We start from the raw sequence: 142278 nt of genomic DNA on the forward strand, positions 1-142278 counted from the left end.
CCTGATTGTACCAAATCCTCAGCTGTGCTGGTACTAAGGATATGGACACTCAGACATTTTGGGCTAAATATATATGACGCGCCCCCTGGGACATATTCCTTTTTGAGGGGAATACCCGGCCCCGGATCAGATGGGGGGGGTTGTAGTCTCCGAGCGGCTGTGACCCGGCCCGTGCCCAGGGCGTCAAACTCAGTGTTATGTGGCAGTCCTACAGATGTTATTAAGAGTTCTTTTGTGTCGACTACGCCACCCGTTGTGATGCGGTCACTGTGGCCGCCGCTGCAGCAGGGTCCGCTGAGACTGATGGTGGGTGCGCAGCTTGGTGGGATAACCCCCAACGGGAGGGGTATAGCCTCAGAGGGGACAGGTGCAGAGGATGGGGGTTGTGGTGGTGTAGTGCAGACGGCAGTGAAGACAGAGTCGGGTTGTGCAGTTAAGGGTGTTTACTTACTGCAGATGTTGTACTGGTCACTCCAGCTGCGAGTGACCACCCGAGCCGTGCTGCGTCCACCAGGTCCTAGATCCAGCCAACCCCCAAACAAGTCCGGAGCGTGGCCCTGAGCTCTCTTTCTGTCCCGTTCTCTGGCCGTCCCCACCAGTAATCCACCTAGGTCCAGCTCCCTCGGGCCTTCTGTTGGGACACCCTTGGCCCTGGGTTCCCTGACCCTTCATGTGGTGTGCCTTCGGGGTGGATGTGATGGGTGACCATGGCAAACGCTGCCCACGGTCTCCGGTCTCTGGCTGGGGAATGTTTTTACCCCCACCAGCTTGGGTTCCGGTACCCTGATGCCGACTCTTCACCCGGGGATTTTAGTTGGGATCTTGGAGTCCTTCTCTTCTGTGCTCTGGGTCTCTCTCTTTTCTCCTCTCTCACTCTGGGTCTTTTCTTCTCTCTTCTGCTCCTGACTTGTTCTCTGCAGCTGACTGACTCTCTGCATCTGACCCTGATCCTAGTTGGTGCCCACCTTATATACACCCTCTATGTGTGAGCTCAGGTGACCAGCACCCAATGAGCTCCTAACTTTACCCAGGCTGCTCCCCCTATCTGCCCCTACACTACATGGGATGTACCACCCCCCTCCCACTCCAGCCAGGAACAGACTCGGTCGTACCTGCACATTTCTAAGTGGGAGTACCGTCGGTCTGCTCCTCGGAAATGGGATGTATGTAGTGCATGCAGCCTACCGAGCTCAGTTCCACTCTCCATCCTTGCCCGGGAGTGGAATATCACACCTCTGGGTTGAGGTGCAATACTCCTGTAGCAGCCGAATCCTCAGGGTGCTACATTCCCCCCTGGTAAATCACAGCACGTCCAAACACCAAAACATACAAATTTTTTTTTTTTTTTCATATAAACATAATAAAACATATAAAACATTATATATATAAAACTTTTCATATAAACATTCTCGTAGTCGTTTCTTGTTTCAGGTTCCTCCTCCGGACACTGTGCAACGTGTGTCCGGGAAAAGTGCGACAGTCTCTTAGAAAAACTGGTTTTCCTATAAAACCGGTAGGGGGCGCTTTAGGAAGCGCAACTATATACAGGGGAAGTTGGCCGCTCTCAGTCCTCGGCCAGGTAGAGGGAAGGGAATGGCTGCTCACAGTCCTCAGCCTGTGGGATGAAGGGGTTAACGGGTAAACAGTTCACTCAGCTGGTCCCAACGGGGACTATATATATATATATCAACAGTTTCTTTGGTACCCGGTCGGGTAACTATTTACATCACTTCTCTGCCGCACTCAACGGCGTCTTCCTCCTGCTCTTTGCTTATAGCTGGTTGTAACTTCAGACCCGTCCGGGTCCTCTTGCTCCTCCTCCCCGCACTGCAACTCCTCCTCCGTCAGGCGGTGTACGTGGAGGGCGTAAGGTCCTTTGGCACACTTGTGCCGGGTAAAGGTGACCTCGTCTCCGATGTAGAGGTCACGACCTCTGTGCCCCTCCGGCAGATGGGATTCCACGTCTCTGCGCGTGACAAAGACGTCGCCGGGGGTGTTGTTGTCTCGAATGAAGCCCCACCCGTGCTGCTGGTTGAACTTTATTACAGTCCCGGTGGTACGGGGACTGTGCGCTGCACGGGGGTCCCTCCTGGTCCGGCTCTTCTGCTCGGCGCTCCTTATTTGGGCCTGTTGTTCCCGGACCCGCCTCTCTCTCCGCTCCCTCGCAAACTCCTCGAGCTGTTGGCGGCAGCACTCAGCACGCTCCGCTGCAGCTGCCCTGGTTTCCTGAATGAACCCCATTAGATCTTCTCCGGTGGGGTCCCACTCAAACTGCGCTTCCGCTAGCGGGGGCGAGATCCTTATTACGGGCTTCGGAGCCGGAATCAGGGGTGCACACATGGCCCCAACCCTCCTCTGGTGCTCCAGTTCGTAATACTTCTGGGGCCAGATGAAAGGCTGCCCGTCCGGCCACGTGTGCTGGGCAAACAAGTCCTCTCCCAGACGCGGCACCCTTGGTTTTACAGGTGCGGGCGCGGTGGTGGTGGCGCCCGGGTTGCCCAGGCCTTGCGGCCAGGCCTGGGGCACCTGGAAGGTGAAGGGCACCGTTAATACGGCGGCGCCCTGGGCTACCTGGCCTTGCGACCAGGCCGGAGGCTCCGCGGAGGTAGGGGGCGCTGTTGGTGATGCGACGCCCGGGAATTCTAGGCCCTGCGACCAGGCTGGTGGTACTTCCTGCTTGGTCACGCTCGGGGTCGAGGCGTGTGACGTCACAGGGGTCGCGGCGGCGGCTTCCGGTTGGGGCCTAGTCTGCGTCGGTGACATGGCGTTTTCGGGCACAGCAGGGGGACTTTCGGGCTCTGCGACGGGGAGCTGGGGTAGGTAAGCGGTGTCACGGCTTGGGGTATAGGCGTCCCCTTTACCTGCCTCCATGCGTTCGGCTCCCTCCTCGGCGCCGTCTCCGGCCTTGGGTCCTCCCGCGCCATCCTCAGAGGCGGTCTCCTTCCTCATCTCGGCTGGCGTGCTCCGGGTCTTGGTTTGCTGGGCCATCTCCCGGCTCCACTCCGCCAATGTCTCTCGCTGTACCCGGGCCATCCTCCGTGCGAGGCCCTCCAGGGCAGTCTGTGCACACTCCCGGTCTCGGGGGAGCTGTGCAAGGACCTCCACTAGGCCTAGTGGGGTCGTGGTGTCCAGCAGGCTCCTGACCAACGGGTCGGTGCTGCTCTGCTCTTCTTCCAGCAGGCTCCTGGCCAGCGGGCCGGTGCTGCTCTGCTCTCTGGACATCTCCGGGTGAGCTTCACTGCTACTCCTCTCCAGACTTCTTGCCTCCGGGTGCGCTCGCTCCAGACTGCTCCAGGCGGCACCCATCTTCGCTCTTTTCTTTCGTCTCCTCCCACTTCGAGGGCGGTCCCGGGGCAACTCGGTGACTGTCAGCTCCAGGGGCAGTTCTTTCACGCTGACAGACACCTCCAGCATCACAGTCTCTGTTGGTGGGGGCGGTTTCCACTTTTGGCGCCATTTTCTGTCCTGGCCCACGATGGGAGGCGGCCTCCTGCCCTCCTTTGGCACGCCCATAATGGCGTCCGCTGCTCTTCCAAGGCGGGAAATCTTCGGATTTGGCGGGAAGCGTCGCCCAGTGGCGGGAAACTCTGCAGATGGCGGGAACAAGCTGGAAATGGCGGACAATCGGCGGGAAACGACTGGTGATGGGGTCCGATGACGTGGACCCTCCGGAACCGGCAGGAGACTTCTTTTTGAGGTAAATGCGATCTTTTCTTCAGGCACGCAGTACCCGGGTGTTGCGGGCACGTAATCCTGCCGACTACGCCAAAGTTGACGCACCCCCTGGGACATATTCCTTTTTGAGGGGAATACCCGGCCCCGGATCAGATGGGGGGGGTTGTAGTCTCCGAGCGGCTGTGACCCGGCCCGTGCCCAGGGCGTCAAACTCAGTGTTATGTGGCAGTCCTACAGATGTTATTAAGAGTTCTTTTGTGTCGACTACGCCACCCGTTGTGATGCGGTCACTGTGGCCGCCGCTGCAGCAGGGTCCGCTGAGGCTGATGGTGGGTGCGCAGCTTGGTGGGATAACCCCCAACGGGAGGGGTATAGCCTCAGAGGGGACAGGTGCAGAGGATGGGGGTTGTGGTGGTGTAGTGCAGACGGCAGTGAAGACAGAGTCGGGTTGTGCAGTTAAGGGTGTTTACTTACTGCAGATGTTGTACTGGTCACTCCAGCTGCGAAAGACCACCCGAGCTGTGCTGCGTCCACCAGGTCCTAGATCCAGCCAACCCCCAAACAAGTCCGGAGCGTGGCCCTGAGCTCTCTTTCTGTCCCGTTCTCTGGCCGTCCCCACCAGTAATCCACCTAGGTCCAGCTCCCTCGGGCCTTCTGTTGGGACACCCTTGGCCCTGGGTTCCCTGACCCTTCATGTGGTGTGCCTTCGGGGTGGATGTGATGGGTGACCGTGGCAAACGCTGCCCACGGTCTCCGGTCTCTGGCTGGGGAATGTTTTTACCCCCACCAGTTTGGGTTCCGGTACCCTGATGCCGACTCTTCACCCGGGGATTTTAGTTGGGATCTTGGAGTCCTTCTCTTCTGTGCTCTGGGTCTCTCTCTTTTCTCCTCTCTCACTCTGGGTCTTTTCTTCTCTCTTCTGCTCCTGACTTGTTCTCTGCAGCTGACTGACTCTCTGCATCTGACCCTGATCCTAGTTGGTGCCCACCTTATATACACCCTCTATGTGTGAGCTCAGGTGACCAGCACCCAATGAGCTCCTAACTTTACCCAGGCTGCTCCCCCTATCTGCCCCTACACTACATGGGATGTACCACCCCCCTCCCACTCCAGCCAGGAACAGACTCAGTCGTACCTGCACATTTCTAAGTGGGAGTACCGTCGGTCTGCTCCTCGGAAATGGGATGTATGTAGTGCATGCAGCCTACCGAGCTCAGTTCCACTCTCCATCCTTGCCCGGGAGTGGAATATCACACCTCTGGGTTGAGGTGCAATACTCCTATAGCAGCCGAATCCTCAGGGTGCTACATATACATACAAATATTTTTTCAATAACGTTTCATAAACAATTTGGCTTTTTTATTTCCTTTGCATTGCTAGTTGCAGAATGAGCTCACTGAGAATTTATCAGTGAGCTCATTCTGACCTTCTCTGTGCTGATTATATTCACATACCAGCATGAAAGTTGGGCTGATCTCTGATTCAGTCATAAATCATCAAAAGAGCTGGAAACTCCAGATCATAAGGAGCTCACTGACTGAATCTCAAGTTAACTCATTCTGCAGCCATCAATGTGCTGCTGGGAAACAAAAAGCTGGTAAAGGCCGAACAGAGCAAATGTTACATGAAGCAAAATAGTAAAAAGTCTTTTTAGACCAATATACATGTATTTAAAGGGATTGTCCGGTGTGAAGCTGAAGGCTGCAGTCATCTGTGTGACTCTCTGTGACTGCAGACTTGTAATCCTCACATCATGTAGACTGCGCGCTGCCAGCATTATTCTCAGCCCAGAGATGGCAGAAGCCCCTGTATCATGTGTACAGGAATTGTGCCCCCTCTCCCCGAGGAGCAGCAGTGCCTCGTCCTCCAGATACATGAGGGTCCCATCGGGGAGATCCGCATGTACCGGCCATGATGTCATCTCCATGGATACGGCATCAATGTGCAGAGCAGAAGACCCCTGTAAGGGAGAGCTCAGACGTGGGGGGATTGATGTGGAGGTGAGGAGCAGATCCCCCCCATATTCACAGATTATCGCACAATACATGTGGCCTTGCACAGGAAAAACTGTGAGGAAAGAAGAAATCAGATTTCTTACAATATAGAATAATGTCCTCCTGCCCTCGTTCATGTCCAGTATTATTTATCCCCTGACCTTTAGGGTGGGGAACCCCTCCTGAACCCCCTCCATTATATAGGAGCCATATATCTGCTCCATTACTGGCAGAAGGTAAGGAGCCAATCACACTGCACGGCTTCTACTTCCTGCTCTAAGCCCCGCCCACCTGCCTTCCCTTGAGATCTCCATGACAACCTTTGTGTGACTACAGTGACAGGCCACGCCCCCGAGGATTCTGATCAGTGCGGATGTCTCCATATTGCTGAGGACTGTGAGCGGCTGATGGGCGGAGCCAGCAGCGATATGAGGGGCGGAGCCAGCAGCGATATGAGGGGCGGAGCCAGCAGCGACATGAGGGGCGGAGCCAGCAGCGACATGAGGGGCGGAGCCAGCAGTGATATGAGAGGCGGAGCCAGCAGCGATATGAGGGGCGGAGCCAGCAGCGATATGAGGGGCGCTCACAGCACTGACAGGAGCAGGTGTGTGTGCAGCCCGTTCCTCTGCTGTGGGTGTTGTGTTGTGTGAGCTTCGCCGTGTATATATTATACACATATATATATATATATATATATATATATATACATACATACACAGTTGAAATCAGAAGTTTCCATACACTGTATAAATAGACACATCTGCATGTTTTTCTCAATATCTGACATGAAATCAGAATAAACCTTTCCCATTTTAGGTCAATTAGGATTACCATCATTTTTAATATTTGCCAAATGCCAGAATAATGAGCGTCTCTTGTAAGGGGCATTAAAAAAGTCTTGTTATACCACTCTGACCTCCACGTGTCTTGTAAGGGGCATTAAAACCGTCTTGTTATACCACTCTGACCTCCACGTGTCTTGTAAAGGGCATTAAAACCGTCTTGTTATACCACTCTGACCTCCACGTCTCTTCAGAGGGGCATTAAAACCATCTTGTTATACCACTCTGACCTCCACGTCTCTTCTGAGGGGCATTAAAACCATCTTGTTATACCACTCTGACCTCCACGTCTCTTGTAAGGGGCATAAAAACCGTCTTGTTATACCACTCTGACCTCCACGTCTCTTCTGAGGGGCATTAAAAGCGTCTTGTTATACCACTCTGACCTCCACGTGTCTTGTAAGGGGCATTAAAACTGTCTTGTTATGCCACTCTGACCTCCACGTCTCTTCTGAGGGGCATTAAAAGCGTCTTGTTAAGCTACTGGGACCTCCACGACTCTTCGAACGGGCATTGCATTTCCTCATAATTTTTGGAAGCTTTTGCTTGGAAGGCATAAGCAAATACTATGGGAGACCCACTCCCCAACAATGGGAATAATGTTTTTAAGATGCTGTACTGTATGGCTCTTGTAAGGGGCATTAAAACCGTCTTGTTAAGCTACTGTGACCTCCACGTCTCTTCAAAGGGGCATTAAAAGCGTCTTCTTAAGCCACTCTGAACTCCACAGCTCTTCCAAGGGGCATTGAAATGTTGTTTTTAATTACCTTACCTCTAATCTCCACGACTCTTCCAACGGGCATTGCATTTCCTCCTAATTTTAGTCAGCTTTTGCTTTTCAATGCAAAGGTGAAAACTAAGGGAGACACACTCCCCAATAATGGGTAGAAGGTTTTTAGTACGCTGTAATCCACATCTATTTCCAGGGGCATTGCAGTTCCTTATAATTTTTGGAAAGCCTTCCATTCACTGCTTAGGCCAACAGTGCACAGGAGACCCAGTTGCCATAAATGGAAAAAAAGGTTTAGTTAAGGCCCTCTGACCTCCATGTCATTTCCAAGGGGCATTGGAGTGCCTCAAAAGTTTTGGTAGGCATTGCACTCACTGTATGCCCTATAACTGTGTAGCCAAACCGCTCCTTTTGTTACAGAAACATATCCTACAAGACATATGTGGTTGACTGGCCTGATATTGATGTGAATGGTCCCTGTTCCTCCTGCTCTTTCTCCTTTGCCACTACCTCATCCATCATTTATCACTTGAAGCTTTGTTTTAACGAGAGTCATAGAACTTGGATAGTAGCAGGAAAACATCCAGCAATCCTCGGAGGAGGTAGGATATGCGCCAAAACGCTGACCACCTCAGGCCTAGCCGCTACTACATACATAGAATCATAGAATGGTAGAGTTGGAAGGGACCTCCTGGGTCATCTGGTCTAACCCCCTGCTCAAAGCAGGATTCACTAAATCATCTCAGACAGATGTCTGTCCAGCCTCTGTTTGACGTCCAAACAGAGGACGCTTGCATTCCTTGAAAACAAAGCAGATGCTAACTTCTATCATCCTCATCATGCTCCTCACCTTGGCACTCTCAACTCCCCTGATAGAGAAGCCAGGGCCCACCGGAGAAGTCGGGTTCTTTGGTGGGCTCGTCCAATGCTGCCCTAAAGCAGGCCAGTCTAAGAAAAGTGTGTGGGGATGTTCCGCGGAGAAATCGGGGCGGCTTGGAACCGTTTATGGACACCTGGCCGCGGGGCGGCTGGGGACCGAGCATGGACACCCGGCCGCCGGGCGGCTGGGGACTGAGTATCGATACCTCGCTGCCGAAGTAGCCATGAGGTAGTGGCCAGCTCTGGCCTCCACATGCCTAAAAGGCCCAATTTCAAGTGCACGCATGCTAGCAGTATGGTATTGCAGCCTCGGGGTGGGTTGGTGGCAGGTTGCACACTTATGCTTGCATTCCAACAAAACAAAGCAGATGCTAACTTCTATCATCATCATGCTCCTCACCTTGGCATTCTCACCTCCCCTGATGGAGTCGGGTTCTCTAGTGGGCTCGTCCAATGCTGCCCTAAAGCAGGCCAGTCTAAGAAAAGTGTGTGGGGATGTTCCGCAGAGAAATCGGGGTGGCTGGGGACCGTCTATGGACACCCCGCCGCCCCCAGGCGGCTGGGGACCAGGTGTGGACACCCGGCCGCCGGGCGGCTGGGGACTGAGTATGGATACCTCGCTGCCGAAGCAGCCATGAGGTAGTGGCCAGCTTCGGCCTCCTCAAAACTAAAAGGCCCAATTTCAAGTGCAAGCTAGCAGTATGGTATTGCAGCCTGGGGGTGGGTGGGTGGTTGGCTGCATATTTGCGCTTGCATTGCAAGGAATGGGGGAGGTACAATTGAACACTGCCCTGGGACAAGGACTTGCACGGGGATAGTTGCAAGTCTGCATCTTCTGATGCGGCAAGGATCACTTCTGATGGGCACACTTTTAGGCAGTGACCTGGGAGTCAGAGATCCTTCCAGGGGTCTTCCTCATGCTGTTCCCATGTCTTTTCAGCACTGTATGCATGTGTCACACAGCACATGGCCAGATAAGGTTGTAAAATGTTAAAATGACATTTCCCGGTGAATGCATTTGTCACAGTTGAAAGCAATACAAAAGTGCAAAAACGCATAAAAAATGCTACTTGTGAACATAGCCCAAGGTGTGGAGGAGTATTTTTGTTTTTGGTTATTTATTTTACCTTATACACAAGTCTTTACCCTGGAAAAGAAATTCCTTAACATATTTCACAGGAAAAAAGTTTCACTTTCGTTTTTGAACATTTTCTTATGAGCCTGTAAAAGTGGCTTAATACCTCTGACCACGTTGTTGACAACAGTGACCTGGGGGTCAGAAATGCTTCCTGGGGCGATCCCCATGCTGTCCCCATGTCATCTGAGCACTGTCACTATCATTTTGGGCACTTTTTAGGCTTTCTACAGACTGCCGGGGGTGCCTCCGCAAAAATGCTCGGGTCTCCCATAGACTAACATGGGCTCGTTGCTCAGGTCGAGCACCCGAGTATCACGGCGAGCTCGGGCCGAGCTTCGAGCACCCGAGCATTTTAGTGCTCGCTCAACACTATTTATAATGGGAGCACAAGCTAGTGACTGATTTATATTCTCAGTGGAGCAGGATTCATTGCGGTGAATGATATACTCATGGGCACAGTGTGGCACATATTTGCATTTGGTGGCACAGTGGGCGGCATTATTTATTTAAGTCGCTTATATTTGTAACATTTTTGTTTTTCAGGAGTGCGGTGATCTGCTGAAAAGTGCGGAGCAGCCGAAACCTGGACAGCAAACTACAAAGACGAATCATGGCGGGAAGTCGTCACGAAAGACTGGACTAGGTAAAGAAGAGAAGAAAGAGAGCGACTGCAGTGTATAAACTGGAGGGTTAGGTGGGGCCCATTATATTATAATAAATCTATGTGGGGCCCATTATATTATAATAAATCTATGTGGGGTCCATTATATTATAATAAATCTATGTGGGGTCCATAATATTAAAGGGACGGATATGTGGGGCCCATTATATAATAATAAAATCTATGTGGGGTCCATAATATTATAATAAATCTATGTGGGGTCCATAATATTAAAGGGACGGATATGTGGGGCCCATTATATAATAATAAAATCTATGTGGGGTCCATAATATTATAATAAATCTATGTGGGGTCCATAATATTAAAGGGAAAGCTATGTGGGGCCAATTATATTAAGGGGAAAGCTATGTGGGGCCCATTATATTAAAGAGAAAGCTATGTGGGGCCCATTATATTAAAGAGAAAGCTATGTGGGGCCCATTATATTAAAGGGAAAGCTATGTGGGGCCCATTATATTAAAGAGAAAGCTATGTGGGGCCAATTATATTAAAGAGAAAGCTATGTGCGGCCCATTATATTAAAGAGAAAGCTATGTGCGGCCCATTATATTAAAGAGAAAGCTATGTGGGGCCCATTATATTAAAGACAAAGCTATGTGCAGCCCATTATATTAAAGAAAAAGCTATGTGGGGCCCATTATATTAAAGAAAAAGCTATGTGGGGCCCATTATATTAAAGGGAAAGCTATGTGGGGCCCATTATATTAAAGGGAAAGCTATGTGGGGCCCATTATATTAAAGGGAAAGCTATGTGGGGCCAATTATATTAAAGAGAAAGCTATGTGGGGCCCATTATATTAAAGAGAAAGCTATGTGGGGCCAATTATATTAAAGAGAAAGCTATGTGCGGCCCATTATATTAAAGAGAAAGCTATGTGCGGCCCATTATATTAAAGAGAAAGCTATGTGGGGCCCATTATATTAAAGAGAAAGCTATGTGCAGCCCATTATATTAAAGAAAAAGCTATGTGGGGCCCATTATATTAAAGAAAAAGCTATGTGGGGCCCATTATATTAAAGGGAAAGCTATGTGGGGCCCATTATATTAAAGGGAAAGCTATGTGGGGCCCATTATATTAAAGGGAAAGCTATGTGCGGCCCATTATATTAAAGAGAAAGCTATGTGGGGCCCATTTTATTAAAGAGAAAGCTATGTGGGGCCCATTATATTAAAGAGAAAGCTATGTGGGGCCCATTATATTAAAGGGAAAGCTATGTGGGGCCCATTATTTTAAAGAAAAAGCTATGTGGGGCCCATTATATTAAAGAAAAAGCTATGTGGGGCCCATTATATTAAAGGGAAAGCTATGTGGGGCCCATTATATTAAAGGGAAAGCTATGTGGGGCCCATTATATTAAAGGGAAAGCTATGTGGGGCCCATTATATTAAAGAGAAAGCTATGTGGGGCCCATTATATTAAAGGGAAAGCTATGTGGGGCCCATTATATTAAAGGGAAAGCTATGTGGGGCCCGTTATCTTAAAGGGACATCTACGTAGGGCCCATTATATTAAATGGATGGCTATGTGGGGCCCATTATATTAAAGAGAGAGCTATGTGGGGCCGATTATATTAAAGGGAAAGCTATGTGGGGCCCATTATATTAAAGAGAAAGCTATGTGGGGCCCATTATATTAAAGGGAAAGCTATGTGGGGCCCATTATATTAAAGAGAAAGCTATGTGGGGCCCATTATATTAAAGGGAAAGCTATGTGGGGCCCATTATATAATAATAAAATCTATGTGGGGCCCATTATATTAAAGGGAAAGCTATGTGGGGCCCGTTATCTTAAAGGGACATCTACGTATATGATAAATTCTATATGGGGCCCATGATATTTAATGGAAGGCTATGTGAGGCCCATTATATTAAATAGAGAGCTATGTGGAGACCAATACATTAAAAAGAAAGCTATATTGGGGCCCACTATGTTATCTGGAAGGTTTTGTGGGGCCCTCTGTATTAAATTGAGGGCTATGTGAGGCCTATTAAATTAAATGGAAAGCGTTGCGGGGCCCATAATATTATATGGAGGGCTATGTGAGGCGCATTTATCAAATAAAGGGCTATGTAGCGCCAATTATATTAAATGGAAGCCTGTGTTTTGTCCATTATATTAAATAGAGATGTATCTTGGCTCCATTATAATAAATGGAAGGCAATGTGGGGACCATTATATTAAATGAAGGGTTATGTGGGGCCCATTATATTAAATGGAAGCCTATATGGAGCCCAGTAAATTAAATGTAAAGCTATGTGGGGCCCAATATTTTAAATGGAAGGTTAAGTGGGGCCAATTGTATTAAATAGAGGGCTATGTGGTGCCCAATATAAAACATGGAAGGCTTTTTGGTGCCCATTATATTAAATAGAGGGATATTTTGGCCCCATTTTATTAAATGGAAGGCTATGTCAGGTCCAATATATTAAATGGAGTCCAGTGCGGCCTATTATATTAAATTGACGGTTATGTGGGGTTCAATAAATTAAATGAAAAGCTATGTGGAGCCCAATAAATTAAATTATAGTACATGGAAGGCAATGTGCGGCTCATTATACTATATAGAGGGCTATGTGGGGGCCATTATACTTTATAGAATTCTATGTGGGGGTCCATTATACTTTTGCCAATGGCAAATTGTGTGTTCCGGTGGCACTCCAAAGGTAAAGGGTGTGCTCCGGTGGCACTCCAACGTCATAGGGTGTGCTCTGGTGGCACACCAATGGCAAAAAGGCCAAAGAGTAGACTCTGGTGGCAGACTGAGCAGCCCTAGAGTGCGCCCCAGTGATAAGCAATAAGGCCAAAGAATGTACCCTGGTGGTAGGCTAAAAAGCCCTAGAGTGCGCCCCAGTGGTAAGCAATAAGGCCAAAAAGTGCACCCCGGTGGCAGGCTAAAAAAAGCCTAAAATGAGTGCCCCGGTGGTAAGCAAAATGGTCAGAGTGTACCCCGGTCGCAGTTAAAAAGCCCAAGTTGGGTGCCCCGGTGGTAAGCTAAAAGGCCAAAGAGTGCACCCCGGTGGAAGCTAAAAAGCCCAAGATGGGTGCCCCGGTGGTAAGCAAAAAAGGTCACATATTGGGCCCCTCTGGTAGGCCTACGGGAAATAGAGTTCTCCGATGGCACACCAACGGTAAAGGGTGTGCCCGATGGTACTCCAATGGTAAAAGGTGTGCTTCAGTGGCATGCCAGTGGCAAAAAGTGTATTCCGGTGGTATGCTAATGGTGAAAGGTGTGCTCTGTTGGCACCCCAACTGTAAAGAGTGTGTTCCAGTGGCACCCCAGCAGCCAATGGTGTACTTCGGTGGCAGACCATCGGGAAATGGTGTGATATGTAAGGCTCATCATAACAAAAGGGAGGGCTATGTGGGACCCATTATTTTATATGGAAAACAAGGTGGGGCCCATTATATTAATTAGGGGCTTATGTGGGGCTCTTTATATTAAATAAAAACATATGTGGGTCCCATTAAATAAAATGGAAGGCTATGTGGACCCCATTAAATTAAATGGAAGGCTATGTGGACCCCATTAAATTAAATGGAAGGCTATGTGGGGCCCATTATATTAAATGGAAGCCTATATGGGGCCCAATAAATTAAATGAAAAGCTACAGTATGTACAGCAATAATAAAAATGGTAATAATACAGGGTGGGCTATTTATATGGATACACCTAAATTAAATGGGAATGGTTGGTGATGTCAACTTCCTGTTTATGGCACATTAGTATATGGGAGGGGGAAACTTTTCCAGATGGGTGGTGACTATGGCGGCCATTTTGAAGTCGGCCATTTTGGATCTAACTTTATTTTTTTCAATGGGAAGAGGGTGATGTGACACATCAAACTCATTGAGAATTTCATAAGAAAATACAATGGTGTGCTTGGTTTTAACATAATTTTATTCTTTCATGAATTTTTTACAAGTTTATGACCACTTATAAAATGTGTTTAAAGTGCTGCCCATTGTGTTGGATTGTCAATGCAACCCTCTTCTCCCACTCTTGACACACTGATAGCAACACCGCAGAAGAAATGCTAGCACAGGCTTTCAGTATCCGTTGTTTCAGATGCTGAAAGGTTATATGTGGCCTATTAAAATAAATGGAAGACTATGCAGGACCTCTTGTAATAACTAGAAGGCAATTTGTGGCCCATCATATTAAACTAGATGGTGGCCCGATTCTAACTCATCGGGTATTCTAGAATATGTATGCGGCCGGCCGCGACCAATCAGCGAACCGTGTTAGTGAGGACCGGAGAGCATGTTTAAATTTGGCGCCAAAACCGGTGATTGGTCACGGCTGGCGGCCGCAACCAATCAGCGAATCGTATTAGTGAGAACCGGGGAGCGGGTACTTCCACTGTGAGCAGCCGGGAGATGACCGGCTGCTCGCAGCAGAAGTATCCCAACCGGCGGCGCCGCTCCCCGGTCCTCCCTTCACACTTGCCGTCGGGAGATCAGCGGCCCTAGCCGCTGATCTAGCGACGGTAGCCGCATGGAGGTCAGCGGCGCCGCAGTTCGGGGTACTTCTGCTGCAAGCAGCCGGGAGATGACCGGCTGCATCGCCACTGACCTCTATGCAGAGCGGTGTTTAAATTTGGAGCCAATATCGCTGATTGGTCGTGGCCGCCGAATCGTATTAGTGAGGACAGGGGATCGGCGCTGCCTGTGCGGGTACTTCCACTGCGAGCAGCCGGGAAATGACCGGCTGCTCGCAGCAGAAGTATCCCGACCGGTGGCGCCGCTCCCCGGTCCTCCCTTCACACTTTCCGTCGGAAGATCAGCGGCCCTAACCGCTGATCTCTCGACGGTAGCCGCATGGAGGTCAGCGGCGCCGCTGGTCGGGGTACTTCTGCTGCGAGCAACCGGGAGTTGACCGGCTAGCGCCGGTCATCTCCCGGCTACATCGCCGCTGACCTCCGTGCGGCAGATGAGCTGCTAATGGCCACCATCTTTTTCTGAAATCCCACGTCGCTGATTGACCACGGTCGGACCAATCAGCGACGCAGGACTTCCTGGACAGAAGGACAGACAGACAGACATGATAAGACGATTATATATATTAAATGTAAGGTTATGTAGGGCCCAATATATTCAATGAAAAAACTATATGGGCCCATTATATAAAAGAAAAAGCTAAGTGTGGCCAATTTTATTAAATGGATGATGGCGTGCTCCCTTGGCAAGCCAGCGGGAAAGTGGCGTGCTTCCGGTGGCAAGCCAGCGGGACAGTGGCGTGCTCCGGTGGCAAGCTAGCGGGAAAGTGGCGTGCTCCGGTGGCAAGCCAGCGGGAAAGTGGCGTGCTCCGGTGGCAAGCCAACGGGAAAGTGGCGTGCTGCAGTGGCAAGCCAGCGGGAAAGTGGCGTGCTCCGGTGGCAAGCCAGCGGGAAAGTGGCGTGCTCCGGTGGTAAGCCAGCGGGAAAGTGGCGTGCTCCGGTGGCAAGCCAACGGGAAAGTGGCGTGCTCCGGTGGCAAGCCAACGGGAAAGTGGCGTGCTCCGGTGGCAAGCCAACGGGAAAGTGGCGTGCTCCGGTGGCAAGCCAACGGGAAAGTGGCGTGCTCCGGTGGCAAGCCAACGGGACTGTGGCGTGCTCCGGTGGCAAGCCAACGGGAAAGTGGCGTGCTCCGGTGGCAAGCCAACGGGAAAGTGGCGTGCTGCGGTGGCAAGCCAACGGGAAAGTGGCGTGCTCCGGTGGCAAGCCAACGGGAAAGTGGCGTGCTCCGGTGGCAAGCCAACGGGAAAGTGGCGTGCTCCGGTGGCAAGCCAACGGGAAAGTGGCGTGCTCCGGTGGCAAGCCAACGGGAAAGTGGCGTGCTCCGGTGGCAAGCCAACGGGAAAGTGGCGTGCTCCGGTGGCAAGCCAACGGGAAAGTGGCGTGCTCCGGTGGCAAGCCAACGGGAAAGTGGCGTGCTCCGGTGGCAAGCCAACGGGAAAGTGGCGTGCTCCGGTGGCAAGCCAACGGGAAAGTGGCGTGCTCCGGTGGCAAGCCAACGGGAAAGTGGCGTGCTCCGGTGGCAAGCCAACGGGAAAGTGGCGTGCTCCGGTGGCAAGCCAACGGGAAAGTGGCGTGCTCCGGTGGCAAGCCAACGGGACTGTGGCGTGCTCCGGTGGCAAGCCAACGGGAAAGTGGCGTGCTCCGGTGGCAAGCCAACGGGAAAGTGGCGTGCTCCGATGGCAAGCCAACGGGAAAGTGGCGTGTTCCGGTGGCAAGCCAACGGGAAAGTGGCGTGCTCCGGTGGCAAGCCAATGGGAAAGTGGCGTGCTCCGGTGGCAAGCCATCGGGACTGTGGCGTGCTCCGGTGGCAAGCCAACGGGAAAGTGGCGTGCTCCGGTGGCAAGCCAACGGGAAAGTGGCGTGCTCCGGTGGCAAGCCAACGGGAAAGTGGAGTGCTCCGGTGGCAAGCCAACGGGAAAGTGGCGTGCTCCGGTGGCAAGCCAACGGGAAAGTGGCGTGCTCCGGTGGCAAGCCAACGGGAAAGTGGCGTGCTCCGGTGGCAAGCCAACGGGACTGTGGCGTGCTCCGTTGGCAAGCCAACGGGACTGTGGCGTGCTCCGGTGGCAAGCCAGCGGGAAAGTGGCGTGCTCCGGTGGCAAGCCAGCGGGAAAGTGGCGTGCTCCGGTGGCAAGCCAACGGGAAAGTGGCGTGCTCCGGTGGCAAGCCAACGGGAAAGTGGCGTGCTCCGGTGGCAAGCCAACGGGAAAGTGGCGTGCTCCGGTGGCAAGCCAACGGGAAAGTGGCGTGCTCCGGTGGCAAGCCAATGGGAAAGTGGCGTGCTCCGGTGGCAAGCCAACGGGACTGTGGCGTGCTCCGGTGGCAAGCCAACGGGACTGTGGCGTGCTCCGGTGGCAATCCAACGGGAAAGTGGCGTGCTCCGGTGGCAAGCCAACGGGAAAGTGGCGTGCTCCGGTGGCAAGCCAACGGGAAAGTGGCGTGCTCCGGTGGCAAGCCAACGGGAAAGTGGCGTGCTCCGGTGGCAAGCCAACGGGAAAGTGGCGTGCTCCGTTGGCAAGCCAACGGGAAAGTGGCGTGCTCCGGTGGCAAGCCAACGGGAAAGTGGCGTGCTCCGGTGGCAAGCCAACGGGAAAGTGGCGTGCTCCGGTGGCAAGCCAACGGGAAAGTGGCGTGCTCCGGTGGCAAGCCAACGGGAAAGTGGCGTGCTCCGGTGGCAAGCCAACGGGAAAGTGGCGTGCTCCGGTGGCAAGCCAACGGGAAAGTGGCGTGCTCCGGTGGCAAGCCAACGGGACTGTGGCGTGCTCCGGTGGCAAGCCAACGGGAAAGTGGCGTGCTCCGGTGGCAAGCCAACGGGAAAGTGGCGTGCTCCGATGGCAAGCCAACGGGAAAGTGGCGTGTTCCGGTGGCAAGCCAACGGGAAAGTGGCGTGCTCCGGTGGCAAGCCAATGGGAAAGTGGCGTGCTCCGGTGGCAAGCCATCGGGACTGTGGCGTGCTCCGGTGGCAAGCCAACGGGAAAGTGGCGTGCTCCGGTGGCAAGCCAACGGGAAAGTGGCGTGCTCCGGTGGCAAGCCAACGGGAAAGTGGAGTGCTCCGGTGGCAAGCCAACGGGAAAGTGGCGTGCTCCGGTGGCAAGCCAACGGGAAAGTGGCGTGCTCCGGTGGCAAGCCAACGGGAAAGTGGCGTGCTCCGGTGGCAAGCCAACGGGACTGTGGCGTGCTCCGTTGGCAAGCCAACGGGACTGTGGCGTGCTCCGGTGGCAAGCCAGCGGGAAAGTGGCGTGCTCCGGTGGCAAGCCAGCGGGAAAGTGGCGTGCTCCGGTGGCAAGCCAACGGGAAAGTGGCGTGCTCCGGTGGCAAGCCAACGGGAAAGTGGCGTGCTCCGGTGGCAAGCCAACGGGAAAGTGGCGTGCTCCGGTGGCAAGCCAACGGGAAAGTGGCGTGCTCCGGTGGCAAGCCAATGGGAAAGTGGCGTGCTCCGGTGGCAAGCCAACGGGACTGTGGCGTGCTCCGGTGGCAAGCCAACGGGACTGTGGCGTGCTCCGGTGGCAATCCAACGGGAAAGTGGCGTGCTCCGGTGGCAAGCCAACGGGAAAGTGGCGTGCTCCGGTGGCAAGCCAACGGGAAAGTGGCGTGCTCCGGTGGCAAGCCAACGGGAAAGTGGCGTGCTCCGGTGGCAAGCCAACGGGAAAGTGGCGTGCTCCGGTGGCAAGCCAACGGGAAAGTGGCGTGCTCCGGTGGCAAGCCAACGGGAAAGTGCCGTGCTTCGGTGGCAAGCCAACGGGAAAGTGGCGTGCTCCGGTGGCAAGCCAACGGGAAAGTGGCGTGCTCCGGTGGCAAGCCAACGGGACTGTGGCGTGCTTCGGTGGCAAGCCAGCGGGAAAGTGGCGTGCTCCGGTGGCAAGCCAGCGGGAAAATGGCGTGCTCCGGTGGCAAGCCAACGGGAAAGTGGCGTGCTCCGGTGGCAAGCCAACGGGAAAGTGGCGTGCTCCGGTGGCAAGCCAACGGGAAAGTGGCGTGCTCCGATGGCAAGCCAACGGGAAAGTGGCGTGCTCCGGTGGCAAGCCAACGGGAAAGTGGCGTGCTCCGGTGGCAAGCCAACGGGAAAGTGGCGTGCTCCGGTGGCAAGCCAACGGGACTGTGGCGTGCTCCGGTGGCAAGCCAACGGGACTGTGGCGTGCTCCGGTGGCAAGCCAACGGGAAAGTGGCGTGCTCCGGTGGCAAGCCAACGGGAAAGTGGCGTGCTCCGGTGGCAAGCCAACGGGAAAGTGGCGTGCTCCGGTGGCAAGCCAGCGGGAAAGTGGCGTGCTCCGATGGCAAGCCAACGGGAAAGTGGCGTGCTCCGGTGGCAAGCCAGCGGGAAAGTGGCGTGCTCCGATGGCAAGCCAGCGGGAAAGTGGCGTGCTCCAGTGGCAAGCCAACGGGAAAGTGGCGTGCTCCGGTGGCAAGCCAACGGGAAAGTGGCGTGCTCCGGTGGCAAGCCAACGGGAAAGTGGCGTGCTCCGGTGGCAAGCCAACGGGAAAGTGGCGTGCTCCGATGGCAAGCCAACGGGAAAGTGGCGTGCTCCGGTGGCAAGCCAACGGGAAAGTGGCGTGCTCCGGTGGCAAGCCAAAGGGAAAGTGGCGTGCTCCGGTGGCAAGCCAAAGGGAAAGTGGCGTGCTCCGGTGGCAAGCCAACAGAAAAGTGGCGTGCTCCGGTGGCAAGCCAACGGGAAAGTGGCGTGCTCCGGTGGCAAGCCAACGGGAAAGTGGCGTGCTCCGGTGGCAAGCCAACGGGAAAGTGGCGTGCTCCGGTGGCAAGCCAAAGGGAAAGTGGCGTGCTCCGGTGGCAAGCCAAAGGGAAAGTGGCGTGCTCCGGTGGCAAGCCAACAGAAAAGTGGCGTGCTCCGGTGGCAAGCCAACGGGAAAGTGGCGTGCTCCGGTGGCAAGCCAACGGGAAAGTGGCGTGCTCCGATGGCAAGCCAACGGGAAAGTGGCGTGCTCCGGTGGCAAGCCAACGGGAAAGTGGCGTGCTCCGGTGGCAAGCCAAAGGGAAAGTGGCGTGCTCCGGTGGCAAGCCAAAGGGAAAGTGGCGTGCTCCGGTGGCAAGCCAACAGAAAAGTGGCGTGCTCCGGTGGCAAGCCAACGGGAAAGTGGCGTGCTCCGGTGGCAAGCCAATGGGAAAGTGGCGTGCTCCGGTGGCAAGCCAACGGGAAAGTGGCGTGCTCCGGTGGCAAGCCAACGGGAAAGTGGCGTGCTCCGGTGGCAAGCCAACGGGAAAGTGGCGTGCTCCGGTGGCAAGCCAACGGGACTGTGGCGTGCTCCGGTGGCAAGCCAACGGGACTGTGGCGTGCTCCGGTGGCAAGCCAACGGGAAAGTGGCGTGCTCCGGTGGCAAGCCAACGGGAAAGTGGCGTGCTCCGGTGGCAAGCCAACGGGAAAGTGGCGTGCTCCGGTGGCAAGCCAGCGGGAAAGTGGCGTGCTCCGATGGCAAGCCAGCGGGAAAGTGGCGTGCTCCAGTGGCAAGCCAACGGGAAAGTGGCGTGCTCCGGTGGCAAGCCAACGGGAAAGTGGCGTGCTCCGGTGGCAAGCCAACGGGAAAGTGGCGTGCTCCGGTGGCAAGCCAACGGGAAAGTGGCGTGCTCCGATGGCAAGCCAACGGGAAAGTGGCGTGCTCCGGTGGCAAGCCAACGGGAAAGTGGCGTGCTCCGGTGGCAAGCCAAAGGGAAAGTGGCGTGCTCCGGTGGCAAGCCAAAGGGAAAGTGGCGTGCTCCGGTGGCAAGCCAAAGGGAAAGTGGCGTGCTCCGGTGGCAAGCCAACGGGAAAGTGGCGTGCTCCGGTGGCAAGCCAACGGGAAAGTGGCGTGCTCCGGTGGCAAGCCAACGGGAAAGTGGCGTGCTCCGATGGCAAGCCAACGGGAAAGTGGCGTGCTCCGGTGGCAAGCCAACGGGAAAGTGGCGTGCTCCGGTGGCAAGCCAAAGGGAAAGTGGCGTGCTCCGGTGGCAAGCCAACGGGAAAGTGGCATACTCCGGTGGCAAGCCAACGGGACAGTGGCGTGCTCCGGTGGCAAGCCAACGGGAAAGTGGCGTGCTCCGGTGGCAAGCCAACGGGAAAGTGGCGTGCTCCGGTGGCAAGCCAACGGGAAAGTGGCGTGCTCCGGTGGCAAGCCAAGGGGACTGTGGCGTGCTCCGTTGGCAAGCCAACGGGACTGTGGCGTGCTCCGGTGGCAAGCCAGCGGGAAAGTGGCGTGCTCCGGTGGCAAGCCAGCGGGAAAGTGGCGTGCTCCGGTGGCAAGCCAACGGGAAAGTGGCGTGCTCCGGTGGCAAGCCAACGGGAAAGTGGCGTGCTCCGGTGGCAAGCCAACGGGAAAGTGGCGTGCTCCGGTGGCAAGCCAACGGGAAAGTGGCGTGCTCCGGTGGCAAGCCAACGGGAAAGTGGCGTGCTCCGGTGGCAAGCCAACGGGACTGTGGCGTGCTCCGGTGGCAAGCCAACGGGACTGTGGCGTGCTCCGCTGGCAAGCCAACGGGAAAGTGGCGTGCTCCGGTGGCCAGCCAACGGGAGTGCTCCGGTGGCAAGCCAACGGGAAAGTGGCGTGCTCCGGTGGCAAGCCAACGGGAAAGTGGCGTGCTCCGGTGGCAAGCCAACGGGAAAGTGGCGTGCTCCGGTGGCAAGCCAACGGGAAAGTGCCGTGCTTCGGTGGCAAGCCAACGGGAAAGTGGCGTGCTCCGGTGGCAAGCCAACGGGACTGTGGCGTGCTTCAGTGGCAAGCCAGCGGGAAAGTGGCGTGCTCCGGTGGCAAGCCAGCGGGAAAGTGGCGTGCTCCGGTGGCAAGCCAACGGGAAAGTGGCGTGCTCCGGTGGCAAGCCAACGGGAAAGTGGCGTGCTCCGGTGGCAAGCCAACGGGAAAGTGGCGTGCTCCGATGGCAAGCCAACGGGAAAGTGGCGTGCTCCGGTGGCAAGCCAACAGGAAAGTGGCGTGCTCCGGTGGCAAGCCAACGGGAAAGTGGCGTGCTCCGGTGGCAAGCCAACGGGACTGTGGCGTGCTCCGGTGGCAAGCCAACGGGACTGTGGCGTGCTCCGGTGGCAAGCCAACGGGAAAGTGGCGTGCTCCGGTGGCAAGCCAACGGGAAAGTGGCGTGCTCCGGTGGCAAGCCAACGGGAAAGTGGCGTGCTCCGGTGGCAAGCCAACGGGAAAGTGGCGTGCTCCGGTGGCAAGCCAGCGGGAAAGTGGCGTGCTCCGGTGGCAAGCCAACGGGAAAGTGGCGTGCTCCGGTGGCAAGCCAACGGGAAAGTGGCGTGCTCCGGTGGCAAGCCAACGGGAAAGTGGCGTGCTCCGGTGGCAAGCCAACGGGAAAGTGGCGTGCTCCGGTGGCAAGCCAACGGGAAAGTGGCGTGCTCCGGTGGCAAGCCAACGGGACTGTGGCGTGCTCCGGTGGCAAGCCAACGGGAAAGTGGCGTGCTCCGGTGGCAAGCCAACGGGAAAGTGGCGTGCTGCGGTGGCAAGCCAACGGGAAAGTGGCGTGCTCCGGTGGCAAGCCAACGGGAAAGTGGCGTGCTCCGGTGGCAAGCCAACGGGAAAGTGGCGTGCTCCGGTGGCAAGCCAACGGGAAAGTGGCGTGCTCCGGTGGCAAGCCAACGGGAAAGTGGCGTGCTCCGGTGGCAAGCCAACGGGAAAGTGGCGTGCTCCGGTGGCAAGCCAACGGGAAAGTGGCGTGCTCCGGTGGCAAGCCAACGGGACTGTGGCGTGCTCCGGTGGCAAGCCAACGGGAAAGTGGCGTGCTCCGGTGGCAAGCCAACGGGAAAGTGGCGTGCTCCGATTGCAAGCCAACGGGAAAGTGGCGTGTTCCGGTGGCAAGCCAACGGGAAAGTGGCGTGCTCCGGTGGCAAGCCAATGGGAAAGTGGCGTGCTCCGGTGGCAAGCCATCGGGACTGTGGCGTGCTCCGGTGGCAAGCCAACGGGAAAGTGGCGTGCTCCGGTGGCAAGCCAACGGGAAAGTGGCGTGCTCCGGTGGCAAGCCAACGGGAAAGTGGCGTGCTCTGGTGGCAAGCCAACGGGAAAGTGGCGTGCTCCGGTGGCAAGCCAACGGGAAAGTGGCGTGCTCCGGTGGCAAGCCAACGGGAAAGTGGCGTGCTCCGGTGGCAAGCCAACGGGACTGTGGCGTGCTCCGTTGGCAAGCCAACGGGACTGTGGCGTGCTCCGGTGGCAAGCCAGCGGGAAAGTGGCGTGCTCCGGTGGCAAGCCAGCGGGAAAGTGGCGTGCTCCGGTGGCAAGCCAACGGGAAAGTGGCGTGCTCCGGTGGCAAGCCAACGGGAAAGTGGCGTGCTCCGGTGGCAAGCCAACGGGAAAGTGGCGTGCTTCGGTGGCAAGCCAACGGGAAAGTGGCGTGCTCCGGTGGCAAGCCAACGGGAAAGTGGCGTGCTCCGGTGGCAAGCCAACGGGAAAGTGGCGTGCTCCGGTGGCAAGCCAACGGGAAAGTGCCGTGCTTCGGTGGCAAGCCAACGGGAAAGTGGCGTGCTCCGGTGGCAAGCCAACGGGAAAGTGGCGTGCTCCGGTGGCAAGCCAACGGGAAAGTGGCGTGCTCCGATGGCAAGCCAACGGGAAAGTGGCGTGCTCCGGTAGCAAGCCAACAGGAAAGTGGCGTGCTCCGGTGGCAAGCCAACGGGAAAGTGGCGTGCTCCGGTGGCAAGCCAACGGGACTGTGGCGTGCTCCGGTGGCAAGCCAACGGGACTGTGGCGTGCTCCGGTGGCAAGCCAACGGGAAAGTGGCGTGCTCCGGTGGCAAGCCAACGGGAAAGTGGCGTGCTCCGGTGGCAAGCCAACGGGAAAGTGGCGTGCTCCGGTGGTAAGCCAGCGGGAAAGTGGCGTGCTCCGGTGGCAAGCCAACGGGAAAGTGGCGTGCTCCGGTGGCAAGCCAACGGGAAAGTGGCGTGCTCCGGTGGCAAGCCAACGGGAAAGTGGCGTGCTCCGGTGGCAAGCCAACGGGAAAGTGGCGTGCTCCGGTGGCAAGCCAACGGGAAAGTGGCGTGCTCCGGTGGCAAGCCAACGGGACTGTGGCGTGCTCCGGTGGCAAGCCAACGGGAAAGTGGCATGCTCCGGTGGCAAGCCAACGGGAAAGTGGCGTGCTGCGGTGGCAAGCCAACGGGAAAGTGGCGTGCTCCGGTGGCAAGCCAACGGGAAAGTGGCGTGCTCCGGTGGCAAGCCAACGGGAAAGTGGCGTGCTCCGGTGGCAAGCCAACGGGAAAGTGGCGTGCTCCGGTGGCAAGCCAACGGGAAAGTGGCGTGCTCCGGTGGCAAGCCAACGGGAAAGTGGCGTGCTCCGTTGGCAAGCCAACGGGAAAGTGGCGTGCTCCGGTGGCAAGCCAACGGGAAAGTGGCGTGCTCCGGTGGCAAGCCAACGGGAAAGTGGCGTGCTCCGGTGGCAAGCCAACGGGAAAGTGGCGTGCTCCGGTGGCAAGCCAACGGGAAAGTGGCGTGCTCCGGTGGCAAGCCAACGGGAAAGTGGCGTGCTCCGGTGGCAAGCCAACGGGAAAGTGGCGTGCTCCGGTGGCAAGCCAACGGGACTGTGGCGTGCTCCGGTGGCAAGCCAACGGGAAAGTGGCGTGCTCCGGTGGCAAGCCAACGGGAAAGTGGCGTGCTCCGATGGCAAGCCAACGGGAAAGTGGCGTGTTCCGGTGGCAAGCCAACGGGAAAGTGGCGTGCTCCGGTGGCAAGCCAACGGGGAAGTGGCGTGCTCCGGTGGCAAGCCATCGGGACTGTGGCGTGCTCCGGTGGCAAGCCAACGGGAAAGTGGCGTGCTCCGGTGGCAAGCCAACGGGAAAGTGGCGTGCTCCGGTGGCAAGCCAACGGGAAAGTGGCGTGCTCCGGTGGCAAGCCAACGGGAAAGTGGCGTGCTCCGGTGGCAAGCCAACGGGAAAGTGGCGTGCTCCGGTGGCAAGCCAACGGGACTGTGGCGTGCTCCGGTGGCAAGCCAACGGGACTGTGGCGTGCTCCGGTGGCAAGCCAACGGGAAAGTGGCGTGCTCCGGTGGCAAGCCAACGGGAAAGTGGCGTGCTCCGGTGGCAAGCCAACGGGAAAGTGGCGTGCTCCGGTGGCAAGCCAGCGGGAAAGTGGCGTGCTCCGATGGCAAGCCAGCGGGAAAGTGGCGTGCTCCAGTGGCAAGCCAACGGGAAAGTGGCGTGCTCCGGTGGCAAGCCAATGGGAAAGTGGCGTGCTCCGGTGGCAAGCCAACGGGAAAGTGGCGTGCTCCGGTGGCAAGCCAACGGGAAAGTGGCGTGCTCCGATGGCAAGCCAACGGGAAAGTGGCGTGCTCCGGTGGCAAGCCAACGGGAAAGTGGCGTGCTCCGGTGGCAAGCCAAGGGGACTGTGGCGTGCTCCGTTGGCAAGCCAACGGGACTGTGGCGTGCTCCGGTGGCAAGCCAGCGGGAAAGTGGCGTGCTCCGGTGGCAAGCCAGCGGGAAAGTGGCATGCTCCGGTGGCAAGCCAACGGGAAAGTGGCGTGCTCCGGTGGCAAGCCAACGGGAAAGTGGCGTGCTCCGGTGGCAAGCCAACGGGAAAGTGGCGTGCTCCGGTGGCAAGCCAACGGGAAAGTGGCGTGCTCCGGTGGCAAGCCAACGGGAAAGTGGCGTGCTCCGGTGGCAAGCCAACGGGACTGTGGCGTGCTCCGGTGGCAAGCCAACGGGACTGTGGCGTGCTCCGCTGGCAAGCCAACGGGAAAGTGGCGTGCTCCGGTGGCAAGCCAACGGGAAAGTGGCGTGCTCCGGTGGCAAGCCAACGGGAAAGTGGCGTGCTCCGGTGGCAAGCCAACGGGAAAGTGACGTGCTCCGGTGGCAAGCCAACGGGAAAGTGGCGTGCTCCGGTGGCAAGCCAACGGGAAAGTGCCGTGCTTCGGTGGCAAGCCAACGGGAAAGTGGCGTGCTCCGGTGGCAAGCCAACGGGACTGTGGCGTGCTTCAGTGGCAAGCCAGCGGGAAAGTGGCGTGCTCCGGTGGCAAGCCAGCGGGAAAGTGGCGTGCTCCGGTGGCAAGCCAACGGGAAAGTGGCGTGCTCCGGTGGCAAGCCAACGGGAAAGTGGCGTGCTCCGGTGGCAAGCCAACGGGAAAGTGGCGTGCTCCGATGGCAAGCCAACGGGAAAGTGGCGTGCTCCGGTGGCAAGCCAACAGGAAAGTGGCGTGCTCCGGTGGCAAGCCAACGGGAAAGTGGCGTGCTCCGGTGGCAAGCCAACGGGACTGTGGCGTGCTCCGGTGGCAAGCCAACGGGACTGTGGCGTGCTCCGGTGGCAAGCCAACGGGAAAGTGGCGTGCTCCGGTGGCAAGCCAACGGGAAAGTGGCGTGCTCCGGTGGCAAGCCAACGGGAAAGTGGCGTGCTCCGGTGGTAAGCCAGCGGGAAAGTGGCGTGCTCCGGTGGCAAGCCAACGGGAAAGTGGCGTGCTCCGGTGGCAAGCCAACGGGAAAGTGGCGTGCTCCGGTGGCAAGCCAACGGGAAAGTGGCGTGCTCCGGTGGCAAGCCAACGGGAAAGTGGCGTGCTCCGGTGGCAAGCCAACGGGAAAGTGGCGTGCTCCGGTGGCAAGCCAACGGGACTGTGGCGTGCTCCGGTGGCAAGCCAACGGGAAAGTGGCGTGCTCCGGTGGCAAGCCAACGGGAAAGTGGCGTGCTGCGGTGGCAAGCCAACGGGAAAGTGGCGTGCTCCGGTGGCAAGCCAACGGGAAAGTGGCGTGCTCCGGTGGCAAGCCAACGGGAAAGTGGCGTGCTCCGGTGGCAAGCCAACGGGAAAGTGGCGTGCTCCGGTGGCAAGCCAACGGGAAAGTGGCGTGCTCCGGTGGCAAGCCAACGGGAAAGTGGCGTGCTCCGTTGGCAAGCCAACGGGAAAGTGGCGTGCTCCGGTGGCAAGCCAACGGGAAAGTGGCGTGCTCCGGTGGCAAGCCAACGGGAAAGTGGCGTGCTCCGGTGGCAAGCCAACGGGAAAGTGGCGTGCTCCGGTGGCAAGCCAACGGGAAAGTGGCGTGCTCCGGTGGCAAGCCAACGGGAAAGTGGCGTGCTCCGGTGGCAAGCCAACGGGAAAGTGGCGTGCTCCGGTGGCAAGCCAACGGGACTGTGGCGTGCTCCGGTGGCAAGCCAACGGGAAAGTGGCGTGCTCCGGTGGCAAGCCAACGGGAAAGTGGCGTGCTCCGATGGCAAGCCAACGGGAAAGTGGCGTGTTCCGGTGGCAAGCCAACGGGAAAGTGGCGTGCTCCGGTGGCAAGCCAATGGGAAAGTGGCGTGCTCCGGTGGCAAGCCATCGGGACTGTGGCGTGCTCCGGTGGCAAGCCAACGGGAAAGTGGCGTGCTCCGGTGGCAAGCCAACGGGAAAGTGGCGTGCTCCGGTGGCAAGCCAACGGGAAAGTGGCGTGCTCCGGTGGCAAGCCAACGGGAAAGTGGCGTGCTCCGGTGGCAAGCCAACGGGAAAGTGGCGTGCTCCGGTGGCAAGCCAACGGGAAAGTGGCGTGCTCCGGTGGCAAGCCAATGGGACTGTGGCGTGCTCCGTTGGCAAGCCAACGGGACTGTGGCGTGCTCCGGTGGCAAGCCAGCGGGAAAGTGGCGTGCTCCGGTGGCAAGCCAGCGGGAAAGTGGCGTGCTCCGGTGGCAAGCCAACGGGAAAATGGCGTGCTCCGGTGGCAAGCCAACGGGAAAGTGGCGTGCTCCGGTGGCAAGCCAACGGGAAAGTGGCGTGCTTCGGTGGCAAGCCAACGGGAAAGTGGCGTGCTCCGGTGGCAAGCCAACGGGAAAGTGGCGTGCTCCGGTGGCAAGCCAACGGGAAAGTGGCGTGCTCCGGTGGCAAGCCAACGGGAAAGTGCCGTGCTTCGGTGGCAAGCCAACGGGAAAGTGGCGTGCTCCGGTGGCAAGCCAACGGGAAAGTGGCGTGCTCCGGTGGCAAGCCAACGGGAAAGTGGCGTGCTCCGATGGCAAGCCAACGGGAAAGTGGCGTGCTCCGGTGGCAAGCCAACCGGAAAGTGGCGTGCTCCGGTGGCAAGCCAACGGGAAAGTGGCGTGCTCCGGTGGCAAGCCAACGGTACTGTGGCGTGCTCCGGTGGCAAGCCAACGGGACTGTGGCGTGCTCCGGTGGCAAGCCAACGGGAAAGTGGCGTGCTCCGGTGGCAAGCCAACGGGAAAGTGGTGTGCTCCGGTGGCAAGCCAACGGGAAAGTGGCGTGCTCCGGTGGCAAGCCAGCGGGAAAGTGGCGTGCTCCGGTGGCAAGCCAACGGGAAAGTGGCGTGCTCCGGTGGCAAGCCAACGGGAAAGTGGCGTGCTCCGGTGGCAAGCCAACGGGAAAGTGGCGTGCTCCGGTGGCAAGCCAACGGGAAAGTGGCGTGCTCCGGTGGCAAGCCAACGGGAAAGTGGCGTGCTCCGGTGGCAAGCCAACGGGACTGTGGCGTGCTCCGGTGGCAAGCCAACGGGAAAGTGGCGTGCTCCGGTGGCAAGCCAACGGGAAAGTGGCGTGCTGCGGTGGCAAGCCAACGGGAAAGTGGCGTGCTCCGGTGGCAAGCCAACGGGAAAGTGGCGTGCTCCGGTGGCAAGCCAACGGGAAAGTGGCGTGCTCCGGTGGCAAGCCAACGGGAAAGTGGCGTGCTCCGGTGGCAAGCCAACGGGAAAGTGGCGTGCTCCGGTGGCAAGCCAACGGGAAAGTGGCGTGCTCCGTTGGCAAGCCAACGGGAAAGTGGCGTGCTCCGGTGGCAAGCCAACGGGAAAGTGGCGTGCTCCGGTGGCAAGCCAACGGGAAAGTGGCGTGCTCCGGTGGCAAGCCAACGGGAAAGTGGCGTGCTCCGGTGGCAAGCCAACGGGAAAGTGGCGTGCTCCGGTGGCAAGCCAACGGGAAAGTGGCGTGCTCCGGTGGCAAGCCAACGGGAAAGTGGCGTGCTCCGGTGGCAAGCCAACGGGACTGTGGCGTGCTCCGGTGGCAAGCCAACGGGAAAGTGGCGTACTCCGGTGGCAAGCCAACGGGAAAGTGGCGTGCTCCGATGGCAAGCCAACGGGAAAGTGGCGTGTTCCGGTGGCAAGCCAACGAGAAAGTTGCGTGCTCCGGTGGCAAGCCAATGGGGAAGTGGCGTGCTCCGGTGGCAAGCCATCGGGACTGTGGCGTGCTCCGGTGGCAAGCCAACGGGAAAGTGGCGTGCTCCGGTGGCAAGCCAACGGGAAAGTGGCGTGCTCCGGTGGCAAGCCAACGGGAAAGTGGCGTGCTCCGGTGGCAAGCCAACGGGAAAGTGGCGTGCTCCGGTGGCAAGCCAACGGGAAAGTGGCGTGCTCCGGTGGCAAGCCAACGGGAAAGTGGCGTGCTCCGGTGGCAAGCCAACGGGACTGTGGCGTGCTCCGTTGTCAAGCCAACGGGACTGTGGCGTGCTCCGGTGGCAAGCCAGCGGGAAAGTGGCGTGCTCCGGTGGCAAGCCAGCGGGAAAGTGGCGTGCTCCGGTGGCAAGCCAACGGGAAAGTGGCGTGCTCCGGTGGCAAGCCAACGGGAAAGTGGCGTGCTCCGGTGGCAAGCCAACGGGAAAGTGGCGTGCTCCGGTGGCAAGCCAACGGGAAAGTGGCGTGCTCCGGTGGCAAGCCAACGGGAAAGTGGCGTGCTCCGGTGGCAAGCCAACGGGACTGTGGCGTGCTCCGGTGGCAAGCCAACGGGACTGTGGCGTGCTCCGGTGGCAATCCAACGGGAAAGTGGCGTGCTCCGGTGGCAAGCCAACGGGAAAGTGGCGTGCTCCGGTGGCAAGCCAACGGGAAAGTGGCGTGCTCCGGTGGCAAGCCAACGGGAAAATGGCGTGCTCCGGTGGCAAGCCAACGGGAAAGTGGCGTGCTCCGGTGGCAAGCCAAAGGGAAAGTGGCGTGCTCCGGTGGCAAGCCAACGGGAAAGTGCCGTGCTTCGGTGGCAAGCCAACGGGAAAGTGGCGTGCTCCGGTGGCAAGCCAACGGGAAAGTGGCGTGCTCCGGTGGCAAGCCAACGGGACTGTGGCGTGCTTTGGTGGCAAGCCAGCGGGAAAGTGGCGTGCTCCGGTGGCAAGCCAGCGGGAAAATGGCGTGCTCCGGTGGCAAGCCAACGGGAAAGTGGCGTGCTCCGGTGGCAAGCCAACGGGAAAGTGGCGTGCTCCGGTGGCAAGCCAACGGGAAAGTGGCGTGCTCCGATGGCAAGCCAACGGGAAAGTGGCGTGCTCCGGTGGCAAGCCAACGGGAAAGTGGCGTGCTCCGGTGGCAAGCCAACGAGAAAGTGGCGTGCTCCGGTGGCAAGCCAACGGGACTGTGGCGTGCTCCGGTGGCAAGCCAACGGGACTGTGGCGTGCTCCGGTGGCAAGCCAACGGGAAAGTGGCGTGCTCCGGTGGCAAGCCAACGGGAAAGTGGCGTGCTCCGGTGGCAAGCCAACGGGAAAGTGGCGTGCTCCGGTGGCAAGCCAGCGGGAAAGTGGCGTGCTCCGATGGCAAGCCAGCGGGAAAGTGGCGTGCTCCAGTGGCAAGCCAACGGGAAAGTGGCGTGCTCCGGTGGCAAGCCAACGGGAAAGTGGTGTGCTCCGGTGGCAAGCCAACAGGAAAGTGGCGTGCTCCGGTGGCAAGCCAACGGGAAAGTGGCGTGCTCCGATGGCAAGCCAACGGGAAAGTGGCGTGCTCCGGTGGCAAGCCAACGGGAAAGTGGCGTGCTCCGGTGGCAAGCCAAAGGGAAAGTGGCGTGCTCCGGTGGCAAGCCAAAGGGAAAGTGGCGTGCTCCGGTGGCAAGCCAACAGAAAAGTGGCGTGCTCCGGTGGCAAGCCAACGGGAAAGTGGCGTGCTCCGGTGGCAAGCCAACGGGAAAGTGGCGTGCTCCGGTGGCAAGCCAACGGGAAAGTGGCGTGCTCCGGTGGCAAGCCAACGGGAAAGTGGCGTGCTCCGGTGGCAAGCCAACGGGAAAGTGGCGTGCTCCGGTGGCAAGCCAACGGGACTGTGGCGTGCTCCGGTGGCAAGCCAACGGGACTGTGGCGTGCTCCGGTGGCAAGCCAACGGGACTGTGGCGTGCTCCGGTGGCAAGCCAACGGGAAAGTGGCGTGCTCCGGTGGCAAGCCAGCGGGAAAGTGGCGTGCTCCGATGGCAAGCCAGCGGGAAAGTGGCGTGCTCCAGTGGCAAGCCAACGGGAAAGTGGCGTGCTCCGGTGGCAAGCCAACGGGAAAGTGGCGTGCTCCGGTGGCAAGCCAACGGGAAAGTGGCGTGCTCCGGTGGCAAGCCAACGGGAAAGTGGCGTGCTCCGATGGCAAGCCAACGGGAAAGTGGCGTGCTCCGGTGGCAAGCCAACGGGAAAGTGGCGTGCTCCGGTGGCAAGCCAAAGGGAAAGTGGCGTGCTCCGGTGGCAAGCCAAAGGGAAAGTGGCGTGCTCCGGTGGCAAGCCAAAGGGAAAGTGGCGTGCTCCGGTGGCAAGCCAATGGGAAAGTGGCGTGCTCCGGTGGCAAGCCAACGGGAAAGTGGCGTGCTCCGGTGGCAAGCCAACGGGAAAGTGGCGTGCTCCGATGGCAAGCCAACGGGAAAGTGGCGTGCTCCGGTGGCAAGCCAACGGGAAAGTGGCGTGCTCCGGTGGCAAGCCAAAGGGAAAGTGGCGTGCTCCGGTGGCAAGCCAACGGGAAAGTGGCATACTCCGGTGGCAAGCCAACGGGACAGTGGCGTGCTCCGGTGGCAAGCCAACGGGAAAGTGGCGTGCTCCGGTGGCAAGCCAACGGGAAAGTGGCGTGCTCCGCTGGCAAGCCAACGGGAAAGTGGCGTGCTCCGGTGGCAAGCCAAGGGGACTGTGGCGTGCTCCGTTGGCAAGCCAACGGGACTGTGGCGTGCTCCGGTGGCAAGCCAGCGGGAAAGTGGCGTGCTCCGGTGGCAAGCCAGCGGGAAAGTGGCGTGCTCCGGTGGCAAGCCAACGGGAAAGTGGCGTGCTCCGGTGGCAAGCCAACGGGAAAGTGGCGTGCTCCGGTGGCAAGCCAACGGGAAAGTGGCGTGCTCCGGTGGCAAGCCAACGGGAAAGTGGCGTGCTCCGGTGGCAAGCCAACGGGAAAGTGGCGTGCTCCGGTGGCAAGCCAACGGGACTGTGGCGTGCTCCGGTGGCAAGCCAACGGGACTGTGGCGTGCTCCGCTGGCAAGCCAACGGGAAAGTGGCGTGCTCCGGTGGCAAGCCAACGGGAAAGTGGCGTGCTCCGGTGGCAAGCCAACGGGAAAGTGGCGTGCTCCGGTGGCAAGCCAACGGGAAAGTGGCGTGCTCCGGTGGCAAGCCAATGGGAAAGTGGCGTGCTCCGGTGGCAAGCCAACGGGAAAGTGCCGTGCTTCGGTGGCAAGCCAACGGGAAAGTGGCGTGCTCCGGTGGCAAGCCAACGGGACTGTGGCGTGCTTCAGTGGCAAGCCAGCGGGAAAGTGGCGTGCTCCGGTGGCAAGCCAGCGGGAAAGTGGCGTGCTCCGGTGGCAAGCCAACGGGAAAGTGGCGTGCTCCGGTGGCAAGCCAACGATAAAGTGGCGTGCTCCGGTGGCAAGCCAACGGGAAAGTGGCGTGCTCCGATGGCAAGCCAACGGGAAAGTGGCGTGCTCCGGTGGCAAGCCAACAGGAAAGTGGCGTGCTCCGGTGGCAAGCCAACGGGAAAGTGGCGTGCTCCGGTGGCAAGCCAACGGGACTGTGGCGTGCTCCGGTGGCAAGCCAACGGGACTGTGGCGTGCTCCGGTGGCAAGCCAACGGGAAAGTGGCGTGCTCCGGTGGCAAGCCAACGGGAAAGTGGCGTGCTCCGGTGGCAAGCCAACGGGAAAGTGGCGTGCTCCGGTGGCAAGCCAGCGGGAAAGTGGCGTGCTCCGATGGCAAGCCAGCGGGAAAGTGGCGTGCTCCAGTGGCAAGCCAACAGAAAAGTGGCGTGCTCCGGTGGCAAGCCAACGGGAAAGTGGCGTGCTCCGGTGGCAATCCAACGGGAAAGTGGCGTGCTCCGGTGGCAAGCCAACGGGAAAGTGGCGTGCTCCGGTGGCAAGCCAACGGGAAAGTGGCGTGCTCCGGTGGCAAGCCAACGGGAAAGTGGCATGCTCCGGTGGCAAGCCAACGGGAAAGTGCCGTGCTCCGGTGGCAAGCCAACGGGAATGTGGCATGCTTCGGTGGCAAGCCAACGGGAAAGTGGCGTGCTCCGGTGGCAAGCCAACGGGAAAGTGGCATGCTCCGGTTGCAAGCCAACGGGACTGTGGCGTGCTCCGGTGGCAAGCCAACGGGACTGTGGCGTGCTTCGGTGGCAAGCCAGCGGGAAAGTGGCGTGCTCCGGTGGCAAGCCAACGGGAAAGTGGCGTGCTCCGGTGGCAAGCCAAAGGGAAAGTGGCGTGCTCCGGTGGCAAGCCAACGGGAAAGTGGCGTGCTCCGGTGGCAAGCCAACGGGAAAGTGGCGTGCTCCGATGGCAAGCCAACGGGAAAGTGGCGTGCTCCGGTGGCAAGCCAACGGGAAAGTGGCGTGCTCCGGTGGCAAGCCAAAGGGAAAGTGGCGTGCTCCGGTGGCAAGCCAACGGGAAAGTGGCATACTCCGGTGGCAAGCCAACGGGACAGTGGCGTGCTCCGGTGGCAAGCCAACGGGAAAGTGGCGTGCTCCGGTGGCAAGCCAACGGGAAAATGGCGTGCTCCGATGGCAAGCCAGCGGGAAAGTGGCGTGCCCGGTGGCAAGCCAACGGGAAAGTGGCGTGCTCCGGTTGCAAGCCAACGGGACTGTGGCGTGCTCCGGTGGCAAGCCAACGGGACTGTGGCGTGCTTCGGTGGCAAGCCAGCGGGAAAGTGGCGTGCTCCGGTGGCAAGCCAACGGGAAAGTGGCGTGCTCCGGTGGCAAGCCAAAGGGAAAGTGGCGTGCTCCGGTGGCAAGCCAACGGGAAAGTGGCGTGCTCCGGTGGCAAGCCAACGGGAAAGTGGCGTGCTCCGATGGCAAGCCAACGGGAAAGTGGCGTGCTCCGGTGGCAAGCCAACGGGAAAGTGGCGTGCTCCGGTGGCAAGCCAAAGGGAAAGTGGCGTGCTCCGGTGGCAAGCCAACGGGAAAGTGGCATACTCCGGTGGCAAGCCAACGGGACAGTGGCGTGCTCCGGTGGCAAGCCAACGGGAAAGTGGCGTGCTCCGGTGGCAAGCCAACGGGAAAGTGGCGTGCTCCGGTGGCAAACCAACGGGAAAGTGGCGTGCTCCGGTGGCAAGCCAACGGGAAAGTGGCGTGCTCCGGTGGCAAGCCAACGGGAAAGTGGCGTGCTCCGGTGGCAAGCCAACGGGAAAGTGGCGTGCTCCGGTGGCAAGCCAACGGGACTGTGGCGTGCTCCGGTGGCAAGCCAACGGGACTGTGGCGTGCTCCGGTGGCAAGCCAACGGGAAAGTGGCGTGCTCCGGTGGCAAGCCAACGGGAAAGTGGCGTGCTCCGGTGGCAAGCCAGCGGGAAAGTGGCGTGCTCCGATGGCAAGCCAGCGGGAAAGTGGCGTGCTCCAGTGGCAAGCCAACGGGAAAGTGGCGTGCTCCGGTGGCAAGCCAACGGGAAAGTGGCGTGCTCCGGTGGCAAGCCAACGGGAAAGTGGCGTGCTCCGGTGGCAAGCCAACGGGAAAGTGGCGTGCTCCGATGGCAAGCCAACGGGAAAGTGGCGTGCTCCGGTGGCAAGCCAACGGGAAAGTGGCGTGCTCCGGTGGCAAGCCAAAGGGAAAGTGGCGTGCTCCGGTGGCAAGCCAAAGGGAAAGTGGCGTGCTCCGGTGGCAAGCCAAAGGGAAAGTGGCGTGCTCCGGTGGCAAGCCAACGGGAAAGTGGCGTGCTCCGGTGGCAAGCCAACGGGAAAGTGGCGTGCTCCGGTGGCAAGCCAACGGGAAAGTGGCGTGCTCCGGTGGCAAGCCAACGGGACTGTGGCGTGCTCCGGTGGCAAGCCAACGGGACTGTGGCGTGCTCCGGTGGCAAGCCAACGGGAAAGTGGCGTGCTCCGGTGGCAAGCCAACGGGAAAGTGGCGTGCTCCGGTGGCAAGCCAGCGGGAAAGTGGCGTGCTCCGATGGCAAGCCAGCGGGAAAGTGGCGTGCTCCAGTGGCAAGCCAACGGGAAAGTGGCGTGCTCCGGTGGCAAGCCAACGGGAAAGTGGCGTGCTCCGGTGGCAAGCCAACGGGAAAGTGGCGTGCTCCGGTGGCAAGCCAACGGGAAAGTGGCGTGCTCCGATGGCAAGCCAACGGGAAAGTGGCGTGCTCCGGTGGCAAGCCAACGGGAAAGTGGCGTGCTCCGGTGGCAAGCCAAAGGGAAAGTGCCGTGCTCCGGTGGCAAGCCAAAGGGAAAGTGGCGTGCTCCGGTGGCAAGCCAAAGGGAAAGTGGCGTGCTCCGGTGGCAAGCCAACGGGAAAGTGGCGTGCTCCGGTGGCAAGCCAACGGGAAAGTGGCGTGCTCCGGTGGCAAGCCAACGGGAAAGTGGCGTGCTCCGATGGCAAGCCAACGGGAAAGTGGCGTGCTCCGGTGGCAAGCCAACGGGAAAGTGGCGTGCTCCGGTGGCAAGCCAAAGGGAAAGTGGCGTGCTCCGGTGGCAAGCCAACGGGAAAGTGGCATACTCCGGTGGCAAGCCAACGGGACAGTGGCGTGCTCCGGTGGCAAGCCAACGGGAAAGTGGCGTGCTCCGGTGGCAAGCCAACGGGAAAGTGGCGTGCTCCGGTGGCAAGCCAACGGGAAAGTGGCGTGCTCCGGTGGCAAGCCAAGGGGACTGTGGCGTGCTCCGTTGGCAAGCCAACGGGACTGTGGCGTGCTCCGGTGGCAAGCCAGCGGGAAAGTGGCGTGCTCCGGTGGCAAGCCAGCGGGAAAGTGGCGTGCTCCGGTGGCAAGCCAACGGGAAAGTGGCGTGCTCCGGTGGCAAGCCAACGGGAAAGTGGCGTGCTCCGGTGGCAAGCCAACGGGAAAGTGGCGTGCTCCGGTGGCAAGCCAACGGGAAAGTGGCGTGCTCCGGTGGCAAGCCAACGGGAAAGTGGCGTGCTCCGGTGGCAAGCCAACGGGACTGTGGCGTGCTCCGGTGGCAAGCCAACGGGACTGTGGCGTGCTCCGCTGGCAAGCCAACGGGAAAGTGGCGTGCTCCGGTGGCAAGCCAACGGGAAAGTGGCGTGCTCCGGTGGCAAGCCAACGGGAAAGTGGCGTGCTCCGGTGGCAAGCCAACGGGAAAGTGGCGTGCTCCGGTGGCAAGCCAACGGGAAAGTGGCGTGCTCCGGTGGCAAGCCAACGGGAAAGTGCCGTGCTTCGGTGGCAAGCCAACGGGAAAGTGGCGTGCTCCGGTGGCAAGCCAACGGGACTGTGGCGTGCTTCAGTGGCAAGCCAGCGGGAAAGTGGCGTGCTCCGGTGGCAAGCCAGCGGGAAAGTGGCGTGCTCCGGTGGCAAGCCAACGGGAAAGTGGCGTGCTCCGGTGGCAAGCCAACGGGAAAGTGGCGTGCTCCGGTGGCAAGCCAACGGGAAAGTGGCGTGCTCCGATGGCAAGCCAACGGGAAAGTGGCGTGCTCCGGTGGCAAGCCAACAGGAAAGTGGCGTGCTCCGGTGGCAAGCCAACGGGAAAGTGGCGTGCTCCGGTGGCAAGCCAACGGGACTGTGGCGTGCTCCGGTGGCAAGCCAACGGGACTGTGGCGTGCTCCGGTGGCAAGCCAACGGGAAAGTGGCGTGCTCCGGTGGCAAGCCAACGGGAAAGTGGCGTGCTCCGGTGGCAAGCCAACGGGAAAGTGGCGTGCTCGGGTGGCAAGCCAGCGGGAAAGTGGCGTGCTCCGATGGCAAGCCAGCGGGAAAGTGGCGTGCTCCAGTGGCAAGCCAACGGGAAAGTGGCGTGCTCCGGTGGCAAGCCAACGGGAAAGTGGCGTGCTCCGGTGGCAAGCCAACGGGAAAGTGGCGTGCTCCGGTGGCAAGCCAACGGGAAAGTGGCGTGCTCCGGTGGCAAGCCAACGGGAAAGTGGCGTGCTCCGATGGCAAGCCAACGGGAAAGTGGCGTGCTCCGGTGGCAAGCCAACGGGAAAGTGGCGTGCTCCGGTGGCAAGCCAAAGGGAAAGTGGCGTGCTCCGGTGGCAAGCCAAAGGGAAAGTGGCGTGCTCCGGTGGCAAGCCAACAGAAAAGTGGCGTGCTCCGGTGGCAAGCCAACGGGAAAGTGGCGTGCTCCGGTGGCAAGCCAACGGGAAAGTGGCGTGCTCCGGTGGCAAGCCAACGGGAAAGTGGCGTGCTCCGGTGGCAAGCCAACGGGAAAGTGGCGTGCTCCGGTGGCAAGCCAACGGGAAAGTGGCATGCTCCGGTGGCAAGCCAACGGGAAAGTGCCGTGCTCCGGTGGCAAGCCAACGGGAAAGTGGCGTGCTTCGGTGGCAAGCCAACGGGAAAGTGGCGTGCTCCGGTGGCAAGCCAACGGGAAAGTGGCGTGCTCCGGTGGCAAGCCAACGGGACTGTGGCGTGCTCCGGTGGCAAGCCAACGGGACTGTGGCGTGCTCCGCTGGCAAGCCAACGGGAAAGTGGCGTGCTCCGGTGGCAAGCCAACGGGAAAGTGGCGTGCTCCGGTGGCAAGCCAACGGGAAAGTGGCGTGCTCCGGTGGCAAGCCAACGGGAAAGTGGCGTGCTCCGGTGGCAAGCCAACGGGAAAGTGGCGTGCTCCGGTGGCAAGCCAACGGGAAAGTGCCGTGCTTCGGTGGCAAGCCAACGGGAAAGTGGCGTGCTCCGGTGGCAAGCCAACGGGACTGTGGCGTGCTTCAGTGGCAAGCCAGCGGGAAAGTGGCGTGCTCCGGTGGCAAGCCAGCGGGAAAGTGGCGTGCTCCGGTGGCAAGCCAACGGGAAAGTGGCGTGCTCCGGTGGCAAGCCAACGGGAAAGTGGCGTGCTCCGGTGGCAAGCCAACGGGAAAGTGGCGTGCTCCGATGGCAAGCCAACGGGAAAGTGGCGTGCTCCGGTGGCAAGCCAACGGGAAAGTGGCGTGCTCCGGTGGCAAGCCAACGGGAAAGTGGCGTGCTCCGGTGGCAAGCCAACGGGACTGTGGCGTGCTCCGGTGGCAAGCCAACGGGACTGTGGCGTGCTCCGGTGGCAAGCCAACGGGAAAGTGGCGTGCTCCGGTGGCAAGCCAACGGGAAAGTGGCGTGCTCCGGTGGCAAGCCAACGGGAAAGTGGCGTGCTCCGGTGGCAAGCCAAAGGGAAAGTGGCGTGCTCCGGTGGCAAGCCAAAGGGAAAGTGGCGTGCTCCGGTGGCAAGCCAACAGAAAAGTGGCGTGCTCCGGTGGCAAGCCAACGGGAAAGTGGCGTGCTCCGGTGGCAAGCCAACGGGAAAGTGGCGTGCTCCGGTGGCAAGCCAACGGGAAAGTGGCGTGCTCCGGTGGCAAGCCAACGGGAAAGTGGCGTGCTCCGGTGGCAAGCCAACGGGAAAGTGGCATGCTCCGGTGGCAAGCCAACGGGAAAGTGCCGTGCTCCGGTGGCAAGCCAACGGGAAAGTGGCGTGCTTCGGTGGCAAGCCAACGGGAAAGTGGCGTGCTCCGGTGGCAAGCCAACGGGAAAGTGGCGTGCTCCGGTGGCAAGCCAACGGGACTGTGGCGTGCTCCGGTGGCAAGCCAACGGGACTGTGGCGTGCTCCGCTGGCAAGCCAACGGGAAAGTGGCGTGCTCCGGTGGCAAGCCAACGGGAAAGTGGCGTGCTCCGGTGGCAAGCCAACGGGAAAGTGGCGTGCTCCGGTGGCAAGCCAACGGGAAAGTGGCGTGCTCCGGTGGCAAGCCAACGGGAAAGTGGCGTGCTCCGGTGGCAAGCCAACGGGAAAGTGCCGTGCTTCGGTGGCAAGCCAACGGGAAAGTGGCGTGCTCCGGTGGCAAGCCAACGGGACTGTGGCGTGCTTCAGTGGCAAGCCAGCGGGAAAGTGGCATGCTCCGGTGGCAAGCCAGCGGGAAAGTGGCGTGCTCCGGTGGCAAGCCAACGGGAAAGTGGCGTGCTCCGGTGGCAAGCCAACGGGAAAGTGGCGTGCTCCGGTGGCAAGCCAACGGGAAAGTGGCGTGCTCCGATGGCAAGCCAACGGGAAAGTGGCGTGCTCCGGTGGCAAGCCAACGGGAAAGTGGCGTGCTCCGGTGGCAAGCCAACGGGAAAGTGGCGTGCTCCGGTGGCAAGCCAACGGGACTGTGGCGTGCTCCGGTGGCAAGCCAACGGGACTGTGGCGTGCTCCGGTGGCAAGCCAACGGGAAAGTGGCGTGCTCCGGTGGCAAGCCAACGGGAAAGTGGCGTGCTCCGGTGGCAAGCCAACGGGAAAGTGGCGTGCTCCGGTGGCAAGCCAGCGGGAAAGTGGCGTGCTCCGATGGCAAGCCAGCGGGAAAGTGGCGTGCTCCAGTGGCAAGCCAACGGGAAAGTGGCGTGCTCCGGTGGCAAGCCAACGGGAAAGTGGCGTGCTCCGGTGGCAAGCCAACGGGAAAGTGGCGTGCTCCGGTGGCAAGCCAACGGGAAAGTGGCGTGCTCCGATGGCAAGCCAACGGGAAAGTGGCGTGCTCCGGTGGCAAGCCAACGGGAAAGTGGCGTGCTCCGGTGGCAAGCCAAAGGGAAAGTGGCGTGCTCCGGTGGCAAGCCAAAGGGAAAGTGGCGTGCTCCGGTGGCAAGCCAACAGAAAAGTGGCGTGCTCCGGTGGCAAGCCAACGGGAAAGTGGCGTGCTCCGGTGGCAAGCCAACGGGAAAGTGGCGTGCTCCGGTGGCAAGCCAACGGGAAAGTGGCGTGCTCCGGTGGCAAGCCAACGGGAAAGTGGCGTGCTCCGGTGGCAAGCCAACGGGAAAGTGGCATGCTCCGGTGGCAAGCCAACGGGAAAGTGCCGTGCTCCGGTGGCAAGCCAACGGGAAAGTGGCGTGCTTCGGTGGCAAGCCAACGGGAAAGTGGCGTGCTCCGGTGGCAAGCCAACGGGAAAGTGGCATGCTCCGGTTGCAAGCCAACGGGACTGTGGCGTGCTCCGGTGGCAAGCCAACGGGACTGTGGCGTGCTTCGGTGGCAAGCCAGCGGGAAAGTGGCGTGCTCCGGTGGCAAGCCAACGGGAAAGTGGCGTGCTCCGGTGGCAAGCCAAAGGGAAAGTGGCGTGCTCCGGTGGCAAGCCAACGGGAAAGTGGCGTGCTCCGGTGGCAAGCCAACGGGAAAGTGGCGTGCTCCGGTGGCAAGCCAACGGGAAAGTGGCGTGCTCCGGTGGCAAGCCAACGGGAAAGTGGCGTGCTCCGATGGCAAGCCAACGGGAAAGTGGCGTGCTCCGGTGGCAAGCCAACGGGAAAGTGGCGTGCTCCGGTGGCAAGCCAAAGGGAAAGTGGCGTGCTCCGGTGGCAAGCCAACGGGAAAGTGGCATACTCCGGTGGCAAGCCAACGGGACAGTGGCGTGCTCCGGTGGCAAGCCAACGGGAAAGTGGCGTGCTCCGGTGGCAAGCCAACGGGAAAATGGCGTGCTCCGATGGCAAGCCAGCGGGAAAGTGGCGTGCCCGGTGGCAAGCCAACGGGAAAGTGGCGTGCTCCGGTTGCAAGCCAACGGGACTGTGGCGTGCTCCGGTGGCAAGCCAACGGGACTGTGGCGTGCTTCGGTGGCAAGCCAGCGGGAAAGTGGCGTGCTCCGGTGGCAAGCCAACGGGAAAGTGGCGTGCTCCGGTGGCAAGCCAAAGGGAAAGTGGCGTGCTCCGGTGGCAAGCCAACGGGAAAGTGGCGTGCTCCGGTGGCAAGCCAACGGGAAAGTGGCGTGCTCCGATGGCAAGCCAACGGGAAAGTGGCGTGCTCCGGTGGCAAGCCAACGGGAAAGTGGCGTGCTCCGGTGGCAAGCCAAAGGGAAAGTGGCGTGCTCCGGTGGCAAGCCAACGGGAAAGTGGCATACTCCGGTGGCAAGCCAACGGGACAGTGGCGTGCTCCGGTGGCAAGCCAACGGGAAAGTGGCGTGCTCCGGTGGCAAGCCAACGGGAAAGTGGCGTGCTCCGGTGGCAAACCAACGGGAAAGTGGCGTGCTCCGGTGGCAAGCCAACGGGAAAGTGGCGTGCTCCGGTGGCAAGCCAACGGGAAAGTGGCGTGCTCCGGTGGCAAGCCAACGGGAAAGTGGCGTGCTCCGGTGGCAAGCCAACGGGACTGTGGCGTGCTCCGGTGGCAAGCCAACGGGACTGTGGCGTGCTCCGGTGGCAAGCCAACGGGAAAGTGGCGTGCTCCGGTGGCAAGCCAACGGGAAAGTGGCGTGCTCCGGTGGCAAGCCAACGGGAAAGTGGCGTGCTCCGGTGGCAAGCCAGCGGGAAAGTGGCGTGCTCCGATGGCAAGCCAGCGGGAAAGTGGCGTGCTCCAGTGGCAAGCCAACGGGAAAGTGGCGTGCTCCGGTGGCAAGCCAACGGGAAAGTGGCGTGCTCCGGTGGCAAGCCAACGGGAAAGTGGCGTGCTCCGGTGGCAAGCCAACGGGAAAGTGGCGTGCTCCGATGGCAAGCCAACGGGAAAGTGGCGTGCTCCGGTGGCAAGCCAACGGGAAAGTGGCGTGCTCCGGTGGCAAGCCAAAGGGAAAGTGGCGTGCTCCGGTGGCAAGCCAAAGGGAAAGTGGCGTGCTCCGGTGGCAAGCCAAAGGGAAAGTGGCGTGCTCCGGTGGCAAGCCAACGGGAAAGTGGCGTGCTCCGGTGGCAAGCCAACGGGAAAGTGGCGTGCTCCGGTGGCAAGCCAACGGGAAAGTGGCGTGCTCCGATGGCAAGCCAACGGGAAAGTGGCGTGCTCCAGTGGCAAGCCAACGGGAAAGTGGCGTGCTCCGGTGGCAAGCCAAAGGGAAAGTGGCGTGCTCCGGTGGCAAGCCAACGGGAAAGTGGCATACTCCGGTGGCAAGCCAACGGGACAGTGGCGTGCTCCGGTGGCAAGCCAACGGGAAAGTGGCGTGCTCCGGTGGCAAGCCAACGGGAAAGTGGCGTGCTCCGGTGGCAAACCAACGGGAAAGTGGCGTGCTCCGGTGGCAAGCCAAGGGGACTGTGGCGTGCTCCGTTGGCAAGCCAACGGGACTGTGGCGTGCTCCGGTGGCAAGCCAGCGGGAAAGTGGCGTGCTCCGGTGGCAAGCCAGCGGGAAAGTGGCGTGCTCCGGTGGCAAGCCAACGGGAAAGTGGCGTGCTCCGGTGGCAAGCCAACGGGAAAGTGGCGTGCTCCGGTGGCAAGCCAACGGGAAAGTGGCGTGCTCCGGTGGCAAGCCAACGGGAAAGTGGCGTGCTCCGGTGGCAAGCCAACGGGAAAGTGGCGTGCTCCGGTGGCAAGCCAACGGGACTGTGGCGTGCTCCGGTGGCAAGCCAACGGGACTGTGGCGTGCTCCGCTGGCAAGCCAACGGGAAAGTGGCGTGCTCCGGTGGCAAGCCAACGGGAAAGTGGCGTGCTCCGGTGGCAAGCCAACGGTAAAGTGGCGTGCTCCGGTGGCAAGCCAACGGGAAAGTGGCGTGCTCCGGTGGCAAGCCAACGGGAAAGTGGCGTGCTCCGGTGGCAAGCCAACGGGAAAGTGCCGTGCTTCGGTGGCAAGCCAACGGGAAAGTGGCGTGCTCCGGTGGCAAGCCAACGGGACTGTGGCGTGCTTCAGTGGCAAGCCAGCGGGAAAGTGGCGTGCTCCGGTGGCAAGCCAGCGGGAAAGTGGCGTGCTCCGGTGGCAAGCCAACGGGAAAGTGGCGTGCTCCGGTGGCAAGCCAACGGGAAAGTGGCGTGCTCCGGTGGCAAGCCAACGGGAAAGTGGCGTGCTCCGATGGCAAGCCAACGGGAAAGTGGCGTGCTCCGGTGGCAAGCCAACAGGAAAGTGGCGTGCTCCGGTGGCAAGCCAACGGGAAAGTGGCGTGCTCCGGTGGCAAGCCAACGGGACTGTGGCGTGCTCCGGTGGCAAGCCAACGGGACAGTGGCGTGCTCCGGTGGCAAGCCAACGGGAAAGTGGCGTGCTCCGGTGGCAAGCCAACGGGAAAGTGGCGTGCTCCGGTGGCAAGCCAACGGGAAAGTGGCGTGCTCCGGTGGCAAGCCAAGGGGACTGTGGCGTGCTCCGTTGGCAAGCCAACGGGACTGTGGCGTGCTCCGGTGGCAAGCCAGCGGGAAAGTGGCGTGCTCCGGTGGCAAGCCAGCGGGAAAGTGGCGTGCTCCGGTGGCAAGCCAACGGGAAAGTGGCGTGCTCCGGTGGCAAGCCAACGGGAAAGTGGCGTGCTCCGGTGGCAAGCCAACGGGAAAGTGGCGTGCTCCGGTGGCAAGCCAACGGGAAAGTGGCGTGCTCCGGTGGCAAGCCAACGGGAAAGTGGCGTGCTCCGGTGGCAAGCCAACGGGACTGTGGCGTGCTCCGGTGGCAAGCCAACGGGACTGTGGCGTGCTCCGCTGGCAAGCCAACGGGAAAGTGGCGTGCTCCGGTGGCAAGCCAACGGGAAAGTGGCGTGCTCCGGTGGCAAGCCAACGGGAAAGTGGCGTGCTCCGGTGGCAAGCCAACGGGAAAGTGGCGTGCTCCGGTGGCAAGCCAACGGGAAAGTGGCGTGCTCCGGTGGCAAGCCAACGGGAAAGTGGCGTGCTCCGGTGGCAAGCCAACGGGACTGTGGCGTGCTCCGGTGGCAAGCCAACGGGAAAGTGGCGTGCTCCGGTGGCAAGCCAACGGGAAAGTGGCGTGCTGCGGTGGCAAGCCAACGGGAAAGTGGCGTGCTCCGGTGGCAAGCCAACGGGAAAGTGGCGTGCTCCGGTGGCAAGCCAACGGGAAAGTGGCGTGCTCCGGTGGCAAGCCAACGGGAAAGTGGCGTGCTCCGGTGGCAAGCCAACGGGAAAGTGGCGTGCTCCGGTGGCAAGCCAACGGGAAAGTGGCGTGCTCCGTTGGCAAGCCAACGGGAAAGTGGCGTGCTCCGGTGGCAAGCCAACGGGAAAGTGGCGTGCTCCGGTGGCAAGCCAACGGGAAAGTGGCGTGCTCCGGTGGCAAGCCAACGGGAAAGTGGCGTGCTCCGGTGGCAAGCCAACGGGAAAGTGGCGTGCTCCGGTGGCAAGCCAACGGGAAAGTGGCGTGCTCCGGTGGCAAGCCAACGGGAAAGTGGCGTGCTCCGGTGGCAAGCCAACGGGACTGTGGCGTGCTCCGGTGGCAAGCCAACGGGAAAGTGGCGTACTCCGGTGGCAAGCCAACGGGAAAGTGGCGTGCTCCGATGGCAAGCCAACGGGAAAGTGGCGTGTTCCGGTGGCAAGCCAACGAGAAAGTTGCGTGCTCCGGTGGCAAGCCAATGGGGAAGTGGCGTGCTCCGGTGGCAAGCCATCGGGACTGTGGCGTGCTCCGGTGGCAAGCCAACGGGAAAGTGGCGTGCTCCGGTGGCAAGCCAACGGGAAAGTGGCGTGCTCCGGTGGCAAGCCAACGGGAAAGTGGCGTGCTCCGGTGGCAAGCCAACGGGAAAGTGGCGTGCTCCGGTGGCAAGCCAACGGGAAAGTGGCGTGCTCCGGTGGCAAGCCAACGGGAAAGTGGCGTGCTCCGGTGGCAAGCCAACGGGACTGTGGCGTGCTCCGTTGTCAAGCCAACGGGACTGTGGCGTGCTCCGGTGGCAAGCCAGCGGGAAAGTGGCGTGCTCCGGTGGCAAGCCAGCGGGAAAGTGGCGTGCTCCGGTGGCAAGCCAACGGGAAAGTGGCGTGCTCCGGTGGCAAGCCAACGGGAAAGTGGCGTGCTCCGGTGGCAAGCCAACGGGAAAGTGGCGTGCTCCGGTGGCAAGCCAACGGGAAAGTGGCGTGCTCCGGTGGCAAGCCAACGGGAAAGTGGCGTGCTCCGGTGGCAAGCCAACGGGACTGTGGCGTGCTCCGGTGGCAAGCCAACGGGACTGTGGCGTGCTCCGGTGGCAATCCAACGGGAAAGTGGCGTGCTCCGGTGGCAAGCCAACGGGAAAGTGGCGTGCTCCGGTGGCAAGCCAACGGGAAAGTGGCGTGCTCCGGTGGCAAGCCAACGGGAAAATGGCGTGCTCCGGTGGCAAGCCAACGGGAAAGTGGCGTGCTCCGGTGGCAAGCCAAAGGGAAAGTGGCGTGCTCCGGTGGCAAGCCAACGGGAAAGTGCCGTGCTTCGGTGGCAAGCCAACGGGAAAGTGGCGTGCTCCGGTGGCAAGCCAACGGGAAAGTGGCGTGCTCCGGTGGCAAGCCAACGGGACTGTGGCGTGCTTTGGTGGCAAGCCAGCGGGAAAGTGGCGTGCTCCGGTGGCAAGCCAGCGGGAAAATGGCGTGCTCCGGTGGCAAGCCAACGGGAAAGTGGCGTGCTCCGGTGGCAAGCCAACGGGAAAGTGGCGTGCTCCGGTGGCAAGCCAACGGGAAAGTGGCGTGCTCCGATGGCAAGCCAACGGGAAAGTGGCGTGCTCCGGTGGCAAGCCAACGGGAAAGTGGCGTGCTCCGGTGGCAAGCCAACGAGAAAGTGGCGTGCTCCGGTGGCAAGCCAACGGGACTGTGGCGTGCTCCGGTGGCAAGCCAACGGGACTGTGGCGTGCTCCGGTGGCAAGCCAACGGGAAAGTGGCGTGCTCCGGTGGCAAGCCAACGGGAAAGTGGCGTGCTCCGGTGGCAAGCCAACGGGAAAGTGGCGTGCTCCGGTGGCAAGCCAGCGGGAAAGTGGCGTGCTCCGATGGCAAGCCAGCGGGAAAGTGGCGTGCTCCAGTGGCAAGCCAACGGGAAAGTGGCGTGCTCCGGTGGCAAGCCAACGGGAAAGTGGTGTGCTCCGGTGGCAAGCCAACAGGAAAGTGGCGTGCTCCGGTGGCAAGCCAACGGGAAAGTGGCGTGCTCCGATGGCAAGCCAACGGGAAAGTGGCGTGCTCCGGTGGCAAGCCAACGGGAAAGTGGCGTGCTCCGGTGGCAAGCCAAAGGGAAAGTGGCGTGCTCCGGTGGCAAGCCAAAGGGAAAGTGGCGTGCTCCGGTGGCAAGCCAACAGAAAAGTGGCGTGCTCCGGTGGCAAGCCAACGGGAAAGTGGCGTGCTCCGGTGGCAAGCCAACGGGAAAGTGGCGTGCTCCGGTGGCAAGCCAACGGGAAAGTGGCGTGCTCCGGTGGCAAGCCAACGGGAAAGTGGCGTGCTCCGGTGGCAAGCCAACGGGAAAGTGGCGTGCTCCGGTGGCAAGCCAACGGGACTGTGGCGTGCTCCGGTGGCAAGCCAACGGGACTGTGGCGTGCTCCGGTGGCAAGCCAACGGGACTGTGGCGTGCTCCGGTGGCAAGCCAACGGGAAAGTGGCGTGCTCCGGTGGCAAGCCAGCGGGAAAGTGGCGTGCTCCGATGGCAAGCCAGCGGGAAAGTGGCGTGCTCCAGTGGCAAGCCAACGGGAAAGTGGCGTGCTCCGGTGGCAAGCCAACGGGAAAGTGGCGTGCTCCGGTGGCAAGCCAACGGGAAAGTGGCGTGCTCCGGTGGCAAGCCAACGGGAAAGTGGCGTGCTCCGATGGCAAGCCAACGGGAAAGTGGCGTGCTCCGGTGGCAAGCCAACGGGAAAGTGGCGTGCTCCGGTGGCAAGCCAAAGGGAAAGTGGCGTGCTCCGGTGGCAAGCCAAAGGGAAAGTGGCGTGCTCCGGTGGCAAGCCAAAGGGAAAGTGGCGTGCTCCGGTGGCAAGCCAATGGGAAAGTGGCGTGCTCCGGTGGCAAGCCAACGGGAAAGTGGCGTGCTCCGGTGGCAAGCCAACGGGAAAGTGGCGTGCTCCGATGGCAAGCCAACGGGAAAGTGGCGTGCTCCGGTGGCAAGCCAACGGGAAAGTGGCGTGCTCCGGTGGCAAGCCAAAGGGAAAGTGGCGTGCTCCGGTGGCAAGCCAACGGGAAAGTGGCATACTCCGGTGGCAAGCCAACGGGACAGTGGCGTGCTCCGGTGGCAAGCCAACGGGAAAGTGGCGTGCTCCGGTGGCAAGCCAACGGGAAAGTGGCGTGCTCCGCTGGCAAGCCAACGGGAAAGTGGCGTGCTCCGGTGGCAAGCCAAGGGGACTGTGGCGTGCTCCGTTGGCAAGCCAACGGGACTGTGGCGTGCTCCGGTGGCAAGCCAGCGGGAAAGTGGCGTGCTCCGGTGGCAAGCCAGCGGGAAAGTGGCGTGCTCCGGTGGCAAGCCAACGGGAAAGTGGCGTGCTCCGGTGGCAAGCCAACGGGAAAGTGGCGTGCTCCGGTGGCAAGCCAACGGGAAAGTGGCGTGCTCCGGTGGCAAGCCAACGGGAAAGTGGCGTGCTCCGGTGGCAAGCCAACGGGAAAGTGGCGTGCTCCGGTGGCAAGCCAACGGGACTGTGGCGTGCTCCGGTGGCAAGCCAACGGGACTGTGGCGTGCTCCGCTGGCAAGCCAACGGGAAAGTGGCGTGCTCCGGTGGCAAGCCAACGGGAAAGTGGCGTGCTCCGGTGGCAAGCCAACGGGAAAGTGGCGTGCTCCGGTGGCAAGCCAACGGGAAAGTGGCGTGCTCCGGTGGCAAGCCAACGGGAAAGTGGCGTGCTCCGGTGGCAAGCCAACGGGAAAGTGCCGTGCTTCGGTGGCAAGCCAACGGGAAAGTGGCGTGCTCCGGTGGCAAGCCAACGGGACTGTGGCGTGCTTCAGTGGCAAGCCAGCGGGAAAGTGGCGTGCTCCGGTGGCAAGCCAGCGGGAAAGTGGCGTGCTCCGGTGGCAAGCCAACGGGAAAGTGGCGTGCTCCGGTGGCAAGCCAACGATAAAGTGGCGTGCTCCGGTGGCAAGCCAACGGGAAAGTGGCGTGCTCCGATGGCAAGCCAACGGGAAAGTGGCGTGCTCCGGTGGCAAGCCAACAGGAAAGTGGCGTGCTCCGGTGGCAAGCCAACGGGAAAGTGGCGTGCTCCGGTGGCAAGCCAACGGGACTGTGGCGTGCTCCGGTGGCAAGCCAATGGGACTGTGGCGTGCTCCGGTGGCAAGCCAACGGGAAAGTGGCGTGCTCCGGTGGCAAGCCAACGGGAAAGTGGCGTGCTCCGGTGGCAAGCCAACGGGAAAGTGGCGTGCTCCGGTGGCAAGCCAGCGGGAAAGTGGCGTGCTCCGATGGCAAGCCAGCGGGAAAGTGGCGTGCTCCAGTGGCAAGCCAACAGAAAAGTGGCGTGCTCCGGTGGCAAGCCAACGGGAAAGTGGCGTGCTCCGGTGGCAATCCAACGGGAAAGTGGCGTGCTCCGGTGGCAAGCCAACGGGAAAGTGGCGTGCTCCGGTGGCAAGCCAACGGGAAAGTGGCGTGCTCCGGTGGCAAGCCAACGGGAAAGTGGCATGCTCCGGTGGCAAGCCAACGGGAAAGTGCCGTGCTCCGGTGGCAAGCCAACGGGAATGTGGCATGCTTCGGTGGCAAGCCAACGGGAAAGTGGCGTGCTCCGGTGGCAAGCCAACGGGAAAGTGGCATGCTCCGGTTGCAAGCCAACGGGACTGTGGCGTGCTCCGGTGGCAAGCCAACGGGACTGTGGCGTGCTTCGGTGGCAAGCCAGCGGGAAAGTGGCGTGCTCCGGTGGCAAGCCAACGGGAAAGTGGCGTGCTCCGGTGGCAAGCCAAAGGGAAAGTGGCGTGCTCCGGTGGCAAGCCAACGGGAAAGTGGCGTGCTCCGGTGGCAAGCCAACGGGAAAGTGGCGTGCTCCGATGGCAAGCCAACGGGAAAGTGGCGTGCTCCGGTGGCAAGCCAACGGGAAAGTGGCGTGCTCCGGTGGCAAGCCAAAGGGAAAGTGGCGTGCTCCGGTGGCAAGCCAACGGGAAAGTGGCATACTCCGGTGGCAAGCCAACGGGACAGTGGCGTGCTCCGGTGGCAAGCCAACGGGAAAGTGGCGTGCTCCGGTGGCAAGCCAACGGGAAAATGGCGTGCTCCGATGGCAAGCCAGCGGGAAAGTGGCGTGCCCGGTGGCAAGCCAACGGGAAAGTGGCGTGCTCCGGTTGCAAGCCAACGGGACTGTGGCGTGCTCCGGTGGCAAGCCAACGGGACTGTGGCGTGCTTCGGTGGCAAGCCAGCGGGAAAGTGGCGTGCTCCGGTGGCAAGCCAACGGGAAAGTGGCGTGCTCCGGTGGCAAGCCAAAGGGAAAGTGGCGTGCTCCGGTGGCAAGCCAACGGGAAAGTGGCGTGCTCCGGTGGCAAGCCAACGGGAAAGTGGCGTGCTCCGGTGGCAAGCCAACGGGAAAGTGGCATACTCCGGTGGCAAGCCAACGGGACAGTGGCGTGCTCCGGTGGCAAGCCAACGGGAAAGTGGCGTGCTCCGGTGGCAAGCCAACGGGAAAGTGGCGTGCTCCGGTGGCAAACCAACGGGAAAGTGGCGTGCTCCGGTGGCAAGCCAACGGGAAAGTGGCGTGCTCCGGTGGCAAGCCAACGGGAAAGTGGCGTGCTCCGGTGGCAAGCCAACGGGAAAGTGGCGTGCTCCGGTGGCAAGCCAACGGGACTGTGGCGTGCTCCGGTGGCAAGCCAACGGGACTGTGGCGTGCTCCGGTGGCAAGCCAACGGGAAAGTGGCGTGCTCCGGTGGCAAGCCAACGGGAAAGTGGCGTGCTCCGGTGGCAAGCCAGCAGGAAAGTGGCGTGCTCCGATGGCAAGCCAGCGGGAAAGTGGCGTGCTCCAGTGGCAAGCCAACGGGAAAGTGGCGTGCTCCGGTGGCAAGCCAACGGGAAAGTGGCGTGCTCCGGTGGCAAGCCAACGGGAAAGTGGCGTGCTCCGGTGGCAAGCCAACGGGAAAGTGGCGTGCTCCGATGGCAAGCCAACGGGAAAGTGGCGTGCTCCGGTGGCAAGCCAACGGGAAAGTGGCGTGCTCCGGTGGCAAGCCAAAGGGAAAGTGGCGTGCTCCGGTGGCAAGCCAAAGGGAAAGTGGCGTGCTCCGGTGGCAAGCCAAAGGGAAAGTGGCGTGCTCCGGTGGCAAGCCAACGGGAAAGTGGCGTGCTCCGGTGGCAAGCCAACGGGAAAGTGGCGTGCTCCGGTGGCAAGCCAACGGGAAAGTGGCGTGCTCCGGTGGCAAGCCAACGGGACTGTGGCGTGCTCCGGTGGCAAGCCAACGGGACTGTGGCGTGCTCCGGTGGCAAGCCAACGGGAAAGTGGCGTGCTCCGGTGGCAAGCCAACGGGAAAGTGGCGTGCTCCGGTGGCAAGCCAGCGGGAAAGTGGCGTGCTCCGATGGCAAGCCAGCGGGAAAGTGGCGTGCTCCAGTGGCAAGCCAACGGGAAAGTGGCGTGCTCCGGTGGCAAGCCAACGGGAAAGTGGCGTGCTCCGGTGGCAAGCCAACGGGAAAGTGGCGTGCTCCGGTGGCAAGCCAACGGGAAAGTGGCGTGCTCCGATGGCAAGCCAACGGGAAAGTGGCGTGCTCCGGTGGCAAGCCAACGGGAAAGTGGCGTGCTCCGGTGGCAAGCCAAAGGGAAAGTGCCGTGCTCCGGTGGCAAGCCAAAGGGAAAGTGGCGTGCTCCGGTGGCAAGCCAAAGGGAAAGTGGCGTGCTCCGGTGGCAAGCCAACGGGAAAGTGGCGTGCTCCGGTGGCAAGCCAACGGGAAAGTGGCGTGCTCCGGTGGCAAGCCAACGGGAAAGTGGCGTGCTCCGATGGCAAGCCAACGGGAAAGTGGCGTGCTCCGGTGGCAAGCCAACGGGAAAGTGGCGTGCTCCGGTGGCAAGCCAAAGGGAAAGTGGCGTGCTCCGGTGGCAAGCCAACGGGAAAGTGGCATACTCCGGTGGCAAGCCAACGGGACAGTGGCGTGCTCCGGTGGCAAGCCAACGGGAAAGTGGCGTGCTCCGGTGGCAAGCCAACGGGAAAGTGGCGTGCTCCGGTGGCAAGCCAACGGGAAAGTGGCGTGCTCCGATGGCAAGCCAACGGGAAAGTGGCGTGCTCCGGTGGCAAGCCAACGGGAAAGTGGCGTGCTCCGGTGGCAAGCCAAAGGGAAAGTGGCGTGCTCCGGTGGCAAGCCAACGGGAAAGTGGCATACTCCGGTGGCAAGCCAACGGGACAGTGGCGTGCTCCGGTGGCAAGCCAACGGGAAAGTGGCGTGCTCCGGTGGCAAGCCAACGGGAAAGTGGCGTGCTCCGGTGGCAAGCCAACGGGAAAGTGGCGTGCTCCGGTGGCAAGCCAAGGGGACTGTGGCGTGCTCCGTTGGCAAGCCAACGGGACTGTGGCGTGCTCCGGTGGCAAGCCAGCGGGAAAGTGGCGTGCTCCGGTGGCAAGCCAGCGGGAAAGTGGCGTGCTCCGGTGGCAAGCCAACGGGAAAGTGGCGTGCTCCGGTGGCAAGCCAACGGGAAAGTGGCGTGCTCCGGTGGCAAGCCAACGGGAAAGTGGCGTGCTCCGGTGGCAAGCCAACGGGAAAGTGGCGTGCTCCGGTGGCAAGCCAACGGGAAAGTGGCGTGCTCCGGTGGCAAGCCAACGGGACTGTGGCGTGCTCCGGTGGCAAGCCAACGGGACTGTGGCGTGCTCCGCTGGCAAGCCAACGGGAAAGTGGCGTGCTCCGGTGGCAAGCCAACGGGAAAGTGGCGTGCTCCGGTGGCAAGCCAACGGGAAAGTGGCGTGCTCCGGTGGCAAGCCAACGGGAAAGTGGCGTGCTCCGGTGGCAAGCCAACGGGAAAGTGGCGTGCTCCGGTGGCAAGCCAACGGGAAAGTGCCGTGCTTCGGTGGCAAGCCAACGGGAAAGTGGCGTGCTCCGGTGGCAAGCCAACGGGACTGTGGCGTGCTTCAGTGGCAAGCCAGCGGGAAAGTGGCGTGCTCCGGTGGCAAGCCAGCGGGAAAGTGGCGTGCTCCGGTGGCAAGCCAACGGGAAAGTGGCGTGCTCCGGTGGCAAGCCAACGGGAAAGTGGCGTGCTCCGGTGGCAAGCCAACGGGAAAGTGGCGTGCTCCGATGGCAAGCCAACGGGAAAGTGGCGTGCTCCGGTGGCAAGCCAACAGGAAAGTGGCGTGCTCCGGTGGCAAGCCAACGGGAAAGTGGCGTGCTCCGGTGGCAAGCCAACGGGACTGTGGCGTGCTCCGGTGGCAAGCCAACGGGACTGTGGCGTGCTCCGGTGGCAAGCCAACGGGAAAGTGGCGTGCTCCGGTGGCAAGCCAACGGGAAAGTGGCGTGCTCCGGTGGCAAGCCAACGGGAAAGTGGCGTGCTCGGGTGGCAAGCCAGCGGGAAAGTGGCGTGCTCCGATGGCAAGCCAGCGGGAAAGTGGCGTGCTCCAGTGGCAAGCCAACGGGAAAGTGGCGTGCTCCGGTGGCAAGCCAACGGGAAAGTGGCGTGCTCCGGTGGCAAGCCAACGGGAAAGTGGCGTGCTCCGGTGGCAAGCCAACGGGAAAGTGGCGTGCTCCGGTGGCAAGCCAACGGGAAAGTGGCGTGCTCCGATGGCAAGCCAACGGGAAAGTGGCGTGCTCCGGTGGCAAGCCAACGGGAAAGTGGCGTGCTCCGGTGGCAAGCCAAAGGGAAAGTGGCGTGCTCCGGTGGCAAGCCAAAGGGAAAGTGGCGTGCTCCGGTGGCAAGCCAACAGAAAAGTGGCGTGCTCCGGTGGCAAGCCAACGGGAAAGTGGCGTGCTCCGGTGGCAAGCCAACGGGAAAGTGGCGTGCTCCGGTGGCAAGCCAACGGGAAAGTGGCGTGCTCCGGTGGCAAGCCAACGGGAAAGTGGCGTGCTCCGGTGGCAAGCCAACGGGAAAGTGGCATGCTCCGGTGGCAAGCCAACGGGAAAGTGCCGTGCTCCGGTGGCAAGCCAACGGGAAAGTGGCGTGCTTCGGTGGCAAGCCAACGGGAAAGTGGCGTGCTCCGGTGGCAAGCCAACGGGAAAGTGGCGTGCTCCGGTGGCAAGCCAACGGGACTGTGGCGTGCTCCGGTGGCAAGCCAACGGGACTGTGGCGTGCTCCGCTGGCAAGCCAACGGGAAAGTGGCGTGCTCCGGTGGCAAGCCAACGGGAAAGTGGCGTGCTCCGGTGGCAAGCCAACGGGAAAGTGGCGTGCTCCGGTGGCAAGCCAACGGGAAAGTGGCGTGCTCCGGTGGCAAGCCAACGGGAAAGTGGCGTGCTCCGGTGGCAAGCCAACGGGAAAGTGCCGTGCTTCGGTGGCAAGCCAACGGGAAAGTGGCGTGCTCCGGTGGCAAGCCAACGGGACTGTGGCGTGCTTCAGTGGCAAGCCAGCGGGAAAGTGGCGTGCTCCGGTGGCAAGCCAGCGGGAAAGTGGCGTGCTCCGGTGGCAAGCCAACGGGAAAGTGGCGTGCTCCGGTGGCAAGCCAACGGGAAAGTGGCGTGCTCCGGTGGCAAGCCAACGGGAAAGTGGCGTGCTCCGATGGCAAGCCAACGGGAAAGTGGCGTGCTCCGGTGGCAAGCCAACGGGAAAGTGGCGTGCTCCGGTGGCAAGCCAACGGGAAAGTGGCGTGCTCCGGTGGCAAGCCAACGGGACTGTGGCGTGCTCCGGTGGCAAGCCAACGGGACTGTGGCGTGCTCCGGTGGCAAGCCAACGGGAAAGTGGCGTGCTCCGGTGGCAAGCCAACGGGAAAGTGGCGTGCTCCGGTGGCAAGCCAACGGGAAAGTGGCGTGCTCCGGTGGCAAGCCAAAGGGAAAGTGGCGTGCTCCGGTGGCAAGCCAAAGGGAAAGTGGCGTGCTCCGGTGGCAAGCCAACAGAAAAGTGGCGTGCTCCGGTGGCAAGCCAACGGGAAAGTGGCGTGCTCCGGTGGCAAGCCAACGGGAAAGTGGCGTGCTCCGGTGGCAAGCCAACGGGAAGTGGCGTGCTCCGGTGGCAAGCCAACGGGAAAGTGGCGTGCTCCGGTGGCAAGCCAACGGGAAAGTGGCGTGCTCCGGTGGCAAGCCAACGGGAAAGTGGCATGCTCCGGTGGCAAGCCAACGGGAAAGTGCCGTGCTCCGGTGGCAAGCCAACGGGAAAGTGGCGTGCTTCGGTGGCAAGCCAACGGGAAAGTGGCGTGCTCCGGTGGCAAGCCAACGGGAAAGTGGCGTGCTCCGGTGGCAAGCCAACGGGACTGTGGCGTGCTCCGGTGGCAAGCCAACGGGACTGTGGCGTGCTCCGCTGGCAAGCCAACGGGAAAGTGGCGTGCTCCGGTGGCAAGCCAACGGGAAAGTGGCGTGCTCCGGTGGCAAGCCAACGGGAAAGTGGCGTGCTCCGGTGGCAAGCCAACGGGAAAGTGGCGTGCTCCGGTGGCAAGCCAACGGGAAAGTGGCGTGCTCCGGTGGCAAGCCAACGGGAAAGTGCCGTGCTTCGGTGGCAAGCCAACGGGAAAGTGGCGTGCTCCGGTGGCAAGCCAACGGGACTGTGGCGTGCTTCAGTGGCAAGCCAGCGGGAAAGTGGCGTGCTCCGGTGGCAAGCCAGCGGGAAAGTGGCGTGCTCCGGTGGCAAGCCAACGGGAAAGTGGCGTGCTCCGGTGGCAAGCCAACGGGAAAGTGGCGTGCTCCGGTGGCAAGCCAACGGGAAAGTGGCGTGCTCCGATGGCAAGCCAACGGGAAAGTGGCGTGCTCCGGTGGCAAGCCAACGGGAAAGTGGCGTGCTCCGGTGGCAAGCCAACGGGAAAGTGGCGTGCTCCGGTGGCAAGCCAACGGGACTGTGGCGTGCTCCGGTGGCAAGCCAACGGGACTGTGGCGTGCTCCGGTGGCAAGCCAACGGGAAAGTGGCGTGCTCCGGTGGCAAGCCAACGGGAAAGTGGCGTGCTCCGGTGGCAAGCCAACGGGAAAGTGGCGTGCTCCGGTGGCAAGCCAGCGGGAAAGTGGCGTGCTCCGATGGCAAGCCAGCGGGAAAGTGGCGTGCTCCAGTGGCAAGCCAACGGGAAAGTGGCGTGCTCCGGTGGCAAGCCAACGGGAAAGTGGCGTGCTCCGGTGGCAAGCCAACGGGAAAGTGGCGTGCTCCGGTGGCAAGCCAACGGGAAAGTGGCGTGCTCCGATGGCAAGCCAACGGGAAAGTGGCGTGCTCCGGTGGCAAGCCAACGGGAAAGTGGCGTGCTCCGGTGGCAAGCCAAAGGGAAAGTGGCGTGCTCCGGTGGCAAGCCAAAGGGAAAGTGGCGTGCTCCGGTGGCAAGCCAACAGAAAAGTGGCGTGCTCCGGTGGCAAGCCAACGGGAAAGTGGCGTGCTCCGGTGGCAAGCCAACGGGAAAGTGGCGTGCTCCGGTGGCAAGCCAACGGGAAAGTGGCGTGCTCCGGTGGCAAGCCAACGGGAAAGTGGCGTGCTCCGGTGGCAAGCCAACGGGAAAGTGGCATGCTCCGGTGGCAAGCCAACGGGAAAGTGCCGTGCTCCGGTGGCAAGCCAACGGGAAAGTGGCGTGCTTCGGTGGCAAGCCAACGGGAAAGTGGCGTGCTCCGGTGGCAAGCCAACGGGAAAGTGGCATGCTCCGGTTGCAAGCCAACGGGACTGTGGCGTGCTCCGGTGGCAAGCCAACGGGACTGTGGCGTGCTTCGGTGGCAAGCCAGCGGGAAAGTGGCGTGCTCCGGTGGCAAGCCAACGGGAAAGTGGCGTGCTCCGGTGGCAAGCCAAAGGGAAAGTGGCGTGCTCCGGTGGCAAGCCAACGGGAAAGTGGCGTGCTCCGGTGGCAAGCCAACGGGAAAGTGGCGTGCTCCGGTGGCAAGCCAACGGGAAAGTGGCGTGCTCCGGTGGCAAGCCAACGGGAAAGTGGCGTGCTCCGATGGCAAGCCAACGGGAAAGTGGCGTGCTCCGGTGGCAAGCCAACGGGAAAGTGGCGTGCTCCGGTGGCAAGCCAAAGGGAAAGTGGCGTGCTCCGGTGGCAAGCCAACGGGAAAGTGGCATACTCCGGTGGCAAGCCAACGGGACAGTGGCGTGCTCCGGTGGCAAGCCAACGGGAAAGTGGCGTGCTCCGGTGGCAAGCCAACGGGAAAATGGCGTGCTCCGATGGCAAGCCAGCGGGAAAGTGGCGTGCCCGGTGGCAAGCCAACGGGAAAGTGGCGTGCTCCGGTTGCAAGCCAACGGGACTGTGGCGTGCTCCGGTGGCAAGCCAACGGGACTGTGGCGTGCTTCGGTGGCAAGCCAGCGGGAAAGTGGCGTGCTCCGGTGGCAAGCCAACGGGAAAGTGGCGTGCTCCGGTGGCAAGCCAAAGGGAAAGTGGCGTGCTCCGGTGGCAAGCCAACGGGAAAGTGGCGTGCTCCGGTGGCAAGCCAACGGGAAAGTGGCGTGCTCCGATGGCAAGCCAACGGGAAAGTGGCGTGCTCCGGTGGCAAGCCAACGGGAAAGTGGCGTGCTCCGGTGGCAAGCCAAAGGGAAAGTGGCGTGCTCCGGTGGCAAGCCAACGGGAAAGTGGCATACTCCGGTGGCAAGCCAACGGGACAGTGGCGTGCTCCGGTGGCAAGCCAACGGGAAAGTGGCGTGCTCCGGTGGCAAGCCAACGGGAAAGTGGCGTGCTCCGGTGGCAAACCAACGGGAAAGTGGCGTGCTCCGGTGGCAAGCCAACGGGAAAGTGGCGTGCTCCGGTGGCAAGCCAACGGGAAAGTGGCGTGCTCCGGTGGCAAGCCAACGGGAAAGTGGCGTGCTCCGGTGGCAAGCCAACGGGACTGTGGCGTGCTCCGGTGGCAAGCCAACGGGACTGTGGCGTGCTCCGGTGGCAAGCCAACGGGAAAGTGGCGTGCTCCGGTGGCAAGCCAACGGGAAAGTGGCGTGCTCCGGTGGCAAGCCAACGGGAAAGTGGCGTGCTCCGGTGGCAAGCCAGCGGGAAAGTGGCGTGCTCCGATGGCAAGCCAGCGGGAAAGTGGCGTGCTCCAGTGGCAAGCCAACGGGAAAGTGGCGTGCTCCGGTGGCAAGCCAACGGGAAAGTGGCGTGCTCCGGTGGCAAGCCAACGGGAAAGTGGCGTGCTCCGGTGGCAAGCCAACGGGAAAGTGGCGTGCTCCGATGGCAAGCCAACGGGAAAGTGGCGTGCTCCGGTGGCAAGCCAACGGGAAAGTGGCGTGCTCCGGTGGCAAGCCAAAGGGAAAGTGGCGTGCTCCGGTGGCAAGCCAAAGGGAAAGTGGCGTGCTCCGGTGGCAAGCCAAAGGGAAAGTGGCGTGCTCCGGTGGCAAGCCAACGGGAAAGTGGCGTGCTCCGGTGGCAAGCCAACGGGAAAGTGGCGTGCTCCGGTGGCAAGCCAACGGGAAAGTGGCGTGCTCCGATGGCAAGCCAACGGGAAAGTGGCGTGCTCCAGTGGCAAGCCAACGGGAAAGTGGCGTGCTCCGGTGGCAAGCCAAAGGGAAAGTGGCGTGCTCCGGTGGCAAGCCAACGGGAAAGTGGCATACTCCGGTGGCAAGCCAACGGGACAGTGGCGTGCTCCGGTGGCAAGCCAACGGGAAAGTGGCGTGCTCCGGTGGCAAGCCAACGGGAAAGTGGCGTGCTCCGGTGGCAAACCAACGGGAAAGTGGCGTGCTCCGGTGGCAAGCCAAGGGGACTGTGGCGTGCTCCGTTGGCAAGCCAACGGGACTGTGGCGTGCTCCGGTGGCAAGCCAGCGGGAAAGTGGCGTGCTCCGGTGGCAAGCCAGCGGGAAAGTGGCGTGCTCCGGTGGCAAGCCAACGGGAAAGTGGCGTGCTCCGGTGGCAAGCCAACGGGAAAGTGGCGTGCTCCGGTGGCAAGCCAACGGGAAAGTGGCGTGCTCCGGTGGCAAGCCAACGGGAAAGTGGCGTGCTCCGGTGGCAAGCCAACGGGAAAGTGGCGTGCTCCGGTGGCAAGCCAACGGGACTGTGGCGTGCTCCGGTGGCAAGCCAACGGGACTGTGGCGTGCTCCGCTGGCAAGCCAACGGGAAAGTGGCGTGCTCCGGTGGCAAGCCAACGGGAAAGTGGCGTGCTCCGGTGGCAAGCCAACGGTAAAGTGGCGTGCTCCGGTGGCAAGCCAACGGGAAAGTGGCGTGCTCCGGTGGCAAGCCAACGGGAAAGTGGCGTGCTCCGGTGGCAAGCCAACGGGAAAGTGCCGTGCTTCGGTGGCAAGCCAACGGGAAAGTGGCGTGCTCCGGTGGCAAGCCAACGGGACTGTGGCGTGCTTCAGTGGCAAGCCAGCGGGAAAGTGGCGTGCTCCGGTGGCAAGCCAGCGGGAAAGTGGCGTGCTCCGGTGGCAAGCCAACGGGAAAGTGGCGTGCTCCGGTGGCAAGCCAACGGGAAAGTGGCGTGCTCCGGTGGCAAGCCAACGGGAAAGTGGCGTGCTCCGATGGCAAGCCAACGGGAAAGTGGCGTGCTCCGGTGGCAAGCCAACAGGAAAGTGGCGTGCTCCGGTGGCAAGCCAACGGGAAAGTGGCGTGCTCCGGTGGCAAGCCAACGGGACTGTGGCGTGCTCCGGTGGCAAGCCAACGGGACAGTGGCGTGCTCCGGTGGCAAGCCAACGGGAAAGTGGCGTGCTCCGGTGGCAAGCCAACGGGAAAGTGGCGTGCTCCGGTGGCAAGCCAACGGGAAAGTGGCGTGCTCCGGTGGCAAGCCAAGGGGACTGTGGCGTGCTCCGTTGGCAAGCCAACGGGACTGTGGCGTGCTCCGGTGGCAAGCCAGCGGGAAAGTGGCGTGCTCCGGTGGCAAGCCAGCGGGAAAGTGGCGTGCTCCGGTGGCAAGCCAACGGGAAAGTGGCGTGCTCCGGTGGCAAGCCAACGGGAAAGTGGCGTGCTCCGGTGGCAAGCCAACGGGAAAGTGGCGTGCTCCGGTGGCAAGCCAACGGGAAAGTGGCGTGCTCCGGTGGCAAGCCAACGGGAAAGTGGCGTGCTCCGGTGGCAAGCCAACGGGACTGTGGCGTGCTCCGGTGGCAAGCCAACGGGACTGTGGCGTGCTCCGCTGGCAAGCCAACGGGAAAGTGGCGTGCTCCGGTGGCAAGCCAACGGGAAAGTGGCGTGCTCCGGTGGCAAGCCAACGGGAAAGTGGCGTGCTCCGGTGGCAAGCCAACGGGAAAGTGGCGTGCTCCGGTGGCAAGCCAACGGGAAAGTGGCGTGCTCCGGTGGCAAGCCAACGGGAAAGTGCCGTGCTTCGGTGGCAAGCCAACGGGAAAGTGGCGTGCTCCGGTGGCAAGCCAACGGGACTGTGGCGTGCTTCAGTGGCAAGCCAGCGGGAAAGTGGCGTGCTCCGGTGGCAAGCCAGCGGGAAAGTGGCGTGCTCCGGTGGCAAGCCAACGGGAAAGTGGCGTGCTCCGGTGGCAAGCCAACGGGAAAGTGGCGTGCTCCGGTGGCAAGCCAACGGGAAAGTGGCGTGCTCCGATGGCAAGCCAACGGGAAAGTGGCGTGCTCCGGTGGCAAGCCAACAGGAAAGTGGCGTGCTCCGGTGGCAAGCCAACGGGAAAGTGGCGTGCTCCGGTGGCAAGCCAACGGGACTGTGGCGTGCTCCGGTGGCAAGCCAACGGGACTGTGGCGTGCTCCGGTGGCAAGCCAACGGGAAAGTGGCGTGCTCCGGTGGCAAGCCAACGGGAAAGTGGCGTGCTCCGGTGGCAAGCCAACGGGAAAGTGGCGTGCTCCGGTGGCAAGCCAGCGGGAAAGTGGCGTGCTCCGATGGCAAGCCAGCGGGAAAGTGGCGTGCTCCAGTGGCAAGCCAACGGGAAAGTGGCGTGCTCCGGTGGCAAGCCAACGGGAAAGTGGCGTGCTCCGGTGGCAAGCCAACGGGAAAGTGGCGTGCTCCGGTGGCAAGCCAACGGGAAAGTGGCGTGCTCCGATGGCAAGCCAACGGGAAAGTGGCGTGCTCCGGTGGCAAGCCAACGGGAAAGTGGCGTGCTCCGGTGGCAAGCCAAAGGGAAAGTGGCGTGCTCCGGTGGCAAGCCAAAGGGAAAGTGGCGTGCTCCGGTGGCAAGCCAACGGGACTGTGGCGTGCTCCGGTGGCAAGCCAACGGGACTGTGGCGTGCTCCGGTGGCAAGCCAACGGGAAAGTGGCGTGCTCCGGTGGCAAGCCAACGGGAAAGTGGCGTGCTCCGGTGGCAAGCCAACGGGAAAGTGGCGTGCTCCGGTGGCAAGCCAGCGGGAAAGTGGCGTGCTCCGATGGCAAGCCAGCGGGAAAGTGGCGTGCTCCAGTGGCAAGCCAACGGGAAAGTGGCGTGCTCCGGTGGCAAGCCAACGGGAAAGTGGCGTGCTCCGGTGGCAAGCCAACGGGAAAGTGGCGTGCTCCGGTGGCAAGCCAACGGGAAAGTGGCGTGCTCCGATGGCAAGCCAACGGGAAAGTGGCGTGCTCCGGTGGCAAGCCAACGGGAAAGTGGCGTGCTCCGGTGGCAAGCCAAAGGGAAAGTGGCGTGCTCCGGTGGCAAGCCAAAGGGAAAGTGGCGTGCTCCGGTGGCAAGCCAACAGAAAAGTGGCGTGCTCCGGTGGCAAGCCAACGGGAAAGTGGCGTGCTCCGGTGGCAAGCCAACGGGAAAGTGGCGTGCTCCGGTGGCAAGCCAACGGGAAAGTGGCGTGCTCCGGTGGCAAGCCAACGGGAAAGTGGCGTGCTCCGGTGGCAAGCCAACGGGAAAGTGGCATGCTCCGGTGGCAAGCCAACGGGAAAGTGCCGTGCTCCGGTGGCAAGCCAACGGGAAAGTGGCGTGCTTCGGTGGCAAGCCAACGGGAAAGTGGCGTGCTCCGGTGGCAAGCCAACGGGAAAGTGGCGTGCTCCGGTGGCAAGCCAACGGGACTGTGGCGTGCTCCGGTGGCAAGCCAACGGGACTGTGGCGTGCTCCGCTGGCAAGCCAACGGGAAAGTGGCGTGCTCCGGTGGCAAGCCAACGGGAAAGTGGCGTGCTCCGGTGGCAAGCCAACGGGAAAGTGGCGTGCTCCGGTGGCAAGCCAACGGGAAAGTGGCGTGCTCCGGTGGCAAGCCAACGGGAAAGTGGCGTGCTCCGGTGGCAAGCCAACGGGAAAGTGCCGTGCTTCGGTGGCAAGCCAACGGGAAAGTGGCGTGCTCCGGTGGCAAGCCAACGGGACTGTGGCGTGCTTCGGTGGCAAGCCAGCGGGAAAGTGGCGTGCTCCGGTGGCAAGCCAGCGGGAAAGTGGCGTGCTCCGGTGGCAAGCCAACGGGAAAGTGGCGTGCTCCGGTGGCAAGCCAACGGGAAAGTGGCGTGCTCCGGTGGCAAGCCAACGGGAAAGTGGCGTGCTCCGATGGCAAGCCAACGGGAAAGTGGCGTGCTCCGGTGGCAAGCCAACAGGAAAGTGGCGTGCTCCGGTGGCAAGCCAACGGGAAAGTGGCGTGCTCCGGTGGCAAGCCAACGGGACTGTGGCGTGCTCCGGTGGCAAGCCAACGGGACTGTGGCGTGCTCCGGTGGCAAGCCAACGGGAAAGTGGCGTGCTCCGGTGGCAAGCCAACGGGAAAGTGGCGTGCTCCGGTGGCAAGCCAACGGGAAAGTGGCGTGCTCCGGTGGCAAGCCAGCGGGAAAGTGGCGTGCTCCGATGGCAAGCCAGCGGGAAAGTGGCGTGCTCCAGTGGCAAGCCAACGGGAAAGTGGCGTGCTCCGGTGGCAAGCCTACGGGAAAGTGGCGTGCTCCTGTGGCAAGCCAACGGGAAAGTGGCGTGCTCCGGTGGCAAGCCAACGGGAAAGTGGCGTGCTCCGATGGCAAGCCAACGGGAAAGTGGCGTGCTCCGGTGGCAAGCCAACGGGAAAGTGGCGTGCTCCGGTGGCAAGCCAAAGGGAAAGTGGCGTGCTCCGGTGGCAAGCCAAAGGGAAAGTGGCGTGCTCCGGTGGCAAGCCAACAGAAAAGTGGCGTGCTCCGGTGGCAAGCCAACGGGAAAGTGGCGTGCTCCGGTGGCAAGCCAACGGGAAAGTGGCGTGCTCCGGTGGCAAGCCAACGGGAAAGTGGCGTGCTCCGGTGGCAAGCCAACGGGAAAGTGGCGTGCTCCGGTGGCAAGCCAACGGGAAAGTGGCATGCTCCGGTGGCAAGCCAACGGGAAAGTGCCGTGCTCCGGTGGCAAGCCAACGGGAAAGTGGCGTGCTTCGGTGGCAAGCCAACGGGAAAGTGGCGTGCTCCGGTGGCAAGCCAACGGGAAAGTGGCATGCTCCGGTTGCAAGCCAACAGGACTGTGGCGTGCTCCGGTGGCAAGCCAACGGGACTGTGGCGTGCTTCGGTGGCAAGCCAGCGGGAAAGTGGCGTGCTCCGGTGGCAAGCCAACGGGAAAGTGGCGTGCTCCGGTGGCAAGCCAAAGGGAAAGTGGCGTGCTCCGGTGGCAAGCCAACGGGAAAGTGGCGTGCTCCGGTGGCAAGCCAACGGGAAAGTGGCGTGCTCCGATGGCAAGCCAACGGGAAAGTGGCGTGCTCCGGTGGCAAGCCAACGGGAAAGTGGCGTGCTCCGGTGGCAAGCCAAAGGGAAAGTGGCGTGCTCCGGTGGCAAGCCAACGGGAAAGTGGCATACTCCGGTGGCAAGCCAACGGGACAGTGGCGTGCTCCGGTGGCAAGCCAACGGGAAAGTGGCGTGCTCCGGTGGCAAGCCAACGGGAAAGTGGCGTGCCCGGTGGCAAGCCAACGGGAAAGTGGCGTGCTCCGGTTGCAAGCCAACGGGACTGTGGCGTGCTCCGGTGGCAAGCCAACGGGACTGTGGCGTGCTTCGGTGGCAAGCCAGCGGGAAAGTGGCGTGCTCCGGTGGCAAGCCAACGGGAAAGTGGCGTGCTCCGGTGGCAAGCCAAAGGGAAAGTGGCGTGCTCCGGTGGCAAGCCAACGGGAAAGTGGCGTGCTCCGGTGGCAAGCCAACGGGAAAGTGGCGTGCTCCGATGGCAAGCCAACGGGAAAGTGGCGTGCTCCGGTGGCAAGCCAACGGGAAAGTGGCGTGCTCCGGTGGCAAGCCAAAGGGAAAGTGGCGTGCTCCGGTGGCAAGCCAACGGGAAAGTGGCATACTCCGGTGGCAAGCCAACGGGACAGTGGCGTGCTCCGGTGGCAAGCCAAAGGGAAAGTGGCGTGCTCCGGTGGCAAGCCAACGGGAAAGTGGCGTGCTCCGGTGGCAAACCAACGGGAAAGTGGCGTGCTCCGGTGGCAAGCCAACGGGAAAATTGCGTGCTCCGATGGCAAGCCAGCGGGAAAGTGGCGTGCCCGGTGGCAAGCCAACGAGAAAGTGGCGTGCTCCGGTGGCAAGCCAACGGGAAAGTGGCGTGCTCCGGTGGCAAGCCAACGGGAAAGTGGCGTGCTCCGGTGGGAAGCCAACGGGAAAGTGGCGTGCTCCGATGGCAAGCCAACGGGAAAGTGGCGTGCTCCGGTGGCAAGCCAACGGGAAAGTGGCGTGCTCCGGTGGCAAGTCAACGGGAAAGTGGCGTGCTCCGGTGGCAAGCCAACGGGAAAGTGGCATACTCCGCTGGCAAGCCAACGGGACTGTGGCGTGCTCCGGTGGCAAGCCAACGGGACTGTGGCGTGCTTCGGTGGCAAGCCAGCGGGAAAGTGGCGTGCTCCGGTGGCAAGCCAACGGGAAAGTGGCGTGCTCCGGTGGCAAGCCAACGGGAAAGTGGCGTGCTCCGGTGGCAAGCCAAAGGGAAAGTGGCGTGCTCCGGTGGCAAGCCAACGGAAAAGTGGCGTGCTCCGGTGGCAAGCCAACAGGAAAGTGGCGTGCTCCGGTGGCAAGACAACGGGAAAGTGGCATGCTCCGGTGGCAAGCCAACGGGAAATTGGCGTGCTTCGGTGGCAAGCCAACGGGAAAGTGGCGTGCTCCGGTGGCAAGCCAACGGGAAAGTGTCATGCTCCGGTGGCAAGCCAACGGGACTGTGGCGTGCTCCGGTGGCAAGCCAACGGGACTGTGGCGTGCTTCGGTGGCAAGCCAGCGGGAAAGTGGCATGCTCCGGTGCAAGCCAACGGGAAAGTGGCGTGCTCCGGTGGCAAGCCAACGGGAAAGTGGCGTGCTCCGGTGGCAAGCCAACGGGAAAGTGGCGTGCTCCGGTGGCAAGCCAACGGGAAAGTGGCGTGCTCCGATGGCAAGCCAACGGGAAAGTGGCGTGCTCCGGTGGCAAGCCAACGGGAAAGTGGCGTGCTCCGGTGGCAAGCCAACGGGAAAGTGGCGTGCTCCGGTGGCAAGCCAACGGGAAAGTGGCGTGCTCCGGTGGCAAGCCAACGGGAAAAGGTGTGCTCCGGTGTCATGCTAATGGTAAAGGTGTGCTCCAGTGGCATTCTAACGGTAAAGGTGTGCTGCGGTCACATGCTAATGGTAAAGGTGTGCTCCGGTGGCATGCTAATGGGAATAGGTGTGCTCCGATGGCATGCTAACGGGAATAGGTGTGCCCGGTGGCATACTAATGGGAAAAGGTGTGCTACGGTGGCATGCTAGCGGGAAATGGTGTGCTTCGGTGGCATGATAACGAGAAAAGGGGTACTCCATTGGCACCACAATGGTCAAGGGACTTGGAAATGTCACATGTGAAGTCATACTCGCATAGTGTCTGTTGTTGCAGGGATCAAAAGAGCGACCCGGTGGAACAAGATGTGGACACTGTGCGGCAGATGGTGGTTTAAGGACAGCAAACAGCAAAATAAGACCAAGCAACAGCAAGAAAACAATCCAAGAATTACCGCAGCAGACAAGTGATTGTGATTCTTTTAAACGGTGATGTATGATCAGATGAAGTGGAATGCAGTAAGTTTGGAAATATGATTAACATGTTAATAAAGTGTCTGAAATGTATGAGCGAGAAAGAGAAAAAGGTGGATTGTTACAGGGGGACAGCTGAGAGTAGGGAGTTGCAGAGAAAGTCCTTGTGACAGGTTTAGGATGTATACGGCTGTTTATTGCCTCCACATACAAAGGCAGGAGATGAGACTATCAATCTATTGAACTTGGAGTTGTCAGTAATGTTGGAGGCAAAATTAATAAAGCAAGTAAAATGGGAAAGAAAAAAAGGGGATGTATGTTTGCCTGGTCAGAGGGATGTTTGCCTGGTCATGGGGATGTTTGTCTGGTCAGGGGGATGTTTGCCTGGTCAGGGGGATGTTTGCCTGGTCAGGGGGATGTTTGTCTGGTCAGGGGGATGTTTGCCTGGTCAGGGGGATGTTTGTCTGGTCAGGGGGATGTTTGCCTGGTCAGGGGGATGTTTGTCTGGTCAGGGGGATGTTTGTCTGGTCAGAGGGATGTTTGCTTCACGTTGGGGAAGAGGGAAAGGACTGAATGATCCGGCACCTGTCCTATCCACAGGATGGTCAGCTAGTGCCGCCATTGGGAAAGAGCTGACCTAGTGTCACTATCAATCATCAGAGTCTGCAGTACAACTGATTAGGGGTCCAGCAGGGGGGCGCTGATGACACAGGTGGACCTTGGGGCGGTTTTCCGGTTGCGGACGCTGCACCTAGAGGGTTTTCTTCATGTAATTATCCTCCTCACATTGCAGACTTGTGAACTTTATAAATTTTCTTCATTTGCTTATTTTCTTCCTTCTCTCCCAAACACGTTGCTGAAGTGCTGTCTCACCCCCACTGCCCCCATCCAGAAGCTTCTTGTGGCTGCTGTTCAGTGAGATTTGTCCTCTATATACCAGCAGTCTGTGTATGGGCCTGTCCCTGTCTGATCCTCTCTGCTCTCCACCCCTGCACTCAGACATGGGAAACCCTGTACTCGGATTACTTCACATCTTGGTGAACAACAGCTGAAAGGACCCTATAAAGGAGCCTGTACCAGGCAGGTGACAGCGGTGCAGCATTGTGCTTGTGGGGGCAATCGGGCGGTGGAGTCAGAAATTGGGGAATACTTGGGTGCTCTCTGGGTGGACAATATTAGTGCTGCAGTAATTTCCCACAAGTTTTTGCACAGAGCGGCCACTAATATAGAATAAAGTAAAACAATTGTGCCCTGTAAATAATGGCTGTGCTTTGCTACAAATGCTTCATGTTTGCAGGAGGTTTTTTTTTCTTTAATAAATTTTATTTCGTTTATAATTGATTTTTTCTCTTTCTGCTAGATATCAGGACATGATAGAGGCCGTACGGGACTGGTATAAGAAGTTCTTGGCTGAGAAGGAAAGAAGCTTCATTCCTCCATGAGCTGCAGTTCTTTGTGTCCAGTCGGGAACTCTATTAGTAAGTAGATTTTATCACCGGTGCAGACATTTCTGGGAAGGTTCCAATTGGCCGAATACAAGACGTTCATTAAACTCTTCATTTGAAATAAACGTCTGGTTATCATCCACAATACTTAATACCGATCACTTGTCACAAATTTGTATATTTTTTACCTGTTATAAAATGCTGCTGATCCCTTGAATCTTTTCTTTTTTTTGTCATTTTAGACAAAACATTACATATTCCTGACAAGTCCCAGGTCTTTTCACACCACTCGTTTTGCAGGTTCTTTAATGCTACAGCACTTATGTTATTGGGGTCATTTTTGTGCAGTTTGCAGTTACATGATTTTTTATACATGTTTTTTTTTAGCTTTGTCTTGTTATTACATCACATTCATCTTTTTCCTCTCTTGCTTTCCTGGACTGAAGGAAACATATCTCCAAGTCATTCTGAGCTGCCGGCAGGAGAGATGGACCCTCAGGAGCCTCCTAGTCTTCAGAATCCACATGAAGGAGAAGTCCAAGAACAAGAAAGGCCTCCGACAGCAGAGCAACCTGTCCGCCAAAAAGTCCCAGAAGAAGAAGCGATGGTCACGCAGCTCATCTGTGTTTTTCCTAAATGTGGATTATACTTTTACTGATTGTAATTTTCTTGGTCGATACCAGATAAAGTTTTGGATGACAACTGTCTGGACTTGTGTCTTATTTTACATTTATCCTTTTTTCTTCTTGCTTCCCCTCCTGTGAGATCTGGCTTAGGTGATAAAAGCCTTTCTCTATCCGGCATTTTTTCAGCAGGCTGGAGAAAGACTTTCTGGATGATAACTTGCCTTAGTCTCAGGTGCCCATACACTAGTTAGCTTTAGACCGGACGCTTGTCCACACAACACATCCCGACTCCCCCATATACATGAATGTGGTTATATGTGTGGGGGAGATGGCCCCATACACAGCACATGGTCGGCTGCTCCAGCAAAAATCCTTGGGTTTGACCTACCTTCCTGTAATATATATGGGGGGCCATTAGTTGGATGTTTGCAGGACCCCTCTTTGTCCGACAGCTTCCCTCCCCCACACATAGCAAGCAGTGTACATACAAGCTCCCTTCCCGCACATACAGCATATATTGCATATAAAGAAAAAACCTAGAAGTCTGAACTGAAACATAAATTGATGTGCATGCAAAATGTAAATGCATGTTCACACAAGGCCACTAGACAAAGAAAAACCAAAGAGAAGCAAAATACCCAAGTAACCGGAAGTGAATGGGTAAATCGCAAAGTGCAAAAATAATAAATAATGAAGGGTATTTAGTTAACATAATTTTGATAAAAATAATGCAAAAGCTATCCCGCCACATCACGGCAACCCTTATGGGACAGTCCTAACTCTAATATTAAAACCTTACCATTTGTCAAGTGACGTACATATGGATAAGGGCAGAGAGACTGACCCCCTAGTAGAAGCATAGACCTGAGGCAGAATAAACAATTCAGCTCAGACAAAGGGTGGCCACACCCTAATATGCACTAAAGCACACTGAACTACAAAGAAAAAAACTAGAAGTCTGAACTGAAACATAAATTGCAGGCAAAATTTAAATGCATGTTCACATAAGGCCACTAGACAAAGAAAAACCAAAGGCAAGCAAAATACCCAAGTAACCGGAAGTAAATGGGTAAATCGCAAAGTGCAAAAATAATAAATAATGAAGGGTATTTAGTAGTGAAGAGCGAGCACTAAAATGCTCGGGTGCTCGAAGTTCGGGCCGAGCTCGCCATGATACTCGGGTGCTCGACCTGAACCACGAGCCCAATCTTAGTCTATGGGAGACCCGAGTATTTTCGCGGCGGCATCCCCGGCTGTCTTTTAAAAGCCTAACAAGTGCCCAAAACGATAGTGACAGTGCTCAAATGACATGGGGACAGCATGGGGATCGCCCCAGGAAGCATTTCTGACCCCCAGGTCACTGCTGTCAACAATGTGGTCAGAGGTATTAAGCCACTTTTAAGGGCTCACAATAAAACGTTCAAAAACTAAACTGAAACTGCTTTCCTGTGAAATATGTTAAGGAAGTTCCTTTCCAGGGTAAAGACTTGTGTATAAGGTAAAATAAATAACCCAAAAAAAAAATACTCCTCCACACCTTGGGCTATGTTCACAAGTAGCATTTTTAATGCGTTTTTGCACTTTTGTATTGCTTCAATCATGACAAATGCATTCACCGGGAAATGTAATTTTAACATTTTACAACCTTATCTGGCCATGTGCTGTGTGACACATGCATACAGTGCTGAAAAGACATGGGGACAGCATGGGAAAGACCCCTGGAAGCATCTCTGACTCCCCGGTCACTGCCTAAAAGTGTGCCCATCAGAGGTCATCCTTGCCGCATCAGAAGATGCAGACTTGCAACTATCCCCGTGCAAGTTCTTGTCCCAGGGCAGGGTTCAATTGTACCTCCCCCATTCCTTGCAATGCAAGCGCAAATATGCAGCCAACCACCCACCCACCCCCAGGCTGCAATACCATACTGCTTGCTTGCACTTGAACTTGGGCCTTTTAGGCATGTGGAGGCGGAATCTGGCCACCATGTCATGGCAGCGTTGGCGGCCTGGTATCCATACTCAGTCCCCAGCTGCCCGGCGGCGGGGTGTCCACACTCGGTCCCCAACTGCCAGGTGGCGGCCGGGTGTCCATACTCAGTCCCCAGCCGCCTGGGGGCAGCCGGGTGTCCATAAACGGTCCCCAGCCGCCCCTATTTCTCCTTGGAACATCCCCTCACACACTTTTCTTAGCCCTGCCTGCTTTAGGGCAGCATTGGACGAGCCCACCAGAGAACCAGACTCCTCCGGTGGGCCCTGGCTTCTCCATCAGGGGAGTTGAGAGTGACAAGGTGAGGACCATGATGATGATGATACAAGTTAGCATCTGCTTTGTTTTCTTGGAATGCAAGCGTAAGTGTGCAGCCTGCCACCCACCCACCGCCAGGCTGCATTACCATACTACTTGCTTGCACTTGAAATTGGGCCTTTTTAGGCACATGGAGGCGGAATCTGACCACCGAGTCATGGCAGCATTGGCGGCCTGGAATCCATACTCAGTCCCCAGCCGCCCGGCTGCCAGGTGTTCACACTCGGTCCCCAGCCGCCAGGGGGCGTCCGGGTGTCCATACTCGGTCCCCAGCCGCCCCGCGGCCGGGTGTTCACACACGGTCCCCAGCCCCCTGGGGGCAGCCGGGTGTCCATAAACGGTCCCCAGGGGCCCCTATTTCTCCATGGAACATCCCCCCCACACACTTTTCTTAGCCTGGCCTGCTTTAGGGCAGCATTGGACGAGCCCACCAGAGAACCAGACTCCTCCGGTGGGCCCTGGCTTCTCCATCAGGGGAGTTGAGAGTGCCAAGGTGAGGACCATGATGATGATGATACAAGTTAGCATCTGCTTTGTTTTCTTGGAATGCAAGCGCATGTATGTAGTAGCGGCTAGGCCTGAGGTGGTCAGCGTTTTGGCGCATATCCTACCTCCTCCGAGGATTGCTGGATGTTTTCCTGCTACTATCCCAGTTCTATGACTCCCATTAAAACAAAGCTTCAGGTGATGAATGATGGATGAGGTGGTGGCAAAGGAGAAAGAGCAGGAGGAACAGGGACCATTCACATCAATATCAGGCCAGTCAACCACATATGTCTTGTAGGATATGTTTCTGTAACAAAAGGAGCGGTTTGGCTACACAGTTATAGGGCATACAGTGAGTGCAATGCCTACCAAAAGTTTTGAGGCACTCGAATGTACCTTGGAAATGACATGGAGGTCAGAGGGCCTTAACTAAACCGTTTTTTCCATTTATATCAACTGGGTCTCCTGTACACTGTTGGCCTAAACAGTGAATGGAAGGCTTTCCAAAAATTATGAGGAACTGCAATGCCCCTTGAAACAGACGTGGATTACAGCGTACTAAAAACCTTCTACCCACTATTGGGGAGTGGGTCTCCCTTAGTTTTCGCCTTTGCATTGAAAAGCAAAAGCTGACTAAAATTAGGAGGAAATGCAATGTCCGTTGGAAGAGTCGTGGAGGTTAGAGGTAATTAAAAACAACATTTCAATGCCCCTAGGAAGAGCTGTGGAGTTCAGAGTGGCTTAAGAAGACTTTTGATGTCCCTTTGAACAGACGTGGAGGTCACAGTAGCTTAACAAGATGGTTTTAATGCCCCTCGGAAAAGACGTGGAGGTCCCAGTAGCTTAACCAGACGTTTTGAATGCCCCTCGGAAAAGGGGCTTTTAATGCCCATTCCAAGAGCCATACAGTACAGCATAGTACAAACATTATTCCCATTATTGGGGAGTGTGTATCCCATAGTCATAGCTTATGCCTTCCAAGCAAAAGCTGCCAAAAATTAGGATGGAGAAACTTGCAATGCCCCTTACAAGAGCCATGCAGTACAGCATATTCCAAACATTATTCCCATTATTGGGGAGTGGGTCTCCCATAGTCTTTGCTTATGCCTTCCAAGCAAAAGCTGCCAAAAATTAGGACGGAGGAACTTGCAGTGCCCCTTACAAGAGCCATGCAGTACAGCATATTACAAACATTATTCCCATTATTGGGGAGTGGGTCTCCCATAGTATTTGCTTATGCCTTCCAAGAAAAAGCAGCCAAAAATTAAGAGGAAATGCAATGCCCGTTCGAAGAGTCGTGGAGGTTAGAGTTAATTAAAAACAACATATCAATACCCCTTGGAAGAGTTGTGTAGTTCAGAGTGGTTTAACAAGACACTTTTAATGCCCCTCAAAAGAGATGTGGAGGTCCCAATAGCTTAACAAGATGGTTTTAATGCCCCTCAGAAAAGTGGAGGTCACAGTAGCTTAAGAAGATGCTTTTAATGCCCCTCAGAAGAAACGTGGAGATCCTAGTAGCTTAACAAGATGGTTTTAATGCCCCTTGGAAAAGTGGTGGAGGTCGCAGTAGCTTAACAAGACGGTTTGAATGATCCTTGGAAGAGACGTGGAGGTCCCAGTACCTTAACAAGACGGTTTGAATGCCCCTTGGAAGAGACGTGGAGGTCGCAGTAGCTTAACAAGACGCGATTAATGCCCCTCAGAAGAGACGTGGAGGTCCCAGCAGCTTAACAAGACGGTTTTAATGCTCCTCAGAAAAGTGGTGGAGGTCCCAATAGCTTAACAAGATGATTTTAATGCCCCTCAGAAACGTGGTAGAGGTCCCAGTAGCTTAACAAGACTGTTTGAATGCTCCTTGGAAGAGACGTGGAGGTCCCAGTAGCTTAACTGGCCGGTTTAAATGCCCCTCGGAAAAGTGGTGGAGGTCACAGTAGCTTAACAAGACACTATTAATGCCCCTCAGAAGAGAAGTGGAGGTCCCAGTAGCTTAACAAGACAGTTTGAATGCCCCTTGGAAGAGACGAGGAGGTCCCAGTAGCTTAACAAGACGGTTTTAATGCTCCTCGGAAAAGTGGTGGAGGTCACAGTAGCTTAACAAGACGCTTTTAATGCCCCTCGGAAGAGACGTGGAGGTCCAAGTAGCTTAACAAGACGGTTTGAATGCCCCTTGGAAGAGACGTGGAGGTCCCAGTAGCTTAACAAGACGGTTTGAATGCCCCTCGGAAGAGACGTGGAGGTCCCAGTATCTTAGCAAGGTGGTTTTAATGCCACTCGGAAAAGTGGTGGAGGTCACAGTAGCTTAACAAGACGCTTTTAATGTCCCTCAGAAGAGACGTGGAGGTCCCAGTAGCTTAACAAGACGGTTTGAATGCCCCTTGGAAGAGACGTGGAGGTCCCAGTAGCTTAACAAGACGGTTTTCATGCTCCTCAGAAAAGTGGTGGAGGTCCCAGTAGCTTAACAAGATGCTTTCAATGCCCATTGGAAAAGTGGTGGAGGTCCCAGAAGCTTAACAAGACGGTTTTAATGCCCCTTGGAAAAGTGGTGGAGGTCGCAGTAGCTTAACAAGACGGTTTGAATGCCCCTTGGAAGAGACGTGGAGGTCCCAGTAGCTTAACAAGATGGTTTGAATGCCCCTCGGAAGAGACGTGGAGGTCCCAGTAGCTTAACAAGACGGTTTTATTGCCCCTTGAAAAAGTGGTGGAGGTCACAGCAGCTTAACAAGACACTTTTAGTGCCCCTCAGATAAGTGGTGGAGGTCCCAGTAGCTTAACAAGTCGGTTTGAATGCCCCTTGGAAGAGACGTGGAGGTCCCAGTAGCTTAACAAGATGGTTTTAATGCCCCTCATGGTTTTAATGCCCCTCGGAAAAGTTGTGGAGGTCACAGTAGCTTAACAAGATGCTTTTAATGCCTATCAGAAGAGACGTGGAGGTCCCAGTAGCTTAACAAGATGGTTTGAATGCCCCTTGGAAGAGACGTGGAGGTCCCAGTAGCTTAACAAGACGGTTTTAATGCTTCTCGGAAAAGTGGTGGAGGTCCCAGTAGCTTAATAAGACGCTTTTACTGCCCCTCGAAAAAGTGGTGGAGGTCGCAGTAGCTTAACAAGACGGTTTGAATGCCCCTTGGTGGAGACGTGGAGGTCCCAGTAGCTTAACAAGACGGTTTGAATGCCCCTTGGAAGAGACGTGGAGGTCCCAGTAGCTTAACAAGACGGTTTTAATGCCCATCGGAAAAGTGGTGGAGGTCACAGTAGCTTAACAAGACGGTTTTAATGCCCCTTGGAAAAGTGGTGGAGGTCGCAGTAGCTTAACAAGACGGTTTTAATGCCCCTTGGAAGAGACGTGGAGGTCCCAGTAGCTTAACAAGACGGTTTGAATGCCCCTCGGAAGAGACGTGGAGGTCCCAGTAGCTTAACAAGACGGTTTTATTGCCCCTTGAAAAAGTGGTGGAGGTCACAGCAGCTTAACAAGACACTTTTAGTGCCCCTCAGATAAGTGGTGGAGGTCCCAGTAGCTTAACAAGACGGTTTGAATGCCCCTTGGAAGAGACGTGGAGGTCCCAGTAGCTTAACAAGACGGTTTTAATGCCCCTCGGAAAAGTTGTGGAGGTCACAGTAGCTTAACAAGATGCTTTTAATGCCTATCAGAAGAGACGTGGAGGTCCCAGTAGCTTAACAAGATGGTTTGAATGCCCCTTGGAAGAGACGTGGAGGTCTCAGTAGCTTAAGAAGACGGTTTTAATGCTTCTCGGAAAAGTGGTGGAGGTCCCAGTAGCTTAATAAGACGCTTTTACTGCCCCTCGAAAAAGTGGTGGCGGTCGCAGTAGCTTAACAAGACGGTTTGAATGCCCCTTGGTGGAGACGTGGAGGTCCCAGTAGCTTAACAAGACGGTTTGAATGCCCCTTGGAAGAGACGTGGAGGTCCCAGTAGCTTAACAAGACGGTTTTAATGCCCCTCGGAAAAGTGGTGGAGGTCACAGTAGCTTAACAAGTCGCTTTTAATGCCCCTGAGAAGAGAAGTGGAGGTCGCAGTAGCTTAACAAGACGGTTTGAATGCCCCTTGGAAGAGACGTGGAGGTCCCAGTAGCTTAACAAGACGGTTTTAATGCTTCTCAGAAAAGTGGTGGAGGTCCCAGTAGCTTAATAAGACGCTTTTACTGCCCCTCGAAAAAGTGGCGGAGGTCGCAGTAGCTTAACAAGACGGTTTGAATGCCCCTTGGTAGAGACGTGGAGGTCGCAGTAGCTTAACAAAACAGTTTGAATGCCCCTTGGAAGAGACGTAGAGGTCCCAGTAGCTTAACAAGACGGTTTGAATGCCCCTCGGAAGAGACGTGGAGGTCCCAGTAGCTTAACAAGACGGTTTTATTGCCCCTCGAAAAAGTGGTGGAGGTCACAGCAGCTTAACAAGAAGCTTTTAATGCCCCTCAGATAAGTGGTGGAGGTCCCAGTAGCTTAACAAGACGGTTTGAATGCCCCTTGGAAGAGACGTGGAGACGTGACATGCTAATGGTAAAGGTGTGCTCCGGTGGCATGCTAACGGGAATAGGTGTGCTCCGATGGCATGCTAACGGGAATAGGTGTGCCCGGTGGCATACTAACGGGAAAAGGTGTGCTACGGTGGCATGCTAGCGGGAAATGGTGTGCTTCGGGGGCATGATAATGAGAAAAGGGGTACTCCATTGGCACCACAATGGTAAAGGGACTTGGAAATGTCACATGTGAAGTCATACTCGCATAGTGTCTGTTGTTGCAGGGATCAAAAGAGCGACCCGGTGGAACAAGATGTGGACACTGTGCGGCAGATGGTGGTTTAAGGACAGCAAACAGCAAAATAAGACCAAGTAACAGCAAGAAAACAATCCAAGAATTACAGCAGCAGACAAGTAAGTGAGTGTGATTCTTTTAAACGGTGATGTATGATCAGATGAAGTGGAATGCAGTAAGTTTAGAAATATGATTAACATGTTAATAAAGTGTCTGAAATGTATGAGCGAGAAAGAGAAAAAGGTGGATTGTTACAGGGGGACAGCTGAGAGTAGGGAGTTGCAGAGAAAGTCCTTGTGACAGGTTAAGGATGTATACGGCTGTTTATTGTCTCCTCCACATACAAAGGCAGGAGATGAGACTATCAAACTATCGAACTTGGAGTTGTCAGTAATGTTGGAGGAGAAATTAATAAAGGAAGTAAAATGGGAAAGAAAATAAGGGGTTGTATGTTTGCCTGGTCAGAGGGATGTTTGCCTGGTCAGAGGGATGTTTGCCTGGTCTGGGGGATGTTTGCCTGGTCAGGGGGATGTTTGCCTGGTCAGGGGGATGTTTGTCTGGTCAGGGGGATGTTTGTCTGGTCAGGGGGATGTTTGTCTGGTCAGAGGGATGTTTGCTTCACGTTGGGGAAGAGGGAAAGGACTGAATGATCCGGCACCTGTCCTATCCACAGGATGGTCAGCTAGTGCCGCCATAGGGAAAGAGCTGACCTAGTGTCACTATCAATCATCTGAGTCTGCAGTACAACTGATTAGGGGTCCAGCAGGGGGGCGCTGATGACACAGGTGGACCTTGGGGCGGTTTTCCGGTTGCCGACGCTGCACCTAGAGGGTTTTCTTCATGTAATTATCCTCCTCACATTGCAGACTTGTGAACTTTATAAATATTCTTCATTTGCTTATTTTCTTCCTTCTCTCCCAAACACGTTGCTGAAGTGCTGTCTCACCCCCACTGCCCCCATCCAGAAGCTTCTTGTAGCTGCTGTTCAGCGAGATTTGTCCTCTATATACCAGCAGTCTGTGTATGGGCCTGTCCCTGTCTGATCCTCTCTGCTCTCCACCCCTGCACTCAGACATGGGAAACCCTGTACTCGGATTACTTCACATCTTGGTGAACAACAGCTGAAAGGACCCTATAAAGGAGCCTGTACCAGGCAGGTGACAGCGGTGCAGCATTGTGCTTGTGGGGGCAATCGGGCGGTGGAGTCAGAAATTGGGGAATACTTGGGTGCTCTCTGGATAGACAATATTAGTGCTGCAGTAATTTCCCACAAGTTTTTGCACAGAGCGGCCACTAATATAGAATAAAGTAAAACAATTGTGCCCTGTAAATAATGGCTGTGCTTTGCTACAAATGCTTCATGTTCGCACGAGGTTTTTTTTTCTTTAATAAATTTTATTTCGTTTATAATTGATTTTTTCTCTTTCTGCTAGATATCAGCACATGATAGAGGCCGTACGGGACTGGTATAAGAAGTTCTTGGCTGAGAAGGAAAGAAGCTTCATTCCTCCATGAGCTGCAGTTCTTTGTGTCCAGTCGGGAACTCTATTAGTAAGTAGATTTTATCACCAGCGCAGACATTTCCGGAAAGGTTCCAATTGGCCAAATACAAGACGTTCATTAAACTCTTCATTTGAAATAAACGTCTGGTTATCATCCACAATACTTAATACCGATCACTTGTCACAAATTTGTATATTTTTTACCTGTTATAAAATGGTGCTGATCCCTTGAATCTTTTCTTTTTTTTTGTCATTTTAGACAAAACATTACATATTCCTGACAAGTCCCAGGTCTTTTCACACCACTCGTTTTGCAGATTCTTTAATGCTACAGCACTTACGTTATTGGGGTCATTTTTGTGCAGTTTGCAGTTACATGATTTTTTATACATGTTTTTTTTTAGGTTTGTCTTGTTATTACATCACATTCATCTTTTTCCTCTCTTGCTTTCCTGGACTGAAGGAAACATATCTCCATGTCACTCTGAGCTGCCGGCAGGAGAGATGGACCCTCAGGAGCCTCCTAGTCTTCAGAATCCACATGAAGGAGAAGTCCAAGAACAAGAAAGGCCTCCGACAGCAGAGCAACCTGTCCGCCAAAAAGTCCCAGAAGAAGAAGCGATGGTCCCGCAGCTCATCTGTGTTTTTCCTAAATGTGGATTATACTTTTACTGATTGTAATTTTCTTGGTCGATACCAGATAAAGTTTTGGATGACAACTGTCTGGACTTGTGTCTTATTTTACATTTCTCCTTTTTTCTTCTTGATTCCCCTCCTGTGAGATCTGGCTTAGGTGATAAAAGCCTTTCTCTATCCGGCATTTTTTCAGCAGGCTGGAGAAAGACTTTCTGGATGATAACTTGCCTTAGTCTCAGGTGCCCATACACTAGTTAGCTTTAGACCGGACGCTTGTCCACACAACACATCCCGACTCCCCCATATACATGAATGTGGTTATATGTGTGGGGGAGATGGCCCCATACACAGCACATGGTCGGCTGCTCCAGCAAAAATCCTTGGGTTTGACCTACCTTCCTGTAATATATATGGGGGGCCATTAGTTGGATGTTTGCAGGACCCCTCTTTGTCCGACAGCTTCCCTCCCCCATACATAGCAAGCAGTGTACATACAAGCTCCCTTCCCGCACATACAGCATATATAGCATATAAAGAAAAAACCTAGAAGTCTGAACTGAAACATTAATTGATGTGCATGCAAAATGTAAATGCATGTTCACACCAGGCCACTAGACAAAGAAAAACCAAAGACAAGCAAAATACCCAAGTAACCGGAAGTGAATGGGTAAATCGCAAAGTGCAAAAATAATAAATAATGAAGGGTATTTAGTTAACATAATTTTGATAAAAATAATGCAAAAGCTATACCGCCACATCACGGCAACCCTTATGGGACAGTCCTAACTCTAATATTAAAACCTTACCATTTGTCAAGTGACGTACATATGGATAAGGGCAGAGAGACTGACCCCCTAGTAGAAGCATAGACCTGAGGCAGAATAAACATTTCAGCTCAGACAAAGGGCGGCCACACCCTTATATGTACTAAAGCACACTGAACTACAAAGAAAAAACCTAGAAGTCTGAACTGAAAAATAACTTGATGTGCATGCAAAATGTAAATGTATGTTCACACAAGGCCACTAGACAAAGAAAAACCAAAGACAAGCAAAATACCCAAGTAACCGGAAGTGAATGGGTAAATCGCAAAGTGCAAAAATAATAAATAATGAAGGGTATTTAGTAGTGAAGAGCGAGCACTAAAATGCTCGGGGGCTCGAAGCTCGGGCCGAGCTCGCCATGATACTCGGTTGCTCGACCTGAGCCACGAGCCCAATGTTAGTCAATGGGAGACCCGAGAATTTTCGCGGCGGCATCCCCGGCTGTCTGTTAAAAGCCTAACAAGTGCCCAAAACGATAGTGACAGTGCTAAAATGACATGGGGACAGCATGGGGATCGCCCCAGGAAGCATTTCTGACCCCCAGGTCACTGCTGTCAACAACGTGGTCAGAGGTATTAAGCCACTTTTAAGGGCTCACAATAAAACGTTCAAAAACGAAACTGAAACTGCTTTCAGTTAAGGAAGTTCCTTTCCAGGGTAAAGACTCGTGTATAAGGTAAAATAAATAACAAAAAAAAAATACTCCTCCACACCTTGGGCTATGTTCACAAGTGGCATTTTTTATGCGTTTTTGCACTTTTGTATTGCTTCAACCGTGACAAATGCATTCACCGGGAAATGTCATTTTAACATTTTACAACCTTATCTGGCCATGTGCTGTGTGACACATGCATACAGTGCTGAAAAGACATGGGGACAGCATGGGGAAGACCCCTGGAAGCATCTCTGACTCCCCGGTCACTGCCTAAAAGTGTGCCCATCAGAAGTCATCCTTGAAGCATCAGAAGATGCAGACTTGCAATTATCCCCGTGCAAGTTCTTGTCCCAGGGCAGGGTTCAATTGTACCTCTCCCATTCCTTGCAATGCAAGCGCAAATATGCAGCCAACCACCCACCCACCCCCAGGCTGCAATACCATACTGCTTGCTTGCACTTGAAATTGGGCCTTTTAGGCATGTGGAGGCGGAATCTGGCCACCATGTCATGGCAGCATTGGCGGCCTGGTATCCATACTCAGTCCCCAGCCGCCCGGCGGCGGGGTGTCCACACTCGGACCCCAACCGCCAGGGGGCGGCCGGGTGTCCATACTCGGTCCCCAGCCGCCTGGGGGCAGCCGGGTGTCCATAAACGGCCCCCAGCCGCCCCTATTTCTCCTTGAAACATCCCCCCACACACTTTTCTTAGCCCGGCCTGCTTTAGGGCAGCATTGGACGAGCCCACCAGAGAACCAGACTCCTCCGGTGGGCCCTGGCTTCTCCATCAGGGGAGTTGAGAGTGACAAGGTGAGGACCATGATGATGATGATACAAGTTAGCATCTGCTTTGTTTTCTTGGAATGCAAGCGAAGTATGCAGCCTGCCATCCACCCACCCACCGCCAGGCTGCAATACCATACTGCTTGCTTGCTTGCACTTGAAATTGGGCCTTTTTAGGCACGTGGAGGCGGAATCTGACCACCGCGTCAAGGCAGCATTGGCGGCCTGTAATCCATACTCAGTCCCCAGCCGCCCGGCTGCCAGGTGTCCACACTCGGTCCCCAGCCGCCAGGGGGCGGCCGGGAGTCCATACTCGGTCCCCAGCCGCCCCGCGGCCGGGTGTTCACACACGGTCCCCAGCCGCCTGGGGGCAGCCGGGTGTCCATAAACGGTCCCCAGTCGCCCCTATTTCTCCTTGGAACATCCCCCCACACACTTTTCTTAGCCTGGCCTGCTTTAGGGCAGCATTGGACGAGCCCACCAGAGAACCAGACTCCTCCGGTGGGCCCTGGCTTCTCCTTCAGGGGAGTTGAGAGTGACAAGGTGAGGACCATGATGATGATGATACAAGTTAGCATCTCCTTTGTTTTGTTGGAATGCAAGCGCATGTATGTAGTAGCGGCTAGGCCTGAGGTGGTCAGCGTTTTCGCGCATATCCTACCTCCTCCGAGGATTGCTGGATGTTTTCCTGCTACTATCCCAGTTCTATGACTCCCATTAAAACAAAGCTTCAGGTGATGAATGATGGATGAGGTGGTGGCAAAGGAGAAAGAGCAGGAGGAACAGGGACCATTCACATCAATATCAGGCCAGTCAACCACATATGTCTTGTAGGATATGTTTCTGTAACAAAAGGAGCAGTTTGGCTACACAGTTATAGGGCATACAGTGAGTGCAATGCCTACCAAAAATTTCGAGGCACTCCAATGTACCTTGGAAATGACATGGAGGTCAGAGGGCCTTAACTAAACCGTTTTTTTCCATTTATAGCAACTGGGTCTCCTGTACACTGTTGGCCTAAGCAGTGAATGGAAGGCTTTCCAAAAATTATGAGGAACTGCAATGCCCCTTGAAACAGACATGGATTACAGCGTACTAAAAACCTTCTACCCACTATTGGGGAGTGGGTCTCCCTTAGTTTTCGCCTTTGCATTGAAAAGCAAAAGCTGACTAAAATTAGGAGGAAATGCAATGTCCGTTGGAAGAGTCGTGGAGGTAAGAGGTAATTAAAAACAACATTTCAATGCCCCTAGGAAGAGCTGTGGAGTTCAGAGTGGCTTAAGAAGACTTTTGATGTCCCTTTGAACAGACGTGGAGGTCACAGTAGCTTAACAAGATGGTTTTAATGCCCCTCGGAAAAGACGTGGAGGTCCCAGTAGCTTAACCAGACGATTTGAATGTCCCTTCCAAGAGCCATACAGTACAGCATAGTACAAACATTATTCCCATTATTGGGGAGTGGGTCTCCCATAGTATTTGCTTATGCCTTCCAAGCAAAAGCTGCCAAAAATTAGGACGGAGGAACTAGCAATGCCCATTACACGAGCCATGCAGTACAGCATATTACAAACATTATTCCCATTATTGGGAATGTGTCTCCCATAGTCTTTCCTTATGCCTTCCAAGCAAAAGCTGCCAAAAATTAGGACGGAGGAACTTGCAATGCCCCTTACAAGAGCCATGCAGTACAGCATATTACAAACATTATTCCCATTATTGGGGAGTGGGTCTCCCATAGTCTTTGCTTATGCCTTCCAAGCAAAAGATGCCAAAAATTAGGACGGAGGAACTTGCAGTGCCCCTTACAAGAGCCATGCAGTACAGCATATTACAAACATTATATTAAGAGGAAATGCAATGCCCGTTCGAAGAGTCGTGGAGGTTAGAGTTAATTAAAAACAACATATCAATGCCCCTTGGAAGAGCTGTGGAGTTCAGAGTGGTTTAACAAGACACTTTTAATGCCCCTCAAAAGAGATGTGGAGGTCCCAGTAGCTTAACAAGACGGTGTTAATACCCCTTGGTAAAGTGGTGGAGGTCCCAGTAGCTTAATAAGACGGTTTTAATGCCCCTCGGAAATGTGGTGGAGGTCTCAGTAGCTTAAGAAAAAGCTTTTAATGCCCCTCAGAAGAAAAGTGGAGATCCCAGTAGCTTAACAAGACGGTTTTAATGCCCCTTGGAAAAGTGGTGGCGGTCACAGTAGCACAACAAGACGCTATTAATGCCCCTCAGAAGAGACGTGGAGGTCCCAGTAGCTTAACAAGACGGTTTGAATGCCCCTTGGAAGAGACGTGGAGGTCCCAGTAGCTTAACAAGACGGTTTTAATGCTCCTCAGAAAAGTGGAGGAGGTCCCAGTAGCTTAACAAGACGGTTTTAATGCCCCTCGGAAAAGTGGTGGAGGTCACAGTAGCTTAACAAGACGCTTTTAATGCCCCTCAGAAGAGACGTGGAGTTCCCAGTAGCTTAACAAGACGGTTTGAATGCCCCTTGGAAGAGACGTGGAGGTCCCAGTAGCTTAACAAGATGGTTTAAATGCTCCTCAGAAAACTGGTGGAGGTCCCAGTAGCTTAACAAGATGCTTTCAATGCCCCTCGGAAAAGTGGTGGAGGTCCCAGTAGCTTAACAAGACGGTTTTAATGCCCCTTGGAAAAGTGGTGGAGGTTGCAGTAGCTTAACAAGATGGTTTGAATGCCCCTTGTAAGAGACGTGGAGGTCCCAGTAGCTTAACAAGACAGTTTGAATGCCCCTCGGAAGAGACGTGGAGGTCCCAGTAGCTTAACAAGACGGTTTTAATGCCCCTCGAAAAAGTGGTGGAGGTCACAGTAGCTTAACAAGACGCTTTTAATGCCCCGCAGATAAGTGGTGGAGGTCCCAGTAGCTTAACAAGACGGTTTGAATGCCCCTTGGAAGAGACATGGAGGTCCCAGTAGCTTAACAAGACGGTTTTAATGCCCCTCGGAAAAGTGGTGGAGGTCACAGTAGCTTAACAAGACGCTTTTAATGCCTCTCAGAAGAGACGTGGAGGTCCCAGTAGCTTAACAAGATGGTTTGAATGCCCCTTGAAAGAGACGTGGAGGTCCCAGGAGCTTAACAAGACGGCTTGAATGCCCCTTGGAAGAGACGTGGAGGTCCCAGCAGCTTAACAAGACGGTTTTAATGCTTCTCGGAAAAGTGGTGGAGGACCCAGTAGATTAATAAGACGCTTTTACTGCCCCTTGAAAAAGTGGTGGAGGTCGCAGTAGCTTAACAAGACGGTTTGAATGCCCCTTGGTAGAGACGTGGAGGTCCCAGTAGCTTAACAAGACGGTTTGAATGCCCCTTGGAAGAGACGTTGAGGTCCCAGTAGCTTAAAAAGACGGTTTTAATGCCCCTCGGAAAAGTGGTGGAGGTCACAGTAGCTTAACACGTCGCTTTTAATGCCCCTCAGAAGAGAAGTGGAGGTCCCAGTAGCTTAAAAAGACGGTTTGAATGCCCCTTGGAAGAGACGTGGAGGTCCCAGTAGCTTAACAAGACTGTTTTAATGCCCCTCGGAAAAGTGGTGGAGGTCCCAGTAGCTTAACAAGACGGTTTTAATGCCCCTTTGAATAGTGGTGGAGGTCGCAGTAGCTTAACAAGACGGTTTGAATGCCCCTTGGAAGAGACGTTTAGGTCCCAGTAGCTTAACAAGACGGTTTGAATGCCCCTTTGAAGAGACGTGGAGGTCCCAGTAGCTTAACAAGTCGGTTTTAATGCCCCTTGCCAAAGTGGTGGAGGTCGCAGTAGCTTAGCAAGACGGTCAGAATGCCCCTTGGAAGAGACGTGGAGGTCACAGTAGCTTAACAAGATGGTTTTAATGCTCCTCGGAAAAGTGGTGGAGGTCCCAGTAGCTTAACAAGATGGTTTTAATGCTCCTCGGAAAAGTGGTGGAGGTCCCAGTAGCTTAACAAGATGCTTTTAATGCCCCTCGGAAAAGTGGTGGAGGTCCCAGTAGCTTAACATGACGCTTTGAATGCCCCTTGGAAGAGACGTGGAGGTCCCAGTAGCTTAACAAGACTGTTTGAATGCCCCTTGGAAGAGACGTGGAGGTCCCAGTAGCTTAACAAGACGGTTTGAATGCCTCTCGGAAAAGTGGTGGAGGTCACAGTAGCTTAACAAGACGCTATTAATGTCCTCAGAAGAGACGTGGAGGTCTAAGTAGCTTAACAAGACTGTTTGAATGCCCCTTGGAAGAGACGTGGAGGTCCCAGGAGCTTAACAAGACGGCTTGAATGCCCCTTGGAAGAGACGTGGAGGTCCCAGTAGCTTAACAAGACGGTTTTAATGCTTCTCGGAAAAGTGGTGGAGGACCCAGTAGCTTAATAAGACGCTTTTACTGCCCCTCGAAAAAGTGGTGGAGGTCGCAGTAGCTTAACAAGACGTTTTGAATGCCCCTTGGTAGAGACATGGAGGTCCCAGTAGCTTAACAAGACGGTTTGAATGCCCCTTGGAAGAGACGTTGAGGTCCCAGTAGCTTAACAAGACTGTTTTAATGCCCCTCGGAAAAGTGGTGGAGGTCACAGTAGCTTAACACGTCGCTTTTAATGCCCCTCAGAAGAGAAGTGGAGGTCCCAGTAGCTTAACAAGACGGTTTGAATGCCCCTTGGAAGAGACGTGGAGGTCCCAGTAGCTTAACAAGACTGTTTTAATGTCCCTCGGAAAAGTGGTGGAGGTCCCAGTAGCTTAACAAGACGGTTTTAATGCCCCTTTGAATAGTGGTGGAGGTCGCAGTAGCTTAACAAGACGGTTTGAATGCCCCTTGGAAGAGACGTTTAGGTCCCAGTAGCTTAACAAGACGGTTTGAATGCCCCTTTGAAGAGACGTGGAGGTCCCAGTAGCTTAACAAGTCGGTTTTTATGCCCCTCGCCAAAGTGGTGGAGGTCGCAGTAGCTTAGCAAGACGGTCAGAATGCTCCTTGGAAGAGACGTGGAGGTCACAGTAGCTTAACAAGATGGTTTTAATGCTCCTCGGAAAAGTGGTGGAGGTCCCAGTAGCTTAACAAGATGGTTTTAATGCTCGTCCCAGTAGCTTAACAAGATGCTTTTAATGCCCCTCGGAAAAGTGGTGGAGGTCCCAGTAGCTTAACATGACGCTTTGAATGCCCCTTGGAAGAGACGTGGAGGTCCCAGTAGCTTAACAAGACAGTTTGAATGCCCCTCGGAAAAGTGGTGGAGGTCACAGTAGCTTAACAAAACGCTATTAATGTCCTCAGAAGAGACGTGGAGGTCTAAGTAGCTTAACAAGACTGTTTGAATGCCCTTTGGAAGAGACGTGGAGGTCCCAGTAGCTTAACAAGACGGTTTTAATGCTCCTCAGAAAAGTGGTGGAGGTCCCAATAGCTTAACAAGATGCTTTTAATGCCCCTCGGAAAAGTGGTGGAGGTCCCAGTAGCTTAACAAGACGGTTTTAATGCCCCTTGGAAAAGTGGTGGAGTTCGCAGTAGCTTAACAAGACTGTTTGAATGCCCCTTGGAAAAGTGGTGCAGGTCCCAGTAGCTTAACAAGACGGTTTGAATGCCCCTTGGAAGAGACGTGGAGGTACCAGTACCTTAAAAAGACTCTTTTAATGCCCCTTGGAAGAGACGTGGAGGTCCCAGTAGCTTAGCAAGACGCTTTTAATGCCCCTCGAAAAAGAGGTGGAGGTCGCAGTAGCTTATCAAGACGGTTTGAATGCCCCTTGGAAGAGACGTGGATGTCCCAGTAGCTTAACAAGACAGTTTGAATTCCCCTTGGAAGAGACGTGGAGGTCCAACTAGCTTAACAAGACGTTTTTAATGCCCCTCGGAAAAGTGGTGGAGATCGCAGTAGCTTAACAAGACGGTTTGAATGCCCCTTGGAAGAGACGTGGAAGTCCCAGTAGATTAACAAGACGGTTTTAATGCTCCTCGGAAAAGTGGTGGACGTCCCAGTAGCTTAACAAGACGCTTTTAATGGCCCTCGGAAAAGTGGTGGAGGTCACAGTAGCTTAACAAGATGCTTTTCATGCTCCTCGGAATAGTGGTGGAGGTCGCAGTAGCTTAACAAGACGCTTTTAATGCCCCTTACAAGAGCCATACAGTACAGCATTTTAAATATATTATTCCCATTATTGGGGAGTGGGTCTCCCACAGTCTTTGCTTATGCCTTCCAAGCAAAAGCTGACAAAAATAAGGACTGAGGAACTTTCAATAATGGCAACACGGACCACGGTCACCCTGGTGGTATAGTGGTGGTGGAGGCTGAGGATAAGGAGAAGAACATAAAACAGCCGAAATGAGGAAGCGTATACCCATGTGTGGGTGTGAAGTGGTGCATTTGAATACACCTCCCGAAATAACACAGTGGATTTGACTTTATGTTACTCTGCTGTCATTTGGTGGTGATGAGAAGTCTGGCCCAATCCAGCTCTTGTTCATTTTGATAAGGGTCAGCTTGTCAGCATTGTCAGTTGACAGGCGAGTGCGCTTATCAGTTATAATTACCCCAGCAGCACTAAAAACACGCTCCGATAACACGCTAGCGGCAGGGCAGGCCAGGACCTCCAAGGTGTACAGAGCGATTTCATTCCAAGTGTCCAGCTTGGATACCCAATAATTAAAAGGCACAGAGGAATCACGGAGGACGCTGGTACGGTCGGCAAGGTACTCGCTCTCCATCTTTTGAAACTTTCCACTCCTTGTGAGAGTACCCCGCGCCTCAGGGCCTGTAAGCTGGGCAGGTCTCAGAAAACTGTCCCAGAATGTTGACATTGTTCCCCTGCCTCTGCTGGATTGGAGTTGCCTCTCTCTCGCTTGTACGCCTTGGTTGGTCAACGAACTCTGACCTCTGCCGCTAGTGTCTTCAGATGGGAATTTTTTTTTAACAGTTCTGCAGCAAGGGCCTTCTGGTACTGCCCCATTTTTGTAGACCTCTCCACCTCAGGAATAAGAGAGTGAACGTTCTCCTTGTAGCGGGGGTCTAAAAGTGTCACCAACCAGTAATGACTGTCACCCAACATTTTGACAACGCGAGGGTCACGGTTAAGGCAGAGTAAGAAAGTCAGCCATGCGCGCCAGACTGGTAACGGGCAAGACTTCCGTGTCCACACCAAGATGACGAATGACCATGCTCTCCTCCTCCTCCTCCCCCCTGTCCTCAGGCCACCCACGCTGAACCGATGGTATGACAGTTGTACAGGTACTACGGCCTACAGCGCATGATACAAGCTCCTGTTCTTCCTCCTCCTCCTCTCCCTCATTGTCCCCCAATGCACGTTGGGATGAGATGAGGCTGGGCTGTGTGTAATCGACCGCTACGGCTTCTTGATCCATCTCATCATACTCTGGCTGCAATGCCTCCTCTTTAATTCTCTGCAGAGAGCATTGCAAAAGACAGACAAGTGGAATGCTGACGCTAATGATGGAGTCATCGCCACTCACCATCTTGGTGGACTCCTCAAAGTTGGTCAAGATGGTACATACAGTACAGACCAAAAGTTTGGACACACCTTCTCATTTAAAGATTTTTCTGTATTTTCATGACTATGAAAATTGTACATTCACACTGAAGGCATCAAAACTATGAATTAACACATGTGGAATTATATACTTAACAAAAAAGTGTGAAACAACTGAAAATATGTCTTATATTCTAGATTCTTCAAAGTAGCCACCTTTTGCTTTGATGACTGCTTTGCACACACTTGAGAGACTGCCATAAAGACTGAGAGGAGGGGGCATCTTTGCATGCAGTATGGACAGGGGATTGCCATGCACACACAACAGGTGACACCTGCTGACACTGGTCGTGGACCCTGGGGTTCGCCCCACAAAGTCAGGTGCTTTACTGCCATGTGCCTGATCATGCTGGTGGTGGTCAGGCTGGTAGTTTTGTCACCCCTGCTGATGCTGGCATGGCAGGTGGTACAAATGGCCTTTTTGGGGTTATCAGCAGAGTCTTTAAAAAAATTCCAGACTCTGGAAGACCCACAGGTTGTACTGGCAACGTCCCTCGTGTTGGTGTTACGGGGAACTGTTGCCGGCCTTCTGTGTGCGGCCACCACACTGCTTCTTCCTGCCTGTTGGGGTACTCTGTCTCCCTTACCCGGTCTGCTGCTGGCCTTGCTCTGCATGTCCTCCTGCCACGTTGGGTCAGTTACTAGATCATCCACCACCTCCTCCTCTTCCACTTGCGCACCACGATCCTCCTCCTCACTTCTTGGCAATTGTGTTTCGTCATCGTCAACCTCTTGTGACAAATTGCCAGCGTTGACTTCCTGTGGCCGTGGCTGTTCAAATATTTGGGCATCTCTACATGGGATCTCCTCTTCCACCACTTCAAGCGGAGCAGGCGAGGGGCACAAATCTGGAAATGGACCAGTGAACAGCTCTTCAGAGTGTCCAAGTGTGGGATCAGTTGCTGTCTGACGATACTCGGCATGGTGGGAGGAAGGAGCATCAGGGTGAGGAGGAGTATGCGGTCGAGACTCACGGCTACTAAGAGTTGACCGTGTGGAAGACAGACCGGAAGTGGTGGTCTGCTATCCAATTAATAACCTGTTCACACTGATCAGTTCGCAATACTGGTGTTGTTCTGTGCTTCCCTAGTAATTCGGTCAAGAAGTGGGAGCGAGAAGATATGGCTGTTGGTTGTGGCACATTTTCACCTTGGCCACGGCCCCGTCCTCTGCATGTACCATCACCAGAACGTCCACTTCCATGTCCCTTGCCACGCGCCTTGCCCATTGTAAAGTAAGTAAAATAGCTTACACTCGCACTATCAATGGAAAAAGGGTAATAAAGTAGATTAGAACCGTGGAAGAGGAAAATCACAGTTCTATTTCTCTGGCCTACACCCGACTCTTTTAAACAATCTGAACAATCAGGGAGAAACTATTACTGTTTTTCTTTACGGAAAAAATACCAAAAGGTGAATAATAGAGATTTTTACCGTGGAATGGCAAAACCACAGTTATTGTTTACTGGGGTATACCAGAAAATTTTGAATAGATATATTTGCGGCTGAACAATGAGCGACACACTCAAACTGTTTAATTTTAGGTAAAAATGGCCCAAAAGTGGATAATACAAAGATTTGACCCGTGGAACTGCAAAACCACACTTGTATTTCTCGGGCCCACACCAGACTATTTTCAACAGATATATTTGTGTCTGAAAAATCAGGGAGACACTATTAGTTTTTTTTTACGGCAAAAAATGCCAAAAGCAGGATAATAGAGATTTTTTACCGTGGAACAGCAAAACCACAGTTATAATTTACTGGTGAATACCAGACTATTTTCAACAGATATATTTGTGTCTGAACAATCAGGAGACACTATTAGTTTTTTTTTTAAGGTGACACATATTACTATAACTTGCACCCATAGTGCAAAAAAAAAAAAACCCTAAAAAAACACAATGGGTTCAACCGTACTCAAATTGTTAACTAGGAGCAATGATTATTGTGAATAATATAATATTTTGATTGGAGATGATCCACCCTCTGGTTCCACCACTGATCCTGAGAATGAAGGAATGGGGAACCTATCAGCTTTTTTTTTCCTGCACAGCTGTGCTCCCAACCACCCACAGTGCAAAAAAAACCCTAAAAAAACAATAGGTATAACCGTACTCAAATTGATAATTGGGAGCAACGATTAGTGTGAAGGATATAATATTGTGATTGGCGATGTTCCATCCACTGATTCTGAGAATGAAGAAATGGGGAACCTATCAGCTTTTTTTCCTGCACAGTTGTGCTCCCACCCATTGAGCAAAAATACCCTAAAAAAATACCCTAAAAAAATGCACGTACTCAAATTGTTAATTATGAGCAATGATGAGTGTGAAGGGATATAATATCTTGATTGGCGATGGTCCGACCTGTGGTTCCGCCACTGATCCCAAGAATGAAGGAATTGAGAACCTATAAGCTTTTTTTTTCCTGCACAGCTGTGCTCCCAACCACCCACCCATAGTGTAAAAAATAAAAAAAACAATAGATCCAACTGTACTCAAATTGTTAAATTGGGAGCGCGAAAAAAATAATGCATCCACTTCTTTCTAAATTAGGCTGTCAGACCCCCAAGAATGACATCCTAGTAATATGCCATGACTTATACCTCTTTAAATGTATGCAAAGGATAAACCTGGATATCCAGGTATACGTTCTATTGATTGATTTCTATAAGGGCCTATTTACACACGTAAATGTGTATCTGCTACGGACATGAATGATCGGCTGCAGCCCTTCCACTTGGTCAGTCAATGGATCCGCAAATCACAACAAGTAATTCAAGGAAATGGAAAAGTAAAAAAAAAAATTCTAGTAACATTGCATAGCGTACCGGTGATTGCGCTATTTAACTTGCCATCAGTGATTGACGGCATATAAATGGTTAAACAGCAGTGATTGACGCTCCGCTCTGGCCGCTGCTGTTACAGCAAGATGTATGTCAGCTGTGTAGGATGGGGGCTCTGCTCCTGAGCCCACCCGAAACAGCAATCCAATGGACGGTTTCACACGCCACATTATCCAGTGGTGTTTAATTTGCTTTTCTATTGAGGAAACAAAACCGTTTTAATAACGTTTTCCTTCTCTGGTATCTAGGAGCCATTTCAGCTATTTGTAAAGGGAATCTGTCAGCAGGTTTTTCTTGGCTATTCTGAGAGCAGCATGATGGGGTGAGCGCCACACTAGGAGTAGGACCACCGAGCCCAGAGCTATTGCAAGACGTGCAGACAATATATACCAGGTATGAATGAATGCAATACAACATTATTGTTACTTGGGAATGAACCTACTTGGATATAATACATCCCTTGATATGTATATACCAAAAGGTCATTATCTTGGGAATGCCTATATTGGCTTTTATTATTTGGGATTATATCCTTTTACTATGTGACCTAGGATATACTATCAGTATGCATTAGCACAATTGGAGCTACTACTATTTAGCCCTGGTGTCTCTGCAATTCAAATATTTACATTATACCTCCTCACTATTATATGGTATTACTATATATATGTGTGTGTGCTCTTTTCTTTCCCGCCATGTACCCAAATTGTTATAATAAAGGTCTTTTTTAACACATTGACCCCTTGTCGGATGTACTATATATTGGTTGTTGTTGAGAGCAGCATGATGTAGAGACAAAGACCCTGATTCTAGGGACGTCTCACTTACAGGGCTGCTTGTTGTAGTTTTGATAAAAATCACACTTTTATTAGCAGAAGATTATCACTAGAGGACTAGTAAACCTGCAGCCAGGTAGTCCAACCACGCCCCCCACCACTGATTGGCAGTTTATATACAGTGTACACAGAAAGCGGCCAATCAGTGGTGTGGGTGGGGTTATTATACAGAGCTCAGCATTCAGAGATCTGCATGAGAAAAAAAAAACTGCAATTTTATCAAAATAACACCAAGCAGCCCAGTAAGTGATACATCGTTGGAATCAGGGCCTCGGATTATGCTGCTCTCAAATGGGATAGCAAAAACCTGCTGACATATTCCATTTAAAGGGGCAGCTGCTACTAAATCCAGACATGGTGCAAAATGTAAATTCTGCTGCAGATTTACTGCTGTAGATTTTTAATTCCTAAAAATCCCTGTAGATTCAGAGGATCTCAACCTTTTCAATGCAAATTATTTTCAAGACTTATTCACAGATATTATGAAATATTACAGTAGAAATAAAAAAGAAAGCACAATACCTAAACCCCCTCCTTGGGAAAAATATACGGCAAGTATAAGAAAGACAAAAATTTATTCTGGAGTGATATTGAAGTCTAAATAGAATTGTAACCATACAATGTAAACAGCAGCGAATGTAAGTAGGATCCACTGGATCTATATAAGAGGAACGTTTTCCAAAGCTGATCTTCTGAGCCCACCGCTATGCTGGCTGGACCGGCATTGTGATCGTCAGCACCTGGAATATACGTCACGTTTTACTGCAGCTCATAGAACCAAATGATAAGACGCAGAGCAGTGCGAGGCTTGTGACTCGCTATACACAAAATATACGACATGTTTGATGAATGGCATAAAGGAAAGTCGATGCATTCAGATGTCTCTGGGCAACTATATGTTGTGATAGATAAGTTCCTGTCAGGGTGAGGGGCAGCATCCTATCTGCTCACTCATCATGACAGGTTTACAACATGTTGACTCATGGACGTGATCAGTCAGTCAATGACGATGACATAGATGCACGTTCTTGATTCCGACAGGTAGGTCAGAGAAGTCCGTCTCAAACAGTTTACTTTCACCCATCTAGGATGGATGGCTGCTGACATCGTTGGCCATTATGTCCATACACAATTATTATCCCCTAATTGTGATGTACAATACAAATTTATATTGTGGTACCGTGTTAGCCAGAAAATTTGATGGAAATAATTTTATGCCCAAAAATGGCAAAAGTATTCTCGGAGTGATACCTTTATTGGCTAACCAGAAAAAAAAATATATATATGCAAACTTACAGAGCACACAGGCTCCTTCTTCAGGCAGGATTACAAATGTTATGAATTCATTTGTAATATTGCCTGAAGAAGGAGCCTCTGTGCTCTGAAAGCTTGCATATATATTTTATTTCTGGTTAGCCAATAAAGGTATCACTCCGAGAATACTTTTGCCATTTTTGGGCATAAAAGTATTCACATAGAATTATTCACTAATTAAAACAATTTATGTTTGCTAAATAAATGTATACATTTTTTTAAATTTTATTTTATACATTTTCTCAGAGAACCTCTTTAAGAAGGAGATTTCAGAATGGGCTATAAGACATGTCCAGCTTTGCTTAATTGTCTCACCTTACTGTCCTTGTTGAACTGAGCTCCACTTTGTTCTTGGATAATACTGTAAGGAATGAAGACGTCTAGATGATACAAATCGGGACGTCTGACTATTCTGTCTTCACCCAAGTCCAACACAAGAGATCTAGCAGAAGACTGAAAAGAGAAGACCAGAGTGGTAACAACGCTTATGTCGCTGAATGCTTCTGTACGGGAAAGAAAGTTGTAACCAACAAGTGCACAAAAATCTAAACTTTTATCTTGATACGTGGCCAACTAGAAGTTACTGTGTAGCTCCACACGTCTCCTACATTAAATCTGACACGTGGAGGAACTGCTCACAGAAAATGCTGAAAAATATTTTTTAGGATTCACACTGCATTAAAAGGGGTTGTCCACCACTTTAATACTAATGGAATATCCTTAGGATAGGTCATCAATATTAAAGTGCCAGGCAACCCCTTTAAGTGAGGCATAATGAATGGTACCAGAATTTCAGATAATGTAGCCTTCATTAGGCAGAAGGCCCACTCGGTTATATGAAGAAATCTGGGGTCCCCAAAAGCAAACCCAGTAATCACCAGATTCCCGTGTGGTGACTACTTAATCTGCTTTTTGGGAAGACCAGAACTGACCCCTATATTTAACCAAGTGGGTCCCCTTAAGCTACATTATCCTGTCTGATGAAGGCTACATTAGCTGAAACATTCTTAATCTTCATTATGCCTCATTTAACGCAATGTGAATCATGGACATGAGAAAAATCAAATTAAAAAATAAATACATTTAAAGCATTTTCTGTGCGATTCCTCCAAATGTCGCATTAATATAGAAAAAATAAAGAGCGGCGTGTTCTACACTATTGCAACAAGCCTCTTTCATCATTTCTATCATCATTATAACATCATTTATATGCACCAGCACCATGGAATCAATGGCACTATATAATTAAATAACAATAATAATATATACATCTTCCCACCAGCTTGTTTTTCCCTCTATCTCCTCTCTGGATCTATGAAGCCAGAACTGTCAAAGAAGAGGTGATGGTGGAGATGGAGGGGAAACAAGCAGGGGGGAAGGCTTATATAAATGACTGGTCCCGCTGTGAAGCACTGGGCGTCTGTGCTTGGTTTGAATAGTCGTTCTCTGCTGACAGAGTCGTTTACAGAGATCTTCTTTCCAATTCCAACAGCTTGCAAACAACCCACCATGGTATGAAAAAAAAATTATATCATCATCATCCAGTAAATGTGTCACAGCTGCCAGCGATTGGCTACTGTGGACACATCAAAGCTGTGATGATAAAAGTTGGCAGAGGAGGACCGGTAGCACGAGGTTGGCACAGACTTTTAATAAGGGAAGACTATTGGAAATCACATGAAATACAAAAAGGTCACAGTCATTCCCTGCACATTGGCATCATGGCCTCCACTGTGCAGCGGAACGACAGCATAGATCCAGCAAAGTGAATGGGCTTAGCTGCAGTTCTCCTGCACAGTGAATATCCGGGTAGCTGCCCCACACCAGCATATTCTTTAAAAAGGGCAGTGGGGTTACTTCCAGGCTGCAGCCCTCTTATTTTTGGAGTCCAAGAAGTTGGATATCCTATATTTTTCGTAAGATGGGATTCTAAAAAAAGTAAATGCATGCATTAAAGCTCAAAGTAACCCAAACCTTTCAACTTCTGAGATGAGGGACTTGCTTGGAGTTAGCTGGGAGGGTCTGTAGGAAAAAAATAAAGAACATAAAGACATAATAGTTAAAACAACAAAAAAAAAACAATGTCCACATTGTTCTTGCACCATAACAAGCCATTCTGCAACTTCCCCCATCTGTTGAGTTTAACCCATCACCACGAGGAGTGGGGCTCCCCCATCTGTTGGGTATAACCCATCACCACGAGGAGTGGCGCTCCCCCATCTGCTGGGTATAACCCATCACCTCAAGGAGTGGCGCTCCCCCATCTGTTGGGTATAACCCATCACCACGAGGAGTGGCGCTGCCCCATCTGTTGGGTATAACCTATCACCAGAAGGAGTGGCGCTCGTCATACTTTGTGTCCCTAGGGGAAATGTGGTATTATAAGACATGGATGAGCGAGGAACATCAGAGAAAAAGCCGCTGATGCTCAACAGCAGCCTACTCTGTCGTCTTTTACAGACTGTATGCCATAGACTTGTACCTTAGAGTTGGGACTTACCCCATTATGTCCATTTCCTGAATCATCGGTTTTGATTTGGTTCTGATATTCTGTTCAAAAATGGATCCCAGGAACTTCCGATTTTTCAGCATTTTCCACTCTGAAGGGAAACCATAGATGATTAACAGGGTCGGACTGGAACTGAAACTCAGCTCTGGCATGTGAGAGCACGCAGGCCCGCCCGACGCGCGTTGAATGTAAAATATTTTCGTGAATGATTTGGGTATATGTCACAATAAAAATTGCTGCAAACTGCACTTTATCATCGATAGACAAAAACTGACATAATGTAAAATATAAACTTCCCTCCAGGAAAATGTTAATTTCTTTCAACTGGAGGGATGGATATATTTGTAATATAGAGCTCCAAGTTCCCAAAAACGCTATGTTTGATAGTACCAGGAAAAGTGAATCCTTGCAGATTTGAAGCAGTTTCATGTCTATTCTTTCAGTATTTTTGCAGCGTTTCTAAAGAACGGGAAAAAAAAATCTCAAAAAACGCAATATCAAGGAGATTTTCCTGCCGAGCGACAGGTTTTTTGTGCAGAAATTCCCTTTCTTTTTTGTTTATAATTTGTGTTATACACCAGTGGCCAAAACTGAGGCAACACCTTCAGTTTTTCACCATCACCAATATTTAATGGAAGTTTTCACTGACCTACTTACTTGTACACACGCCCTCTTCTGCGATATGTATTCTATGTTGGTTTATAGTGACCTGGGTGTGATGTAAAACAGATATTGTGCGATTAAAATGCGTTTTTTATATTTTAATGCCAGTTTGTCATCAGAAGGTAAGCAATTACATGTTTTCGTTCTCAAAGTGTGTAAGCGGTTTCAAGAGACTGGTTCGATAAAGAATAAACCAGGTAGAGAAAGGAAGAAGGCTACAACTCCTCAGACTGATAGAAGAATTGTTAGAATCGCCCTAAATAACAGGGAATAAACTGCTGTTAACATCAACAAGGAGCTTGTCAACACCGGAGTGACAGTGTCTGATCGGACGGTTCGACGACGACTGGTAAACGCGGGGTTAAGAGCCAGAATACCAGGTAAAAAGCCATTTCTGAATGCCTCACAGCGTCAGAAACGTCTGCAGGGGCCAAAGAACATTGTAAATGGACCATTGAACAATGGAGAAATGTTATATGGAGCGATGAGACAAGCATATCCATCTTTGGCAGTGACGGTGTCCGCTACGTTCGACGACGACCTGGAGAGGACTGGTTGCCAGAGGGTACAGTACCCACCATGAAGCCTCCTCTGAGTGTTATGGTAGGGGGCTGCGTGTCCAGAGATGCAGGTGGTCGGCTGCAGGTAATTGAAGAAACAGTTAATGCTGAAAAGTACATCAAGGAAGTCCTTCAGCCTAAACTCATTCCTTCGGCACGTGATGTATTTGGTGAAGGGACACCGTTTATTTTAAGATGGAGCCCCATGCCATACAGCTAAAAAATGTCTCTCTTGGTTCAAGGACAAAAATGTCCAGCTATTGAATTGGCCAGGAAACAGCCCAGATCTCAATCCTATTGAGAATCTCTGGGCTCGGCTCAAAAGAGTGGTGTCAAAACAGCGGGCTTCACACAAGCAGGAACTCATTGCAGCCATCATCAAATCATGGCTTCATATCATCACACCATCTGATTTACACAAACTGGTAGATAGCATGCCAAGTAGATGCCAGGCAGTCATCAAGGCCGAGGGCTATCCAACTGAGTATTAACATTTAGTGTTAGATATGAAAATAGGACAAATCAATGGCTTTTCTCCCACAGTCATCTGAGTGACAATAGTCTCCAATTTGTTGACAAATGAACAAATTTCCTGCTAATATTGTTTCTATATGAGATTTTATTTCTACTTAAAAACTTTACTGTGAAATCAAAAACATTCATGAAATTTGTATTTGTATTGGCAAAATGCTAAAAATTAATAAATCTTGGGGGTGTTGCCTCAATTTTGGCCACTAGTGTATAGAGTTCCTCAGTATATTTATATGTTGTCCCCCATCACCTTTTTCATCTCTCCTTACAAGTATGCCTTGTATCTTAGCTAAAACATGGTAGTAAGTAGCATATGAAACCCTTTTATAATGGGCAGTGTAGAATCGCTGCATATTTCAGGGTTATGCGCTCCTGAGGACTCATTAGTGCTGCCCTCCTCAGGCGAAACCTGGTTGTGACCTCGTATAATATGGGGCTAGCCGGTCTCACCTACCAGTTTGGGTCACAAACCCTTTTTCGTTTGCTTTGATGTTTTACTCATTGTTTATTACGTTTACACCCCAAATCTCTCCTAATCCTGGAGATCAAACCTATGAAAGCAATTTATGAATGATCGTAACACCTCTATGAAGGGTAATTATCATCTCCTTCATAAATATACATTTATATGTATAAATACATATGTGGTCAATGCATAGTACTGGCACATGACTTATCACTTTCCAGGACCTTACAAAGCACCAGGAACATTCATAACAAGCGGAGGAGAAGCGATTCTGGCAACTTAATAGGAAAGGATTCTTTACAGTTAGAGCAGTCAGACTGTGGAATGCCAACCACAAGATATAGTAATGGCAGATAGTATAACAGCATTTATAGAAGGGCTGGATACTTTTTTAACAAAACATGACATTGTGGGTTATAAATAATCTAGTAATAGAAAATGTATAACTTTGGAGATAGACCTAGGACATTAAAGTTAAAACTTTTTCAACCTATGTAACTATGCAAGTATGCAGAATGCACATTAGGAAAATGCTTGAAATGCAATTCCCTATAATATTATTTTACAAGTAATTTCCTCTTAATTTTCCGCTTTGTAAAGTGCTAGTTATAAGCCCAATCTATGGATCTAAAAAGTGCAAAACACTCCTGAAACACTTGTACGTATGTTCTATAATCTTTATTTCTTATGGTGCCTAAGGGAAGCCGTAATGATAAGACTCCTGCTTGGTAACAAGTGCAGTTATTTGCCTCCATAATGAAAGTGAATTACCAATGATGAAAGGGTTAATACTTGGACCCTGCATTAGTAATAGCTAGTGTTGAGCGATACCTTCCGATATCGGGAAATATCGGATCGGATTGGATCGGACCGATACCGAAAAAGTATCGAATATCGCCGATTCCGATACCGGAAACCAATGCAAGTCAATGGGACAGAAATATCGGAATGAAAATAAACCCTTTCTTTCCTTGTAGGTTAATTCTACATGAAGGAAAACAACTAAGAATAATGTAGAATGTATTGGGGAAGGTGGGGGAGATAATAAAGGCATAGAGGTTTAGCCCAATCAAATGGAATAGCAGGAATTAATATTTTTTTTAAGACGTTCTGAGTTACGGAAATATTGACTATGTTAAGTATTTTTATATTTTGTCAGATATTTATGTTTCACTACTTCCATGCTCTTCACCTTTTTTTTTACTTCTCCCACACTTTCTCCTTCATCATCCTCAGCATCTTTTTCATCCTCTTCTTCTTCACCTTCTTCATCTTCTTCTTCTTCACCTTCTTCGTATTATTCTTTTTTTTACATTCTTCATATTCTACTTCTTCATCTTCTTCATATTCTTCTTCTTCATCATATTCTTATTTGTGGCAGGCATTCCTGTAGTTGTTATCTATAAAAGGTTGGACATTACACCTTTCGTTCTGCCCGTCACAAAAGATTTACAACAGGATTTGTCCGCGTTCAGTTTGGCCTACAGCAGCAGGTCTTTTCCAGGGGCACCACGAGGAGGAACGGACTCACCCCCATACACTGCTTAGTCATCTTCTGCTTATAATTTAGATATTATCTTTTGCTCTGATTTTTAGTCTTATGCTTAATGTTCTTCCGCTTTTTGTTCTGCAGCTTCTTGTATTTCTGCTTCTTGGTTTTCTGTCTCTTGTTCTTCTGTATTTTGGTGCTTGTCTTCTCTTCTTTGTCCTCTTGGTCAACTTCTTCAGGGTCATCTTCTTGGTCTTCTTCGGGGTGGTCTTCAGGGTCGTCGTCTTCGGGGGTCGTCGTCTTCGGGGTCCTCGTCTTCTTCGGGTTGGTCTTCTGGGTCCTCGTCTTCGGGGTCCTCGTCTTCTTCGGGGTGGTCTTCAGGGTCCTCGTCTTCTTCGGGGTGGTCTTCAGGGTCCTCGTCTTCTTCGGGGTGGTCTTCAGGGTCCTCGTCTTCTTCGGGGTGGTCTTCAGGGTCTTCGTCTTCAGGGTCGTTGTCTTCGGGGTCCTCGTCTTCTTAGGGTTGGTCTTCAGGGTCCTCGTCTTCAGGGTCCTCGTCAGGGAGATCCAGAGTGATTACCAAGAACCATTTCAAAAAGCTTGAACTTGGAAATGTAGCAGAAGGTACAAGAAAGCTGAGGAACTACCGAGAACCAGCTGACGGTACTGGAACCCGGATGGGTAGCAGAAGGTACAAGAGCCAATGGAACTGCCGAAGACCAACTGACGGTACTGGAACTCGGTTACTAAGCAGGAGGTACCTGTGCCAGAAAGCACTACCAAGGACCAGCAGACGTTGGTGGAACTTGGATACCGAGAAGGAGGCACCTAATCCAAAGGCACTGCCGAGAACCAGCTGACGGTACTGGAACCCGGATGGGTAGCAGAAGGTACCCATGTAAAAAAAAGTTCAAGGCCGCGAGCCGGCCGCAGTTACCAAAACCCACAGTCCTACAGGGGGTGCTTGTCTTATTGGCACTATGGAACCAGCCTTCATTGCCTGATCCCGCAGCCCACATAGGAGTCACCTAAACTGCAGGCACCATAGAGTCGGCTAACCCGACCGCAACACGACAGGACAACGCATTGGAGGCAAAGTGACGTTGACACTACCCGGAAATAGCTGGCGTGCTGGAACCAGGCTGGGCAGGAGGGAGTACCCGTGCCAAAGTCACTGCCGAGAACCAGCTGACGGTACTGGAACCCGGATGGGTAGTAGAAGGTACAAGAGCAAATGGAACTACCGAGGACCAGCTGACGGTACTGGAACCCGGATGGGTAGCAGAAGGTACAAGAGCCAATGGAACTGCCGAAGACCAGCTGACGGTACTGGAACTCGGTTACTAAGCAGGAGGTACCTGTGCCAGAAAGCACTACCAAGGACCAGCAGACGTTGGTGGAACTTGGATACCGAGAAGGAGGCACCTAATCCAAAGGCACTGCCGAGAACCAGCTGACGGTACTGGAACCCGGATGGGTAGCAGAAGGTACCCATGTAAAAAAAAGTTCAAGGCCGTGAACCGGCCGCAGTTACCAAAACCCACAGTCCTACAGGGGGTGCTTGTCCTATAGGCACTATGGAACCAGCCTTCATTGCCAGATCCCGCAGCCCACATAGGAGTCACCTAAACTGCAGGCACCATAGAGTCGGCTAACCCGACCGCAACACGACAGGACAACGCATTGGAGGCAAAGTGACGTTGACACTACCCGGAAACAGCTGGCGTGCTGGAACCAGGCTGGGCAGGAGGGAGTACCCGTGCCAAAGACACTGCCGAGAACCAGCTGACGGTACTGGAACCCGGATGGGTAGTAGAAGGAACAAGAGCCAATGGAACTGCCGAAGACCAGCTGACGGTACTGGAACTCGGTTACTAAGCAGGAGGTACCTGTGCCAGAAAGCACTACCAAGGACCAGCAGACGTTGGTGGAACTTGGATACCGAGAATGAGGCACCTAATCCAAAGGCACTGCCGAGAACCAGCTGACGGTACTGGAACCCGGATGGGTAGCAGAATGTACCCATGTAAAAAAAAGTTCAAGGCCGCGAGCCGGCCGCAGTTACCAAAACCCACAGTCCTACAGGGGGTGCTTGTCCTATTGGCACTATGGAACCAGCCTTCATTGCCTGATCCCGCAGCCCACATAGGAGTCACCTAAACTGCAGGCACCATAGATTCGGCTAACCCGACTGCAACACGACAGGACAACGCATTGGAGGCAAAGTGACGTTGACACTACCCGGAAACAGCTGGCGTGCTGGAACCAGGCTGGGCAGGAGGGAGTACCCGTGCCAAAGTCACTGCCGAGAACCAGCTGACGGTACTGGAACCCGGATGGGTAGTAGAAGGTACAAGAGCAAATGGAACTACCGAGGACCAGCTGACGGTACTGGAACCCGGATGGGTAGCAGAAGGTACAAGAGCCAATGGAACTGCCGAAGACCAGCTGACGGTACTGGAACTCGGTTACTAAGCAGGAGGTACCTGTGCCAGAAAGCACTACCAAGGACCAGCAGACATTGGTGGAACTTGGATACCGAGAAGGAGGCACCTAATCCAAAGGCACTGCCGAGAACCAGCTGACGGTACTGGAACCCGGATGGGTAGCAGAAGGTACCCATGTAAAAAAAAGTTCAAGGCCGCGAGCCGGCCGCAGTTACCAAAACCCACAGTCCTACAGGGGGTGCTTGTCCTATTGGCACTATGGAACCAGCCTTCATTGCCTGATCCCGCAGCCCACATAGGAGTCACCTAAATTGCAGGCACCATAGAGTCGGCTAACCCGACCGCAACACGACAGGACAACGCATTGGAGGCAAAGTGACGTTGACACTACCCGGAAACAGCTGGCGTGCTGGAACCAGGCTGGGCAGGAGGGAGTACCCGTGCCAAAGTCACTGCCGAGAACCAGCTGACGGTACTGGAACCCGGATGGGTAGTAGAAGGTACAAGAGCAAATGGAACAACCGAGGACCAGCTGACGGTACTGGAACCCGGATGGGTAGCAGAAGGTACAAGAGCCAATGGAACTGCCGAAGACCAGCTGACGGTACTGGAACTCGGTTACTAAGCAGGAGGTACCTGTGCCAGAAAGCACTACCAAGAACCAGCAGACGTTGGTGGAACTTGGATACCGAGAAGGAGGCACCTAATCCAAAGGCACTGCCGAGAACCAGCTGACGGTACTGGAACCCGGATGGGTAGTAGAAGGTACAAGAGCAAATGGAACTACCGAGAACCAGCTGGCGGTGCTGGAACCCAGGGTAAATACTAAAAACAGAGTGGAGCCAGAGGTGTAATTGGAGCAACTTTTAAATCAGTAGTACAGTGGATGTGGACAAAGCAGGAGAATTTGCCGGACACACAGCAGGGGAACAGCTGACGTTACTGAACCCCAATAACACTGGAGCAAGCGTTGACTGTGCAGACGGCACTTCTGAGCAGCAACTAGCGGTATTGGAGCCCAGGGTAAATACTAAAAACAGAGGAGCCAGAGGTGTATTTGGAGGAGGTTTTAAATCAGTAGTACAGTGGATGTGGACAAAGCAGGAGAAATTGCCGTCGGCACAGCAGGGGAACAGCTGACGTTACTGAACCCCAATAACACGGCAGCAAGTGTTGACTGTGCAGACGGCACATCCAAGCGCCAACTGGCGGTGTTGGAGCTCAGGGATAATACTGAAAACAGAGGAGCCAGAGGTGTAATTGGAGCAACTTTAAAATCTGTAGTAGTGAGAATGTGGACAGAGCAGGAGAAATTGCCATCCGCACAGCAGGGGAACAGCTGACGTTACCGAACCCCAATAACATGGCAGCAAGTGTTGACTGTGCAGACGGCACTTCCGAGCGCCAACTGGCGGTGTTGGAGCTCAGGGATAATACTGAAAACAGAGGAGCCAGAGGTGTATTTGGAGGAGGTTTTAAATCAGTAGTACAGTGGATGTGGACAGAGCAGGAGAAATTGCCGTCCGCACAGCAGGGGAACAGCTGACGTTACTGAACCCCAATAACACGGCAGCAAGTGTTGACTGTGCAGACGGCACTTCCGAGCGCCAACTGGCGGTGTTGGAGCTCAGGGATAATACTGAAAACAGAGGAGCCAGAGGTGTAATTGGAGCAACTTTAAAATCTGTATTAGTGAGAATGTGGACAGAGCAGGAGAAATTGCCGTCCGCACAGCAGGGGAACAGCTGACGTTACTGAACCCCAATAACATGGCAGCAAGTGTTGACTGTGCAGACGGCACTTCCGAGCGCCAACTGGCGGTGTTGGAGCTCAGGGATAATACTGAAAACAGAGGAGCCAGAGGTGTATTTGGAGGAGGTTTTAAATCAGTAGTACAGTGGATGTGGACAGAGCAGGAGAAAGTGCCGTCCGCACAGCAGGGGAACAGCTGACGTTACTGAACCCCAATAACACGGCAGCAAGTGTTGACTGTGCAGACGGCACTTCCGAGCGCCAACTGGCGGTGTTGGAGCTCAGGGATAATACTGAAAACAGAGGAGCCAGAGGTGTAATTGGAGCAACTTTAAAATCAGTAGTAGTGAGAATGTGGACCGAGCAGGAGAAATTGCCGTCCGCACAGCAGGGGAACAGCTGACGTTACTGAACCCCAATAACACGGCAGCAAGTGTTGACTGTGCAGACGGCACTTCCGAGCACCAACTGGCGGTGTTGGAGCTCACGGATAATACTGAAAACAGAGGAGCCAGAGGTGTAATTGGAGCAATTTTAAAATCTGTAGTAGTGAGAATGTGGACAGAGCAGGAGAAATTGCCGTCCGCACAGCAGGGGAACAGCTGACGTTACTGAACCCCAATAACACGGCAGCAAGTGTTGACTGTGCAGACGGCACTTCCGAGCACCAACTGGCGGTGTTGGAGCTCAGGGATAATACTGAAAACAGAGGAGCCAGAGGTGTAATTGGAGCAACTTTAAAATCTGTAGTAGTGAGAATGTGGACAGAGCAGGAGAAATTGCCGTCCGCACAGCAGGGGAACAGCTGACGTTACTGAACCCCAATAACATGGCAGCAAGTGTTGACTGTGCAGACGGCACTTCCGAGCGCCAACTGGCGGTGTTGGAGCTCAGGGATTACAGTTCGGGTGGTAGAAACATGAACAGAACAGGAGACCTGGATACTTTTGCCAACAATTATTTATTCTGGAAGAGGACTGGCAAATTCATGAGAGATCCAGGCCTTGTTCATTTTGAGAAAAGTAAGCCGGTCAACGTTATCGGAGGATAGTCGCATCCGACGGTCTGTTAGTACACCACCTGCGGCACTAAAGACGCGTTCCGATAATACACTAGCAGCAGGGCAAGCTAGCACCTCCAATGCATACTGACTTAGCTCTGGCCATGTATCTAGCTTACAGACCCAAAACTTGAAGGGAGAAGAGCCGTCTGGGAGTACACTAAGAGGGCAAGACATGTAGTCTGTCACCATCTGACGGAAACGTTGCCTCCTGCTGACTGGAGCCGTCTGTGATGGTGTAGACATTTGTGGCGGCGGGGACACAAAACTTTGCCACATTTCGGCCATACTGGTCTTGCCTTGTGCTGAGGCGCTGCTTCTGCTCCCTCTTTGTGCAGAGCTTCCTCCACTGCCTCGACGCACTGAGCTGCTTTGTAAAGCACTAGCAGCACTGCTCTCGGTTGGAATGGAGAACATGATGGAATGCACCAGTGCGTCTTGGTACTCCCGCATTTTACGCTCCCGGTTCAACGGTGTTATGAGGCTTTGTAAGTTGTCCCGGTAGCGAGGATCTAGGAGGGTGGACACCCAATAATCAGCCGTGTTGAGAATGTGGGCGATGCGGCGGTCGTTTCTCAGGCACTGCAGCATGAAATCAACCATGTGCTGCAGACTGCCAACTGGCCAAGAAACGCTGTCCCCTGCTTGAGGCGTGATCTCTGCCTGCTCTGCATCACCCCACCCTCGCTCTAGATACTGACTACTAGAGCATTGTGTACCTCCCTCCTCTGGACAGATGTCTTCCTCATCCATTGACTCCTCCTCATCCTCCTCACAAAGTGTCCCCTGCCTAGGCCTTTGTGAGGAACCACGTTGCGCAGACTGTAGAGAAGCAGATGGCATTTGTGACTCCTCATCCTCCACCTCTTCCAAAACCTCGTCCCTTAGTGCTTGCAGTGTTTTTTCAAGCAGGCAGATAAGGGGGATAGTCATACTGACTAGTGCATCATCTGCACTCGCCATCCGCGTGGAATAATCGAAGGCACGCAAAACGTGGCAAATGTCCTTCATAGAGGCCCACTCAGTGGTGGTGAAGTGTGAACGGCGTGCACTGCGACTTCTTTGCGCCTGCTGCAGCTGGTACTCCATTACTGCTGCCTGCTGCTCACACAACCTCTCCAACATATGTAACGTTGAATTCCACCTGGTGGGTAGGTCACATATGATGCGATGTTCCGGAAGACGTAATCGGCGCTGCAGAGCTGCAATGCGTGATCTTGCATTGCTGGAACGCCGCAAGTGAGCGCACTCTATGCGGACCTTGTGAAGCAGTGCATCAAGATCCGGATAGTCCCTCAAAAAACTCTGCACGACCAAGTTGAGCACATGTGCCAGACATGGGATGTGTGTGAGGTTGCCTAGGCCCAGAGCTGCCACCAGATTTCGGCCATTGTCACACACTACCATGCCTGGCTGGAGATTCGCTGGCACAAACCACACGTCGCTCTGCTGCTTGATGGCATTCCAGAGCTCCTGCGCTGTGTGGCTTCGATTCCCCAAAGAAATTAATTTTAATACGGCCTGTTGACGTTTGGCCACGGCTGTGCTCATATTGGTCACCATAACAGGTAACCGTTCACGGGTCGATGTGGAGGTAGACCGTGACGGCTCCTGCAGCGCTGATTCAGAGGAACTGGAGTATGAGGAGGAGTCAATGTGTACAGACTGGATTCCTGCAATCCTTGGAGTTGGCAGAACACGTACAGCGCCACTCTCAAGATCTGTACCCGGCTCCACAACATTTACCCAATGGGCAGTGAGGGAAAGGTATCGTCCCTGTCCATGCTTACTGGTCCACGCATCGGTGGTCAGGTGGACCTTGCTACTGACGGCGTTTTGTAGCGCATGTTTAATTTTTCCCTCCACATGATGTTGCAGGGCAGGGACGGCTTGCCTGCTGAAATAAAATCGGCTGGGCACGTTGTATTGTGGGACTGCCAATGCCATAAAGTTACGGAATGTGTCAGTCTCCACCAGCCTGAATGATAGCATTTCAAGGGCCAGTAGTTTAGCAATGCCAGCATTCAGAGCCTGTGCTCGGGGGTGGTTTGCCGAGTATGGGCGCCTTTTCTCCCATGCCTGTGCTAACGATGGCTGTAGACTGGCCTGGGAGTGTGAGGATGACTGGGAAAGTGGTGCTGTGGGTGGAATTACACTGTGTCTCTGTACAACAGTGCCAGAGATTCTTCCATGGCGATTCTGTGAGGAAGCCGAACCAGCTGTGTGTGAGCTGGAGGAAGAGGCTACAACACGAGCTGAAGAGGAGATAGGTGGCGCTGTAGGTTGGCCTAGGTCTTCAGTGTGTTTTTGTAACTCCACCACGTGCTTGGTCCGCACATGTTTCCACATATTTGTGGTATTGAGGTTGCTGACACTTTTCCCTCTTTTCACCTTCTGATTACACAGCTTGCATTTGACAAAGCAAATGTCATCTGCAACTGTGTCAAAAAAGGACCAGGCACTGCAAGTCTTGGGAGCGCCCGCTTTGGATTTTGGAAGAGCCATGCTCCTAATGGGTGCCGAAGTGGAGGCTACAGGCAACCAAGTCTGCCCCCTCCCTCTCCCTCCTTTTTGGGCTGTTCGGGGAATCTCTTCCTCAGAGCTGCTCCCACCACCTTCCTGTCCCTCACGCCATGATGGGTCAAGGACCTCATCATCTACACCACCCTCTTCAAACAACTGCTTCTCCTGGGTAGTCTCGACAGCACAGTACGCACCAGAAAGTGGCACCTGAGTCACATCATCAGATGCGTACTGAGGTGTGCTGCTGACCATAGGCACTGGCCCACCCGCTTCTTCAGATTCAGAGAGACAAAACGGTTGCGCATCACTGCATACTACCTCTTCTTCAAATTCTCGAATTCTACTTGGCTGGCCCCCTCTTTCCAAGCCAAGAGATTCAGAGAACAGAAGTAGAGATGGCTCCTGTCCAGGGCTCTCTGACTGCCTGGGCAATTTGGCAGGTGGTGAAGAGACAGATGGGTGCTCTTCAGTGCTCAGGACCTGAGAGGATCTGGAACTAATTGAAGTCGATGCGTTAGCTGCCATCCATCCGACAACGGCTTCAATTTGGTCCTCCCGCAGCAGTGGGGTACGGCTAGCTCCTACAAAGCTGCGCATAAAGGACTGTTCCCTGGTAAAACTGGGGGATGCTGAGTCACTGGTGCCCGCAGCAGGCACAGAATCCCCACGTCCTCTCCCTGCAGGCACAGAATCCTCACGTCCTCTCCCTGCAGAAACTCCACGCCCACGCCCACATGCCTTACTCCCTGCCTTCTTCATCTTGGTAGACTGATAAAGATAGGCAGAAAAGTACTAAGGGCTTAGTGTGCTTATTCCTGAACAGCTGCTAACAGGTATAAGAAACACTAATTTTATAAAGTGTGGACTAGACTTTAATACGAGCTAATGTGGCCTACACAACTGTAAAGTGGAGTGTTTGGTGAACTTTATTTAGGTTTTTTTTGTCACAAAAAGACACTGGATGTGCCTAAAGATGTAATAACGATAGTATCACAAACTTTTGTAGCTATTACAATGTAGGAAGGTAACCTACAATGCAATAGATGAGGCTGCAAAAAATAGGCTAATACTAATCTGGCTGGGGCTGCAGGGCCCAATGCTGCAGAAAGGCTCCTCTAACTACTCCTATATAGTGTGTTTGGAACCAATTTAGCTGAATACGGATGGAACCACCACACTAATAGGAGAAATCAGGAAAAATTATGAATTGGCAAAAAAGGACAATGTATGAGGCAGTGACACACACTGAGTGCACTACAACCAGACGTGGCTGAAGCACACACTACAGCGTGAGCTGCACTCACACACCAGACCTTGCAGACAGCGGTGAACAGTACAGATGCAGAGCACTGTGCACTAGCGCTGCAAGACCAAAAAAATTTCTCTATCTACTCCTATATAGTGTGTTTGGAACAAATTTAGCTGAATACGGATGGAACCACCACACTAATAGGAGATATCAGGAAAAATTATGAATTGGCAAAAAAGGACAATGTATGAGGCAGTGACACACACTGAGTGCACTATAACCAGACGTGGCTGAAGCACACACTACAGGGTGAGCTGCACTCATACACAGAGACCTTGCAGAAAGCGGTGAACAGCACAGAGAACTGTGCACTAGCACTGCAAGGCACAGCGATTTATAAAGTAGCTTGGGTAAAGCAGAATAGACCAAATAGGTAGCTAAAACTGTCCCTCAGAACAACAGCGTCCTATCCCTAACTGAATTCACAGCAGAGTGAGCTCAAAATGGCGGCGGCGGCTTTTATAGTGCATCATGACATCATTTCAGCAGCCAATCACAGCCATGCCATTAGTTAAGATGCCTACATGCCTAACAGGATGTGCCCACACTTCTTAGGATCCTCATTGGCTGAATAAAATGAAAATGGCTCATTGCATTATGGGAACTTCCGATTCCGGTATACGATATTGCAAAAGTATCGGAATTAAGTATCGGAATTCCGATACCGCGAATATCGGCCGATACCCGATATTTCAGTATCAGAATGCTCAACACTAGTAATAGCCCTTGTAGTAACCATGACAACTATTGTGAGGGCATAAACAAGTGTCATAAAGAAGATTCCATAAAAGAATGCCGCGCTGCCATGATCAGCGCCATTACTGATGATGCGCCTGAGGACCTTGAGCTTGACCACCCCACGTAATGTGCCAATGTTGGTGTAATTTGGAGGTTCTAGCAGGGAAAGGGGTTGTCTTCTTAGACACCCCGGGGGGAAGGGAAGGTAACAGAGGGGGGGTCCCCAAAACAGGATCCCCTTCTGTTACTATGTACAAATAGCTGCTCTTCTTTGGGAGTTCATGGATGGATCCTTGACTTTAATGGGTGATAAATTGGGAGGGGGAGGGGATACTCATCCTATTAGGGGTTATCCATAATGAGCAACCCCTGTAACCAAGTACCCAACATCTTGAGAGACGGAGCTGGATCTGTTAGGGAGAAGTGGTAGATCCACCTGGAAAATCAGATCAACTAAATTCGTTCCAGCAATAAATGTGGTGACAGATATCGCAGCCAGATCTCTCCCACATCCAGTTTATCACATTAATAGTCTATATTTGTTATGTCGTTCTCTGTAAATATGTAGAAATTCTAAAACTCCGTCATATATCGGCACTAACTCTCTAAGCCCAAGGGAAGGGCAGCCCTCCAGCCATGGTTCCCTAGAGGTTTCCTCCACAGGGGGTTTTCCTCTCCTGAGCGCTGGAGGGTGACTCTTCGTGAGTCGAGGGTTGTGCCATTTTCGGTGTCATGTAAATTTAAATAAAGTTGAGAACGTTTGACACCTAATTGCAATGATTTGTGTATTTATTTTGTATGTGTCTGATTTATTTTGTTTGGGAGTCGGGGTCCATCACACATCACTGAGTCATACGTCTGGACATCTGCCGCCAGAAGTTTTGATCCAGGGGTTGCCCCTGCTCTGGGGAGTTTGATGGAGCAGAGAAGACAAGAATTACAGAACTCATCCTCAGAATAAGGACTTCTATTACAGTACTACAAGCAGCTTCCTCGCCTCATTCACACAGTGAGTATTTTGGGCACTAATTTACATCAGTATTTGTAAGCTGAAAACCAGAGGGGAACAAACACAGTGAAAAATAGTAACTGAAACACTTTCACCTCTTCTGTTTTGGATCCACTCTTGGCGTCTGCTAACAAATACTGATGCAAAATATCGCCATGGAAGTTCCCTAAATTCTTACTGACTGATTTGACTGTTTGAGTAGCAGTCAAGCAACAGAGGTTGCAAGCGTTAAAGGAGTTTTCTGGTATCAAAAACCCCTGTCCCCCTTGCCATTTTTCTTTATCCTGAACCTGTGCTTCCGGCCCTGATCTCAGACTGTCTGACCTAGTCCTTGTCTTCGCTCTCCTGAGTCTGGTACCCTGGTACCTCCGGAATGCTGCTGCAGTCCCGGGAACTGCACTGAAATGGTACCTGGTGTCTACCGGCGGCCCAGTCTATCCTCACCACCAGAGGTTCTAGTGGAGACCCAGTAGACACCTAGTCACAACCCTCCCGTGGGGCAGTGGGTCCATATCCACCAGGGTTACACCCACATAGCAAATGTGGTACCCATATTCAAGAAGGGGATAACATCTGAGCCTGGAATTTATAGGTCGGTCAGTTTAACTTGTACTGTGGGCAACAACTTTGAGGGTTTTCTAAGAGATACTAACCTGGAGCACCTCAATAAGAATAACCTAAACATATGATTATGAGGGATCTGTCCTGCAAGCTAATCTGAAAAGATTCTATGGGGAGGTAAGTTCAGGTTGGACCAGGGAAACTGTCACACTGTCACAGAATACTGGAGGTAGGGGGCCTAAGCTGACCCTAAGCTGGGGCCCTGACTAATCCCTCAACCTGGAGGTACTGTTAAAGGTACAGAGGTCCAGGCCGCCAGCGTAACCCCTACCTCCTGAGGATCCCTGCACCTCAGTAATCTAGTCCTGAGAAGGACCCCGATCACAACAATTGGGAACCAGAAATAATATGCCCACACACAGTATTTAGACGAACGAGACAGTACAAGGGAAAAACCAAAACCACCTTGCATACAACTTCTACACAACTACAACAGAGGGAACACCAACGGGAAAGGAGATAAATGATAAAGCGAGGAAAGGGAAAATACACTTCCAAATACACTTATCTCAGCAACTCCAAACACCACGATCCGCTCTGTAAGTCTGAATGAAAAGCTTTCACCGACACCTCCCAAACAGACCTGCAGGAATATGAAGGAGTCTCACTAAAGAAGCATTGATTGCAGCTGGGCGAGGCTGGACCTCAGCTAGCCCAGAGAGAGAGAGAATTAACTCCTTCACTGCCGAAAAAACACAAAGCACCAACAAGTCAGCTGCGAGAAGTCAGGCTGTGTACTCGTGACGATCTTCGTGGCAACACACCCGTGACAGTACCCCCCCTTCTACGAGGGGCCTCCGGACCCTCAGGGCCAGGTTTATTCGGGTGAGTCGTGTGGAAGGCCCGAACTAATCGGTCTGCGTTAATATCCGACGCAGGAACCCACATCCTCTCCTCAGGACCATACCCCTTCCAATGAACCAAGTACTGAAGGGACCGGCGATTAAAGCGTGAATCAATGACCCTCGATACCTGGAACTCCAAGTTACCATTGACAACCACAGGAGGGGGAGGTAAAGGTGATGGTACCACCGGCGCCACATACCTCTTAAGCAATGATCTGTGAAACACGTTGTGAATTTTAAACGTAGGGGGGAGGTCAAGACGGAATGCCACCGGATTAATAACAGAACTGATTCTGTACGGCCCGATGAACCTGGGACCCAGTTTCCAGGAGGGAACCTTAAGTTTAATATTCCTGGTAGACAACCATACCTGATCGTTCACACTTAGGTCCAGACCAGACACTCTCCTCCTCCTATCAGCCATACGTTTGTATCGGTTCCCCATAGTATTCAGATTCTTCAGCACCCCTCTCCATACTGAAGCGAGAGATGAGGAAAATCGTTCCTCCTCCGGAACCCCCGAAGAGCCCCCCCTACTGAAAGTACAAAACTGGGGGTGAAAACCATATGCCCCAAAAAACGGGGACTTACCAGTGGACTCGCTCCGCCTATTATTGAGAGCAAACTCTGCCAGAGGTAGGAAAGAAGCCCAGTCCTCCTGGTTCTCTGACACAAAACACCGAAGATATGTCTCCAAGCTCTGGTTCATACGTTCCGTCTGACCATTGGTCTGAGGATGAAAAGCCGACGAGAATGACAAATGCATCCCCCGCCGTGCACAAAACGCCTTCCAGAACTTGGACACAAACTGAGACCCCCGATCAGACACCACCTCGGAGGGTACCCCGTGAAGCCTCACAATCTCCCCAATGAACACCTGCGCAAGAGTTTTAGCATTAGGGAGAGCCGGAAGAGCGATAAAATGTGCCATCTTGCTGAACCTGTCCACTACAATGAGTATGACCGTTTTACCCGAAGACGGAGGGAGGTCCGTAATAAAGTCCATAGACAGATGAGTCCAAGGACGCTCCGGGATCTTCAAAGGTAAAAGGGCCCCAGACGGACGGGTATGTGAGGTCTTAGAGCGCGCACAAACCCCACAGGACGCGACAAAAGTTACCACCTCTTTATGTAAGTTAGGCCACCAAAACCGACGCGAGAGGAGATCCACAGTTGCTTTACTCCCCGGGTGTCCTGCAAAAACTGAGTTATGGTGTGCCTCGATCACCTTTTGTCGCAACTGATCTGGAACGAACAGTCTCCCCGGAAGTCCAACAGGGGCGTCCCCCTGAGCCTCCAATATCTCCTCCTCCAGCTCAGAGCATACTGCCGAAACCACCACCCCCTCCTGAAGAATAGGAATCGGGTCGTCCGTATTCCCGGCCCCAGGGAAACTACGAGATAAGGCATCCGCCTTTACATTTTTAGACCCAGGACGATAAGTAACGACGAAATTAAACCTGGTAAAAAACAATGACCACCTAGCTTGTCTGGGATTCAGACGTTTAGCGGACTCCAGATATAGCAGGTTCTTGTGATCGGTGATGACGGTGACCGGATGAACTGCCCCCTCCAAAAAATGGCGCCACTCCTCAAAAGCTAACTTAATGGCCAAGAGTTCCCTATTGCCGACATCGTAATTCCTCTCAGCGGACGACAATTTTTTAGAGAAAAAGGCGCACGGATGCCACTTACCAGGGGACGAACCCTGTGACAATACTGCTCCCACCCCTACCTCGGAAGCGTCTACCTCTACAAAGAATGGCTGAGACGCATCAGGTTGAATGAGTATGGGTGCCGAGGCAAAACATTTTTTCAAGGAGGAGAATGCTTGACAAGCCTTGTCAGACCACCTAGAAAAATCCGTCCCCTTTTTAGTCATGTCTGTGAGAGGCTTAACCATGGACGAGAAATTACGAATGAACTTCCGGTAATAGTTAGCAAACCCCAGGAAACGTTGTAGTGCCTTAAGATTCTCCGGCCGATCCCACTCAAGAACTGCCCGCACTTTCCCAGGGTCCATACGAAAACCGGACGCTGAAACCAGGAAGCCTAAAAACTGGAGTTCCTGTACGGCGAACACACACTTTTCCCACTTGGCATACAGTTTATTATCCCGCAAGATCTGTAACACCTGTCTAACGTGCTCCTGATGAGACACCAGATCCGGGGAGTAAATTAAGATATCATCCAGATATATGACAACAAACTGTCCCACCAGGTGGCGAAAAATATCATTAACAAAGTGTTGAAACACCGCCGGGGCATTAGTCAGACCGAATGGCATGACAAGGTTCTCATAATGCCCCTCCGGAGTGTTAAAAGCCGTCTTCCACTCATCCCCCTCCTTCATCCTAATCAGATTGTACGCCCCCCTGAGATCCAACTTAGAGAACCATTTGGCGCCCACGATCTGATTAAAGAGATCGGGAATAAGTGGGAGCGGATATGGATCTCGGACCGTAATCCGATTAAGTTCACGGAAATCCAGGCAAGGGCGTAGGCCTCCATCTTTCTTCTTAACAAAGAAGAACCCCGCGGCCACCGGTGAAGATGAAGGTCTAATATGCCCCTTAGCCAGACTTTCAGAAATATAATCCTTCATGGCCTGCCTCTCAGGACCAGAAAGGTTATACAACCTAGCTTTAGGTAACTTGGCCTCAGGGAGCAGTTTTACAGAACAGTCATACTCGCGATGAGGAGGTAGTTCCTGACACCCATTCTCCGAGAATACATCCTCAAAGTCCGCCAGAAATGGAGGTAAGACCCAAGGAGTAACCGCACCGATGACCGTGTTCATGCAGTTTTTATTACAGAATTTACTCCATTGGCTTATCTCTCTGGTTTGCCAATTAATAACCGGGTTATGCTTAGCTAACCAAGGAAGGCCCAACACTATAGGAGTGGGAAGACCCTCCAACACGTAGCAAGACAACAGTTCTTTATGTATTGCCCCCACTTGAAGTTTTACGCCATGCACAGCTTGCAAAAAACTTCCCTGACCGAGAGGCCTGGCATCGATCGAGAATATGGGGATGGGTTTAGCCAACTCACTCAATCGCATACCTTGAACCCGGGCAAACCGAGCATCAACCAGATTAGCCCCGGCCCCACTATCCAGAAGAACAGATATCCTCTCAGTTCTCGCACCCACCACCACCTCCGCCGGTACGAGAAACTGAGACGAACCTAGGGACGAAATACCTACTCCCAGATTGCCGTCCACCACACAACCTGGGATCAACAGTTTTTTCGACGACTCTTTACTCTGCAAGGGACGGGATGGACACCCCCCAATAAAATGTCCCTTTTTCCCGCAGAGGAAACACCTTCCTGTCTTATGGCGCTCCACCGGTCCCCTTCCCCGAAATGATGTCCCTCCTAATTGCATAGGCTCCTCCGGACTGACCAGGGGAACCACCATATGAGGGGACCTTGTAGGAGGTGGAGACATTACAGGGGGTAGAGTTATCCCGCACCTCTCCCGAAGCCGTCTGTCAACGCGAATGGCAAGGGCCATAGCGGCTTCCAGTGACGCGGGAGAGTCATACTGTGCCAACACATCCTGTAATTTGTCGGATAAACCATGACAAAACTGGCTCCTAAGAGCCGGGTCATTCCACTGGGTGTCCGTGGCCCACCTACGGAACTCCGAACAGAATTCCTCCGCCGGACGATCTCCCTGCTGAATCCTACGTAACTTAGACTCAGCAAGGGAGATCCGATCTGGGTCATCATATACGAGTCCCAGAGCAGCGAAAAACCTATCCACTGACTGGAGAACCGGGGAGCTTGGGGGAAGAGAGAACGCCCAAGATTGTGGGTCCCCTTGTAGGAGCGAGATGACAATTCCCACCCTTTGTTCTTCGCTGCCCGATAACCGAGGCCGCAGCCGAAAGTACAATTTGCATGCCTCCCGGAAAACAAAAAACTTGTCCCGCCCCCCAGTGAACCTGTCAGGGAGAGCTACTTTAGGTTCTGGTCCGGCTTGCTCCAGAGGATGCAAAACCTTGGACCTAACGTCCGCCAGCCCCATGGACAAACTCTGCAACTGCCGAGCTAGACCGGCTACTGGATCCATGGTAGCTGGAGAAAAACTAAGCTGGTCGGTGAAAATGTCACACTGTCACAGAATACTGGAGGTAGGGGGCCTAAGCTGACCCTAAGCTGGGGCCCTGACTAATCCCTCAACCTGGAGGTACTGTTAAAGGTACAGAGGTCCAGGCCGCCAGCGTAACCCCTACCTCCTGAGGATCCCTGCACCTCAGTAATCTAGTCCTGAGAAGGACCCCGATCACAACAATTGGGAACCAGAAATAATATGCCCACACACAGTATTTAGACGAACGAGACAGTACAAGGGAAAAACCAAAACCACCTTGCATACAACTTCTACACAACTACAACAGAGGGAACACCAACGGGAAAGGAGATAAATGATAAAGCGAGGAAAGGGAAAATACACTTCCAAATACACTTATCTCAGCAACTCCAAACACCACGATCCGCTCTGTAAGTCTGAATGAAAAGCTTTCACCGACACCTCCCAAACAGACCTGCAGGAATATGAAGGAGTCTCACTAAAGAAGCATTGATTGCAGCTGGGCGAGGCTGGACCTCAGCTAGCCCAGAGAGAGAGAGAATTAACTCCTTCACTGCCGAAAAAACACAAAGCACCAACAAGTCAGCTGCGAGAAGTCAGGCTGTGTACTCGTGACGATCTTCGTGGCAACACACCCGTGACAGAAACTTAGTGGATGTTGTCTATCTGGACTTTTCAAAGGCATTTGATACGGTGCCATACAACAGGTTGGTACATAAAAATGTTCAATATATTATATGGTAAACTTGCTCCACGAAAGAACAAGTCCTTGTGTGGTCGATGGAAAAATCAAGGAAAAGATCAGTGATGCGGTCGTTACCTCTTGACAGCTCCATTTCGTACTTGTTCTCTAGTCCCTCCATGGCCATGGTGATAAAAAATTCCATGAAAAGCTCATTATTCTAATAAAAAAAATACAAAGTAAGGAGCTGACACAAAGGAGAGCAGACAGCTCGTATGTCGGAATAAGCAATTGCAGTTACCGTAATTTTCTCAAAGAAGGTGCCATTAATCACTATGTCGTACGCCGAGCAGCCGCCTCTACCTGTAGGACAAAGTGCACCAGGACTTAGATACTTTGCGGTGCCGACTCAATCCATTGACCTTAGTAGGGCTGCTATGAATAAGTGGTATAAGTTCTTAAAGGGGAATCCAAGTAGTGGACAATCCCTCTAAGTCCCAAATCTAAACCAAAAAAGTTCAAAAGTCAACAACAAGATGTCAAACTTTATTCCGCAGACTGGAAGTGGACCTACCAGAACCTGTGGAGATGGCACCTTTGACCATTGAGGATTAGTAAGTTGTAATACTTGCTATTTTAACCCCTTTAAGGCTATCTCTGGACTATCCCTTTAAAAAGAGAAGCGCTGTATTAAAAAAAAACGTACTATTATCAACTTCAACGTGGGGCTCTCCAAGGCTCATGGGGACTCGATAGCCGGAGGGATCATCAGATTCCAGGATGCTGACTAACTCCTGCTCCGTCAGGTCCGGGGGCGCTGGGATCTGGTTCGACTTGCAGATGTTAATAAAGATTTTGGTAATTTTGGATGTGCGAGTTTTAATGCAGAAACCTAACAAAAAGTGAACAAAAACACAATAAAATCGGCAAAAGCCAAGCAGCATTTACATGTAATCAACTGCATAAGAAATTATGTGACCCCCCACGTTGGTTGCATCATGTGACCGTTGCAGTCAATAAGACCCCACTGCCCCACTGTGGTATCTGTCACATAATATGCACAAAGTAATCTGGATAATAATCAGAGGACGCCCATCTCACCCGGCTGGGGTCTGATCTCTCTGCTTTCTGGTAAGTTCGGTATTCTGCTCTGCATCTCCTGTTTGGCCTGAAATGAGGCAACAAGTGAGAATCAGTGAGCAACATGAACAGGATGGTTCTGCAAACTGATTTTTCCTGCACCAAAATAGTACAACTGTGAGGGGTCTAAAGCCAACAATACACATTAGGTAAATGTTGGAGACTGCCGCGCCCCCGGCGGCTGACGGAGGAGACATTCACCCGGTGATTGCTGGCCTCTCCAATTCATCTTTCGTACCTTCATCAGCATCTGTTCATACAGCGCTTCCTCCATGTTTGTGTTCATTTCTGCAGACAGCAGCGACTTGTCAGACGCCATTTTTTCGGTCAAAGACAGAAGCTCAGAGATCTTGTTTTATAAGAGAAAACCTGAAAAATTAAAATATGTATTAATCTTCTCCACAGACAACGACAAGGGGAGAGTGCGGGAGCCTGACAGCCGACGACATGAGGGGGTGCGGGAGCCTGACAGCCCTCGACACGAGGGGGTGCTGGAGCCTGGCAGCCCACGACAAGAGGGGGTGCGGGAGCCTGGCAGCCCACGACAAGAGGGGGTGCGGGAGCCTGACAGCCCACGACATGAGGGGGTGCGGGAGCCTGACAGCCCACGACACGAGGGGGTGCGGGAGCCTGACAGCCCACGACACGACGGGGGGCGGGAGCCTGACAGCCCTCGACGCGAGGGGGTGCGGGAGCCTGGCAGCCCACGACACGAGGGGGTGCGGGAGCCTGGCAGCCCACGACACGAGGGGATGCGGGAGCCTGGCAGCCCACGACACGAGGGGGTGCGGGAGCCTGACAGCCCTCGACACGAGGGGGTGCGGGAGCCTGACAGCCCACGACACTAGGGGGTGCGGGAGCCTGGCAGCCTACGACACGAGGGGATGCGGGAGCCTGGCAGCCCACGACACGAGGGGGTGCGGGAGCCTGGCAGCCCACGACACGAGGGGGTGTGGGAGCCTGGCAGCCCACGACACGAGGGGGTGCGGGAGCCTGACAGCCCACGACATGAAGGGGTGCGGGAGCCTGACAGCCCACGACACGAGGGGGTGCGAGACCCTGACAGCCCACGAAACGAGGGGTTGCGAGACCCTGACAGCCCACGAAACGAGGGGGTGCGGGAGCCTGACAGCCCACGACATGAAGGGGTGCGGGAGCCTGACAGCCCACGACATGAGGGGGTGCGAGACCCTGACAATATTGGGAGTGGGATTCTGCACACCTACAGCTAGCTACTTATTGTCCTGAATGTAGTAATCACCTTGGCACATTCCCATCTTCTTACCTGTAGTACAGACGCCAAACACCACTACTCTGACTGCAATCACCCAGCTACAGCGTCACCACGCCTCAGCAACAGGGGAGTGTCTAGATTGGAGTTGATTTCTTGAGGGGGAGGAGTGATTTCATGGAATCATGATGTCACCGGAAGGGGCGGGGCCTTCTCAGTCCAGTGGACACTATTCCACCTGCAGCTGCAGCAGTGCGCACATTGTGCCGGGACAGGAGGACTGGTGATGAGGAGCTCGTGTTCTGCGTTGTGCTGTGAGGACTGAGGCGGGGAGAACACAATATTAATTATAATAAATTTTTTTTAGGCTGTGTGCCCACTATGCGTTTTTTAAGCGTTTCCGCGGTGGCAATTCCGCTGCAGAAACGCTTAAAAACGCTTGATAGAAGGTCTGCCATGTTCCCCAATGATAATCCGCATGTGCTGTACACATGCTGTGTAAATTTCGGATTATCATTGCGGAAAAATCCGCTGCACTACCAATTATTTTGTGGAAGCACGGCGCTTTCGCCACCATTGACTTGCATTAGAACACATGGAATCTGCATCACTGCATCTGTACATGCAGAATCCATGCGCTTCAATGTGCGGATGGTACCCGGGTTTGGAGAAGAGGAGACTATCCTCCGGACCCGGGTACCATAGAACCTGTAAAAAAAGAATAAAATAAAAAATAAATATTATACTTACCTTCTGATGGCCCCCGGTGTCTTTATCCGATGCGTCCTGGCTTGCCAGCAGCTCGCGATGGTCTGAAAAGGACCTGCCGTGATGTCATTTAGTCATGTGACGGGTCACGCGACCGCTGACGTCGGCAGGCCATCAGAAGGTAATTATATATTTATTTTTTAACATTCTTTTATGGTCACACTATATAAATCCATGCCGGTTGCATGTATTTATATAGTGTGACCAAGTTGTCAAGCACTTTCCAAGTGATGCTAAAATTGCTTGGAAAGCGCTTGTCAACCCGCATGCGGAAATGCAAGTGAAGAACGCTTCACATCAGCAAGTCCCAGGCAGGAAAAAAGCATGTACAATCCGCATGTACAATCCACATGTACAATCCACATGCGTTTTTTCTGCCAGGGAGATGCGGAAACGCTCAAAAAAAATCCGGAGCATTTCTGCATCGTGGGCACATAGCCTTACATTAATTGTATGACTCAATATTGAGCACACGTAACCATCTATACACAGCTGGAGGCCGCACGTAACCATCTATACACAGCAGGAGGTCGCACGTAGCCATCCATATACAGCGGGAGGCCGCACGTAGCCATCTATACACAGCGGGAGGCCGCACGTAGCCATCTATACACAGCGGGAGGCCGCACTAAGCCATCTATACACAGCGGGAGGCCGCACGTAGCCATCTATACACAGCGGGAGGCCGCACGTAGCCATCTATACACAGCAGGAGGCCGCACATAGCCATCTATACACAGCGGGAGGCCGCACGGCGCCATCTATACACAACGGGAGGCCACACGGCGCCACCTATACACAGCGGGAGGCCCACAGCGCCCCCCCCAGAGAGAGCAGGAGGCCACACTGCGCAATCTATACACAGCGGGAGGCCGCACAGCGCCCCCCCCACAGAGACAGCAGGAGGCCGCACGGCGCCATATATACTGAGCAGGCGCCCCCGACCACAAAGACAGCAGGAGGCCGCACGGCGCCATCTATACTCAGCAGGAGGCCGCACGGCGTCACCTATACACAGCGGGAGGCCGCACGGCGCCACCTATACACAGCGGGAGGCCGCACGGCGCCACCTATACACAGCGGGAGGCAGCACGGCGCCACCTATACACAGCGGGAGGCCGCACGGCGCCACCTATACACAGCGGGAGGCACCACCTATACACAGCGGGAGGCCGCACGGCGCCACCCATGCACAGCGGGCGGCACCACCTATACACAGCAGGAGGCCGCACGGTGCCACCTATACACAGCGGAAGGCCCACGGCGCAACCTATAAACAGCGGAAGGCCGCACGATGCCATCTATACACAGGGGGCCGCACAATGCCATCTATACACAGCGGGAGGCCGCACGGCGCCATCTATACACAGCGGGAGGCTGAATGGCGCCATATATACACAGCGGGAGGCAGCACGGCGCCCCCCCCGAGACAGCAGTAGGCCGCACGGCGCCATCTATATACAGCGGGAGGCCGCACGGCGCCCCCCCCCCCAGAGACAGCAGGAGGACGCACGGCGCCATCTATACACAGCGGGAGGCCGCACGGCGCCCCCCCAGAGACAGCAGGAGGCCGCACGGCGCCATCTATACTCAGCAGGAGGCCGCACGCAGTCACGCACACACAAACATATACAGACATATACATACACGCATAAACACATTTGAAACACAAAAATACATATAAACAGACATCACACAATGACATCTGCCTGCACACACACACACATACATACATATACATACACACACACACATTCACCATCCCCCGACTCGGCTCCAGCTCTTTTCCGGTGCAGCACCGCAGGCCGGTTGCGCACTGCGTGATGTCACAGCTAGGAGACACGGCCGCGCACAGGGCCGTGTCTCCTAGCAGTGACGTGGCCGGGCCAGCACAGGGAAGTTAACTGGCCGAAGAAGAAGCAGCGGCTGTGTGCCGCTGCTGGGGGAGCGATCCTGGGCCCCCCCCACTGTCTGCCGGTATGTGCCGTGGCGCCGCACATATAATGAGGACAATCTGACCATAGACACCCCGGAGCCCCGGGCCCCCTGGAGGTTCGGGGCCCCGGGCGGTAGCCCAGATCATCCTCATTATAATCCGCCTATGCTTATATACATGTAACACTCACTACCCCCTATTCCTGTGTATTGCTGTGATATATAACCTATACTCGTTATCCATCATTATAAATTAAGAAGATTTTCCACTTTATCCGATATATCCACACTCAATCAGTAGATTAGATGTCTGCTGAAGAGGCAATACACATGAACGTCTCCACATCATCCTCCCCGACTGTATCTATATGTGCCCCGTGACCCCCGATCATGTGTCTCCATCACGTGCTCGCAGCGTCACAGGTCACATGTCGCCGTAGTTGCCTCGTAGCGTTGGTGCGCGTTGTGTATCGCTCCACGCCTCCTCAGCACCCATTGGTTGGTGGAGACATACCTCCATCCTGATTGGCTATAGTTGGCCATTTAACTCTTAGCTCTTTCCAAATGATGCCACCCCCTGACGAAGACAAGAAGCCGAAACATACGTCGGGTGGACGCCATTTAGGAGTGGGATCTGCATCTGCTATAGCGTGAGTACAATGCACATGTGGTCACCTTTTTTAAAAACGCTTAAAGTGGATACAAATACATATCTGTCAACAGCACATATGCCCAAGTCAGTGCACTACTCTCTACAGGATTCACACCGACATCCAAATAATAAGGGACCAGCCCTTGTATATATACATATACAGGTGCATCTCACTAAATTAGAATATCATCAAAAAGTTACTTTATTTCAGCTCTTCAATACAAAAAAGTGAAACTCGTATAGCCATAATCATCAGCATTAACAGAAATAAACAATAACTGTTTGCTTATATTCTAATTTAGTGAGAAACACCTGTATTTGTTCACATATGAGATATATAATTTATGTAGATTTATTCTTTGGAGGCACTTGCACTTTATGTAAAGTTTATGATAATTAAACAATGATATGTACAGATATATCTAGCTAATGATATGTATATATATTTTTATATACTGGATTAATTTGTGGCTTGATTCTCTGTATTATCCCTTTGCTGTTCTAATCATGATCCATTCCCACTGGTGTTGTAATTCCTGTCTCGACGTCCCCTTTGCGTATAGTTAATTTCCCCCTTTTTTTGCATTTCCTCCTCTTCCACCTGGTTATCAATATAATAATTATGTGCATCACCCACATGCCTGGACTCTTCTGGTCGATGTCTCCTTTCTGCTATATACTAGAGTGGTATACTATGTGCACAGATACATGGAGTGCCATATACTTCTCAGGAGGTGCGCAGCATCCACCTCCTCACCGCACAGGCCCACAAGCTCCTCTCCGGCAGGAAGAAGATGCATTCAGGCGGCTCCTACCACTGCAGCAGACGGCAGTGCACAAGTATACAGGGTGCAGTGTGGATGTGTCTGCACCACTGGGATGTGCCCGACCTGCATGTATATGACGCGCCCCCTGGGCCATATTCTTTAGGGGAATATCCGGAGCCGGATCAGATGGGAGTTGTAGTCTTCCGAGTGGCTATGACCCGGTCCGTGCCCAGGGTGTCAAACTCAGTTGTATGTGGCAGTCCTACAGATGTTATTAAGTTCTTAATTGTCGACTACGCCACCCGTTGTATTGCGGTCACTATGGCCGCCGCTGCAGCAGGGTCCGCTGAGGCTGATGGTGTTGGTGCAGCTTTTGGTGGTATAACCCCCAACGGGTGGGGTATAGCCTCAGGGGGTCAGGTGCAGAGGATGGGGGTTGTGGTGGTGCAGCATAGGTGTTAAATGAAGACAGAGTCGGGTTGTGCAGTTTAGGGTATTTACTCACTGCTGATGTTCCGGTCACTCCAGCTTCAAGTGACCTCCCGAGCCGTGCTGCATCCACCAGGTCCTGGATCCAGCCAACCCCCAAGTGAGTCCGGAGCGTGACCCTGAGCTCTCCTTCTGTCCTTTCTCTGGCCGTCCCCACTAGTGATCCACCCAGGTCCAGCTCCCTCGGGCCTTCTGTTGGGAGACCCTTGGCCTTGGGTTCCCTGACCCTCCACGTGGTATGCCTTCGGGGTGGATGTGGTGGGTGGCCGTGGCAGACGCTGCCCACGGCCTCCGGTCTCTGGCTAGGGTGTGCTTTTGCCCCCACCAGCTTGGGTTCCGGTACCCTGATGCCGACTCTTCACCCGGGGATTGGATTTGGGGTCTCAGAGTCCTCTCTTCTGTTTCCCCCTCTGGGTCTCTCTTGCTTTCTCCTCTCTCTCTCTCTGGGGCTGCTCTGCTCCTCTTCTCTGCAAAGACTGACTGACTGACTGACCCTGTTCTTTGATGGTGCCCACCTTATATACACCCTCTATGTGTGAGCTCAGGCGACCAGCACCCAATGAGCTCCTATCTTTACCCAGGCTGCTCCCCCTATCTGCCCCTACACTACTTGGGATGTACCACCCCCCCTCCCACTCCAGCCAGGAACAGACTCGGTCGTACCTGCACATTTCTAAGTGGGAGTACCGTCGGCCTGCTCCTCGGAAATGGGATGTATGTAGTGCATGCAGCCTACCGAGCTCAGTTCCACACTCCATCCTTACCCGGGAGTGGAATATCACACCTCTGGGTTGAGGTGCAATACCCCTGTAGCAGCCGAATCCTCAGGGTGCTACATTCCCCCCTGGTAAATCACAGCACGTCCTCGGGCTGTAAGACATAACACCAAAAACATACAAATTTTTGCATAAACATATAAAACATATAAAACAACATATATTAGCATAAAACTTTTCAGATAAAACATTCTCGTCGCCTCTGGCTCCTCCTCCGGTCACTGTGCAACGTGTGACCGGGTAAAGTGCGACAGTCTCTCTAGACAAATGGTTTTCCTATAAAACCGGTAGGGGGCGCTTTAGGACGCGCAACTATATACAAAAGGTAGTGGCCGCTCTCAGTCCTCGGCCAGGTATTAGGGAGGAATGACCGTTCTCAGTCCTCGGTCAGTGGGATTTAGGGGTTAAACGGGTAACAGTTCACACTTGCTGGTCCCAACGGGGACTATATTAGCAGCAACAGTTTCAGTTTCAGTTTCAGTTTCAGTTCACGGTGCCCCGACGGGCAACTATATACAGCTTCTGCTTCGCTGTACTTAGCGACGGCGTCCTCCTGCTCTTGCTTTATGGTTACCTTTGGCTTCAGACCCGTCCGGGTCCTCTTGCTCTTCCTCCTCACACCGCAGCTCTTCCTCCGTCAGGCGATGCACATGGAGGGCGTAGGGTCCTTTGGCACACTTGTGCCGGGTGAAGGCGACCTCGTCCCCGATGTAAAGGTCACGACCTCTGTGTCCCTCCGGTAGGTGGGACTCAACGTCTCTCCTGGTTACGAAGACGTCGCCTAGGGTGTGGTGGTCTCGGATGAAGCCCCACCCATGCTGCAGGTTAAACTTTATCACAGTCCCGGTGATGCGGGGACTATGCGCTGCACGGGGGTCTCTCCTGGCCCGGCTCTTCTGCTCCGCGCTCCTTACTTGAGCTTGCTGTTCCCGGACCCGCCTCTCTCTCCGCTCCCTCTCGAAGTCCTCGAGCTGTTGGCGGCAGCACTCAGCACGCTCCGCTGCAGCTGCCCGAGTCTCTTGAGTGAACCCCATAAGATCTTCTCCGGTGGGGTCCCACTCAAACTGCGCTTCCGCTAGCGGGGGCGAGATCCTCTTCACGGGCTTTGGAGCCGGGATCAGGGGTTCATCCAGGGGTCTCTCTCTCCGGAGTCGGGGATGGTGGAACTCCGGTGGCCATATAAATGGCTGCCCATCCGGGCACGTATGCTGGGCGTACAGGTCCTCTCCCAGATGCGGCACTCTTGGTCTTATGGGCGCGGTGGTGTTAGCGCCCGGGTTGCCCGGGCCTTGCGGCCAGGCCTGGGGTATCTGGAAGGTAAAGGGCACCGTAAGGACTGCGGCGCCCTGAGCTACTTGGCCCTGCGACCAGGCCGGGGGCTCCGCGGAGGTAGGGGGCGCTGTTGGTACTGCGGCGCCCGGGGGTACTAGGCCTTGCGACCAGGCTGGTGGTACTTCCTGCTTGGTCACGCTCGGGGTCGAGGCGTGTGACGTCACAGGGGTCGCGGCTCCCGTTTGAGGCCTAGTCTGCGGCGGTGATGTTGCAGCGACGGGCACGGCAGGATAGACTTCGGGCTCTGCGACGGGGAGCTGGGGCAGGTACGCGGTTTCCCGGTTTGGGGTATAGACGTCCCCTTTACCTGCCTCCACTCGTTCGGCTCCCTTCTCGGCGCCGTCTCCGGCCTTCAATCCTCCCGCGCCATCCTCAGAGGCGGTCTGTCTCCTCGTCTCGGGTGGCGTGCTCCGCTGACAGGTCTCGGTCTGCTGGGCCATCTCACGGCTCCACTCCGCCAACGTCTCTCGCTGCACCCGGGCCATCCTCATTGCGAGGCCCTCCAGAGCGGTCTGTGCACACTCCCGGTTTCGGGGGAGCTGTGCTAGGACCTCCACTAGGCCTAGTGGGGTCGTTGTTTCCAGCAGGCTCCTGACCAACGGGTCGGTGCTGCTCTGCTCTCCTACAGTCGTCTCCAGCAGGCTCCTGGCCAACGGGCCGGTGCTGCTCTGCTCTCCCTCCTCTGTTTCTAGCAGGCTCCTGGCCAACGGGCCGGTGCTGCTCTGCTTTCTCGCCATCTCCGGGTAAGCTCCTCCGATATTCTTCTCCAGGCTTCTTGCCTCCGGGTGCGCTCGCTCTAGACTGCTCCAGGCGGCACCCATCTTTGTTCTCTCCTTTCGTCTCCTCCCACCTCGAGGGCGGTCCCGGGGCCATTTGGTGACTGTCAGCTCCAGGGGCTGTTCTTTCACGCTGACAGACACCTCTAGCATCACAGTCTCTGTTGGTGGGGGCGGTTTCCACTTTTGGCGCCATTTTCGGTCCTGGCCCACGATGGGAGGTGGCCTCTTGCCACCCTCTGGCACGCCCATAATGGCGTCCGCTCATCCAAGGCGGGAAACCTTTGGAAATGGCGGGAATCGCTTCCCAGTGGCGGGAAACTCTGCAGATGGCGGGAAAAAGCTGTTAATGGCGGACAACCGGCAGGAATCGATCTGTGATGGAGTCCGATGGCGGGGACCCTCCGGAACCGGCAGGAGACTTCTTTTTGAGGTAAACTCGTTCTTTTCTTCAGGCACGCAGTACCCGGGTGTTGCGGGCACGTAATCCTGCCGACTACGCCAAAGTTGACGCGCCCCCTGGGCCATATTCTTTAGGGGAATATCCGGAGCCGGATCAGATGGGAGTTGTAGTCTTCCGAGTGGCTATGACCCGGTCCGTGCCCAGGGTGTCAAACTCAGTTGTATGTGGCAGTCCTACAGATGTTATTAAGTTCTTAATTGTCGACTACGCCACCCGTTGTATTGCGGTCACTATGGCCGCCGCTGCAGCAGGGTCCGCTGAGGCTGATGGTGTTGGTGCAGCTTTTGGTGGTATAACCCCCAACGGGTGGGGTATAGCCTCAGGGGGTCAGGTGCAGAGGATGGGGGTTGTGGTGGTGCAGCATAGGTGTTAAATGAAGACAGAGTCGGGTTGTGCAGTTTAGGGTATTTACTCACTGCTGATGTTCCGGTCACTCCAGCTTCAAGTGACCTCCCGAGCCGTGCTGCATCCACCAGGTCCTGGATCCAGCCAACCCCCAAGCGAGTCCGGAGCGTGACCCTGAGCTCTCCTTCTGTCCTTTCTCTGGCCGTCCCCACTAGTGATCCACCCAGGTCCAGCTCCCTCGGGCCTTCTGTTGGGAGACCCTTGGCCTTGGGTTCCCTGACCCTCCACGTGGTATGCCTTCGGGGTGGATGTGGTGGGTGGCCGTGGCAGACGCTGCCCACGGCCTCCGGTCTCTGGCTAGGGTGTGCTTTTGCCCCCACCAGCTTGGGTTCCGGTACCCTGATGCCGACTCTTCACCCGGGGATTGGATTTGGGGTCTCAGAGTCCTCTCTTCTGTTTCCCCCTCTGGGTCTCTCTTGCTTTCTCCTCTCTCTCTCTCTGGGGCTGCTCTGCTCCTCTTCTCTGCAAAGACTGACTGACTGACTGACCCTGTTCTTTGATGGTGCCCACCTTATATACACCCTCTATGTGTGAGCTCAGGCGACCAGCACCCAATGAGCTCCTATCTTTACCCAGGCTGCTCCCCCTATCTGCCCCTACACTACTTGGGATGTACCACCCCCCCTCCCACTCCAGCCAGGAACAGACTCGGTCGTACCTGCACATTTCTAAGTGGGAGTACCGTCGGCCTGCTCCTCGGAAATGGGATGTATGTAGTGCATGCAGCCTACCGAGCTCAGTTCCACACTCCATCCTTACCCGGGAGTGGAATATCACACCTCTGGGTTGAGGTGCAATACCCCTGTAGCAGCCGAATCCTCAGGGTGCTACATATACATATGCCCCTCTGCAGGGGGGACTGGCCCACCGGAGGATCGGGAAAACCCCCGGGTCCCGATGGCCCCGCCCCCTACCCCCCTGGGCCCTGTACAGAGAACAGAGGGCCCCCCCCCGGTTCGCAGCACTGCCGATATGATTAGTGATGGGCCCTCTGCCTCCTCTGCGCAGCGCGACACTGCCGGCGCGTGAGCAGGAGGTCAGTCTCAGGGTGATGACGTCATTGCCCTGGGACTGCTTCCTGTGCGCGCTGTGGAGTACGGACCCTGCGTCGCTCCAGGCAGCGGTTGCAGCTCATCTCGACGCGTCAGTATGAAACGGGGAGGGGGGGGGGGAGGAAGGGATAGGGGGGAGGGGTGACTGGGAGGACCCCTGGCCGAGGCTGGCAGTAAATACTACTGGGCAATGGGCATGGTTCTCATCATGCCCATTGCCCAGCATGTCCTGCTGCCAGCCTCTGGTTACTGGTACTATGCCCAGCAGCATGTACTATCACCAGGGGCTGGCAGGACATAGTGGGTGGGCATGATAGTACCAAGGAGGCTGGCAGGACATACTAGGCATGAATCATGTCCAGCATTTCCTGCCAGCCACTGGTGGTACCATCATGCATGCCCATTGCCCAGCCACTGGTGGTGTGGTACTATCATGCTAGTACTAACACCAGTGGCTGGCTGGCAGGACATGCCATGTGAGCTTGAATGCTAATACCACAGAGGCTGGCAGTACATACTGGGCAATGGGCATGATAGTACCACCAGTAGACTGACTAGGCGGTCTCCAGGGCTCCGTCTCCCCTTCTCGCTGCTGTTAGGCTGGGTTAACATTGCGTTTATGCTGTGCGTTACAACGCATCCGTTGTAAATCAGCGCAGACGCAATGTACCGTAGACTTGCATAGCAAAAATAGGCATGTGTTTGAAAGTATGCATTATTTGCAACGCACAGGAAAACATGGTCGGCGGCTGGAGGCCAGCTGAGCACTTCTCTGACAACTGGGTTCTAGTGTCATTCTGTGCCTGCTCATCTGTCAGCCGGCATATTTGTCTGATGGCAAAGATGTAGCAGAGCTGGAGACAGAAGATCCGTGGATTACGTCAGAGCAAGGGTTTTGTTTTTTATTAAAGATGGAGTCCCTACATGTGTTTTGTGTTTTATTTTTATTAAAAAAAAAATTCTGTGTTGTGTTTTTTTCTGTTTACTGGAAATTCATGGTGGCCATGTCTAGTTTGGCGTGACTCCATGAATTTCAGGCTTAGTGCCAGCTGATAATACAAAGCTGGTATTAACTCCATTATTACCCAGCGTGCCACCCCCCACCAGGGCCGTTGGAAGAGCCGGATAAAGTGCCTGGAAATGGCGCTACGATGAATGCGCCAATTCCAGGGGTGGCTGCAGGCTGCCATTTTCAGCGTGGGGGGCCCAGAATGCTTGGGCCTTACCATGCTGAGAATCCCAGCCCCCCCGATCAAAATATGGCGGGAGCCCACGCATTTTTTTTTTTTAATAATTTTTTAAAATAATTTAAAAAAAACATTGGGCTTTCCTGACTTTTGATCACCAGTCAAGGTAAAACCAGGCAGATAAAGCAGACAGCTACGGGCTGCCACCTCTATCTGCGCTGAGAATCAAAAATTCTGCAGAGAGCTATGTCATTTTTGTTTTATTATTTATTTATTTTCACACTTCTATATGTGTGACAGTCCCAACAGCTAATCACAGACGCTGACACAGAGAATGGGCGTCTGTGACTGGCTGCTTGAGTAACCTGAAAGCTGCCCATACATAGTACCATACTAGAATGTATGGGCTGATTGTACATTACTCAAACAGCCAATCACAGAAGCCCATCCTCTTTGACAGCATCTGCGATTGACTGTTGGGTCTGTCACATATAGAAGTGTGAAAAGAAAATTTTAAAAATGAATTTTTAATTCTCACTGCAGATAAAGCAGACAGCTACGTACTGCCACCCCCAGCTGCCTGGCTTTACCTTGGCTGGCGATCAAAAGACAGAGAAGCCGAATATTTGTTTTAAACTTAACTTTTTTTTTTCCCACCATATGTTGATCGCCAGCCAGATAAAACCAGGCAACTGGGGGCTGGGATTCGCAGCATGGTAAGGCCCAAGCGTTCTTGGCCCTCCACGCTGAAAATCGCAGCCCACAGCCACCCCTGAAAATGGCGCATTCATCATGGCACCATTTCCAAGTGCTTTACCCGGCTCTTCCAGCAGCCCTGGTGGTGAGTGGCACCCTGGGTAATAATAGGGTTAGTACCACGCCATCTTTGCCTTATCAGCTGGTACTAAGCCCGAAATTCATGGTTTCACGCCAAATTAGACATAGCCACCATCAATTTCTAGTAAACAGAAAAAAAAGACAGAATTTTTTTTTTTTTTATTAAAAATAAAACACATTTAGGGACTCCATCTTTAATAAAGAAAAATCCTCACTCCCAACGTAATCCATAGGTCTTCTGTCTTCATCTCTCTTAGATCTTTGCCATCAGACAAATATGTCTGCTGACAGATGAGCAGGCACAGAATGACACTGGAGCACTGTTACTGTGTAGTGCAGTGCTATGTTTCTTTTTTTGTCATTTCATGCAGTGTAGAAATCTTGGGAAAAGTGTGGATTGTGCTCTGGAAGTGATCAGTTATAGCTAACTATGTTATTTTCTGCAGAGATAAGTCCTGTATAGAAGATGTGATATATCGGTCTGCAGTTAAAGAACTTCACCTAGAGACATCACTGGTGAGTATGTGTATTACCTATATACACACACACACACACACACTGACACTATATACGGAGCTCCTGTGCATAATGTCACTGGTGATCCCTGTATTACCTATACACACACACACTGACACTATATACAGAGCTCCTGTGCATAATGTCACTGGTGATCACTGTATTACCTGTACACTGACACTATATACAGAGCTCCTGTGTATAATGTCACTGGTGATCCCTGTATTTCCTATACACACACACACTGACACTATATAATGAGCTGTGCATAATGTCACTGGTGATCCCTGTATTACCTGTACACTGACACCATACACAGAGCTCCTGTGTATAATGTCACTGGTGATCACTGTATTACCTGTACACTGACACTATATACAGAGCTCCTGTGCATAATGTCACTGGTGATCACTATATTACCTGTACACTGACACTATATACAGAGCTCCTGTGTATAATGTCACTGGTGATCACTGTATTACCTCTACACTGACACTATACACAGAGCTCCTGTGTATAATGTCACTGGTAATCACTATATTACCTGTACACTGACACTATATACAGAGCTCCTGTGTATAATGTCACTGGTAATCACTATATTACCTCTACACTGACACTATACACAGAGCTCCTGTGTATAATGTCACTGATAATCTCTACATTATCTGTACACTGACACTATACACAGAGCTCCTGTGTATAATGTCACTGATAATCTCTACATTAACTGTACACTGACTCTACATACAGAGCTTTTTTACATTTTCATTATCAGTCACTATCTGGTGCCATTATGTGCCATGGTCATGGCGTGGCGGTATTTGTCCCTTGTATGTGGTATTATTCAGACAGTCACTATGTTTTTGTAATATGTGGTCTTCTCATGGTGTGGCAGTATATATACCTTGTACTTGGTAGTATTTGATCACTATGTGGTGGTATGTGTTCTGGTCATGGTGTGGCGGTATTTCTCTCTTCTATATGGTATTATTAGTCTAGGTATAGTGGATTGTTGTCAGTCATTTGTTTTTTCGGATATTAAGAATGGGAACATTCTTTATTTGCAATACATATTAAATACTTGGATGTTTAACCTCTCCCTGTGTTGTGACTACTACACAGCAGCAGAGATTTATTGGTTAATAAAGTTGATTCATTTTGAAAGAGTTTGTGGACTTATGTTATTCCTATATATGGTAACTGCATGGTGCTGGTGGGCCCCAAGATTGATTTTTTCCTGGTGGGCCCCAGGTACTCCAGTCCGGCGCTGGTCCCAGACAGTTACCTCATCTGTCCTGCTGCCGGCTGGGAGTCCTGTACAGTGCAGCATGTAGTGTGATGTGAATGCCACACTATGGAGATGCTGCTCCTACTACTGCCAAGTGAGGATCTCACCTCCCCAGTATGGTGCCCTCAGGAGCTCCCACAGGGCATCACAGGCCTTAGTATGAAGCAATTCCACAAGTCTTCTAGTATTGCTTCATACTAAGGCCTGTGATGCCCTGTGAGAGCTCCCTGAGGAGGTGAGAGCCTCACCTCATAGGGCCCCATGATCTCTATGTACGATCCCTGACGGGGCCCCATGATCTCTATGTATGCCGCTGACTGGGCCCCATGATCTCTATGTATGCCGCTGACTTGGCCCCATGATCTCTATGTACGCCGCTGAGGGGGCCCCATGATCTCTATGTACACCCCTAACCTGATTGGCCCCATGATCTCTATGTACGCCCTGACTGGGCCCCATGATCTCTATGTATGCCGCTGACTGGACCCCATGATCTCTATGTACACCCCTAACCTGATTGGCCCCATGATCTCTATGTACGCCGCTGACTGGGCCCCATGATCTCTATGTACGCCCTGACTGGGCCCCATGATCTCTATGTACGCCGCTGACTGGGCCCCATGATCTCTATGTACACCCCTAACCTGATTGGCCCCATGATTTCTATATACGCCCCTGACTGGGCCACATGATTTCTATGTACGATCCCTAACTGGGCCCCATAATCTCTGATCTCTCATGATTTATTTTTTTTTATTAAAGATGGAGTCCCTAAATGTATTTTGTGTTTTATTTTTACTGTGTAGTGCGGCACTATGTTGCATTTTGTCATTTCATTCAGTGTAGAAATCTTGGGAAAAGTGTGGATTGTGCTCTGGAAGAGATCAGTTATAGCTAACTATGTTATTTTCTGCAGCGATAAGTCCTGCATAAAAGATGTGATATATCGGTCTGCAGATAAAGAACTTCACCTAGAGACATCACTGGTGAGTATGTGTATTACCTATACACACACACACACACTGACACTATATACAGAGCTCCTGTGCATAATGTCACTGGTGATCACTGTATTACCTGTACACTATATACAGAGCTTCTGTGTATAATATCAATGGTGATCATTGCATTACCTGTACACTGACACTATATACAGAGCTTCTGTGTATAATGTCACTGGTGATGACTGTATAACCTGTACACTATATATAGAGCTCCTGTGCATAATGTCACTGGTGATCACTGTATAACCTGTACACTGACCCAATATACTGAGCTTTTTTACATTTTTATTATTTTAGCATTATTTGTCACTATGTGGTGGCATTATGTGCTTTGGTCATGACATGACGATATTTGTCCCTTCTATGTGGTATTATTCAGTCACTATGTGGTGGTAATATGTGGTCTCATGGTGTGTCAGTATTTATACCTTGTATCTGGTAGCATTTGATCACTATGTGGTGGTATTATGTGCTTTGGTCATAGTGTGGCGATATTTGTGCCTTGTATGTGGCATTATTTGGGCACTATATGGTGGTAATATGTGATCTGGTCACGGTGTGGTAGTATTTCTGCCTTCTATCTGGTAATATTGGTCTTGGTAGAGTGGATTGTGGTTGGTCATTTGTTTTATCTGATATCAATAAGGGGAAACCTCTTTATTTCCAATAGATATTAAATACTTGGATGTTTAACCCCTCCCTGCCCTGTGACTATTACACAGCAGCAGAGATGCAGTTACGGAGGTTCACCAGAGAAAGCAAGTTGGCATTTAGTGAGATTTTCACCTCTGTATTTATAAGACAAAACCAGGAGTGGGTGAGAAATGCATAAAACATTACCTCGGATTGCTCCACTCCTGGATTTGTCTTATAAATACAGAGGTAAAAATCTCACCAAATACTCAAAGTGCCACAATGTTCTGACAGTGCGGATTCCACCAATAAATAAGTGATCACCTTCCCAACCTGTGCATCGCTGAGAACTTGTTTTCACCAATAAAAACCCTTTAATGCAAACTACAGTAATTGTACATCGCAGTTCTGGTGAGCGCACAGTGATGGGCAGGAGCCGCCAATATAATGGGTATAACGGCTAACAGGTATTTGCTAATAGCTGAAGGGTGGGCCCGGGTGGGTGGACCCCTGGAGTCAATGTCCCTGGTGGGCCCCAGACACCCCAGTCCGGCTCTGCCCCCGACCCAGTCCGCCCCTGATTTGTCACGCACGGACCCGAAGCGACTGTGCACTGCGATACACACATCCTGTTGAAATTTCTGCTGGCGTTTACAAGCCCCAACCCCCCCTGGGCCCGGTCGCAGTGACTGCCACTGCGACCGCGGACATTACGCCCCTGGCTACGTGAATCATATGTCCCATTTTGGTGCTCCTCACCATTTGCATGGCACAGTCATGCATGCTTCTCCATCACCATAGCATGCTGCAAACAATCAGGATGGCTTCTGCTACATCTCTATATAAAAAGATAGTACATCTGTATTTCTATGATACGTAGAGTGGATGGAAATCATACATCTTGCTAATATTTATTATATTACATTCATCTGATGCTCTGTAGTAACAATGTAAATTAAATTGGCGACTTAGTGCAGTTCTATTACTATTAGTAAATGTGGCACCTTGTGTTCCACAGAATATCGGAATATTACCTGAATATTTAATCTCAGCTAATGTTCATTTATCTCTTAAATATCATTGGTCAGATGCTGATCACATGACCAGTGGTGGTGCATGCATGATGATTCCATATGAAGTGCACTGAGTGACAGTTGGAAGTGACAGTTGGAATTGACCAACAACAGTGGAGGAGATGTCGGCCAACTCTAAGCAAAGCAATAATATGGATATAAAAGAGGAGGAGATTGTGGTGAGCAGAGAAAGAGTGAAGACACAAAGACCTTTCCATGACACATCTGATGATGAGAGGAAGTCTTCAGTCAACAGGACAAAACCACCAGTCCAGAAGAAAGAAGAAGTAGAGGAGAACGTGGTGAGGAGAGAAGGAGCGAAGAGACTAAGACCTTCCCATGACACATCTGATGATGAGAGGAAGTCTTCAGTCAACAGGACAAAACAACCAGTCCAGAAGAAAGAAGAAGTGGAAGAAAAGGAGGAGGTAGAAAGTCAGAAGATGGGAGCCAAGAAGAGAGGAGCCATCTTCATCTCATCAGGGGACAAAAAGGAGAAGAAAAGAAGAAGGATTACATTAGGACAGAAACCCATGGATCTAAAGCAGAAGGCTGAAGAAGCTGAAGGAAGCAGCGGTGTTCGGCCAACCGGCTCCAAAAGCACAGTCTCTGATACCATCAAGAGGAGATTATTATTCCATCAAGTGCTTGGCCGGGGATGCTATGGAACGGTCCTGCTGGCGGAAGGTTCATCTACCCGCAAACATTTTGCTGTTAAGATCATCTGCAAAAGAGCCCTGCTTGCTGACGGTGATGAGCGTGTGATGGTTGAGCGACGGGTTTTACAGCTGGCATCTGGGAGCCCCTTCCTTGTCCACGCAGACTTTGCATTCCAGACCAAGGTACAGTATTGATTGCTCGATATTAGGAAATGTCACACGTACCACACACTGCTCTGCCTCATGGACCCCACTGATATCATCTTACATTTCAATATAGCATGTCCCAAGGTAACCGCAGACAATAAGATGAATGTGATGACTATACACATGGGATATTGTGGCCCCTACTGTAATCAATAACATTTATGGCGGGGCTTGGTACATTGGGAATCATTTATTAAAACAACCTTTTTACTTATCCCAGCCAATCACAGAACAGCTTTTACTTTTCCAGGTCAGTTAAAACAACCTTAGCTGAGCTCTAATTGGTTAGTATGGGTAACTAGTTTTCTAGTGAGCAGATTTATTAATGAGGCCCAATGTATCCCGCTCTATAAATGATTGAAAATATTAGATGTCTTCATAGAGGTCAATGAACTGTAGAAAATCACTTGCCCGGACCTCATGTGTCTAATTGGGTGACTGGTAATATTTGTATCATTTACAGCATTAGCTGGGCATTATCTTGTTCGTAGGCATCATCGCCATGTAGTAGTCTCTAGCTCATTTCTTTGACACTGTAGAATTTTACATATTATTACCTTGTATAGACATGGGATTTCAGAATAGATTAAATGTATTTGTTATTTTTTGTTATTTCCTGGATGACATTGTATTTTGTGTATACCATGTGGGGACCCTGTGTACACTATATGTCAGGGCTATTGACTTTTGTGCACTTTATATACAATTTGAAAATGTGTTAATATTTTTGTATACAAGTATTATCTGTATCTTAAAGGTTTTTTTAATTAATGTTGGGACATTTTTATGCACGTGCATCTACTTGTTTTTCATTGCCATGTTTTCTATGTATAAATATACTGGAATAAAGTACAAAATCCACTGTCTTGGAGTGAAATTTCTTCTAACCTCACCAACTAATGAAAAAGATGGTATCATATTGACCAGGGGCGAGGTGGGCCAGAGGGGCACATGCCCTCCAAGCCGGTCGCCAAGCAGCTGCTTCTTTACAGACTGCAGGGCGGCCCTGTATCTTTCATTGTGTACATGTGCCAGCTGGGCATCTGCAGCCCAGAACAACCGGCACAGGCCACGTTCTTATGCCTGCCGGAGAGAAGCTTCAGCCGCTGAGCAGTACGAGAGGGCAGACATCTTTGATTCTTGTAAGGCCATGGCCCCACTATCAGTATTCGGTCAGTATTCGGTCAGTATTTTATCACAGGAGTGGGAGACAAAACCAGGAGTTGGTGATAAATGCAGAATTGGTGACTTGTTTCTATTATACCTTTTCTCTGATTGTTACTGACCTGGTTTTGGCTCCCACTCCTGAGAAAATATACTGACCAAATACTGATAGTGGGGCCGTGGCCTTAGCCTGAGCTCCGGATAGTGGTCAGGACAGGAGATTTATACTTTTTGTAGAGTGTGGAAGTGGCAGGATGCTGCTCACCTCCTGACAAGTCCAGGGCCAGATCCTGAATGTTATCTATGGTCGCTCTGCTGAGGATCAGAAAGATTTATTGTAGCAGATGGACCCTTCAAGCAGGTTGGGGTCGTGCTGTCAGTGTGAGATCATCGGCTCTCGATCTGTATGAATGTTCAAATCACATTGGACCTGAGATCGAGACACTTCAGACCTTACTATACAGACCCCTGCCCCAGACTGATCCTGCACCAGCTACAGGGCCAGAGCCGGCATAACCACCCATTGCACCAGGGCAAGTGCCAGGGCCCTGGGCAAGAGGGGGGGGGGCCCACTCACAGTTGGGGACACTGGAACGCTATTGGGCCTGTGAGTTGGGGGGGCCCGGTGTTACCATGTGCTTTACGATGTCTGAAATACTCACCTCTCGTCATACCCTGCTGGCCGCAGGTCCAGTCTCCTCTGCGTCTTCTGACTCTGTGACGTCTCAGTGTTGAAGAGACAGGACCTGTAGCCAGCAGGGTATGAGGAGAGGTGAGTATTTTATTTATTTTTTATGTATGGAGCCCATTCTCTATGGAGCATTATATGGGGCCCATTCTCTATGGAGCATTATATGGGGCCCATTCTCTATGGAGCATTATATGGGGCCCATTCTCTATGGTGCATTATATGGGGCCCATTCTCTATGGTGCATTATATGGGGCCCATTCTCTATGGAGCATTATATGGGGCCCATTATTCTGTATGGCATATTACATGAAGCCCATTATTCTGCATGGAGTAATATATGGGGTCAATTATGGTGTAATGAGCATTATATGGGGCCTATTATTCTGTATGGAACATTATATGGGGTCCATTATTCAGTATGGAGCCCATTCTGTATAGAGGACTATGTGGTGCCCATAATACTGTATGGAGTACTATGTAGTGCCCATAATACTGTATGGAGGACTATGTGGTGTCCATAATACTGTATGGAGGACTATGTGGTGCCCATAATACTGTATGGAGGACTATAATGTACAGTCTAAAATGAAAACTTTTGAATCCCCCCATGACACGCCCCATGCACTGTGAGGATTCGCCAGTTTCTGAGCTATTATAGAATTTACAATAGATATCACTCATGTAATGTAAGAAGTACCGTATTTTTCGGACTATAAGATGCACCGGACCATAAGACGCACCTAGGTTTTAGAGGAGGAAAATAAAAATAAAAAAATTTAAGCCAAAAATGTGTTCCTGATGCACTTTAAAGGGTGAGGGGGTCTTCTGCTGACACTGGTATAGGGGTAATGTCCCCCAATTCTGACAATATCCCCCATCCTGGTATATATGCCCCCCCCTTCCTTTTATACGTGGTCCCCATCCCCATCCTGGTATGCATGGAACCCCTCATCCTTATCCCGGTATGCATGGCACCCCTCATCCCTATCCCGGTATGCATGGCACCCCTCATCCCTATCCCGGTATGCATGGCACCCCTCATCCCTGTCCCGGTATGCATGGCACCCCTCATCCCTGTCCCGGTATGCATGGCACCCTCATCCCTGTCCCGGTATGCATGGCACCCCTCATCCCTGTCCCGATATACATGGCACCCCTCATTCCTGTCCCGGTATGCATGGCACCCCTCATTCCTGTCCCGGTATGCATGGCACCCCTCATTCTTACCCTGGTATGCATGGCACCCCTCATCCTTACCCTGTTATGCATGGCACCCCTCATCCTTATCCTGGTATAGTGGTTTGCATGGCACCCCTCATCCCTGTCCTGGTATGTATGGCACCTCTAATCCCCATCATGCTGCACATGGTCCCCTCAGCGTTACCCTGGTATGTATGGCCCCCTCAGCGTTACCCTGGTATGTATGGCCCCCTCATCTTTATCCTGGTATGTATGGTCCCCCTAATCCCCATCATGCTGCACATAAAAAAATAAACACTGATGCTCACCTTTCTTCTCTCCTCCAGTGCTGCGTCCTGTCTGCCCGCACTGATCTCTCCATGTGAGCCGCGCATGACATCACTGCCATGCGTGGCTCACAAGGAGAGATCAGCTGCCGGAAGTCACTGCTCCCCATGCCGGGACTGTGTGCGCTGGGAGCAGTGACTTCACTCTCCTTCATAGCCGGCACACAGCGTAGCTAAAATTTTGGAGGGAACAAAGTGCGTCTTATAGTCCGAAAAATACGGTAAGTGAAATCTTTGGCATTGTACTATATCTATATTTCTCTGCCTTATCTGTGCATCATGAATTGTAGTATGTGTTAAAGGGGCCCACTGAGACTCTTTTGAGCCTACGAAAACCTGGAGCCGGCCCTGTACAGGACATCACAGATTATATCTATACTGCCATCTATACAATGTGATGTCTGGTAGTCGGTGCAGGATCAGTCCAGGGCATATATGATCTAATGTCAGTGCACAATAAAGTACATACTGTACATTGCTGACATACTGTGACTACAGACATCAGATCTTATACAGTATATATATTGCTGTATGTATATACATGTACATTACAGACCAAAAGTTTGGACACACCTTCGCATTTAAAGATTTTTCTGCATTTTCAAGACTATGAAAATTGTACATTTACACTGAAGGCATCAAAACTATGAATTAACACATGTGGAATTATATACTTAGCAAAAAAGTGTGAAACAACTGAAAATATGTCTTATATTCTAGGTTCTTCCAAGTAGCCTCCTTTTGCTTTGATGACTGCTTTGCACACTCTTGGCATTCTCTTGATGAGCTTCAAGAGGTAGTCACCGGAAATGGTTTTCACTTCACAGGTGTGCCCTGTCAGGTTTAATAAGTGGGATTTCTTGGCTTATAAATAGGGTTGGGACCATCAGTTGTGTTGTGCAGAAGTCTGGTGGATACACAGCTGATAGTCCTACTGAATAGACTGTTAGAATTTGTATTATGGCAAGAAAAAAGCAGCTAAGTAAAGAAAAACGAGTGGCCATCATTACTTTAAGAAATGAAGGTCCGTCAGTCCGAAAAATTGGGCAAACTTTGAAAGTGTCCCCAAGTGCAGTTGCAAAAACCATCAAGCGCTACAAAGAAACTGGCTCACATGAGGACCGACTCAGGAAAGGAAGACCTAGAGTCACCTCTGCTTCTGAGGATAAGTTTATCCGAGTCACTAGCCTCAGAAATTGCAGGTTAACAGCAGCTCAGATTAGAGACCAGGTCAATGCCACACAGAGTTCTAGCAGCAGACACATCTCTTCAACAACTGTTAAGAGGAGACTTTGTGCAGCAGGTGTTCATGGTAAAATAGCTGCTAGGAAACCACTGCTAAGGACAGGCAACAAGCAGAAGAGACTTGTGTGGGCTAAAGAACACAAGCAATGGACATTAGACCAGTGGAAATCTGTGCTTTGGTCTGATGAGTCCAAATTTGAGATTTTTGGTTCCAACCACCGTGTCTTTGTGCGACGCAGAAAAGGTGAATGGATGGACTCTACATGTCTGGTTCCCACCGTGAAGCATGGAGGAGGAGGTGTGATGGTGTGGGGGTGCTTTGCTGGTGACACTGTTGGGGATTTATGCAAAATTGAAGGCATACTGAACCAGCATGGCTAACAAAGTATCTTGCAGCGGCATGCTATTCCATCCGGTTTGCGTTTAGTTGGACCATCATTTGTTTTTCAACAGGACAATGACGCCAAACACACATCCAGGCCGTGTAAGGGCTATTTGACCAAGAAGGAGAGTGATGGGGTGCTACGCCAGATGACCTGGCCTCCACAGTCACCAGACCTGAACCCAATCGAGATGGTTTGGGATGAGCTGGACCGCAGAGTGAAGGCAAAAGGGCCAACAAGTGCTAAGCAACTCTGGGAACTCCTTCAAGATTGTTGGAAGACCATTTCCGGTGACTACCTCTTGAAGCTCATCAAGAGAATGCCAAGAGTGTGCAAAGCAGTCATCAGAGCAAAAGGTGGCTACTTTGAAGAACCTAGAATATAAGACATATTTTCAGTTGTTTCACACTTTTTTGTTAAGTATATAATTCCACATGTGTTAATTCATAGTTTTGATGCCTTCAGTGTGAATGTACAATTTTTCTAGTCATGAAAATACAGAAAAATCTTTAAATGAGAAGGTGTGTCCAAACTTTTGGTCTGTACTGTATGTGCTCATTTCTACAGTGGTGAAAATAAGTATTTGATACTTTGCCGATTTTGCAAATTTTCCCACCTACAAAGAATGGAGAGGTCTGTAATTTTTATCATAGGTCACTTCACTTGTGAGAGACAGAATCTAAAAGTAATCCAGAAAATTACTTTGTATGATTTTTACATAATTCATTTGTATATTATTGCATGAAATAAGAATTTTTATACAATAGAACAACAGAACTTAATATTTGTTACAGAAACCTTTGTTACAATTACAGAGGTCAGACGTTTCCTGTTGTTCTTGACCAGGTTTGCACGCTCTGCAGCAGGGATTTTGGCCCCTTCCCCCATACAGATCTTCTCCAGATCTGTCAGGTTTCAGGGCTGTCTCTGGGCAACATTGAGTTTCAGCTCCCTCCAAAGATTTTCTATTGGGTTCAGGTCTGGAGACTGGCTAGGCCACTCCAGGACCTTGAAATGCTTCTTACGGAGCCACACCTTAGTTGCCTTGGCTGTATATTTCGGGTCATTGTCATGCTGAAAGACCCATTCTTGACGTTTCTCAGAATTATCTCATGAGGCGAGATCTTGCATGGAGCCCCAGACTAAGGAAGATTGACAGTCATCTTGTGTTTCTTCCATTTTCTAATAATTGTACCAACTTCTCTCCAAGCTGCTCTCCAAGAGTCTCTGGACAGGCAGGTGGTCACGGCAAGTGACGGCAGAGCCTCCAGGTAGGCTAGCAGGCAGGTAGCAGGTGAGCGCTCCCAGGTGAGCGGGCAAGAGTCTCTGGACAGGCAGGTGGTCACGGCAAGTGACGGCAGAGCCTCCAGGTAGGCTAGCTGGCAGGTAGCAGGTGAGCGCTCCCAGGTGAGCGGGCAAGAGTCTCTGGACAGGCAGGTGGTCACGGCAAGTGACGGCAGAGCCTCCAGGTAGGCTAGCAGGCAGGTAGCAGGTGAGCGCTCCCAGGTGAGTGGTCGGGAAGATCCATAGACAGACTGACAGGTGTTGGAAGGCAGACTGTCGGACCGCAGGAATGCAAGCAGATAGACAGGAATCAGGTAGGTATCAAGCAGAGATCTGGCAGGTATCTGGTAACGGGACCTGAGGGCTGAAGCAGAGTTGAAAGGCTTTGCAACAACATTGCTCGGGCACCTCCATTTTGGAGGAGGTGCCTAATATATGGTGAGGTCCTCCGGCCATTGGCCGGGGACTCCTTAGGACGGCGCGCGCGGCCCCTTTAAGAGAGGGGGAGCGCGCGCGCACGCGCCCTAAGCACAGAGGCCGGGAAGCAGCGCGCGCTGCCAGCAGAGCGGGAGGAAGCCGCCGGGCACCGAGCGGAGAGGTGAGGGGAACGGCGTCCCTGCCTAGCAGGAGGCAGGGACGCCGACGCTACAGTACCCCCCCCTTTAGGCCCCCCCTTTTTTAGGCCAGAGAGAAATTTATCAAGGATGAGAGGGGCATGGATGTTCTCCCGGGGCTCCCATGTTCTCTCCTCAGGACCAAACCCCTTCCAATCCACTAGAAAAAAGGACTTTCCTCTTACCCTTTTGGTGGCCAGAATGTTCTCTACCTCAAACTCGTTTTCAACGGAAACCGGAGCAGGAGGCGTACCTGTAGACATGGAAAAAGAGTTAAGTACCACGGGTTTGAGTAGAGATGCATGGAAGGAGTTAGGAATCCGCAAATTGGCCGGGAGTTTCAATTTATAGGCCACCGGGTTGATTTGTTTGATAACTTCCAGTGGGCCGATGAACCGAGGCCCTAACTTGTAGGAAGGAATCTTGAGCCGGACATATTTGGACGAGAGCCAGACCTTATCTCCAGGACGTGGTGGATCCAGACGTCTTTTGTCAGCCTGTTTTTTCATCCGCTCGGATGACTGAAGAAGTGCGGATCTGGTACTTTCCCAAATGGAGGAAAATTCGTTAACGAGAGATTCCGCAGCCGGATTGTCCACCGAGGTGAAGACGGGAAACGGGATCCGAGGATGCTGACCGAAGACTACAAAAAACGGGGATTTGGAGGAAGATTTGCTCTCGTGATTATTGTAGGAAAATTCTGCCCACGGTAAAAGATCCACCCAGTCGGAATGGTGAGCATTAACAAAGTGCCGGAGGAAGCTGGTTAAAATTTGGTTGATCCGTTCTACTTGGCCATTGGACTGTGGGTGATAAGCAGAAGAAAAGTCCAAGGTGACCCCCAGCAGTTTACACATGGCTCGCCAAAAACGAGAGGTGAACTGAACCCCTCGGTCGGATACGATGTGGAGAGGAAGACCATGAAGACGGAAGACATGATGGATAAAGTCTTTAGCTAACTCTGATGCAGACGGGAGACCCAGCTGGGGAATAAAGTGAGCCATTTTGGAAAAGCGGTCAGCGACCACCCATATGACCGTACAACCGGCAGAGACAGGGAGGTCCGTTATAAAGTCCATAGCTATATGCTGCCACGGGGCAGCAGGTACAGGAAGAGGAAGGAGACGGCCGGCTGGCAGATGTCTCGGAACCTTGTTGCGGGCGCAGGACACACAGGCTGAAACAAAGTCTATTACGTTCTTGTGCAGGGTAGGCCACCAGTAATGCCGGGTAATAAGCTGGAGGGTCTTTTTCTGACCAGTGTGGCCAGCTAGCTTGGACGAGTGACCCCAGTGTAGAACCTTCTCACGATCAGGTACAGTTACGAACGTCTTACCGGGTGGAAGACGATTTAGATTCACGGGGGCCACCTGCATTACTTTGGCGGGGTCGATGATGTGTTTAGGCTCCTCCTCAAGATCAGAGACCAAAAAGGATCGGGACAAGGCATCAGCTTTGATGTTTTGTCAGCCGGGCGAAAATGAAGAATGAAATTAAAGCAGGCGAAGAACAAGGACCACCGGGCTTGGCGCGGGTTAAGTCTCTGAGCACTCTGGAGGTAAGCCAAGTTCTTGTGGTCCGTGTAAATTATTACCGGGTGAAGAGCCCCCTCGCGCAGGTAACGCCACTCCTCCATTGCCAGCTTAATGGCCAACAATTCTCGGTCTCCTATAAAATAATTGCGCTCAGAAGAGGAGAAGAGTTTGGAGAAGAAGCCGCAGGTTACCATTCTTCCGGAAGACGACTTTTGGGTAAGTACCGCTCTGGCTCCGGAGGAGGAAGCGTCGACTTCTAGGAAGAATTGTTTTTGCCGCCCGGACGATGCAGCACAGGGGCGGAGGATAAAGCTTGTTTTAAGGAAAGGAAGGCCTCCTCTGCTTCGGGCGGCCATTCTCTGGGATTAGCTCCCTTACGGGTGAGCGCCGAGATAGGGGCAGTCCGGGAAGAGAAGTGCGGAATGAAGAGGCGGTAGTAGTTGGCGAAGCCCAGGAACCGCTGAATAGCCTTCAACCCCTCTGGTCGGGGCCACTTCTGGATGGCAGACAGTTTCTCAGGATCCATTCGTAGGCCGGTCTGAGAGATTATGTAGCCCAGAAACGGAAGCGAGGTCTGCTCAAAGAGGCACTTCTCATATTTAGCGTAGAGGTGGTTCTGCCTGAGCCTGAGCAGGACCTGACTAACGTCCCTCTGGTGAGTGAGAAGATCCGGAGAGAAGACCAAGATGTCGTCCAGGTACACCACCACGCAGGAGTAGAGAAGGTCACGGAAGATGTCATTGACCAACTCTTGAAAGACGGCGGGAGCGTTACAGAGACCGAAGGGCATTACAAGGTATTCATAGTGGCCGTCCCGGGTGTTGAATGCTGTCTTCCATTCATCCCCCTGACGCATACGGACCAGATTATACGCCCCACGGAGGTCCAGCTTGGTGAAGATTCTAGCCCCCTCAGATGGTCAAATAATTCAGGAATGAGCGGAAGGGGGTATTTATTTTTCACTGTGATCTGGTTAAGGCCTCTATAGTCTATACAGGGACGGAGTGAGCCGTCCTTCTTTTTGACGAAGAAGAAGCCTGCTCCCACCGGGGAGGTCGATTTCCGGATAAATCCCCGGGCCTGATTCTCCTCAATATATTCAGACATGGACCGGGTCTCAGCAGCGGACAAAGGGTAAATACGCCCACGGGGAGGAGTAGCACGGGCATCAGGTCGATTGGGCAGTCGTATGGTCTATGAGGGGGTAATGTCTCTGCTTCTCTTTTATTAAAGACGTCCGCAAAAGACCAATAGGGAACCAGTAAGCCGGGTAGATTGGCTGGGGTAGGAGAAGGACGAGCAGGATGAACGGGAACTAAACAAGTCTTATGGCAGTC

Source organism: Phyllobates terribilis, unplaced genomic scaffold, assembly GCF_046119375.1.
Source record: "Phyllobates terribilis strain yellow unplaced genomic scaffold, ASM4611937v1 Scaffold_27__1_contigs__length_16484149, whole genome shotgun sequence".
NCBI lineage: Eukaryota > Metazoa > Chordata > Amphibia > Anura > Dendrobatidae > Phyllobates > Phyllobates terribilis.